The 144,179-nt window shown below is 36.2% G+C and overlaps 3 protein-coding genes across 4 annotated transcripts in view; 1 reads left to right on the forward strand and 2 right to left on the reverse strand.

Annotated features, from left to right (window-relative positions):
- The first annotated feature begins 29,943 nt into the window (after window positions 1-29,943).
- On the forward strand, window positions 29,944-95,857 carry LOC139133975 (neurocalcin homolog). The gene is given in 6 exon segments (XM_070700800.1): window positions 29,944-30,097; window positions 76,835-77,006; window positions 86,727-86,911; window positions 87,957-88,129; window positions 88,131-88,226; window positions 88,551-95,857. Coding segments are annotated over 4 exon segments (585 nt in total). The 5' UTR covers window positions 29,944-30,097; window positions 76,835-77,006; window positions 86,727-86,802; the 3' UTR covers window positions 88,758-95,857.
- Window positions 95,858-99,027: 3,170 nt separating this feature from the next.
- On the reverse strand, window positions 99,028-114,408 carry LOC139133976 (transforming growth factor-beta-induced protein ig-h3-like). The gene is made up of 13 exons (XM_070700801.1): window positions 113,842-114,408; window positions 110,169-110,390; window positions 108,833-108,927; window positions 108,415-108,572; window positions 107,714-107,890; window positions 106,511-106,661; window positions 105,368-105,505; window positions 103,331-103,543; window positions 102,746-102,870; window positions 102,101-102,271; window positions 101,443-101,541; window positions 100,729-100,966; window positions 99,028-99,601 (listed from the first exon to the last, which is right to left on the reverse strand). The coding sequence occupies exons 1-13, from the start codon at window positions 113,895-113,897 to the stop codon at window positions 99,405-99,407; spliced, it is 2,040 nt and encodes a 679-aa protein (XP_070556902.1). The 5' UTR covers window positions 113,898-114,408; the 3' UTR covers window positions 99,028-99,404.
- Window positions 114,409-135,223: 20,815 nt separating this feature from the next.
- The window catches only part of LOC139133979 (dynein axonemal light chain 1-like), a 12,015-nt gene continuing 3,059 nt past the window's right edge, over window positions 135,224-144,179 (reverse strand). For both annotated transcript variants that reach the window (XM_070700805.1, XM_070700804.1), the window contains exons 3-8: window positions 142,911-143,020; window positions 141,828-141,883; window positions 141,461-141,516; window positions 140,403-140,492; window positions 139,746-139,923; window positions 135,224-135,866 (exon numbers count right to left, since the gene is read on the reverse strand). In XM_070700805.1, coding sequence (XP_070556906.1) covers window positions 135,826-135,866; window positions 139,746-139,923; window positions 140,403-140,492; window positions 141,461-141,516; window positions 141,828-141,883; window positions 142,911-142,945 — 456 coding nt within the window. In that variant the 5' untranslated portion in view covers window positions 142,946-143,020 and the 3' untranslated portion in view covers window positions 135,224-135,825. The remainder of the gene's footprint in view (window positions 135,867-139,745; window positions 139,924-140,402; window positions 140,493-141,460; window positions 141,517-141,827; window positions 141,884-142,910; window positions 143,021-144,179) is intronic.

Consider the following 144,179-nt stretch of genomic DNA (forward strand, 5'->3'; position numbering starts at 1 on the left):
GATACATCAGATTTTAAGACATATTATCAAGACGAGATGCCAGGGGGTTCTGAAAACAGTGAGCATACATGTATCTTATTTACCTTGTGTTACCTGTCCAACACCCACCAAAAATGTACAGGTAAGAATTTCGACTAGAATTCTAGCAAATATCTCTTTGAAATTCAGTCCTACTATGGGCAAAGAATTATGTCTCCTAAGTGATGGATCTTAAGCTAGGAACATTTATATATAGAGTCTCATACTGTATGGGTTCCCACCAAAAATGTAATAATTTTGGATAGAATTTTAGCAAATATCTTGTTGAAATTCAGTCCTACTATGGACAAAGAATTATGTCTCCTAAGTGATGGATGTTAAGCTAGGAACATTTATATATAGAGTCTCATACTGTATGGGTATTTGATTTTACTGCTTGACATGTCATTCAGCACCTGTCCTTTGTTATGTGGTAATTATTTTCTACCTTGCAAAGCTGGTTCATTTCCTCCCTGTTTGAAATTGAATGTTAGTTTTAAGGTTTCTCTGTCTTTAGCTGTGACTGAATTCCTCAGTGATAAATGACTTGCACAAGGCTGTCCATTCAGGCACTTGTAAACCAGGAACATGTTACATAAATTTTACAGTACCGGTAACAGTTGAAGGAAGGAGTATATAAACTGTGGAGTAAATCAGTTTGCTGTATAGGCTTAATTGAAGTGCCACTGACTCAAGACAGTTGGATGTTAAACCTGGCTGATGCAAATACATTGCCAGACACTTCTCAATTGATTCAAAGAGCGTTTGTTAGAAAGCAAAGCTGCTTTTAGCATCTTTATTCATGTATGATGGATTCAGAGTTGACACAAATCCCTGTCACAATGGTATGTACCGTACATGATGTGCCTTAGTGTTCTCTTTGCTGATCAGATTTCCAATATTTAAATCCTGAATTTAGACTATACCAAATGCTAACAATAAATCAAACAACATTGGGAATATCAGTTTCTTCATGAAGATCAAAGTAGGGTTTTTTCAGGCCCGGGTTTCAAAGTAGTTTTACTGTATGTGAAGTTCTTGTTCAACAGTCATGCACATAATTATTATCAAATTGGAAGCATTTCATCAAGGTTAGCTGTACAAGTACTCAGTACCATTAGTATCCTCTGTTACCCAAAGAGATACTTCAGCCTTTTAAGAGGGCAGTAGCTATAACTTTTGATGATTTTTCACTATGTTTCTCTTTAATGTCAACTACAGTTTCTCTGTTTCTATTTCTAATTTCTAAAGCAAACTGGGATACAGTATTGAGCTTGTCAACTCAGCCTATACATATGTAAACTGTATTGTTAATTCTGATAACAAAATTGAATGTAAACTATGATATTGCATTTTATAGACACTTTGTTGCCAGGGCAATTGGATGGTTTTCAACATGCTTTTGGGAGTAGTGCAAAGATGTGTAAATAGTGTAAAAACACACAAAAGTTACAGATATTGGCCCCTTAAGAGTACCGTATAGCCAATACAGGTGTGCTAAATGCATACATGCAAAGTGAATGAATTGCAATCGCAGATGCCAATACCAGTCCATAGGTACTGATACTATTGATCTGAGCTAACACATTCTGAAAAGTCAACATAACTTGAACTTGAATCCATTTCGGTCATCGTGAAATGTAGTTCATCACTGAGTTTATCTCTGAAATTATATCCACAAGTATTTTTCAATTTTACAATTATCTTCAGGTTTAAACTTTTATGGAAGTGTCTCTCAGAAAAAAAAATTAATCAATACATGTTTCTACATGATGCATTACACCTTAATTCCTTCACCCTTCAGGCTTAACTTTCTGTCTGGTAACATACCAAACTACCTAGATACATATCTGGGTTTTTAAAGGCTGGTCCCCCAGTAAATTTCCCAGGGCTTCCCCTCAGAATATGAATACAATTACATGTACACAAAAGGATAACAGAAATGGTACTGGGGTTTCCACACCATATACCTATCTTCCAAAACCTTTGCATAAACACTGCATACAGCATATACAGATCATGTTTTAGAGGGTCAAGTATTCATGCAATAGGACTGTAATGATTCCCAGTCTGACCTTATCACAGTATTTTTTTATGTTTACAGGAGTATTCCATCTGTGCCAGCATGTAACTCATTTGAACAGATGAAAATACCAGTAGTATACTATTGATAAAACTCATTTGCACTTGTATTCTTCATTTTACAAAGCAAAAAAATGAGTTTCGCAGCCTCCCTGTCAGCAAACTGTAATGTCAGCCAAGCCTTGTGAAGTTATCCCAAAATATGAATAATTATCTCACACATTGTGACATCAAACTGCCCAAGGGCATTGTGGGACTAGATGTGTTGCTAGGCAACAAACAGCTACTGTTCCAAAGGGAAGTGCTTGACCTATTTGTTTTCACTGCAAAGCTGTCACAGTTAATATTGGCATGTGTTATCGCGTCAGTCTGGATAACTGGCTTGCCTTTTAAGTGCCTAGTTTCGATTTGGAAGCAGCGCTTTCAGAGAAAATAGCAGCCAATTGAGCATGTAGAAAACCAGGATACATTAGAACGGATGTGCTTTAACTCATCATGTCGTATCACATAACAATTGGTGATGTAGTACGCGTCTAGGGTTTGTGTGCGTGATGCTGATATAGAGATCACAACTAGAAATAGCTTTACACGCAGGCATGGCTCTTATCGGAAAGCCACCACTCAAAAGTGATTCTTTTCCAAATTGGACGATGTGAATCTTTTAGGTAATTTTCATACATTTAACACCCAGATACTGGCAAGAGTGGTTGTTATCAGATGGATGCAATTGAAATCCTGTTGCCTGCTACAACATCCGATAAGAGATGACTTGAATGTGAACAGTGATAGTTGAAGTGCTCGAACTCTGTCTGCCCTGCATGTTATCTTTAAAAACTTCTAACTGTACCATACTTTAAAGTCTGTAAAACAATGATTTGGTACAGAGCCGTATCATACATACTTTGGGAAGTCACAAGAGGTATTTATCAGTTGTATTCCTGAAGAGTACCAAACGTTCTAATGCCCAAAGCCACTAATCAGAAGGATATGACATTTGCCAATATTTCTGTTAACTTCCAGTCACAATAATGGAAATAGGTATTGAGTCTTACTGTAATACAGAAATATAGAATTTATGTGGTACACCTATGTGTACAAGCCTTTTTCTCATTTCTGTAGAATGACACGATTTCAAACCTCGGAATCAGTTGAGATAGAATGCAGAGTTGATCACGTTTGAAAATTTAGGACTAAATGTAGAATCATAAGATATGGGTTCTGGGTTCAAATGAAGTCAGCAAAGTGTGATTAGTACTTCAACAAATAAATTCTAACTTTTTATAAATTCTAACTTTTTATATCAGTTCATAAGACGTCTTGCTTTTTTATATGACAATTATCATGTAAAACAGAAATATATTAAAAGTGCATCCACAAAACAGTTACAGTGGTTACATTTTAGAATGAAATTCAGTGACAATGATTGTCTACATATACCACAGAGACTGCACGTTTTGTAATTAGCAATGATCAGCTAGGTAAGACATTCTTATGCATGGATATGTAATGTCAATTTCTATCACTGCATCCATTCAAGAAGCTTGTCTATTAAAATAGCAAATCAAGCACATTTTTTCTGTTTCAATTGGTTGAACTTAGCTTAAAATCAACTGTATTTTCAAATTGCTGATGCAAAACACTGTCAATTTGTTGTCTCCATCACATGATTGACACATAATTGCAAGGTCCAATGGAAACGATAACTTTAATGAATAGTAACATGGAAAATATTAATACAATGCTAATGGATACCATGAATTGTTAAACTCAACATTCTTAGTTTCTAATGACTTTTATGTTACATTAATATTTTTCCATAAAAATAAATGTTGACCATAAAATGGTGTTTGATTGTAAGATTTATGGCAGTATATTATCAAAGTGGTCATTACTTGGTGTAATTGCGTTGTATTTGTCCAGGAAGCATCATCCTCCAATGATACTTCTTGTCTGCTTGTCTTACTGCTGAAGTTTTTTATGTTCTTTTCTTCAAAACAAACAGTATCATTGAAATTACACCTTAAAACTTGACAAGCCAATTTTAGAAAGACAGAAGTTTGTTTGCCAGAAGTTTTGGAGCTCTTCCTGCCATACCCCTATGCAGTTTCCTTCTGCCAGATAAATGGATTCCAAAGTTTGGCCTGCAATATTTTTATTACAATATATGTCTTGAAATGTTCAACACTCAAAGGGTATTTGTTTTTTATGTAGTTTGAAATGAATATCACTAATTGAGTGCAGCTGAAAGCAAAAACTAACAAATTTAGTGAACTTTCCAGAATTACATGTTGTTGTGACCACATCAACAACAACTGGTTCCACTTCTAAATACACATGTAGCCCTGGTTATTTAGAAGTCTGATCCATCAATACATGTTAACTTTTAATACCAATATCATAAGTGACTTCTTATGCACTGCTTTCTGGAATTTTTAAGAAGAAATATTATTTTACCATAAAGATAGACTTGACAGAGTGTTTAATTATTTACCTCTTTCATTTGAAATGCCAGACATTGTTTAAAGTAGTTCCAGTCAAGTTTCCAGGATGTAGTGGTTTCATTGCCTGCTGCTTTATCAAGAAACTCCCAAAAAGCAACAGATATGCATGATGTATTATCTGTATGACAGTAACAAGACTCATTAGGGAACGAAATTTATGGCATCAGTACATTTGAAGACACTCAGAGTACATGTTATAACCCTATGTATGTCCTGTCCGGATGAGATCCAAGATTAATGACACCACTAATCATTTCAAAATTGGTCAGGGAACAATTGTCATTTATCTTGCAGCGAAAAAATACATGGAGATTTAACAAAACCAGCTATCATGTATTGAGGTAGAACGTATGGTAGGTCTGTGCTATTTGATGGATTAGATGAGTTATCTGATTGCCAAACATTTATTATCTGATAATACACAGGCTGCCATCTGAGCCAGTTGTAATTCAGTATTCTAATATCTCTAACTGTTGTGTATAATACATTTATATTTTATATAGTGCAGCTGATGAACAAACTGTGTATCTGTTTAACTGTAAATTTACCCTTTGACCAAATAAACTAAACCCTTTGTGCATGGCATATTTGTATAATGATATTAGATATCTGTAATCATGCAAACTTCAAAGCTTTTTGACATGTCATTTTTTATTGATGAAACATTATTGTGGTTCATTTTATCTTATCACAATCCTTAGGTGTATTGTCATATATTTTCAATTACCAAATCTATATGGCTATAATATGGTAGTTCCTGCCCTTATAGTTTATAGTATTACATGATACTAGTGTAACGATTTTTGAAAAAGCCTAAAGTAGGACAAGCTTTATTTCCTTCTCCCAGGGGGTATACCAAAGCAACCATGTGAAGGGACAGCAAAAACAAGCCACACATCATTAGTTCTCGAATCTCGGCAAAGGGGGTCTTTGAAATTTTGAGAAAAGTCTTTAGATGCTTCTAGTAACACGAGTGGAAATATAAAACCCTTGTACAGATGGTGTGTTTAGTTTCCAAACACATTTGCATCTACCTAAGATGTGGTTTGTTTTAAATTTGAACATTACTTTTCTATATTTTAATATATACTATTGTCAATAATGACATATACATGTAAGGCCACATACAGAGTAGAGAAAGAATGGTATAATTATAGGAGTGATTACATACTGGTATATGTATGTTGGGGAAGAAAGCCAATATATATACAAAACTAGATCTGCGATTTGAAAGGGGAACAATACCTGGTACTAAAAAATCTTTTTGTTTTCACAATGAAAAAATTTATGTACATCCAATATTCCTAGATAGTGTAATGACTAGAGTGTCTCAAAATAGAAATAATAGAGGGGGTAAGTGTTTTTGAATTTAATGTCCTCCATGTCATGGAAAATCAAAATTGCCAAGACACTAATCACTACATGTAGTTCTGGGATGTCTAAAAAGTTTCTCATGATAGAATGTCACATACAGTGGAGAGAATAAGAGCAAAGACACAAACAAGACAGAACAGAGTCAACTGAGAGTGATAGGGTGATACAAACCTCAAAGTGTATAGACTGTATAGCTGTGAAACATCATGTTCTGGTACTTGTTCTAATTGCATTATTCTTCACTGGTTGAGACTCTATGGGTACATGCATGTACCGGTACTAGGTGTAGGGGATACCAATATGGCCAGCTGGTGTCTGAGGAGACATATTTTTTGGATATTTCATGGTCATGACACTGCATGGTGTTCTTTTTTCAACATTAAAAGGAATTTGCAAAATTGAAAGCTTAGGTAGTCAGGAAATATTGTCATGTACTGTCACGTAACATTTGCATGAAATCATGAACTTACAGAGAACCCTGGACAGGGTCAAACACCTCTACTTGGAGAATTGAGTATTATTAGTGGTGAAATTTCATAGGAGACATTTCCTTACCAAAAATTAAATCATTAAAAATTCTGTAAATTTTTGATGGAATTCAAACCCAACCTGTATCGCCTTGTGAAGGTGTCAGCATTTGAAAATGTTCTGCTGAATCTCAACCTCAAAAAGGCTGGCTGGCTCAATAACTACCGGGGTATATTAGTAAGCTACCTTGTTTCCCCCACACAGACTTAAGTTAAAGCAATGAGTATATATACCGGTACATTACTACAATAAGCTTCAGATAGGCAGGGACGTAGTTTGTGCACTAGCAGCATCTACCCAGGGTAGAAAATTGATTTCAACTTTCAATGTGTGGTCCCTGTGTTCATGTGGAGGATATTATCTGTCAAAAACCTTTAGGGCAAGGTATGACAGATTTTTTGAAGTAGGCTGTGATTTCATAGAAGGAATATGATTTGAAGTAATACTGTTTCTAATCCCTGGCTTAACCATGGCAACAACCTGTGTTAACATTCACTTCAAGAGGGGTCATGCCTCCATGGCTGACATTGAAATTCGTCATACTGTAGCACTGGGATCAACAATGACAAATATTGATCTTACCTAGCCATTGCTGTTGTGCTCTGCAAACACACACAGACACAGACACAGACACACACACACAGACACACACACACACACACACACACACACACACACATATATATATATATATATATATATATATATATATATATATATATATATATATATATATATATATATATATATATATATATATATATATATATATATATATATATATAGTACAATGTATGTACAATATGAGGATTTGTGAAAATAGTTTGCTGTAGAGGAAAGCAAGACTATCTCCTCCAGTGATGATAGCTTCCATGGCAACTTTTCAGAAGCTCTCTTCATTCTCCTATATGTAAAAAGCAGTATTTTAGTGTTTGTTGATGTCTTTGTGAATACTCCTATTTCAAATGTTGCTATTTCTGTGTATATACTTTTAATGGCCATGGGCACCAACACTTCTCGTTTACAATTACTGTACAGTTGACACTGTTTCCCAACCATAGTAATGTAACATTAATGGTTGCTTGTTACAGCCTTAAGAGAGAATAATATTGCATATGTAGCCAGCCACATTTACTTGTTCATTGAGATATTTTTGACTGTATATTCCTGTGAAGAAGTCTTTTGTCACATTTTAACTGTACAGATAGTGTCTCTTTCTTTGGTCTCAATGTTCCTTGGTTGAGTGCCAGAAGAAGGGACCTGATTCACTGTACCTCATAATAGAGTCAATGTTACAAAGAGAGAGTTCATTGGTCCCATTTCCCAATTATACAATTAACAGTAATAGTAATATTGATATCTTTTGTGATTCATTGCAACTTTACAAATATCTTTGCAGTCTTATCTACCGGTATGTGATTTTAATCATTCTGCTATATGTTTTTTGTATGTAGTTTCTTCATTTTTGTCTTTTACTAGATTATATTTTATAATTTATATTTTAACTTGTTTGTAGGTGGCTGCAAACTGGCACTGTTGATGAGAATAAAATAAAATAAAACATAATTGTCACTTTTAACAGAAAGGATGTAGATTTCTTTGAACAGAATCACAACCAGAATGTCACAGAGTGAATTCAATGCAATACCACTGACAAAACAGATTGCATTTGTATACAAGTTTGCATATGGCCATGTGATTTAAGGGTCATTAATACTCAAATTATCAAGTTCAGTGTAAATGTAGAATCATGGACTAGGTGTGATTTCTGAGACAAATGATGACCCTGAAGATGTACCCTGAAGTACTGGTACATGTCATCATGAAATCAGATAGCAGTACTTCAGATAAGGCCAGGCAGTATAGTAGAGTTATTTCTTGCATTTCTACCTTTGCCAACAAGGATGTAGAAAATAGCCGGCAGCTAGCAAAAGCAACCGGCTGTCAGCTTAAATTTGCTGGCTGTGAAAATTGTCAGTTTAATAAAAATTCAGGATATTTTGCACAAAGTTAATGTGCTCTCACACTACTTGCAACTGCCCATACTTTTATTTTTTCTACCAGTAAATGTAACCAAAATTTTCTACATCCCTGTCAGGGATGTTGATTGTTTTGTAAACTCCCAAAAAATTAGCTTGTTTATACTTTTAAATGCATGTATTCATTGCATTATTTCTCACAATTCATTGAATGACTATGCTCTTGCTCTTTTATTGAAAGTGACAAAAACAATATTTATCGTACGATAAGTTCAACCCAACAATAAAGTTGCATTTGTACTTACTGTGACCCAACAATAAAGTTATGTTTGTGCTTACTGTGACTAGGCATTCAATTTTTTTTGAAATATAGTGCTACAAGAAAGCTTTTTTTTGCCTTTTGAGTTGTGGTGCAAAGAACATCTAAAGAGGGATACTTTTACAGGAAAGTTTATGCTGCGATATTAAAAAAACAAAACAAGATACATACAATTAGTTGAGGCAGAGACATTCAAGGCTTGTTCCTTCTGAATCTTCATATCTACGTTTTTGATTTTGTGATTTTTAAAAATGCTATAAAATTTCACGTAAGTGGGAAATACTGTTTGAATTCAACATTTCTTAGTCATTAATCAGGGATTAAGAGTATTCATGTTTCATTGTATAAACTTTAAAAAAAATTGTTTTCTAGTCTGCGACAGAGACTGCTACTCAAAATGATGAAATGTTTTTATCAATATAAAATTGATGAGAGTATTAAAAATTAAGGACCACTGAGACAATATTTGATCTTTCTTGACTGAATAATGGGTGAATTGTGAAAGACAGTCGCAACAATTAGAAAATAAAAACTTGACAGTGGCTAGCAGCCTCCTTCTCAATATCTCTATCTCAATATCTCTGCATTACATCTGTGAAATGAATTTTTATTCACCCAGGGGGACATTACACTTTCCTGACTGAATTAAGTTAAAAGTATGTTCAATGTTTGATGAAAATTACAGATCAACAAGTTTCATTTTGATTTGATATGTCATCCTGCCCAATGGCCATCAAAGGTCTGAATATAGGAAATATTTGAAATATCAAAATTATACATGCTGTAGGTGACCATTTGACTTGAATTTTATTTTGGAAATGTCAAAGGTAATATTTCCTAGACCTGTGATTCCACTACATAAATTATTTTTGTAGATATTTACTGGAGTAAACCGATAACAATACCCTCCAATATGACAAAGACAGAGCATTTTGCACATACCGGTATAGTACCCACACAGCCTTAGCATCAAGTCTACCGGTAGTTTGGCTTTGAATATGTACATGTATTAAGAGGATAATTTTATGAGAAGATAGTGCTACCATACTGTCTCCCTACCAGTCTTAAGGTAAAAAAAGTATATAGTTTGTTTCTTTGGTGAACAATTTCCAAGATTCAGCTGCATACATGTAGATGGCACTATTTGTGTACTTTCTACTTACATGTATATGGTGGAGATGTTTGATAATTGTTTTGAGAAATTCATCAGTGTTATTACTGTACTTCCATAAATCTGCACTCAGATCTGACATTATGGAAACATCAGCTGTGGTGTACAAGACAACAAACAGTGTCTCCTAGTAGCATTACCATCAAAATATACATGTACCGGTATGTAAGTATGGGATATATCTGTACATGTAGGTTGAGTATCTTTTAACCTATTCATCCCAATGCTCCTGTATATATGTCCATATTTACCACCTGAAACAGTGGGTTTGGGTCAAACCATAATGGTGAAAAGATTGCCTGATATTCAGCATCTTATCTTGGTTTCTAGATGTGCTGAATGGCAAGTTTCTGAGATCATCCAATGTACCTGAATTAGTTTTTTTGAAAGTGAATGTTATCATGGAGTAGCTGTTTCATCTTTGCTGTATTAATTTAGATGCAAACAGGTTACTGTGAACATTTCTTGTTCAAACAGAGATGCATTTTGCGTCGTGACTGAATACACACATACTTCAATTTACAAAGATTACAGCAGTTGTAACTTGAGCTGCTCTTTCCTGAACAAACTTCATGTTTCCCGATTCTGTAGAGTGCATCAAGATGGGATGATTGAAATCCTGTCAGGCAAGCAAAGTACTGATCACCCTTAATTGACGGTAGAATGACTTTTTTCCTGAATAGGTTTGACAAAAGGGTCCACTGAAATCAAAGCAAGTTTAATATGATTGACAACTTAATGCCAGTATCCATAAATGGACAGTGAGTGGTTTCCATGGTGATAATTCCCATACGTTTAGGATCAAAGGATGTGGTGCTGCCTCAGTTTAATGTTTGCTACAATGTTGCAGCTGTGTGATTGCTCTTGTGCAGACGACAATAAAACTATACAATTATATATAAATGTGTCATTTTGGTATTCTATGGCTGCAGTGATTTTGTTGTTCTTGCAACAATGATAAATCTGTACATGGCTCTTGCTGAAACAATGCAATGTTTATACTATGCTTTGCAATAATTGAAGCCTTTATGCAATACCCAGAGCTTTGTAAACTTTGCAGAAACCAGTACCGTATGTGTTGAGGTAGTAAAGCGCTTCAAAATTGAAAGGGGGAAATATTTGCTCAAATTTTCCTCAGGACAACTTTCAACCATTCTCTTTCAAAATCATAAATCATGAATGACAATCGGGATTTTGAAAAAAATCCAATTTGATGAAAATGTTATTCACTTCAAGAGTTTCAAAATGAGCTCTCACAAGTGGTAGGTCAGATGAGGTTTTGTAAAAATTTAAGAGTCCAAATATCTGTCCCAGGGAGCATTCAATGAGCTTGTTTGATACCACATTACTCAAAGATACAAAGATGTACATTTAAAGTATGAATATCTTGAGGATTGCATTTTACAGGGTATACCTACAGGTATCTGTAACTTTTGATCATTTTCTTTTCACTTTTTTTGTTTTTAATGTCAACTAAAGTTTCTTGTCATGCTCCCCAAAACATGTTGAGATCACAATGTAAACAACCCTATATTCTATATGTAAACTGTTAGATCTTGTTATTGCCAGGCTAAGTCATGAAATGTAACAGCTACTACTAGCCCTTTAATGGACAATGAACTCATGAAGTGCCTACTTTTGAAGGATTTACAGAAGATATCAGTACAGCATCTTCTGTTAATTGGTTCCCATGACGATTGTACCTTAGAGTATTATTGGTGTAATCATAAACAAAAGAAACTTTCCTATCTTCCTTCTGTATGCTCCTGCTACTATTGTTTGGTTGAACTTCAATATTCCCAACTTTTCAATAAGGCCAAGTAATTAAATTCTTTGTTTTGCGTCCCTACCCGCCTAGGTTTTAAGGTTTTCATGAAAACACACACTGTGTATTTGAATAGGAAATTTTAGGACATAATCGCGCAGCTTTTCTGAACTAAAATTTTGTAACAACTTTTTATTTGCTGCAATCAAATTACATTGTGTTAATTTTCTTGTGTGTGTTTTTCAGCCGCTTAGACGCGTGCCTTTTCCCAATTAGAGTGGACGCAAAACAAAGAATTTAATTACTTTGGCCTAAGTCATGCAAGCACTATGACTTTCACATGCACAGCATAAACAAACTAAAAACCAATATGTTTCATCTGGTGACTTCCTCCCCGTCAATAGCTACATTGTATCATGTAATTGATTACTTTGAAGCAAAATATTCTTGTTGATGTCAGTGATCAATATACTGCACCTTACTGGCACATCACTAAATGCTAGTGTGGCAAGCTATAATAGCAATTTTGTCGAGATGTCTGAGTGGATTGATAAGCCAGTGCATTAACCCTTTGAACCCGGCTCAGACATAAATGTCCGATGATGTCATAGAGTACCAGGGGGTCAGGGTGCAAAGGGTTAATTTCAAACTTTTCACTTGGACAACTTACCAATCAATTTACAATACTGCGATCATGATATTGCTTGCTGAACCATGATCACTTTCATGACTGTCAATATCAGATCAGAATTTTAGAATGAAGTTTATTTCCAGTTTTATAACAGTATGCATCCTACCAGATCTTCGTAAGGCAAAGGCAATCACAAAGATGTTTCTTTATTGTCACATAGACATATATTTAATCCAAAGTTTGACCATGCTTTGATCAAGTTTTGACCATAGCTTGATCAAGTTTAGATTATTGCTTATTCCTTCAGGGCTGAGTGCTACAGTTCTGTAGAACAACAATTATACTGTAAAGCTTTTTGTGTTGAACTCATTTTATATTCAAAAAGTTTTTCTCTTTCTATTCCAGATCCTGACAAAATAATTTGTACGTTAAAGAATCGAAAAGGTAAGAAAACATTTTGATGCCTATTTGGAAGAAAAATTTGGAAAGAAACCACTTGTATAAGTATCTCCATAGAGACTGTAAATGCATAAGTTGTGAAAACTTTCACATTACATTGTCTGTTTTCTTTTACTGTAATTTTCTTGAAAAAGTTTAGATATATATGACATGGTCATTGTTAGAAAGATTGGTTATCCTTTGTTTCTGTTGGAGAATGTCATCATGAACTAAGTGATCAGTGAAATCTTTAGTATTTGATCAGAATGAACTTGAAAACTGCTTGGAATAGGACATTTTATGTTTCACTCCTTGAGTGAGATGACTGTGAGGCAGATACAGTAATTGCAAGAAAAATCTAGGAAATGCAAGGATTTTTATTGAGTGTGTTCAAATTGTACATTTCACCAATATTGGTTATTACCTAGTATTTTGATTATAGTAATATGGTAGTTGGGAAAGGCAGTAAGTTTGTAAATGTTACCAGGGGTTTGTCACCTTTTTAGTCCCCACGGACACCGTCCGGGGGGACTTATAGGTTTGGTCATGTCCGTGCGTGTGTGCGTGCGTCCGTGCGTGCGTGCGTGCGTGCGTGCGTGCGTGCGTCCGTCCGTTCACGCAGATATCTCAGAGATGCCTGGAGCGATTTCATTCAAACTTGGTACAAGGATTACTTCATATGTCATACATATGCACATCGATTTGATTTGTGATACGATCCAATATGGCCGCCAGGCGGCCATTTTATTACGATTTTTTCATGTACAGAGCCATAACTCAGACATGTTTCAACCCATTTTATTCAAAGTTGGTACAAGGACATTGACCTATGTCATACATATGCACGTTGATTTGTTTCGTGATACTATCCAATATGGCTGCAGTGCGGCCATTTTGTTACGATTTTGTCATGTACAAGGCCGTAACTCGGGCATATCTCACCTGATTTTATACAAAGTTGGTACAAGGACATCGACCTATGTCATACATATGCACGTCGATTTGTTTTCTGATACGATCCAATATGGCTGCCAGGCGGCCATTTTATTACGATTTTTTTCATGTACAGAGACCTAACTCAGACATGTTTCAACCCATTTTATTCAAAGTTGGTACAAGGACATTGACCAATGTCATAGATATGCACGTCAATTTGTTTTGTGATACTATCCAATATGGCTGCCGTGCGGCCATTTTGTTACGATTTTGTCATGTACAAGGCCGTAACTCGGGCATATCTCAACTGATTTTATACAAAGTTGGTACAAGGACATTGACCTATGTCATACATATGCACGTCGATTTGTTTTCTGATACGATCCAATATGGCTGCCAGGCGGCCATTTTATTACGATTTTTTCATGTACAGAGACCTAACTCAGACATGTTTCAACCGATTTCATTCAAAGTTGGTACAAGGACATTGACCAATGTTACAGATATGCACGTCAATTGCTTTTGTGATACGATCCAATATGGCTGCCGTGCGGCCATTTTGTTACGATTTTTTATGTACGAAGGCATAACTCAGGCATATCTCAACCAATTTTATTCAAAGTTGGTACAAGGACATTGACATATGTCATACATATGCACGTCCATTTGTTTTGTGATAAGATCCAATAAATCAAATTAATTGCCAATTTGCATTTACATGATGAACTTTTGTTTTTAGGGTGAATGTCCAGAAGCACTGCATCAAACTTTATAAAATATGGTACCAGTGATAATCTATCAGTGTTATGATAGGATGCAAAAATGTTTTGCAACATCCTGATGATTAATTCCTAGTTGACTCATTTAATGAACTTTAGGATGGTGGCCTACATTGGTTTTATGTTTTCATCACCATGGAACTCATTCTTGGCCATTGAGCGCCATCTGTATCAAAGTATTTTTATCACAGACCTAATTAATGAAGAGGACTCTATCCTCTCTGAGGATTTGTAATCAAAGTCCCATTAACAAGTGGGGACTGTGTCATCAACGATGACTTGTTCTGATTTAGTAATTTCAAGGTATATGTAATGTATAATGTACAGTAGTAAGATGCTATATGCTAGCACATGGTTGTGAAATAGGATATTACGACATATGGTACTGTAAATTTTACTCAGTGTGAAATTCAGTTATTGTTTATGTGACTAGCACCCACAGCCTACAAAATGTGCAGCATCTACTCATGTAGTAGAGAAGGCAGCGATCAAAACCCTCAGCTAAGTGAATTCAATACAGAATCTAAGGGTACATTAATGTATACAGTGTAGGGTTATTTTGAGATCATTGTGCTGCTTGTACAACAATGAAACTATGTGATACTACTGTGTGCCAACAATCAATGCTATGCATTCCTTTTGTTTGGTTTATGGGAATTCTATTGGACATCTGTCAGACAGCTTTCTCCCATAATATTCCATATGTTTAAATGCAATCTCACGCACAAGAGTATTCAATTTTTGTTACGTACCAGTCTTAATGCAGGGCTTGATCAATTACTGTAGTTGTAACATACGGTATTTTGTAGTGTGATTAATTGTCAAAAGTGCAAAATGTTTTATTTCACAAAATGTTTGACATTTCACTTAAAATGCGTTATTTAATAATCCTGCCCGCTTGAACACGAGGTTGCATTACAGAGATCACTGAGCGTATATTACAATCTGAGATGGCATAAATGAAAAGGTAAACCTCTTCTAGGTAGTGTAGACAGAAATTTCAGTTGCAAGTTAGCAAATTAATAATTCAGAAGATTACATACCGGTATATGGCCAGATGCAACGGAGGATCTTTGTGATGAAGACTGTGTGGTTGTTCAGACAATTGTGAAATTGAAATGTTCTGTCACTGATTTTATGTTCATTTTAGAATGTTAGAAGAATGTAAAAGGTGTATTGTTTAGATTGTCTCACATGCACATTGTCTGATGGGATATGTTGCATTTATATTTCATTCCCAGGTAGCAACTGTTGACAATCCTAGAACCTTCTTGTCAAGAAATCTTGAAAGGATAGATATCAGCTGGTAAACTTTCCACCTGATCACAGAAGGCAAACTCGCCAATTGCTAACTCATCTCCCTGGAGTTTGAAATGTGCTCCATTCAGAGAGACAATCAGATTAGCTTATTCCCTAGATGATCAATGTACATTGCAATTATGTAAGGCTGAAATTGACTCCTGTCTAGGAAGTAAAGGTCTCTTCCTGTTGCACACCAAATACAGTCCAAGTCATTACAAATGAATGGACAACATACAACATAGATGAAGACTGATGGATTGTGGTTAGTTCACAGTTCAAATAAGACATATTTAGAACTCATCAGAGAATTTTGACTCTTGGTATTTGACATTATTACTCATTGTGCCATCTGACCTTTAAGTTGACCATAATATGGAAGGTAAACTGTAAATGATGTGTCTGCTTGTGTAAAACCAAATTAAATTGAGAAGATTGTATTCCTATTGCAGTTTTTCATGTCTGCAGGAAGTGTAGTACCTCCTGTCATCTTTAACAAAGTGATCTCTGCCTTTGATTTCAACTTATGCTGGGGTACTTAAAAGTATTGTATCACTGCATTTTCCAATGTAAATTCCTTGTATCTAAAATTCAGGGCTGATATGCAGCGTCTCAGAAACTGTTACCCTATTGGGTGGCTGAATCTTACTGTTATATTGAATGGTACAAATATACTCCCTAAGTTACTGTGAAAAGTGACAATCGACCAATCAGATATAACCTTCTGAGCACGCTGCACATCAGCAGAAAATTCACTTTGTTGGTAAAATAGGTTTTTAATCTCTCTCACAGCAATGAAAACAAGGCAAGCATGCCGTTCATGATTTCAAAATATTAGTCTCCATATAGACCATATACCAGTATATGTTACCTCATACTTTCTGCTATATTGTCATATCACGCACATTGCATTGCAGCATTGATTTGACCCCCTAGCTACAGACAATTAAGCTAGTCCATGCAGTGACTATGTAGTTAAAGAAATGCCAAACACACACCAGCTCAGTGTGTCTAGGCAACTCTATAGGAGATAAATTCTGATTCAGGCTGGCTGTCAAAATCATATGTCGATGGGCAGACAGTGTAAAGACCACAAACTAATATAGTCAGTTACGCTTTGTAATTATGATACATTGATACAGGGACAATGGCTTGCTATAACACTTAAATTATTTATTGACGTGATACACTGATGTCAGTAAGGGTTATGAATTATTAAGAAACACACTTCTATCGATTATTTTAGCTTTTATGTCCATTAGTAGATCATTTGAAAAGAATCACACACCATTGAACATTATCAATTTGCCGCTATTTATTGACATTCACTGACACAATTTCATGTGTGACAGAACCTGCCATTAATTGCTGGATATTTGAAATGCTGTTATTAAAAACCAATATCAAGGGCTTTCAGTGAGACTGAAGACAGGTTCTAAACTGTAAAGTTTGTCTCAAGCAATGTTTGCTCACAGCTTTACAGTAACCACAACTTGATCACATGACATGTTCAGAATGATGTTGAACATTGCACCATATGGCGACAGTGTTGGTTGCTATCCACTTGAACTATTTATGATACTGCAGAATTGTATTTTATCAATATTTCTGTTAGAGCCTGTCCAAATTATCTGTTAATTCCTTCAACAAGTGTTTCATTCCATCTCATTTGAAGGTACCAGTATCATGTTATACCGGTATGCCCATACCTGAGGTTTGTACTAAAGTACATACTAAGGAGTTGTTACGGTATATCACTATTCTTACTGATAGCTTCAGTAGATTCTAACTGTTGGGTAAAAAGTTGGTCACCATGTTGGTTTAAATTAAGCCAACTGTTACGATAGAGTGTGTAGAGTGTGGTCTGCTGCTTGTTCAGGATTATTTTTGAAGCTCTAACAGTATCAGTCTAATTTTTGAGAAAATTGAAAGTTTTATTTTTCCAACTAAGTTAACACAGGGATTGTGGCCATCTTGAATTTCATGTGTTGGTAAATATCAGGTTCTAATTTGTTTCTCAACTACCAAATTTTGCCAGCTGAGCTCTAATTTTTTTCTTGATATTTCAAAAGATGCTGGTTTAACATTTCCTTTTGGAAAGTTTAAGCAAAACTATGTCTTTAACTTTTTTCAGTCTGCCGTCTCATGTAGGGTAAGCTGCTCTAGAGTGAAAGGTCTGAGTCCCAGATCTCAAAGTGGAAGATGTACCTACAATTCCATTTCATCAAACTTCAGAATGACAGTTGATGGTTTTTGTGTCTAGGCCACCTGACTAGTTATGAGAGTGCAATTTGTCCTGTAAATGGACATTGTTATTGGTCTTTGATGTGATCCACACTGGTTATTTGGTGGTTTTTTGGAGTTTACCGTATTTGTGGATATTATTTATACTACCGGTAGCATTGGTACAAGCTTGTTCTTGAGGAGTCATTACGAACCAGTGTTTGGGTAAAGCACCTACGCCAGAGTAATAAAAACTTAGAACAATATCACATGCCAAATGATGTACTAGTGCAATGACATGAGAAAATACTACCGGTACATTCATCAAAGACTACTATTTCAGATTATTTTTATGGCCTCGATACATATCAAATGTTTGATTTTAAACCCTATCATTGTCTCAACTAGCCCTGAAAATATTAGAAATACACAGTATAAATTTAAAAAGTCAGTAAATGTTGATGTCATCAAAACAACAGGTTTGCATACAGGCACTATGATATTAAAATTACTTGCATAAAAGGAACATAACCAGGTGACCTTTTTGATGAAATTTGTAGGTGGTCGAGGTCTGGAGGCCTTTCAATTTTTGTATCATCATTGCTATAATACATCCAGATGATTATATTTGTCAGTAGCATCCTGGTATACTTGCAGGTTTCAAAAGTTTTCACATCTTGTAGGTTTGACAACGTTCAGGTCAAATATTCTCCTGAAAATTGGTTGGCTAAATGGTACCCCTAGCTTGGCAGTCATTTGTTGTCACACAAATATTTAGCATGAGATTTCTTTTTGAATGTGAGTTAGGAAAAGCCTCCAATTATGACATTCACATCTGGTCTAATTGTCATAAATGGAAAAGCAAATAAAAGTCGTGCATCTTCCATTTGCTGAATGGCTTGTATGTGACAAGATTATTACCTATGGGAATTAAATGAAGGGAATCTACTGCGACAAGCCATTTTTAGTATCGTAAATTTAATCTCAAAAAGGAATGAATAGATAATAACACCCCTAGCATGACAGTCATTTTGAATAGCAAGGGAATCAGAACAAAATCTCTAGTGTCAGACAGGGTGATACCTCTCAAAATTGGCCTGGATGTTAGTTTGAGGTTGATTGACTCTCGTGATCTCCCTAGAGGGTAGAGTTTATCTGAGTACCTAGATGTAGAGATACTCTGGTTCAATAACCAGGAGCACACGGAGGGGTAGAAGTCTGGACCCTGCAGAGACTGATACAAGATGTGATAAGAGATGTTCCAGACCTCTTTACAAACATGGTCACTCAGTCTTCACTGCAAAAAAGTAGGTTAGCTGATCAGCTGATTTGGTGGCTTAACTTCCATCGCAAAAATGCATCATATCCTCTTATCGCATGAATTTTGTATGACTGTTAAAAACAAAAACCTTAAGTTTATTTGCATTGCAATGCACTATGTACTGACCGATTGATTGACTAGCTTTTATTTGTGGAAATATGAAATAGCATTGCTATGTAACAATCATAAATGTAATATTAAATGTAGTTAAAATTATTTGTCAAGGAAGACAATCTCACTGCTGGAATGGAATGGCACTTGATAGTTATAGAAGATGCAAAGAGTGAACTCCATAATAACTGTGTTATACAACCTTTAACCTATGACTTTTGGATAATGGATGGGTAGGATTGATTTTAATTAATCCATCAGAGAAGTGCAAATGAATGATAACCTGCTGTTCAGTGCTTCAAAAAAGAATGAATATGCCGTGTAACACATTCCTTCTGCACTTCATGTGTCTTCAAGTCACGTGTATGAAATGATGAAATTTTAATGACAGTGTCACCAAAGCCATCTCATGTCATTTGTTTGATCTTTGAGGGATGGACTATTACTTTTTCACCAATTCCCTATACCCTCACAAAGAGAAACATTTGAATATAGAGACAAGGTGTTCTCTAGAGAAATCTTGATACAGAATTGTACAACAGCAATGGCGCTCTCATGATCAATCATACTGTATAAAATGTAAATAAATAGCAGTGATGTTTTGGAATCGTTTAAGTTCAGATGTTGTTTATAATTTTAATTCACTTTACTATATCCTACCTGAATTGTTGATTTGTAGAGAGGTGCCTGTCACTTTTTCTGGAAAGATATTTTGTATTTGGAAAGCAGTTTACATTACAGAAACCTGTTAACTAATTTACTATGTACAAGTTGATAGCAGGAATGTCTGCTCATTTTGTCACTAAGCAGAACAACTTACTTTCTATGTCAGACAAAAATATTAATAAAAAAATGCTATCTGATAGTGCATGTTGGCATTCAAACAACAACCTTCAATGATGACTGTGGTTTCTTGATTGCTTGTTTCTAATCGAGTATACAGGACATTGTGATTGTTGAATGCAAAGTCTGTGTGCTCTTTGAAAGTCCTTGAATTTTAAAAGCCTCCTGGAAAGTTCTGTAAAAGCCCTTGGGAAAGCCGCCTAGAAAATCCTGGAAAATTAATAAGCACCAATTGAAGCATTTTCCAAAAATGACAAGATGATCAGTCGTTATATCATTGAAATGATATGTAAAATAATATATTAAAATGATCTATTCTGGAAAATGGTATTTTGGAGCTCAAAGTGTCCATGAATATTGCTGAAAATGTCCTTGAAAGTCCTTGAATTTGAAGTGATTTGAGTGTATAGACCCTGTGAATGTTAACAAGTAGAGGAAACTCAAAATAATTCAGGTAATGCCTATGATTGATGCATACTTTGTATTGAGGACACTTCACACAGTTGTAAACACTGTCGTTTGTCTGTTAATGTTTGTTGAACTATCAGTGTGGTAGTTCATAATATGCCCGACAGTGATCATGTGGCAAGTGCAATTTGTTGGACAGGATGTGCCCAGTCTTTAAAAAAACACTTTAGGAACATGTGGGAGGAGAAATGAACATGTGGAAGTAGAAATCCATAGACTGACACCTTTTTTTCTACGGATTAAATGTGTCTTCTCATATTTTGTAAACTCTTAATATACAAAATACCTTTGAGTGAATAAACATTTTAAAATAACAATACCCCAGAATATAAGTATTTTAATCCAGATCCTCATGTAATTTGTTTTTTATTTGTTTGTACTTTTGTAGTGTGTTTGTCTTATAGGTTCGTTTATTTCTATCTTTGTTCATGTGATTTGGCTTAGCTGGATCTGTGTAGTGACAATCAACCAGTCAATCAATTGATGGATCAATCATCAAGTTCATCAAGTGTTTATGTCACTCAGTCTTAAAGCTGACAAACACTGGGGAAATATGTTGTCTTTCACAGTTATTATTGGTACACTGAGTTAATTGTCATATTCTTTTGTGCATTAATAATGAATGGTATTGCATTGACTTTTAACAAGTTGTAGAATTTTAAAAGATCAAATTCTACCAACACTAGTGACTGAAATACTACAGGTATTTGACCATAACGATTAAACGTCAGTCTAAGAGCCTGTTCAATAGAAACAGTGATGGGAATCATTATTGATATATATTGGATCCAGCCTGAGAAAGATTAAGACGGATTTCATCAGTCTGCTGCAAAGATTCATTGCATAATTTGTAATGTCGTTCATCTGTGTCCTAATATTTTAATTTTCATTCTAGTTTACTATACCCTACAGTCTATTTTCGTAATGAAACGTTTTTTTCTGAAGGACTCATATGCTACTAATGGCTGTGATGTAATCAGTCAGTACAGAGATGAAGCAATTACTGACTGAATATGTCCATCTCTAAATGGTATAAAATGTCCTTGCTTTTTTGTCCATAATGTTGACTTCATTGTATTTGAAAACTAATGACAATATTTTGCACACTCAGATAATTATTCCTACCTTGAAACGTTCATTAGTTTCTTTCCATAGTGTATACATTAAAATTTGTTTTCATATAAAGAATATTTATACATTTGGCAAATTAAATATTTGGTTGTAAAATATTCTACTCATAGACATTGTATACTAGCCACCTGGTGGCGTATATGGCCATAATATTACTGCATGTATAGAAGCAATCTTATTGTTTGACCTGTTGTGCAACCATTTGTTACTTGTGCTTGGATGTACTTGTTTTTTTCAACCAAATTCTGAAAAGCGTCATCAACTTTCCATAAATCTTCAACATTTGAGTTGGAAAAGATGGATTTGGGAATGAAAATTCCCGCACTCTTTGACCTTTTTGTTGATTATCTTCCTTTTTGATAATCACATCATCCTGTGTCTCGGAACTATCTACCAAGATCAGCTTATTATCAAATAAAACTGATGAAAATAAAATGATGCAGATTGAAATGATTAAATTTCTGCAGCGAAAACATTACTTATTTTTTGAACAAGATACAAATTATGAAATCAGTTGAGACAATTGTCATGGCAATCGGTTCTCTACTAGGTCAAAGACTTTTGAGAGTTACAGTTGGATCCAAAAGATTGGACCTTTTGAAGGTTTTTGAATTAAAATAGAACAGAATTTCAGCATTTGTCATCTCAATTTATCTGGATTCAGGAAAATACAGTTGGATACCAGATACCAGGGTCCTGTACCGGTATGTCTGTCTTTGCTACAAGCCACATGGTTGCTTACTGCCCTCAGTAGTCAAAGGTTATGGCAGTCACAAGTGTACAAGTAACATTAAAGTCTCTTCTGCATCTTTCCCCTGTCATTTCAATTACAAATTTGGATAGTATCGCTAGAGGTACATTTTACACGCTGAAGGTGTGTCTCTATCTTCAAGATCATGTTGACCTATGACCATATGATCCTATGGTGAATTCCTGAATATGGTACATTTTGATATGTTTTCCTGCGTTTCTCATCATTTCATCAGACATAGTCCACGTATCGTATTCATACCATGTTCGGTTGTCTCGATGCACTGGCTGTACAAGGCACTGCAGAATGGTTGATTCTTTTTCTCTATTCTCCATCTAGCCTGGAAACAGCAATAGCACGAAATTTTGCCATTTTATGGATGATTAGAATTACCATCAAACGAGCCAATTTCCTATGTCCTTTAATACTCCCATTGCATCACATGCATCCTGCCTTTATTCTGCTACTGATACTGAGGAGCTAAGTATTAATATTTGGTCATTCTCATACCGTACATAGGTGATTTCAGTTTTTTGTTTTTCACAGAAAGAAATAATATTGTTGGCAGCAGTCTCATGTGCCATTTCGGCATCTACCTATTTTTCATTTGATATATATTTATTGTTTCTGAACTAGGCTGTGTGTGGATATGAACCCATGTACTTTTACTCTTGATGTAGTAATGTTTCTTAATGCATTCAGAAAGTGTACAAATCAATTGCAGGCCATATTCTGTTTTACAGGTACTATAAAAATTACCAACCAACTTGTTCTTGTAAAATATTTTAATTGTGCCAAAGTTTAAACCCTATATAAAAGGAAGAATGGTTAGTTACGGTTTTTTTTTAGCATCGAAATCTTGACAGCCCTCAATGATAAGAGTGATAAAGACATCCTTTTAGCATAGTTTCCATATTAGTGAATAGTGATGTTTGGTCTATATACCCACAGTTTTTAATTCAAAGCAACTTCGAATTAGAAACTTTGTCTTCCAATTTTATCTACACTTTCAAAAAGTCAATGAATATACATTTCATATCATTCTTGAATGATTTTATTGTTCATATTATTCTTGAAGAATTCATTGTTTCACGCCCCTATAAATATTTTACAAGCCATTGTAATTTATTAACTTTGAACTGTGAGCTGGTGTTGCATAATTGATACAGGTAAATTGATCCTGGCATACTTAACAATTTTAACCATCATTATAGTTAAGGTAGTATGCTCCTGGACAGTGAAAGACTTTGCTCAAACTTTCCTCAAGGAATGTTTTAACCATTTTCTTTCAAAATAAAGAATAAAAATTGGGGGTCACCGTGCAAAGTTTGGTACAAGACATACAAATTATGCAAGATTTACCTATAGTTGACATTCAAAATGGCTGCCATCCCTGTTTTAACTCAATGAAGAAAATAAAATTTCATATTTCAAAAAAATTTAAGATTTAGTTTTCTTATGCCAAGAGCTTTAAAATGAACCCTCACAAGTGGTAGATCAGTGAAGAATTGTAAAAGTTTTAGAGCCAGACGATCTGTCCCTGAGGTATATTCTACCTTAAAGGAGAATTTTCTTATTATGTAAAGCCTATTTTATTCATTGCTAACCAGTGTTTTAACATTATATTAGTGAAATACTGGTATGTGTAGTTCTACAACAATAGTGGGCGCAGTTTCAACATTGACAAAGAGACACCTACAAATGGTATTTGGGAAAGCAGGAACTGCAAGTAACATGTAAGCTGAGATTCAAGTCCTGCTCATTTTCAGTCAAACATCAGGCCATTCAATAAACTGATACAGTGTATCATGGATAATGTCCGTCACATACCGGTATTGAACTCTCATTTGTCTTGAAACTTTTCTTGAAGTCATGCCGAAAGGCAATAAAACTAAGTTCCTTTAAAATGCAATGAACGTTAACAAATAATATTGTTTATCACATACAGTGCACTGTGCATAGTAATGTTACCTGTAATAATATTAATGGTTCAGTTGATGTAACAGATGGTCTTGATGAGTTCCTACTAAGTGTCTGTAACATCAGTGCATTGCTTAATTGAGTAGGTTGAAATTAAAGGATCACATTTAGAGATTGGAAGGTTTGCCTTGTAAATTCACAGATGTTTTAGCCAATTCTGTGAATAATGGCAAGCTGTCAGCAAACTGTAAGATAAAAAGGTGAAAGCTTTGCATTAATGTTGGCGGGAATTGTATTTGTTAGCAGCGAAAAGAAAATATGCAAGCAAACTATTGCCAAAATTTGCAAACAAACTAACTTACATGTCATATATTTATATCGACTACCCAGCTTGTCTAAAATTTTGAACATTTTTAAATTAGTTAATGGGAGACAGTTAATGGCTATCTACAAAATAATCTTTGATATACCTGGTATGTTGTCTTCTCTACCACTTTTTCGAAATGTCTGATTTGGTACATTTGAGATATAATATTACAAACACTTGGTTTTGCAACAGACTAAACACTTTTATAAATAGCCATCATCATAGATCACTATATTCAGTTTACCATAATGACTGCCCTTGTACATGGCGTCATATGCCATTACATTTTGTAGAAAATTATTCAAAAAGCATACCGGTATGACATGAAGATAGTTCTATATTTGCAACACAAATGAGTGTTGGGCAGCTTGAGTATTGTTATTGTAATGCAAATTTTGAATGTTAAACTTCCACACTTGACACTACATTTTGCAGGTCTGGTTATTGTTATTTGTAGCTATCAAATTTCCAGTGTTATTCAACTTATTATTTGATTGGCAAGACCAGATCAGTCCATTATGGATTATTTTCTAGCAGTTCACCTACCCTACATGTAGGTTTTAAGCTCTCATTGTACCAGTACACAAGCATAGTACTATTGTCTATTTATTTGCTTTGTGATAGTATTTGATATGTGGGAAATAAATTATCATGAAATTATTATCATATGGTAATAGTCAATTGACTGTTTTTACCATTTAGAAATGATGTCTATGCTGTGCAAAGTAGAATGATCATATTGTACAGTAAAACAATTGAAAAAACTGACCATGAAACAAGAAAAAAAATGCGCTGATCATGATTGTGCGGTAAGTTTGTTTACTGAATATAGCATCATGTGGTTGACATTCACTATTGTCAGAAGTTTTGTCAAAATCAGTATTTTGCAAAAGTGTTTCTTGCTGCAGCTTGTAATTGTACCGGTACCTTTTGATCCTTTGTAATTCTTGGGTTCATTCATAACATTGGCTGACTATTCTGAAAGTTCTTGTGTCATATATCATTCTTGAAAAGTTTCCAACGGTCTCATAAAAAATTTAGGCAAATATGAATTTTTGCATGTCAATAACAAAATTGCAGTGTGATGTCACTTGGAGATGCACATTTTTCTGAAATACCGTATGTCATCTGTCATACAGACATACTGTATGTGTAGCTTTTTATGATTTTCTCATTATACGTACTTTCAATGACAACTATGTATTCTTGTTATACTCCCCAAAATGTGTTGAGGTACACAGTATTCAGCCTGTCCACTGATCCTGTACATGTGTTTGCTGCATTGTTATTGTTGACCAATGAATTCTGGTCTTGACTAGAATTCAAGTGTATAGAATAACAGTGCATTTTACACGTGTAGGTACTGTGTTTGCTAGCAAAACCTATGTACAGGGTACTGGTATTTCAACATGATTCAGGTGGACTTGAACGAAGGCTTGCAATAGAGAGTCATGGGAAGCAAAAATAGTGAAAATAAAAAAACCAAAAGTTACAGCTACTTGCCTCTTTAAAGAGACCCTTCTACCTTCATCAAATATAATACATTGCATTCTCTGCTTGCAGGTGACAGTTGCACAAAAATTGTAAACTTTCTATGCTAAGATACATGTTACCTTTATAAGTTGTCTGTGTTGCAGGCCTGTTGAAAAATCAACAGATGTACTCTGTGACAATGGTGCAAGCCATTACATGTATGTGTTGTTAAACTGTGAGCTGTAATTGGCAATTACTATGGCATTTAAGATATTTCCATCAAGACAAATCAATCAGGAAAGACATTTTTCCAAGACAATAGTTGAATATACAGGTTAGAATAAGTGGCGCTGTGTATTAAAATATTTAAACCCTCAATATGAGAATGTACCTCACAAATTGAATAGACTCAATGCTATAGTATGGCAGAGTGGTTTCTTAAATATTCAAGGCATACAAAAGCTTTAATGGGTTTTCTGTGTCGAACAGCTCGAATTTTCTCATAAAAAAGTTACAAAATAGCCATCTGTATGCAACAAGTGTGCCCAGTCTGCCTGGATACATTCAGAAAGGACTTTGAATTTCCATTCATGTCATTGTTCCACAATCTACTGTATAGAAGCCTGCAGTTTGGTTACAGAGTACCATATTACATAGGGTGACTAATTTGTGACATGATGTTATGCTCCTATGTTCTTTCCTTTAATAACTATCTTTTTCTGTTCTGTTTCGCCCTAAGATTCTTTTGTTAACATCCTAGAACACTATTATGTATTACCAGTAAATGCTGAAAGACCAAACACAGTATATGGGTGTAGGCTAGCATGAGTTTAAAAACTACCTGTTTCAATTCTCTCTGTGGAATAAGCCGCATCATCCCATCTGCCCAAGGTCTTATGCTATGTATCTGCATGCAGATGTGACCCTTGTGTTAATTTTTCTCAAGGTCAATAGGCTGTCCAATAGGCCGGTAAGTGTTTCTGTGGTTGCCTATGGGTCATACCAAATCAACGGTGTTAAAGATATCAACAATTTGACCGCAGTTCTTCTGTTTTCATTGACATGTACCGTAATTCACAAACCATTCTGTACCAAAGACTTATCATAGGCAGTTAATTCAGCTTTATATTATTGTTAGTTTTATGAAATTTTTAGCAGTATGTAATAAAGCTGTGACTTTAATTATCCCATATTAACTGTAACCTGGAGTTGTAATATCCTGATTTTCACTGGTCATTTTGGGCAAATTGTATGCTGGGTAATGGGATAAAGGGATAGTGCATCTTGGAAATGATTCTCAAAATGGAAGGACATTTGTTACAAACATCTCTGCTCAGTTTGAAGCAACTGTGTGAGCAGAGACACATCCATATGCAGTGGAGATCAGCACTGGTCAAATCCAGTGTCAGTGATTCCAGGTTTGAAGGTGTTGCTATAGATATTGTTTGAAAAGCTATTTTCTTCAGTGCCCCTCTTGTAGGTTAATGTCATCACCTTCACTATAGAAGTCAGAGATGAGTACTTTGGATTGGTTGAAATATGTCTTAATATTAATCATAATTTTATTAATTGCTCTGTTATTTTTAAATACAGAATGAAAGAAACGTATCTGCAAATTTTCACTATTAAAAAGGGGAATTTTAATCTAGGTCAATCGTACCCCTTGATAATTGTACATCTAGTCCTGTTTCAGTAAGATCATCATATGTTAACGTTGGTGGAATAATATTGAATAATTGATGCATTTAAGCAGCATTTTGTGCATTAGCACTCTCTAAGGATTGAAATGGACAATATAGTTTTTATGTTAAAGTACATCAGCCAATCAGGATGAAACTCTGGAAATTACACATGCTGTGAAATTTGAAATTTGTACAGCTTTGTCTACATTTTGCTGCCTGAATTTGACGTTGTAAAGAGTCTGAGATGTCAGTTATCTAAAAAGATTGTAAGTAGCATTATATTTTACAGACATGTCATCTTGTAACATCTTGTAACATATTTCTCATTAACGCTTTGGGCTGGGCAGGTGAAATTTTATAGTGACATGCCTACCGGTAGTGGACAGGTCTAGTAATCTTTTTATTTGTGTTTCACTGAGATCAGAGGCATGTAGTGTACAGAAAATGCAATAGGTGCAAAATTATCAGGGCAGGTACCGGTATTATGGTGCTCAAGCAGGCAACAACTCAAAGCTATCTGCCAGAGTATCTTCTCATTATTTTCCACCAATCTCTAACCATGTACAGAGAAATCGGACAGTTTTACGTCAACTATGCTTTGTATCGATACCTAAGGTATGTATCCTGCCTCAACAACCCATCAAATGAACAAGAATACATTTTTTATAGACACCTCAGATATGTTCCCACAATCCAGGTACATGCTGTTATCTTTCTGAACATCTGCTTACTGATAAGGACTATACTTGATCAATATAGATGTTTGAGAAAAATATGCTGCAAAATTCAAATGACATCAATATTGTTAAGATGTATTTCATTCAATAACACATAGCATTTATTAGCGTAAATACCAAGGGTAGAGTCAGCATTGTAAATGTATTTCTTTTGAATGCATTTCTTAAAATAGAAAACTTGAGTGAGCTCTAGCTGTCTTCCAGCTGTTTTGTGACATTTATTGAATTCATTGAAGATTTCCATGACAACACCTTTCATGGTCTCCATTTGTCGGCCTGTAATAATTGAAAAATATTTTGATGGATGTCCCACTAGCTATATTCAATTAAAATGCGTTGCTTTACTCTCTAGGTGAAAGAGCCTCATTTAGGATTCAATATTTTCCCAGTTTCATGTAGGCTATTGTTTAGTTTCAGTCACTGAGTTCATCTAATGTTAAAGCATAATTGCAGAATTTCGTGTCTTGATTGTGCGTACTTCTGAAATATTACTACGGTTAAATGTAGGAAATACTTCCCTGAATCAGTTTGTATCAGTGTTCTGTTTGCATACAGTGACAATAAGGTGACGGTTTCAGAGCATAGATTTATTGCAATGATTAGCCTTCCATGATAGTGACCTAACACCCTGTGTAACACATACATAGGATCATCTTTACTGTCGGAAATCAGGAAGGGCAAACGTGACAGAAATGATAGAATGAAACTAGGCATTTAACAATTGGCTGTACAATTTTTCTGCCTGATTAAAGTACCGTATGTGGTGATTATATGAAGGTTAACATATGATTGGATTTCCTCTCTAAATTTAAAGGGTCTCAAAGCTGTGAATTAACAATGTACTTCTTCTAGCTTCCATTGTTACAAGTGAAATGCAATTTTGTATCTGTTGAATATGAGGTCTTTGAGGGCTGTCGTTGACAAGAAAGATGAGATGGTGTCATTGTAATTCATTTTCACTGTTCTCATCAGTCACGGTTGAGGGGTGTTGTGCACATCCAAATCAGCTCTATAAGCAATCAAGTGGAAGCTGATTAGCTGTGGCAACATTTGGCGTCACCTGCATGCATAATGAGCTCTTTGCATCACTTTTGCACAGCATGCTGGGTAATCATTGATAGTGCAGCCTGTGGCTATTCAAAACAGTGTCGGGTAAAGGTATCTCCAGTTTGCTTTCAATTGGTGTGTCTGCCATTGTGCACTGCATCAACTGGCTGTTGATATGTGAGCTAGCTAACGACAGCAAAGAGGTGGGTTCTGTATTTCCGCTTAAACTAACCTAATCATGAAAATATTGGTTTTGAGTTTCAGAGTGCGCTGAGAAAGCAGCCTTAAGCAGGTGTGTAATGTACCGGTACATAGCGTACAAACAAGCCCTGTGGTATTTCATATTCATAATCATTGCAGTCAATGCTCCATTCACCTATTCAGGGGCTGCCACCTTTTACCTCCGTTATTAAGGTACCAGCACTCTAATGTTTACTTTTGTACCTGCATCTACTCTATGAATTCCGCCAACAGCAGTGTTATTTGAACAACATCCAAAAAGCTTGCCACATTGGGGAAAATTCCACATGCAATATTACTACTGCGTTTGATGGCTTTGATAAGGTAAAGCAGATGATCAGTGGAACAGAAATATGTCTCTGAAATATCTTCCACGCTCTCATAATCATGGTAAGAAAACGTGTCATGTTAACAGGGAATTATTTCTCTTGACTTAAATTATGCATATGGCAAAGTAATTATTGTAGAGCTAATCAAGAGAAAGCGGCATGATATTGAAAATTAGAAATTAAATTTATAATAGTGTGTTTGCTACCATCAATGTGCCTTTAGGCAATACATCTTTAGCAAAGTTTATATTGTGTTTCATTTAAAGAAACTGTAAGGTTGTTTTGTTATGTATGAGTACTTAATTATACATGTAGTCTCTTAGTTGATGATGGTGATGCCTAACCTATCAAAGCTGATTAGGTATTGCCATGGAAATCACAAAAGTATGTCATTTAGATATTGATGATTCAGACATAACGGTAATCGTCGTCTTGTCTCTCCTGGCTTTTCATTTCTCACAGGAAATATTGGATTACAGGTACTTGTTGATAGCATATTGCAAGCCACATGTTAGCTGCTTTCTGTTCATATTTTCAGCCATTGAAATAAAATATTTTCATGAATACTGTGAAAGTAATTTATCAAAATTAAATCTTGCCATGCCTGTACAGTCTCCTTAAATGATGATGATTTCTTTTGGCCATCCTCATGTTTATTAGATGCAATCAGCATTATTTACCTCATCCATGTCCATTCTTTGCATAGATAATGATTTCTAATATCAGGGATGTGAAGCTTGTCAAACACGAACATCGGCTGTCATCCCTTAACTGCTCGTCTTTTCAGACTACTTTCTGGAATTGCTCGTCTTATCACTCTTATATTTGCAGTTCCCTCGTTAAAAGTTGTGGTGAAGTTTTCCTTGCATATCTGTCTTTTGAATCATTTTTAAGGTGTTCACAAAAAAGTTCCAAACTGCGTATATGTGTTATTATATTTGTTTGTTGGAAGGATCGTAGGGACACAGGTGACCTCTGAGATTTGTTAAAATCATGGCAGTACTGTCAAATGTTAGAGTACTGTTTATTCTTTCGAGTAGTTGGCAATATCAGCAATAATTGAACAGGCCATGCTGTTATTTTCTCCTTCAATAACAGTTATCTCTTATTCCCATGTTTTTGAAGTGCAACAATCCTGTCAGTGACTATATTTTACATAGACGATCATTTTTGATGTCAGGAATAGTGGAGATTGTCCACTTAGAATATCAGAATGTCATAGGGCATACGGTATACTGGTAGTTTTGTTCAAAATGTTTTGGAGTTTGACATGGATTTTGTATTTCTAGTTTTGAAACATTTCCTAAAATGAAAAGACTCAACAGCAACTCTCGTGTGATAACTTCCATGTTTGGTTTGATTTGAGAGGTTCCTTGGAATGTGGATGGCGTTCTTCAGATTTGTAACATTTTACGACAAAACTACAGTGTTGTATTTTTCAGGATATTTTGCACTTTGGTCATAAAGAACCTCTATTGAAAAATGGCCAATCAGATTGTCTGACTTTGATGATAACTTAGACTCACAGGTTTCTATGGTTTCTGTTATTTAGGTTTACTACAATTTTAATGAAATGTTACTGAAATTTTAGAAATTCTCTTCTGCAAATAAACCATTGTAATGACTCTCTCCATTACTTCATCTCTATAGTAGTATCATATTTTATTAGTGTTTTATTTGGGTACAACCAAAGTGAGTTGGCTTTTGTCAAATTTTTATGAAAAAACTTTCCTGTTTGCAATATCAGTATTTGCTGATTTTGTTTTTTTTTCTGTACATTATTCAATATCATGGCATATCCCGTAAATGTTTTGCATAAAGATGTAGATTAGAACTAAAGCTGTATTATAATCTCCAAGGCTACTTTTTAATGCATGTTAAATACATGTATATGTATCGGCTCATGTATAATCCATGTTCAGTTTGTAAACCATCTATCACTTCTGCTACATGATCGAGTGCTATTTAAATATAGTATCTCATGCATGGTTCCTATGAATCAGTGTACTGGCCCATCAAGTCAATAAGTAAAGAAAATAAAGAAAACCATAAATATATTGTATTTTTTGTTTCCACCAGAACTTTGCTTAGATTATGCAATTTTCAGTATATTGAAGTTTAGACATAATACTTCATTTGTAAAAACGTCTGTTCAAAATTGTCATTAATCTTTTACCCTTTGAGTGCTGTAATGTTTCCCACTAAAATTTCACCAATTATTATGAATTTTTTCTGCAAGTTTTTCAATAATTTTTGACCAAATGAACATTATGTTGCGTCGGCTGCAAGTTTTTATCAAAAATTAGGCAAAAATGGAAAAAATTGACTGGGGTTTATTTTATATGCAGGCGATAAAAATTGACTTTGGTGCTCGAAGGATTAACATCAACAGCATTGGCACAACATACACATAGACCAATTTTCTAAGGGTTATCAGACTCCCAGTATGAAGTCTTTCCATTTCCAAACGATCAGCTAATTACTTGTAATTTCAGGCAAAGGCGATCTCTTAATTCAAACAGAGCTCTAATTAAAGAAGAGTTGAAAGGTCACGGATTTAAATTACTCATAATAGACTTGGTACCATCAGTAATTGTCGTGACACATTGCAATTCGTGATTATAGTAATAATTGAGGTAGGGTAAACAAAGCTTTTAAGTGATGACTATTACATCACAATTTAGCTTTAATTACCATGCATTGCAAGCAATATTGTACCTTCACTTTTGATGCAGTGCTTTTACTAGCTCTTTTAATACTGTTGTATTAAAAGGTTTATTGTTCACAGTCACATCAGTATGCAAATACATTGCAGTTAAATGTAACTCATCCATACTGTTAAATATAATACCAGTAGAGTGTGTTTGTTATAATATGCAACATTTTTCAGCCAGTTTGCTCACCATCTACTTTCTGATAAACTTGCAAATTATTGTGCTATATTTTGACATTGTACTAGATGCCATCTCAATTCACTATGTGATTTTTCATCGCAAAGTAAACATTCAAACCTGTATAATGCTATATACCAGAATGGCTATAGGAAACAGGTGATCAAATTTTGAAGCTAATTGTCAGAGCGGTCAATATTTATCTGTGCACTGGGTAAACGATCCATCATTAATATGTCAAGATAAAATGAATAAAAGATAATAGTACAATAAAAGCTAATGGTACGTGACAAATATCGGAGCAGAACTATTAAGTAAGATACTAGTACTTGCTATTATCTGTGTCAGTAGTCTACATGATACATGTAAATATTTCCCCTAAATCTGGTTTTCAAATAGTAGGTACCTAGTATGCTAATTTATAAGCGGTTACAATAGTCACTTGACCCTGGCCATGTCAATAAGACTCCCTGTGTGCCATTTTCTGTACATTGAGGATTTGTACTGTGAAGACCAGCAACATGTTTATTCATATCAATGCTGGCATTTTTTTTAAAATTCATCTGTTTGTGTCTTTGTTTTAAAGATGCAAATCACAGTGTTGAGAAAGTAATATTTAAGCTGATGCTAAGAATTTGTTATTTATACTAATATTGATGCAACATTTCATTTATTTGCCTATTTTCCATTTATCTGTTTATTTGTAAAAATATGTATCAATTTGAGTTTTGGACAATTTCAAATCTCAAAGACATGCATACAAAGCAGTTTGAGTTATTAATTATCTGGTCCATTGATCAGTAATTTAAGGTGTGCACCAATTTAATAAAATGGATTTCAAATTTAACATGATCTTTGCTTACTACTGTCTATGGAATTGTGGAAGTATGGTGAATTAAGTCAAGTTTCCACAAAAATATTTCATTTGAACAGAAGATTGTCGGTCTACCTATTAGGGTAATTGAAATTCAACAAGTAGCAATTTTAAGTAACAATTTTACATTTTCTCCATTGTTATTATATGAGCACCAATGTAATAACAGTAATTTTTCACCCATTTACTAGCATGGTTTAACCCAAACCCACTGTTGTCAGAGGTGATTGAGGAACTGTTTACAGGGAATTAGGGTGAACAGGTTGATCTTGTTGACTAGTTGCTGTGTGTTTTGCATGAGGACAATCAATTGCATATCACGCTGCTTTGAAGTGGCGCAAACCGACTGTTTTCTTCAACAGCAGCAGTTGATCAATGTGACTGCCATACACCGTGTGAAATTCTGTTACACAAACAGGAATAAAAAAACACTGTTACAATGGTTTATGTGCATCAGTGCGGAACATAATCTCCTGTACTCGTTTCCTTTCTATATTTTACAGTCTCGTGAACTTCTTACCAAGGTCTTTGACTTATAGGAAACTTTATCTCAGTGTATCAAAAATCAAAGCATCATTGTAACATTTCAGTTCTGTATCATCCATTGTCATGATTAATACCCATACCGGTATATCACCCATTTAGATGTAAGTATACACAGTTTGTAGCCTATTCTCCAAACCATTGCCTTTGACATTCTCTGATGTGACTTTGAGATACTCCAGCCTTGCATATACAAGTTACTGTGTTTGAGGATTTTTTGCTGTACTCTCAGAACATCAGGACTGGCTTCTCTTTTGGTCAATTTTCTGTTACTATGTGATTGATGTTCTAGGGTGAACAAAATGAAAAAGAACAGGGCAGTCTAATTATCAGGGATTCAATTGCTGTGATATTTTTATTCTAAATTATGCTTGATTTTGGCATGTATGCAAATCATCAATAAAGGAATGTCATTGTGCATGTCTGCGTTGTTTATTTGTTCCATTCAAAAGGGACTACAGAAATTTTCACCATTGTTCTCGCTTGTAACTGTTTATCAAGTTTTTCATAACTTAACACCCATGTCTTTTGTTAGACAACTATGGTAGTATCCAAGCTTGTCTTTCCTATGCTGTTATATTTCCTAATGTAGATTTTGAAAGCATCTCCTTACATCGTTTTGTTACTATAATTTACATTTGTCAGCACTGAAGCAGAACAAGCTGCAATAAGAGGAAGTAGATACTGAAAAGTAGATGGAAATTGCCCGTGGCACTTTTCTTTTAATTTAAATACGTTGAAGTACATCTAACCTTTTTACATACGTACCGGTACGTATTAGTGTCGTACGGAATCATACCTGATACAGATCGAAGCCTACTTCGGTTGCCATGTTTGTAAGATGATTTTCATTCAAAGCTTTTTGTGTTCAATCCCATACATGTAGCACTGTAACTCTCTGGTTGAAGCTTTGTCTGTTATATTTGTTACTTCTTCTAAAGTATCGTAAGTGAATCCCATATCAAATACTGGTATAAAATCAGTTGTCTACAATTTTACATAAACACTTGACGTCTTGAATGGGTACTTAGAGGTTTATGGTTATACTTTTTTCAGTTTCTTAGCTAGCTGTGATGTGCCTTATCTATACATTCCCCTGGTCCAACCCTGGTATGAGTAGTATTTTCTGGTAGCTTAAGGTTCAGATAGACTGTAGCAAGGAAGAAACTGCAGCAAAGGCTTGGTGGTAATTCAATCATACAGAGAAAACTGCTGTAGGTATATGCAATTGTTGGCTACACAGCTCTCAGTGTTAGAAATCTTTCCAGACATACTGATGTACCACGAATATAAAGTTGTACTATCTTTAATGATGGTTGTATCATCACGTGCACCAGACTTTATAGTAAAGTTCATTCAATACTGTAGCTATATCCATTTTCAAATCATTTACCATATGAACATTGGGTATTGATGATAATTTTGGTGTTAGTAAGAAGTTTATTATCTCATTAACATATCAATAATATCATTATGTGAAAATACATACTCTCTGTATCCATGTTTTGATTGATTATACCGGTACATCTAGGCTTGACTTTTGATATCAACAGGTAGTCGTTCGTCTAGGACTATCCTCACAACAAACACGCTGTTGCATGGAAATGTTATCCTGTCCAGAATGCCATTCAGGTGGCACAACTAGAAATGGAAACAAACTCTATTTAATTTTGCTGCCAATATGAGTCTGTTACACTGTAAAACAAGGTTTTATACATACCGCGGTATTTTCCAGTACATTAAAGAAATCCATTTTACAATGCCCATTCAACAGCTAAATGTCGCCACTTCTTTCAGAATGGCAAAAATATTTCAGTGTAAGCGCATTAAAAAGATCCATCTCAATTAGAAACACTTTTTAAGTAAAACACCGCAATCCCCTGTAAAAAGTCTCTAAATTCATGTCCACTAAAATGCACATAGAAGCCTATTTTCAAATTTAGTCAAGCGGAACATTCATTTCCTGAATTCTCCACAATTCATCATGTTCATCAAATGCTGGAAAATATGGCCACACAATCTGCACTGAAGAATGCTGAATTGACATTTATAGATTCTCAGTAGTCTTCACATAATAATGGCGTCATGCCTATTTGTGCTTTCAGTCTGTGCAGTAGAACACCATGTAAAATGTTTTATGTACGTCATTTCTCAATTTTGGAAATATTTCAGATTGTAGTAGGATTATTGTTATATTTTATGAAAAAGTAATTCAGCTACTTTATGAAACTACATGGACTTGATGTCATATAATTATACAGCTATATTATACAGCTGCTTGCCGCTATTGTACAATGGTGATAAAAACTCATGATCAGGATAATATTTCGAATGGTATTTCACAGGAAAACTTAGTCTTAAACTAAGTAAATATTCAATCCGATAGAAATCTGAGAATTGCAACACTTCAGAGATTTTACAGCTGTAACACTGGCAAAGGAAATATTTGCATCCATAGTACTGTCTGTGATCATGGTAGCATTCATTGCATGTACTAATGATGTTTTCATGTCAAAACTGGTGATCAATCAGTCAATACCATGGTCGCAGTCAAATCCTATTTGTTCCATTCTATGCGTCATCATATTGATTAAAATGGAAGGTTTGTAGGCAATAATACGTGTTGCATATACTTAACCCCTGGTATTTTGACAGTACAAATTGAATATTTATGAAAGACATTTGATACTCTGCCAGTAAGTCTTGTGATAGAGTTGCGTAATTGCTGCAGACAGTGTTTGTACACAGACAAAGAAAAGGAGTTCCCTGGATCTTCTAATTCATCTCTGCCCTGTATTATTATTTTTGTGATAGTGGAAACAAACACATGGAGAACTGCACAGATTTCTAGTATATTCTGTACAGACAATCTTCTTTATTGATCTCTTTTGTTGTAGAATTTCTAAGGGATATACCCAGTATCATGCATACACAACCTTTTGCTTTATACATTTACAATCAGCTTCGTAGTAATTATTGATGATACCACACCCAATATCATGCTCATGAGACATTTGCGCACAAAGCTGTTCAGTTACAGTGACTGTTTCCAGTCCTACCATCGTTGAAGACTTGTAAATGATAATTATTGCAGAAGAAACCAACAAACAGCATCATTAATACAACTTGTAGGTCTTTTTGAAAGTTTGAAAACATACCGGGGGTATTTGAAAACCTCATCAAATCAGTGGTAAAGAACTCTATGTAGACCTTGATGCAAATAACAGAAAAGTGATGATTGGTGTTCTGAAAAGAATGAGCACTGGCAATCATCATTATATTCTGTGGAAACATGTAGTTCATGCCTAAAAGCAAGTACCGGTACATGGATAAGTATTAAGAAAGTACAGTAAGTAAGGATTGACACAAGCTGTAGATTTACAGTCACTGATGCCCTTAGACTGTATGAAGTACATCACAAACAGCAAATGAATTTAGTAAGATTAAACATATGCTGCAGTCAATCAAATTTATTTCAAACCACGTGAAACCTAGCAAGTTTGTGCAAAGTAAAGCCATCCTTTCATAACATCCTGTTTTGACAAAGCAGCTGCCAATTTTGTAGTTGTTGTAGAGATTTTTAAAAAATCCATATTGTTCTGTGTTTTTCAAGGTGTTTCAGATTCAATCAAATTATGTTGATGGAGCCAAAATTGACATGTTCATAGGATTTGAAATTTACAGATTATGAGAAGCCAACAGTATAAAGGAAGGATGTGTAAACAGTACACATTGCCATATGCAAGAAACACATTGGGAACATTGAGCATGAACAGCTGTACGTTTTGAATCCTACGGTATTGCCACAAACCTCAGTGCAATTGTGAAGTCCAGCATTTCCCTACAAGTATCACCTATTATTTAAACCTCACCATCAGAAACAATAGGATGCAATCACGGCACAGTGTCGAAGGTTTTCATTTTCAAGGTACATAAATGTGACCTCATTGTCATCGAAATAATAAATGAATGTGCTTGTTCATTACTTTCTGTTGGTTTTATATCTGTTAGACATTTGATTACACTGGTAATAGTATTCTGATATGCTGGTTTTATGAAGTAAGATGGTTTTCAACCTTGAGATTATTAAGCAAACATTCATAGTCAGTGATCAGGAATGCTTTTTATACTGGGTAGATCTACAAGAAGTAAGCATGAAGCCAATTGCTAACTCTGAGTTTCTTTTACCCTCATAAGATGTCGAAAACAAAATCTAAACATTAACAACTGATATCTTCTAAAAATGTAGTTTTTGCCTATGTACTTCAATAACTTGGAAATCAATCAACACTCTGGAAAAACACTGTGATTGTGGAATACATGCAAAATTTCGTACAAGAGAAACAAATTACCCAATATCTCGTGACACTTGAAATTCAAAATGGCCGCTATCTCTATGTTAATTCTATGGGGAGAAATTATCTTTTGATCTTCACAGAACCAAGCCTGTTAAAACTGTATTTACTACATGAACTTTAAAATGAGCCCTCACAAGTGGTAGGTCAAAAACATATTGTAAAAGTTTGAGTCCAAATATCTTTCCTTAAAGTGTTTTCTACCTTTAATAAAGAAAGGGAGGACAGAAACTTAGTCTGTTTGTAATTGCCAATGCAAGCAATATAAGCTGCCAGAATGGAAGCAATGCCAGTTTGATCAATTACAAAGCTCCTCCCTTGAGACTCTGCATGCATTAATATTGATAGTGTTTATATTCAATTTATTTGATATCTCCAAGAGGATGACACGCATGATTGATATGGTCGCATTTTCAAACTGATTAATAATTTTCACTAAAGTGGGCTAATATAACCCATTTCCATTTAATGCTTCATGGCAAATATTGATTCACCTTTTAGACAACGTAGCTTGAAATTGCCATAACGTTCATGGCATAAAGTATGTCATGGCTTTAAGTGCAAGAAAGTATCATCAATTTTAAAGATACCAGTATGTCAGTATTCCATGCATTGATCAATTGTTACTGATAGTCACTGTCATTCAGTGTATTTAGATTTATTGTTGAACCAATTGAAGTCATCATACATCTTGATCAGAAACTGCCCTTGTATTGGTAACGTTTATCACATTACAACACTGCACCTTCCGCTCTGCAAGACTGGCGACCATGCAAATATCAAATTAATGATATTTTATTTAAAATTATGTCTGTTGTATGCAGATTAAGTTGACAAGAATTGTAATAAGAGAAATCGATGTTGAATTTAACAACAAACCACTTTAGGACTTTACCGTGGATGTTTTGAAACATACATACAGAATTGCAACTGTATAACCGGTACATTGTAGCCACTTTGTGTATCATTTATTATCTGTATGTGTGTTTATAATAGTACACTGCAAAGCTCAACCAGATATGAACTGAAAATGCTCACGTGTTTCATACAGTTATGTGTTACTGTAAATTTGAACCTTTGCCACATGTTTGCAACTTCATTGAAAGTATTATGATCAACATAATGAACAATAATCACCGCCGATTAATTCTCAAAGGTCATGAAGTATACAAATATGTAATTAGCTGAAATAAAAATATTAAAGTTCTTTGACTGCTGTCATTGTATCACCATTTTATATAGCAAGTGTAATTCAAGCCATATATGCCGAGTTGCGAAAGCTCATTAGATATGCAAATTGTAAATTAGCTGACATGAAAATGTGAAATGACTTTCGATATTGTTTTAACCAGGTATAATCATCAATGTTGTCATGTTTTGCCAACTTTGATCAAGTAAATCCCAGTATATATCCCTAATAAGCAAAGTTCATTAAATATGTAAATTAGGAATTGACTTGAGTAAAAATGCTTAATGATTGTCAATAATGTTGTATCATGGTATCTGCAATATATGTAGCAAGTTTTGTCAACTTTGGTCAAGTCAATTCAGATATATATCTCTAATTAGGAAAGTTCATTAAACATGCAATTAGGAATTGGCTGAAGAGAAAATGCTTAATGACTTTCAATAATATTGTATTACAGTGTCTGAAATGTATATAGCAAGTTACATCAATTTTGATCAAGTCAATTCAGATGAATATCCCTAAGTATGAAAATTCCTTTAATATGCAAATTAGGAATTGGCTGAAGTAAAAATGTTCTTTGAAGTTCAATAATGTTATATCACAGTATCTTTTATGTATATAGCAAGTTTCAATGACTAAAATCAAGTTAAATTGTATTGCTAAGTTATCCCTATATACCAAAAATCAGACCTCCAGCTCTATTGGCTGGCTCAGAATTAGATATGCACATAATTAATTAGGTACGTCATAAGGTCTCCCATCATACCAAATATGAAGGGTGTAGCACTTGTGGTTTACTTAGTTATGGCCATATATGTATATTTGAGGTCAAAGGTCATCGGGGTCACATGACATTTTGTCAAAAAAATTGTATTGCTAAGTTATCCCTATATACCAAAAATCAGACCTCTAGCTCTATTGGCTGGCTCAGAATTAGATATGCACATAATTAATGAGGTACAGGATGTGATGTCATAAGGTCTCCCATCATACCAAATATGAAGGGTGTAGCACTTGTGGTTACTTCGTTATGGCCATATATGTATATTTGAGGTCAAAGGTCATCGGGGTCACATGACATTTTGTCAAAAAAAATTGTATTGCTAAGTTATACCTATATACCAAAAATCAGACCTCTAGCTCTATTGGCTGGCTCAGAATTAGATATGCGCATAATTAATAAGGTACAGGATGTGATGTCATAAGGTCTCCCATCATACCAAATATGAAGGGTGTACCACTTGTGGTTACTTAGTTATGGCCATATATGTATATTTGAGGTCAAAGGTCATCGGGGTCACATGACATTTTGTCAAAAAAATTGTATTGCTAAGTTATCCCTATATACCAAAAATCAGACCTCTAGCTCTATTGGCTGGCTCAGAATTAGATATGTGCATAATTAATGAGGTACAGGATGTGATGTCATAAGGTCTCCCATCATACCAAATATGAAGGGTGTAGCACTTGTGGTTACTGAGTTATGGACATATACTCATATTTAAGGTCAAAGGTCATCGAGATCACATGACATTTTGTCAAAAATTTGTATTGCTAGGTTGTCCCTATATACCAAAAATCAGACCTCTAGCTCTATTGGCTAGCTCAGAATTAGAAATGTACATAATAAATGAGTTGCAGGAGATGCCAAGGTCAAAGGTCAAGTGGAATCCCCAAAATTGTGGAGAGCAATTTGGTCCCCTACTGGCCATTGTCCAATAGACGCTGGCTGTCTTGGACTTTAACATAGGCCAGAATAAGCCATTGCCATAGCTTAGCTGCATAGGTATAGGGGAGGTCAAAGGTCATAGAAAAATCAGAAAAATAATACTTTAAAAATCTTCTTCTCAAAATTGGCAAGACCTGTGACTTTGATATTTGGCATGAAGGAGCAAGGCTATAAGGTCTAACCAGGGTTAGGTTGGTAGCGGGTCGAGTTGACTGGGGTCGAGTTGGTTAGGGGTCGAGATGTCCAGAAACCATGGTCATCATGCTTCCCATAGACTACCATGTATCACAAAAATTAAAACTGTGATAACTTCATTAATATGCAAGCCACGCCCACCAAAACCTTTTCAGTTCTAGCCATTTGAATTCTGAAGATGTCTACCAAATTTGACTGAAATACGTTCAGCCGTTTTTGAGATAATGGGGATACAGACACACGGACACACACACACACACACACACACACACACACACAGACAGACATGGCTAAACCATATGCTCACGTGTGTGAACACGTGAGCAAAAAATGACTGTGTGTATCACTTCAATATAAATATGCATCATGGGTTGTAAAAGTAGATTGGAATTCAATAAAGTGAATGTGATATGTTTGAAGTGTGCACAAAATGTATGATAAAAATCTGACTACCAGTTGGTTCATTTTTGAAATCCTCATTCGTATAACTTTCAAGCTTCCACTGCATTTAGTCAATGAAGACTTTATCTTGTTCCTATAGATTACTATACCGGTACATTCTATGCATAATGCCCTGGGTCACATCCATGCATTAATTTGCCATTAGTAAATGCACAAATATGCAATAAATGACTATTCATTGCCTAATATGCGTTGTTCAAAAGAGTGAAAATTTATGAAAAGCAACATGTCAACTACCCTAGTCAATTTGGATAAGATAATACTCAGTCCCTTTAGCTTGTAGATTTTTTAACCAAATGTAGCAAAATGTGATCAGATTTTTCAACAATAAAATTCTGATTTCTTGACTGAAATTTTCATTTTAAAGGTGGCATAATTTTTGAAGGTATCAAGGTGTGTATCAATGTGAATGAGAAAAGAAAGCTTTATCTCTGAATAGAATTCTTCACTAACCTTAATGATGATAGTTGATGACGAGCTCTCTCACATGCCTTGTTGATATACTGGTACACTGTAACTCTGCCCACAAAATTTGTATTTGAGTATCAGAGATTAACTACAACCAATTACAAAGTGTTAATTTGTTTTTCTGTGTATTAATTTTATAACAGTATTATTGTTGGATGTACTGGTGTATCATGGCTGAAGTCCTGCCCATAAGACATCACACACCTACCTGTACTAGGATACTTGTACCGCTACTTCAGTTCATATTTTTCTGTGCACTTAGTCTTTGATCACAGAATTTCTGTCATGGCTTCTAGTTCTCTGGGTGTGTACGGTACTGCGGGTACAGTAACTATAATCTATGTCATGTCACTCTAATTAATTTATGGCATAATGCTAGAGTCTGCAAAATTTCATTGGAATTTATGATATTAGCTGCAGGCAGATCACAATATGTACCAGTACAGCAAAAAAATACATACATTAATGTCATAGTACTTTCTTGATGACATTAAATACTAATGCACTAACATTATTGCTATCTTAAGGACTGTCATTTACTGCCATACCGGGTAATATCTATACCCGGTACCAGTATCTGATAATCTAGCAATGAAATTGCCCTGTAGCACTATGCATTCTTTTATGATATCAACCTACGATATATTCCAACATACTCTCTGCCAAAATGGTGCCTCCATATGTCGTATAAAATGAATTGTAAAACAGTCCTCATTAGCATGTGAGTGAAATTCGATATTATGGTCACTGGTGAGTCCAATAATCATCATGACAGACTTTACTGGCCTCATTAATTTTTATTGTCTTACTCGTAAACTTTTATTGTCGTAAGATCATGCCCATGTTGTTTCATACAGGTATACAGAACAACTGTAATAGCATGTATTGCATTAATATTCATCCCTTTTGTAACATAGTTTTAAAAAAATCAAATACGGTATCTTCATAATTGTATCCAGGAGAGATGCAAATAGGGTTAAGAGTTGCTACTGCTGAAAAAAAGGAACAACACAGCAAAACTGAAACAGTTCTGTTTAATATACCGGTAGTCTGGTACAATAAATAATGCTTTATGTGTGGCTCCAACCAGGTGGTTTGTACTTTTTTCGTATGTTTTCTATACATGTACTGTATTGATATATAAGGGTGGAGTGTACATGCTTGATTTATTCAATATACACTGTATATGTCACTTGACAATTGATTTTGCAAGTCTGAAGATTTTGTTGCAGAGAAACATTACATTTACAACTCCAAATAAATCCATTATCATACCACACAATATGCTGTAATGTCTTTGCATTGCATATACCGGTACTAGTGTTCGGAATCTCTTCAATTGAATGGGTCTTTCAAAAATTAGATTAATAGTACCAAATTAATTCATTCCCTGCAAAATCAATATCTTATCTGTAGACTTCCTCTATCGTTGATTATAAATATCACAAATGCTTCAAAATATTCATATGTTAAATATGCATGTGGTGACTTCCGATTGATTGAAAATGTCTCTGAAAAATGTTTTCTCAAAGGAGACATTAGGACAAATTTGGATTATTTGTGTCCGTTTACCTAGAGATGCGAGTCTGAATTATATGAATTACATCGTTCTGACTGATTTCATCCAATCCATTAGACAGAATACATGAGTCAGCAACCTCACTTCTTGTGCAAGCCTGCTTCTAAAAATAGCAAGTTATAAGGAATTTGCAAATGCTCCTGATCTTCTCTTTAATCAAAGGTAATCAATGTATAAAATTTATTCAAAACTGTAGCAGTGAAATTTTGTATTATTTTATTTTCATCATTTTATTGAAATGAGTACATTAAATAAAGTAATAGGTATTTTAGTACCAACGTAAAAGGATGTTGCAATGTTAGAACGTCATGTTGATGACCCCGAAAAATGGAAGGTAATGGCATATATAGATTTGGATGAAGATAACCTTAGAGAGAGCTAAATCATGCTTGTTACTTCCATTGTTGTCATGGAAATATCTACATCAATAATTACCTTGAATGCATGATATGGCCATTTATTTCTGTCCAATAGTAATGTTGTATGAAAACAGAATACACTACAATCTCCAGTGACCTTCTAGAAAACAATGTAGACAGGATGTGTGAAATGAGAGTCATCTTGTCATGCTTGTCCATAATTTAATATACTTGAAAAAATATTGTCCCTAACCAAGATGGAGAGACAAAATCTCCCATGATGGGATGGGGTAATAACTTTTTCACAACTGGGTAAAGTCTGGAAAGGAACATAACAGGTACTGTATATCTAGATATGTCGATCCAGAGTGATTCTAATCATACTTTTTCTTTCAAACATGGTATAGGGACTATACACTTTGCATGAATGTGTTATACATACATGTATACCGGTATATATGCATCTCTGGTTTCAACATTATCGTTGATGACTTCCAATAAGTAGACTACTTGAATTCAACTTAAATGTCATGTCGATAACAATTTCTCATACATGTGAGACTGTAAGTTTCAACCAATATCTTTCAAAGTTTCTTGAAAGGCAAAATATGAATGCTTAAGCATAGCTGATGATATTTTAAAAATGCAGATTACAAATTTTCTAAGTCACAACTCATCTAATGATTGACTGCTATAAGTACCGGTATATTATAATTACATGAATAGTATCAGAGAATGAAAAAATTCAAAATAAATCAATATTAATGAACACAGCAATGCTACAGAAAGTGAAACCTTTTACTGAGGTTCAAAGAATTAAAAAAATTCAGAGATTGCAAATAGATACATTGTAAAACTAAATCATAATTATATAATATGGTAGTGCACCCTTCGAAAGTGAAAGACTAACTTTTGCTCAAAATTTCCAAAATTAATTTTCAACCATTCTCGTTTCTAATCAACAACAAAAAATCGGGGTCACTGTGCAAAGTTTTGAACAAGCGTTAGTTTAAATTCAAAATGCATTTCTGTGTCAACTCTATGGAAAAAATTTAAATTTGAATTTTTGAAAAGCTGAGCTGGGAAAATTTTTCTTTCACAAACAGCTTTAAAATGAGCCCCCACAAGTGGTAGATCAGGTAAGAGTTGTAGAAATTTGAGAGTCTGCGTATCTGTCCCCAAGGCGCATTCTACCTTAAGCTTATAGATAACCTGAAGAAGAAATCCACTGGTTGATTGATACCGTACATGAGCCGTTGGAAATAATGTTCAAACTTTCTGTTAATAATTCTACCATATATTACCCACACTACTTGCCCAGATCAACTGTAAGCTATTCAATGATATCGATACTTCTGTGGTGCATTAGAATCAATTGCTATGGTAGTAGTGAATGTTACCATATTAGAATGTGTAGGCACATGTCGTGTATACCGGTAGCATAATTCAATGATTTCAGGCAGATGTTTCACCCCTGGATTCTTTCTTCATTTATCCTTGTTGTCAGGACGAAAGAGTTTTAGATTGTACAATGAAAGTCAACAACATCAATGATTGACAAGTAAATGTAAGTCTTCATGTCCAAAAATGTAATTGCTGCCTTCATCTCAAATCCAGCTACATCAGTATTGTCTTGTCAAGCCAACCTTGGATATGTGACTGTCACTTTCTGTGTTATGAATGTTTACTCATGTGTGCTATTGCTCTTCTCATTATTGGATGCTTTCATGTATTTTAAAGTTATTGTCATGTACTTCAAGTAAAAGGAACAATTACTATTTCAGAGTAAATAACTTCTGCTTACATATAAATATACTCCATATACAAAGATTTTCATCATGGTGAAATAAAATAAACTAGGGCTAGCAATGGAAAAGGTAAAGTTTGGATATCAGGTATAATGTGAACACTTTTATATGCAAGTCAAGTTAGAATTCTGGACTCTCTGATTACTGATAGTCTTGAGTTGCTGTTTTCCATTTGGGTTAACATTTTCTCTGTCTTGGATGCATGCTCACTTTTTGAATAGCAGTGATGCTATGCCACATTTGAATGCCAAAAAGATCAACTGGTTGATTACTTTAAGAAAATTGATCCAGACTACTTTCAATAATTAAAGTCTAAGTGATCCCCAACAGGTAATTAAAAAATCATCCTTTGTGAAATAAGCTATTAAAATGTTGCAGTTGTAATTTACATATTACAAAGAAACCTTCATGATGGGATTTTGACATAGGTTATGTTAATGCAAAACATTCAAATTAACCAAAGTGTTGTTACAGTGAAGGGTTTGCACAGGAATTTTTTTGAGTACTTCGTTTGGATGAGGGAGCTGTCTCCGCAACTTAAAATTCAACATTTCACAAAATTTTGATGGAAAAGCTTGATGTGCCCATGAATGACATGTACTGGACTTCTGTGGGCTGAAAAAATGTCATAGTGTTTTGATATGGTGTCAACAACTCTTAACAAATTTTTTGATGGAAAAAATTTCCATTGTTAGCTCCTTCCCTTGTTCAAGAGCTCTCTTCTGTCCATCTGAGAGAGATACACCATCTGAAATGATTGCCACTCTTGAATGACATGTGCAAAGATATCTGAATGATGAATATCACACAGAAAATGGTTATTGTAAAATACCTACAAACTTAATTATCGTAGACTGTATTTTACCAAATTTTAAAACAATTTAAAATTAAAAAATTACACAACCATACCCAGTAGTTAATTGTTTATTATCGGGTACGTAAATCTACGACAATTTAAGAATCTGAGTCAATACTGCCCATAAACGAATTTCTTGAAATTTAAAATTAAATTTATCTATCAAAATCACAGAACAGTCTAGCCTAAGCTGCACAAATGTCCCTGATTTTTCAGGGACAAGGTAAATGCAAATGAGTTATGGCATTTGCCAGTGTGGACTCCATGACCTATGTTGTATAAATTCAACACATTCTACACCATGTGACAGGTGAAAAAATTGAAGCGAAGAAGTGGTGATGGTGTCTTTCAAGGCGTGATTGTGACATCTTTGTATTTTTTGAGTATTTAATATCAACAGAATTTGTACCTATCATACCAGACTCTGGTATTTGGTGCTCAGCCGATAACACGATCATATCAAAGTGAATATCATAGCAGGGTCGTATTATGATATGGCCAAGGATTAATTCAGTGCGTTGATATAAATTTCTTCTTTTGTGTTTGAGATACTCATCATGAATGAGAGAGAATATTTGAAGCAGTCTTTTTCTCAATTATAGCAGCAGTGAAGTTTATTTTGTATGGATCATGCTAGACTTGGTTCAAGTCGGTGAATTTTTAAAAAATAAAATCATTTATAATAGTTTCTCTTGTGTCTCTCCTATTTCGTACAAACCTATTCAGAATTTGGTAGCGCAGGCCAGGTTTTCCCAGCGATTGAATGCGTGGCCTTTGAGTCTGCGCAGTAGCGAGTTAGTTTCTGCCGGATTTGATTCCGGGTGAAACTCCGTATAGCGTTCACCCGACTCATCACGTCCACTCTACTCACGCAGGCGTTTCACATAAAAGCAAAATACAAATCATTGCGTTCACTCCACTCAAACATTCACAAATCACAGACTTGAACCAAGTCTAGGATCATGCCTTCTTTCCTTACCATGTTAATGAAAATTATTTTATTTCATAGCAATCAATATGTACTATATTTTTCAATTAACTATACCGGTGAGTATATATTTCATGATTAGAGATAAATGTTCATATTGAATGTTAATGCTGTTGATATCACATTTATATTCAACATAAACTTGTGACCATTTGATATATATAGTGTGTGATTTATATAATTTTTTTGATCTTGAATAATGCACGGAATGAGATTTTCGCTGGCTGGTTATACCGGTACTAGACCATAGTGGTTACTCTTGCAATATGGTTTATTGAGAAATGATGCACCGCATAAAAAATCAACTCAATTCAGAAGAGAAGTCGGTGAGTCAGTGTACCGTATTTCAAATGTTGTTAAAAGGTGCTTTTTGACTGACCTGGCATAGACATCTACTCTGTTAAACTGTCCTAGTGAATTGTTCTTTAATAGCTTCACCGATTATTGCATGTTATTTTAGTATGACAAACCATCGATAAGCAGATAAATTGACAATAGACTGTTGTCATAGTTGCTTTGATGACCTTAGCCAACGCTTTGGTAAAAGTATTAACAGCTTGTTTTGGTGCACAGATGTTGCAAATACCAGTGCGATAAATTCAGTGATTATGCAAGTTACTCTGAAACACTGCTGAAAAGAGAAGAGACAATTGGTTTGACTCGATGTAATCAATGTTTATTTACAAAGAGAGGGGCAACCATGTATTGTCAAATTAGGACAACAGATGGCAATGCGACTCTCGCCTTCAGTTTTGCAGATAGCTTTTCAGTGAAAGTGAAACACACTTTCAGAGCAAGTCAGCGTACTGATAGATAAAGGGTTTACTCTTCATTCCAGCAGTCCAAAAATTTAGCTTTGACATTACAATATTGTACATGGTGATTGTTCATTTCTGATGCACATACGCATCTAAATGGATCTTGCACCAGGTACGATATTTCAGTAAATGCTAAATTCAAATGTTACATAGTACTGGTATGATGTAACATACTAGAGAAAATAACATACAGGAAATGTTTTGGACTACTTGCAGGTGCAATAAATTCAATCAATAACCTATAGGACAAATTTAAGTTTTAATTAAGTGTTATGAGACTTTATTGTTTCATTTTCTCATTCAATTTCAGGGAGCCTACCGGACAGGTATACCATTTCAATACAACTTGAAGAACTGCATTACTTCCCTAATTCAAATTGCTCTTGTAAACCTACACAGTTACTTTATTTTCACATTATGTGAAATTTCCATTATTCAATTAAGGGAAAGTAGTACTTATAATAAAATAATTTTGATGAGGGAAGGCATATAGATTACAATTTCATACATTCATTAATGTCCTTTCAATTGTCATGCACTGCAAGCTTCATGAAGTGTGTTTACAATATGTTATTAGCAAGGGAGAAAATTATTCAGTCCAGGGTAACATTTTGTGAGGTGTGTAAGCAAAGATGTTGAAAGAGTTCGGCTGTGACAATAGTCGTTTGCTCTCAGCAGTAAATATTTCCAGAACTGGAAACCATAGCAAATTTGATCAGATGGATTATTTACATATTTGCAATGATTAAGTTTCTTTCATGAGACCAGGGCCTGTTTGTTCATAATTACCAGGAGTACTGGTTCTACACAGTAAGATCTACTGTAGTGGCAAAAATATAGTACACCATTATATTTTACTGCTTTGAGCATATTTCTGTATTGTCCTAATATTTTACAATTTGCAGGTATCTGTTTAGCCCTCCTTGCTACAGCCAGGTAGAGTTTAATCAGTTAGATACTGAGACCCATGTTGTATATCTCTGAAAAAAACAGAGAAAATAATTGCAGTAGAAACTAAAACATGTAAACTGAAGACTTGAACAGAAAAGAACGCCAATTTAGGACTTCAGTCATAAAGTTAAATATACTTGGTTTTATGTGTGCAAAATATAGGGTAAAAGTTATTTTAAAATGGACATCAGCTCAATGTTGATAGAAAAACAACGTTTAAAGCAGGACTATAGTTCTGTTTTTATAATAACTCGTACAGATGCAAGCAGGTCAGTGATATGCATGCGTCACTGCAATATGATAATGAATAAAATTTTTGACTGCATAGTTGCTGGCATTGCAATCCCATGATTCTTGTCATTGTGTCATGTGTATGTCACTGTCCAGCTTCAAAAGATTTTAGCAAGATTTACAAGCAATGAAGTTATAAAATTTTATAAGTTAACTGAAAAATTTGAAAATTAAAAAGCATCAATATATTTTTTCATTTGGGATAAAACATATCGCACTGTTTGATAGTATCAGCCATGCATGTACAGTACCGGTACACGTCGGCAGCTGTCTTGTGTCAATTGGGGTCACTGCTGTGGCACAACGGTATGCTGCAACATGCTGAGTAATAGTCAGTCTCATCGACCACCATACTCATAGCCAACACAGCTATGAGGCTATCAAAACCTGTACCTGTGATGAAGGAGTACCGGTATCTTAAAAATATGTTTGTCCAAAACCCGTCTACCTGGTTTTTCTGATAATCGGCTCACGGCGTTTATTCAAAAAATGGGTAAATTATCAGGGGCACACTGTGGAGCTTAAAAAAGACACAGAGTGTTATTAATTCAGTAGGATTACCAACACCCACCTTAATACTCATAAAAGCTTATTTTTGAGTTGAAACGGTGACAAATAAAGACTAAGACGTTGCAGAATACTTTTTTCTTGATAGCTCTTTTTCTTTTTCAATCTTTTCCTTAAGCAAATTCTGACAAATCCACCCGTGCCTCAGAAGGACATAATGTTACACTTTCTCTGATCTGTGAATGACCTGGACAACACACAGACGTTCTCTTACACACACATGCATTCATAAAAGTACAACTGAATCCATGATACAAGACAAAAAGATGTCCAGTCATAAACTGCTATGTCTCAATTGTCTTTCTCAGGATCATTCCATTTGCAGGAATTTTCATTACAGTGGGGATGCCTATTGTAAATGGTTGCAGTCAGGAAGCCAGAAGCCTCAATATTTTTATTGTGTTTGCCACACAACAGCTCATTGGTAATTTTAGTGTAAAGGCGAGGCAAATTGAGATGTCACTGGTAAAGATCAAGCAAAACTAAAATCCAAAATAAGCGCCCATTCAAAATAATCAATCACCCATGGGCATATATGTGGATGGGTCTATTATAAGATAACTCTGGTACTACGACAAGTGAACTAACTTATTGAAATTACACGGCTGCATGAGCCTATGGGCTCAGCTGTAGTGTGATATTGTCATGACAACAAAGTAGACAAGACTTAAATATCAACACAAGAAGTCACGAAACATCATGTCCACTGGTGAGTGAAAAATGATGAAACATAGGCTATTAGGTAAATAATGAACTCATACCTTGTTGAATACACACATTCACTTGAGAGTATTGGCAATTATGTTTTGTCTTTTTCCACGGCAGCACATAAATTTCCCCGTTTAAGTGATGTCAATGGGCTTTCTGACAGGGTATGATTAAAAGTTGTCACAGGAGGGAACACACCAATTAATGTTCCAGTCAGCAAATTGCAAAGATCAGGAAGTATAAGCCGTGAGCTAAACCAATTAATTTTCAAACAATTGATAACACCAGCTACATAGAAGTATTTCTTTTCTTGACAAAAGTTATAAAGAAAATTAGAAATTTTTGCGAAAAAATGAAATTATAATAACTAATTGATGAGGCCGAGAAATGAAAAGATGGCCTGCTTCAGCATTTGTCACATGACCAACAGGTGAGACTGGCATGCAATGGTGTGGACGTGACTGCCTTATCACATGTATCATGTGGTTACAACCTATTACACAGCTGTAAGTTCATTTACTTGTCAATTGTCAATGCAAAGCATGGCCGTATAGGTTCTTGCCAACCTTAAATTTTTATAGTACTTGTAGGAGGCTCATCAGTGTACAATCAGGCAGACCCATTGACACCTTGATTAGGGTTATAATCTCTTTACAGCATATAGCATAGCATTGTGATCTTAATGTCAGTGTTACCTGCTGCATAGACTGGTTGAATTCTAATGCTGGTGGTTTTCATTCCATTACAGCAGAACTCTGTCACCAAGTATTGCACTTCATTTCAGTTGTCATACCGGTACATCGGATCACTTTTCTTTCACCCGTATCTGACTGGGTCTTATGTTCTCTTGTCAGGGACAAGCCTTTTAAGGTGATTTATAGAATGGCTCCGATCTTCATTCTGTGCTGTTTGGGCATGTTATACCATTTAAAGAGGCACTCCCACTTGGTAACATTTTTAAAACACATTTTTTTAATGCCAACGGTCGATATTTGACATGGCGACTGCGCGTGGATCGCGAGATATCGATAAAAACATGTCCTCAAAAAGTTACAGTTTGAATTCCGGTGGCCCACCTGAATTCAGCTTCAGAACATAGAACGTTCGGCACTGGGGCCATTGTCAACTAAGCTATGGAGTACGAGTCTACGCTGACGCTGCTGTACGCCCCAGCAGTACCACTAGCGTTGATGAGCGGTCATGTCCCATGGGAGAAAGCCGAGTCCTACTGACTCGGCAAAAAAACAAAAAACAAAGTTTGCTGATTCCACCAGAATTCGCATAAGTGACTAGCACAGATAGGCGCGGTTGATACATAGTATGCATAGTGGCCGCCGCGTGGTATGCACGCATACCACACGCAGCGGCCGCTATGTATCGAACCACGCGTAATTGTGTGGCAGACGACAAAATGTAGTCATCAGAGGCAACTAATATTTTACACTTAAAAACTGATATCTATGTGGTATTGTTTAAAAATTTAATACAAATGATTGAGAATAATGAAAATGACAAAAACTAAGGAGAAGTTTTAAAAAAGAATTACCAGGGGTAAAGGCATTGATAATGATGTATATAAAGTCATCGCAGTAGGAGGTAAATTAATTGCGTCATTCGAACGTTTTTGGACTCCTTAGAATATCGTCAATCAGCACAACAACACACTTTCGGGGGATTTCGGGTCATAACCAGAAATGATCGTAAAACTTCGGGATGTGAAAAATACACTCGGGAAATGACATGTTTTTATCGATATCTCGCGATCCGCGCGGAGTCGCCACGTCAAATATTGACCGTTGGCATTAAAAAAATGTGTTTTAAAAATGTTACCAAGTGGGAGTGCCTCTTTAAGAAAGAAGAAGTTGTTCTATCGCATATTGTATTTCGGTAACACATAAAGTACTTGTACTCAGTATGTTGCAATATAAGTTATTGTGATGCCACTTTTCTTTAGAGTGCGACGATCGGGTTCTTCTTGTTAAACAAGGATGTGATACAGGGTTGGTGTTACATGCTTGAAATGATATATTGTTTTGAAGCAAGCACACAACAATGAAAGTACTTCCAAAACCCATAACTTTTTGCTTTTTAGCTACTATAGACTATAGTTTATAAGCCATTGGGATGGGTATCCGTCCGGCGTCAGTCTGTATGTATGTATGTATGTATGTATGTATGTATGTATGTACCGTATGTATGTACCGTATGTATGTACCGTATGTACCGGTATGTATGTATGTCCATTTGTGAGGATGTCCGTCCACTCAAATATCTGGAGAACTGCAGTACTTACAGACCTGATATTTGTTGTGTTGATGCAAAATATGATTATGAGAAAGTGTCTTTTTTAGTTTTTTGATATTGTTGAAAATGTGCAAATTAGCTCAAAAAAAGCCGTTTTCGGTAAAAAATCTTCTTCATAACCCCTAGTCAGGCAGCTTTGATATCTGGTGTACAGGTTTATAGGGATGATCAACATGTGATATATTCAAATTCTGTCACCAATTACCTACCTGTTTGTACTTATAGGACTTCTTCTCTAACTGCTCTCTAACCGCAGATAAGATCTTTTAAATCTCGCCTAACACCCCCTTGGTCTATGCATAATTACCCACGATACACCAGTTTTTTCTCTGCGCTCACTACACTTGGACGTGTATTGAAGAAGCTCTCGTTACCGCTTGGATTTTATCCACTCTAGATCGCTTTTCGGTGTTTTTTTTCGGGAACTCACTAGACAGCTAAGTGTATCTTCACTATTGTTGTGCCGTTTTTTGTGTTCTTTACATCGCCTTTGTTCTTCTTTGAAGACTTTGTTCTTCTTTGTTTTTCCGGCGATTGGTGCCTTTCCCGCCTTTTGGGTTATCAGGCGTATCGTTTTTTCCCAATCGCCATTCTCGTTTTTTTTTTTCTTTTCGTTTCGTCGGCCAGCTTTCTCGTTATTATTTACGTCATGAACTTGCAAGTCCGACGTGAGGGTGTTTGCGGACATGAAATGTCGAACCTCGATCGGCACGACAAGTGCCATCTTTGCCGCGCTTGTAATCGGTCCAATACTTGTGACATTTGTCATAATTGGTCTGAGTTTGATTGGAACAATATTTCTTCTCCCACTGCGTTCGCTAGCCAACGATCGGTGAATTCTCCATCTACGCTAGCAAGTTCGGAACGCAGAATCGTTGGTTCAGATGACGGTGGAGTTCCTATGACTCTGACCAATGAAAATATTGATCCCTCCGACCGGCAGTCGGCTTCCCAGATTCGACGATTGGTCAGGCGGATAGGTAAGTGGTTCAGGTTTAGGGAGAACGATCGATATGTCCGACAGTAGTACCAAGGAAACCCAGAGGTCACGGTACCTAGTGTAGGCAAACCTAACGATGAAGTTAGGCAGGACTTACGCCGCGAAAGATCTCCGAAGCGACGTTCTAGTCCGAATTATATCTCTCGCTCCAGCCGAGGCCTACGTCGTAATGATTTTCCGCCTCAGCGTTTTGAGGGTAGACGTCATCGCTCCCCTTGCAGAACTTACAGGGCGTGATCAATCGCCCTATCGGTATGACGATTATGGGCTCGATTGAGCTCTCCAGACCGCCCGACCTTCGACCCAAAGGTCGAGCACCGGAGATCTAGACGCGAACCTAAGCGTTTTAGACACGATTTCCGTTCACCTGAGAGAGAGACCGGTTATTATCATCGATCAGGGTTATATCATTCTGACTATTCTGATTCCGATGATGATTTCCCGAGGTCCAGACGTCGATATTCAACGTCTAGGCGTTTTGAACGGGACCATGACTTGAGCGGGGCGTTGCACGCCATAGCGGAGTCACTATCAGTTCAGCAGCAAATGCTGATTAATGCTGGATTGGGCGGTACCGCTACGCGGCCTCATTTTGCTGAGAGACTGCCTTCTCGGCATAGCCCCCAGAATTCTGGCCCAGTGGGAGCGTCGTGTGATGCACGTACCACTCTGCTTCAGGGGCAAGAGTCTTGTAGCGCTAGTGATTTTTCCCTCTCGCGCGACATGAGGAAGGGGAAAAACAAGATGGCGCCCGGACGATGACTCAGCACTTGGCGGCATCCGGCAGTAAGAACGCATCGATCGAATTACAGCCGCGCCCTTCCTTGTCTCGTCCCCATGCTAATTCTGAGAATTCGCTCTCAAGGGACCCTCATAAGAGATATGTTTTCCCCGGTAGAAAGTGAGGGTGAGTCTTCAGGGCCAGTCCATTCACTTTCAAAAGGGGAGGGAGATCACAATCCAGAGATAATCCAGCTACATGCCCCTTCAGTGGATGTCGAGTTGGAGGGTTATCAGTCGGATAATATTACCACGCAATCAGTCATTAGCGAGACTATAGCTAAGGCACCGGAACATGATTCCGATTTGCCAGAGGACCAGGTTAGCGTAGCAGAATCCAAGCTAAACCTAGGGAGTCAAATTTTGCACAGTGCATTTCCTGGGTATATGAAGCTTTTGGTAGTGACTGTCCTAAGCCTCAGGCACCTACCCAGATTGAGTCAGTCACTGCTTCGGAACTGTCTAATGGCCCAGAGAAGCAGGTTGCTCACAGGTCATTACCCATTTCTCGAGTTATCACTTCAAACCTCGAAAAAGTTAGGAGAGAAGTAACAGGAGAAGTGCAAGATTCTAACCCTTTGCCAATCGGCAAGTATCCATGGGCAAGGTCAAGTTTAAAAAATAAATATTATAAGACTCATGCCTCTCTTTTTTCCGGGGGACTCCCTCATTTGGATAAAGACGCCTCTACTGTGGATAATCAGTCGTCGTCTTTTAAGACCATTTCGATTGATATGCCAATGTTTCGCCAGCTGGGTGACACAGTTAATATGACCATCCGTGCAGCATCATATATTGACTGGCTTTTGGGGTTAACTGTGCGTGAATTACAAGCTTTGCAACTCCCTGATAAAGCTAAGCAGTCTCTTAGGGCGCTCGCTAATTCAGTGAATCATCTCTCTGAGTTTGCTGTCCGAAATCATGTGGCCCTACATCTTATTGAACGCGATGCATTTTTGAGTCGCCACTCCGTTCAATTGTCTGATGAGTTAAAAGGGAAGGCTCGATTAGCACCTTTTTCCCCAAAGAATTTGTTTGCTGGCACTTTACCAGACCTAGCCAAGCAGGCTACCCAGGAGTGCCAAAATAATGCTTGGTTATTCGAAAGGAATAAACAGAGAGTGAGTGGGGCAAAGCTACTAACGTGTCGAAACCCACTAACAAATTTAAGGGTGGAGCCACAGGGGCCAAAGCACGCCCTCAGTCACAGAAATCGCGTGCTCGGCCTTTTAACAAATCAAATCGGGGTAAGGCTAAGAAACCTTTCCCCTCTTCTACCCCTGGGGGAATGGGTCACCCCAGCCAGCAGTCCTGACGGGCTCCCTCCCCTCCCGTCCTTACCATCACCGGACATTCCAGTGGGGGGCGGCTCTGTCAATTTGGCCCCAAGTGGGATGCCATAACAGACGACCATTGGGTATTGAATATAGTAAAGGAGGGTTACAAGCCAGAGTTCACTCATCCGCCCCCCCTGGCTTGTACCCAGTAAAGTTTCGCCCCTCAACACAACACAGACCCCTCAACTCACCGAAGCAGTTCAGGGGTTGGTGTCCAAAAATGTGGTAAGACGTGTAAACCCATCCCTGGAGGGGCCAGGGTTTTACAACCACCTGTTTCTGGTACCAAAAAAGACAGGAGGGTGGAGGCCCATCCTAAACCTCACATACCTCAATCGTTTCTTAAAGGTAGATTCTTTTCGGATGGAGACAAATCGGTCGATCCTAGCCGCTATAGAACCAGACGATTGGCTAATTTCGATCGATCTGAAGGATGCATATTTTCATATAGCAATCCACGAAGATTTTCGCCGGTACTTCCGTTTTATAGTCAACGGACTAGTTTACGAGTACACGGCCCTACCCTTCGGGTTGGCAACGGCACCACGCGTTTTCACCAGAGTAGTTCTTGCGGTGGTTGCTTTCCTACACAGACAGTCAGTCAAAATACACCCTTACTTAGACGACTGGCTGCTTCGCAACAAGACCAAGGAAGTTCTCTTGGAGCATCTCTTGTTGACTTGGAACACTCTTCTCCACCTCGGTTTCATACCAAGTGTGGAGAAATCGTCTCTGACCCCGTCGCAGGACATGGTTTTCGTGGGAATGAGACTGCACTCAGACAGAGGCATAGTCTCACCGACTCGGGATCGCATAGACAGACTCCTGTCTCTAATACGCGGTATTCTCCCACAGCCGTCAGTCCCTGCCAGAGTATTATTAGGCATAATCGGGACGATGGTATCCATGATAGACATCGTCCCATGGGCTCGACTTCGTTTACGCCCAATTCAGCTGTACCTCCTGTCAATGTGGCGGCCAAATCGGCATGCCATAACATATCCGATCCCTGTCAGACCTGCCTGCGTTACCACCTATTATGGTGGGAGGACACGGAGAATTTACAGCGGGGTGTTTCGCTGAAAACTGTCAGGCCCGACAAGTTCCTTTTTACAGATGCTTCTACCACAGGATGGGGTGCGCATCTGGACGACCTGTATGCAGCAGGTCAGTGGACAGTGGCCGAGGGCAGGAGGCACATAAACTGGTTGGAGCTACAAGCCGTTTTCTTAGCTCTTCAGCGCTTCGAAGTTTCAGTGGCCAACCAGAGTGTCCTCGTCAATACAGACAATTCCACGGTAGTTGCCTATATAAACAAAATGGGGGGACGAGATCTCCCACCCTTTGTTTCCTGGTGTGGAATCTATTGATGTGGTGCAAAGATCACAATGTTCGTCTCCAAGCCCGGCATCTGCCGGGCAAACGAAACCACATAGCGGATGCCCTATCGCGGAACCGCTTCGTGCAACCGACAGAGTGGGCACTACCTCAGACCATTGTGAACCAGATATTTGCAATTTGGGGAACCCCAATGTTAGACCTATTTGCGACATTCAGAAATCGCAAGCTCCCGCTCTTTGTGTCGCCGATACCGGATCACAGAGCAGTAGGAGTAGACGCCCTATCAATGTCTTGGGAGAACATAACAGCATACGCGTTTCCCCCTCTACCACTGCTTCCACTAGTACTCAAGAAGTTAGCAGAGGAGAGGACAATTATAACTCTAATAGCCCCATTGTGGCCGAAAAGGCCTTGGTTTCCGATGCTATTAGATCTGATAATAGATTTCCCTTTGAAACTGCCTCAAAGAGAAGATCTGCTATCCCAGGGGACACTCCTAACTCACCCGGAACCAAGCGTGTTCCACCTTCACGCGTTCAAGTTGTCGAGCAAGCCCTCATTGAGAGAGGCTTTTCTAAGGCAACTGCCGCCATTATCGCCAGACCACAGCGAGCCAGTACTCTGGCAACCTATGAAGACAAATGGCGGAAGTTCTGTGATTGGTGTGGTGAACGAAGATTACTCCAATCAAAGCCTCTGTAGAACAGTTAGCTGAGTTTTTTCTTTTCCTTTTTAGAGACAAAGAATTTTCTCCCCGTACGATTGCTGTTTATCGTACTGCCATTTCAGCTACCATTAAAGGCTTAGGAGGTGAGGACTTTGGTCATAATAGTTCTCATCCCGCTATGATCAGAAACTTCATGATTGAGAGACCAGCGAGAAGAAAATTGGTCCCTCAGTGGAGTTTGTCACTGGTGTTGCGGGCTCTACAGGAGCCCCCGTTTGAACCACTACATACTACTAGCCTTAAGGCTCTAACGTATAAGACTGTGTTTCTTATAGCCCTGGCGTCTGGTAGACGCAGAAGTGAAATTCACGCTTTTGGTGTGGATGAGGGCTTACTGGCTATTAGCAAAACGGAAGCTGTTTTGCGCACTAGACCAGGTTTCTTGGCCAAGAACCAAGCACTGGATTCAGTAGCACAGCCTGTTATCATCAAAGCACTTGACACACTCACAGGCCCTGAACCACAGGAGAGAGTTTTGTGCCCAGTCCGTGCTCTCCGCTGGTACTTAAAACGGACAGAGCATTTTCGAGCAGTAGAACTAGACTGTTTCTACCTATTCCTCCGTCTCCTAAAACAGATTGCTCAGCTGCCGACATATCGAAGTGGATAGTTGCGGCTGTACGCTGGGCATATTCAGAAAGTTCTTCTTCTACTAATTTACGACTTTCAAATGTGACTGCTCATGAGGTTAGAGCCCTGTCAACATCATGGGCTTTATCAGCTGGAGTGCCTGCAGACGAAGTCATTCGTGCAGGAACTTGGCGGTCAGCTAATTCTTTCATTAGCTTTTATTTACGTGACATGGCCTCGAATTAGAGGGTTTATATTCTCTTGGCCCGCTATCGGTCAGTCACAGGTAGTTTCAGGCAAATAATTTGTCCCAGCCTCCTAAGGTCTGTGGTATTCTGTTGTTTGTCCTATAAGTACAAACAGGTAGGTAATTGGTGACAGAATTGATGTTTAAACTTAAACTAATTTCTGTCATATAATTACCTACCTGTTTGCTCCCCGCCCTTCCTCCCCACGGTTTGTTTGTATTTATGTTGCCGTGAGTGTAATTTCCATTGGTTATTATTTTCTCATGGTAATCCTTGAGTTATTACCCCTATTTTCTGGTGGCTTTCACCTTCAGAAAGGTTGATACATGCAGTGTTCTAGTGAGTTCACAATATGCTGCAGATTAAAACTGGTGTATCGTGGGTAATTATGCATAGACCAAGGGGTGTTAGGCGAGATTTAAAGATCTTATCTGGCGGTTAGAGAGCAGTTAGAGAAGAAGTCCTATAAGTACAAACAGGTAGGTAATTATATGACAGAAATTAGTTTAAGTTTAAACATCAAATATGTTGAAATCTATAATTTTGTATTTTTTGGGCAATTTTTCCCATATTTAGTTAAAAATTTGTCTCTCAAAACCTGCTCATCTACTGTAATAGCTTTGATATTTGGTACACAGGTTTGTAGGGGTTATCATATTTATGATGCATTGAAATAATGATGAAATCTGCAATTTTGTATTTTTCGGGCAATTTTTGCCATTTTTATAGGCATACCGTTAGATGGCAGTTCTCTATGCTGGCTATTGACGAATGTCTTTGCACCGGTACATAGGGGCTCTATAAGAATGAGCCATACTGAAACAGTTCTTCTGCCATAAGAATACTCTGTATTGCTATTGCCAAAGGGCCTATGCACTCACTATATCTGGTATTATGTCCTCTGTACCATCTATAGTAGCTTCAGGGACATTGGCCCTATGTTTTAATTTATTTCTCGGTATCATCTGTTGTAATTTTGTTCTTTTTAGCTGTCGATTGCTTGTGAGTGTATTGAAGCCAAGTGTATACTTCAGCCGATGTGGACCATCTAGGAATAGCAATGTACATAATTACTTAGTTTATATTATTCATTCACTCCGTAAATTTATGTCCTAGGCCCTAAAGGTAGTACCAGTATATTCCTGTTTATTATTACATCTTTCAAGCTTATGGATGGGTGAGAGATATTAGATATTTAAAACACAGAACTTGTTCAGTGTATTTTGTGCTGGTCCTCAGATAAACATAGACAAAATATCTTCAGATTTATACCAGGTATCGAATTTGGATTTTAAATTCTAAGGATCATTTGATTACCATATATCAAAATATTGATGAAATTTGTATAAGTATATATGAGCAAATTGGAAGACAGAAGTTTGCAGTGCAGCTGACACACTGTTTTACAATAAAATAAGCATGGAGCTATCTATATGTTGTGTTTAAAAGAAGTTTTGTGGCACCATGTTTTGCACGTTTTATTTTCTTAAAAATGCCAAATATGATATTCTTGAAGTCCCTGGTCCAGTTGCAAAAGATTAAATTGCTGCGCATTTGTAATTTGTGGTAGATATATGTACATGCTCAACTATAAATTAGTATTTGTTCAAATGAAGTCAGGGTTACTAAAATGCTAATGAGCAACAAATGTGAAAACTTGGTGAATAAACATTGGTCAGATTGTCTTGGCAAGGCAGCTAACATACCACATTGTACAAAAAGTGTTGCATGGAAGTCACTATGAGTGAATCTAAAAGAAGTTATGGTATACAGATCTTATATACCGGTACAACCAGTCTGTCATTTTCAAGATGCAGGATTATTCACAAAAAGTGTCATCTGTGGATGTAAATATGACAATTTTGTGTGAAAAAAATGTTCCAATTTTGGTTTGAAAGGACTTGTTTTTTCCATTGTCATATTGCATATTTATGGAATTGTTTGTCTGTGTAAGTCAAGTAATGGCTTCTATACAATTCCCTGGTTTGATGCTTCGAAATTTAGTTAGAATAGCTTTAAAACAGATGTACATATCTGATGCTTCAGACTTCTTGCTATATATGTTTGTGTTTGGAAATTTCCCCAATTGTCTATGTCACTGCAATGCTTGTTTAACTTGGTGGCAGTTTGGGACATACCATTATCATGTAGGTGTGGCAGCTTCATTAACAGTGGAAGGTGAGGAATGCCCATTATTACATTATTACATCTTACCTGAGTCTTACCTGTTTAACTTGGCGGCAGTTTGGGACATACCATTATCATGTAGGTGTGGCAGCTTCATTAACAGTATAAGGTGAGGAATGCCCATTATTACATCTTACCTGAGTCTTCGATTGTGCAACTATAGACCATAGAGAGACCAAATATTGTCTACATTAATTTTATGCATTACAATTTTATCATGGACACGTTTAGTTTGTATGGCTGATTTTATCACTAGTTATGATGTACTAGGTTGCATGGTATTGTGTATGTGTATGTGATCAACATCTGCAAGTTGCCAACCATTTCATACTTTAATGGACGGTGCATCAAAATTTGTTCAAATGCACTTGACTATGAATATAACAAGCTAAGGTACATAGAAGCATGTTAAATATCGTGTATACACTCATTCTGCCTTGCCACATGTAACCAAATGTGAGCAAAGTGTTATTGACGCTATTTTTTCCTAATTGAAACAAATGTTTTAAGAATAATATAGTAAATTGTAAGTCACTATACAAAACATGGGCTTAGAATACTCATGTTATGATCAAGAATCTCCAAATTCGTAAAGGGTAAATATACGGTAAATATTATTACAGCATTTCCTAGTAGTCCACCTCAATGAATCATCAGTTAAAAGTTTCCTTTCCAGTAAAGTCTGGTATTACCGGTACATCTACCAGTGTGTATGATTAGGACAGACTCCAAAAGTAGAATACCGTTAATTACAAGTTTAGTTAATGTTTTTCAAAGTCAGTATGACTCCATTGTGCTATTCAAAATCATGTAGGTCTGAATTTTATGAAAATCATTAATGTTATGAATGCTCCCTTAATATCCTTTTCACAATAATATTACTGGTATTAGGTTGCCTGCAGATGGGCTATTCTGGGGGTGGGGAGGATCTGTCATTCAGGGACAAACTTTGACCTCAGCTGGAATGTGAAACGATTTAATCCTGCTGTTAATAACATGAAATTGTCAATTTCTAGAAGCTTTGTCAGTTATTTGTTATTATCAATATGAAATTCATGCCGGCCAATTTGTAAGCTCATTTCCATCATTAATCAGTAGCGGCTAGGAAAATCCGGATATTGGAGAAAGAATTATTCTTCTGGTAGTACACATTGTTCATACTGGTAGAATTGTCACAAGAACCAGTGTGTACTGTGCATGGCGTGGAAATCATAACACTTAAAGGCCAGGGACTTGATACCCGGGATCAAGTTAATCCCGTTCACCTTTGACATTCACGGGCGGGATCGATTGATTATATCTTTGTAAATTACGGTCACGATTAGTGTGCACAGAAGGTTGTAAACAGACCAATGTGTTGACATGCAAACAGCAGATTATACGTAACTGAATATAACGGCGAGACCAGTACACTGAGCAGACTGAGAAACATTTCATGAAGCGGCCCGCGATGCTTGTAGCAATAACAGGGGTACTTCAACAGTAATGACAAAGGTACAGCACGACGCCGCTGCAACTGACGGCTTTATTACGTTCCGAATTAGGCCTACCCAGGGCCCGGGCGCGGGCTGCAATATGTACAATCGCTGCAGCTAAACGATTTTGTAGACGTCGTGCCATTGCCAAGATACTCTGCTATTACCGATCGTTTCGTCTACAGAACTACTAAAAGCCCTCTCACTAAAAAAATAATTACGATTTGAAATCGTTGAATTAATCTTAAATTAACACCGTGGTGCATTAATCTATAAAAGATTATTAACAGAAATAATAAAATGTAACATCACCGATCATAAGAAACGTGGTGTTGAAGAACATATTTCTTTGAAGAGAAGACTGTAGCGACTATATAATATGACTTTAGCAAACTTGCGAATCAAGCATCTGAAGAGTATCTTCAACACTTTTGGTTTTGTTCTACTCTTGTTATAAAATAAGTCAAATTTCGGGAAAGTATCTGTACATTTTCGATATCTGTGCAGCGCAAATGTGTAAACCGACACAGCATCCATCCATCCTATAGACCATGATCAGTTCGCGAGTGCATAAACCACCCCTCTCTCTCTCTCTCTCTCTCTCTCTCTCTCTCTCTCTCTCTCTCTCTCTCTCTCTCTCGTCTAGCCATTTGATGTTTTATTTTGCCGACATTTATTTAACGCTTCACGATCACCGTTCAATGTTAATGTCGATTTCGATTTACGAAGTTTACCGGATAAACTTCGTAACTGGAGACATGTCACGACATGAGCTAGACATGAGCTAGTTATCACCATCGAAAGTCTGTAAACGTTTCTGCTCCCGAATGGACGTATTTAAATGCACAGGTGACTTCGTGCGTAAAATATTGAATTGCAATATGAATTTCACAGTTGAGAAAGTCTATGACTTTCAAACTAGACGTACAAAAAACAATAAACATGGCGGATTAATGATATCGACGCATATTTTCCTCCGCCGCGACCGCTGGTGAGAGCGACTCGCAGAAATTTTCCAACCTGGTAAGTATGCTGGGTATGTACATGTAAACTAATAACAAAAGTTTAGCATTTTCTGTAAATCGATAAGCCTTTCGAACACGAAAGATTCGGATATCTGAACCTCAACAGTAGCTACGCAGCTCGAAAGTTATCCTACGACAGGACAGGAACATTGGTCAAGGCCGGATTTCGCATGGTAGCTATAGAAACACGCTGTTCATTCTCAGAAAGCGTGCAATGTACTGCGTACTGCTGATACTCCCATGGTCCGTGAACTGTTGCCGTCCCTACTACACACCGTCAGTTGCCTAACATTCACATGATTCAATCACGTGTGTCTTCAAATTTTGATACATGAATTCTACCAATCACGGAACACAAAAAAATGGTCGCGGGTACGGGTTCAAGGACGTTCACGAAGAGACACCATCATTGTCGCAGAATTGTTTTGACTAGTTTTAGGAGAATATGGGCGATCTGTGTACGGTCGCACATCAAACCGACAAGTGTACGCTTTTAATAGATACAAATATGATGTCCGAAATTTTTTTTATTCAACTATATACAGAGTTATCGCCTATACATCCCGGTTTTTTTTTCGGAGAGACTGCAACATGAATATCCCCTAATGCATAGAGTACGGCTGTTCATCCAATATATTTATTCACTGTTTCGCAAAACATCTCGACAGATATGTGCTTTGGCGAACGGACCAAGTTTTGTACGTTGGTCAAAAATAAAATGACAATGACAGGATATTACATCTGTCATATTAGGACAGAGTATTGAAGATGAAAATACTTTCATCGATTGACAAAGAAGAGAAAGAATGAGTCAGTGAATATCGAATCATAGACGGGAGAATCGAGACAGTCCACTGTCTATAGTTTACTCAATTGTGAACAAAAGTATTTCGATGAATTGACTAATGCAAACAGAAAGGAAATTATATTCAACTTGAAAAAATTCACCGCTTTTCCTTGACATCGGATTCCATGGCAATGGAGCAACACACGATGTCGTTTAGGTCCTCAAAAATCTTTTAGTACGGCAAGATGATAATAATAATACTTTTCACCGTACGACAGCAAAATCTAAAAGAACTTGAATCTGAACTTTACATGACAGTTCGATTGGAAATAGCGGCGTGTCGTGGTACGGCGTCTACGCAAGAACGCACTGTGGCTTGAGTGACATACTAGCGGGCACAGGCGCTCGAGCTGGGTAGTCTGCTAAATAGATCGCTTTTCGGCTCGGTCTATCGATCCCGTAGTCGACATGCCCGCACTGCAACCTAAATGAGTGTCTAGGTTGCAGTCGTGGGCATATCGACTACAGGATCGATAGATCGAGCCGAAAAACAATCTATTAGCAGACTCCCAAGCTACATAGCGCCTGTGCTTGCGAGTCTGCACTGCGGTCGCTCCATCTAATTACAATGATGTGGCGTATCTAACATGTTGACATCGCAAACGTTTACCGCTTCACACCTGTATCGCGTCCTTTTTTGAGTGACAGCTTGCAGACCTTTGTTACGGCCGCTTGCCACGCTAGTTGAAGACAAAGAGAAATACCTTCATCGATCAAAATCAGCTTTATTTATGCTCAAATCATAAAATTTTATCGATACATTCAATCACTAGACATTCATAGTTAGGTATAGGTGCATGGACGCCTAAATTTCTTCGCCTGTGACCATTTTGGCATGGTTTTTACGGAGCGATCGAGCGTGACGCCACCCAAGCCACGCTTTGCATGAACTAACTCCAACGGGGGCAGCTAGCTATTTATACCCGGCCCTGCCTTTACTGAGTTGGAAATCTTATTAAGGAATAGAATTGAAAAACTACATTACCTTTAAAGTTTAATAGCATGTGCTATATTTTCACATTGTTTTGTTTGTTTGTTACATGTCATTGTCAGATATTTTGACAGCAGTATACTATGAACAGACTAGGGCTGACTGTAATCGGTATAATTGTATGTCAAACAGTCTGAATGACATCATTAATGCTAATCTGTCATCTAAAAGCGTTAGGGTAAGTACCGGTATTGTTCTCCCTGTTATCCCCCTTTGATAACTCTCTGTTGGTTCCTCATCATATTGAACAATGAAGAGTTCCGCTTTCAAGGACTCTTGTTACTGAATATCTTCAGCCTATACAAGTCATAAAAATTTCATTCCTCAGAGATATAAATGTCTAAGGTCATATCGACATCAATTGATTAAAGTTTACAGTATCTGTTGTCAACCAAATTCTTTACTGCCTCACTGCCTGTATCCTGCTACAACTGAAGGTTATTAGTAATGCTGTACCGGTCGGTATATTTCAGAAAGTCCATGGAATTTCATCGCATTGTAGTGCAAAATAAAAGGACTTGTACCGCATATGGCTTAGGAAAAGACAAACTGATAAGACAAAACAAGTACTAGCATGTTAGTTTTGAGAAGCAAATTAAACTTTTCAAGAAAAGATAATTTGCATCTCATTATCATGATAATAACAAATGTTGAAGTTGAACCTTGTCATGAGTATAGATGGTACAATATCTGGTCACTATTTTTTTCTAGCATAAAATAGCATACTTTAAAAAGTATTGGCATTATTATTTTCTTGTTAAATGATAATTGTACCTGGGGAAATACTGGTAATTTTATTGAAAAGTCATGATATGATATTGTTCGCTGGTGTAATGTTTCCCGTCCTATTCTAGGTTGAATTGGTAATGTTAGTCTTGAGATGAAGATGCATGTGTACCAGTCAGTATTCATCACAATCTTTACAATAGGAATATTTAAGATGATAAAATTGAAAATTATACTGTACAATGGATAAATTTCTGAATTATTTATGCACATTTTACAACTCATACAATAACTTCTGCCCACAGCAATCCCAGCTGTTATTGGCAGGAGTGTTTCGCATGGAGAATGGTTCTGTCAGGCATTCTTACAATCCTGTCGTTTATAGATAAGTTGGCAGCATGGCCCCTAACTTTAAATTAGTCTGCCATAATCACCACCATAGATTGATTTGTCTTGACCTCTTGATAAATATATCCTGGAATACAGGTATAGTAGAAATTTACAAGGTGATGTGTCCTCCTCTCCTTACAAACTTGGGGGGGGGGGGGGGGAGAAGAGATTTAGTTCTGATTGAGGGGGAACCATTATAAATTATGCAAATTACTTTATGCAAATTGCATAGCGCAGGTGCCGCTATCAATACTCTGTGTGATGTATATCTCAAGATCTCATCGTTAGGGTGACATTGTGCTGTGTTTGTCATTATTTGAAAGGGGGGTTTAGATTTAAGACGATGAAATTGCATAATGGCGTGACCTGGAGGAAACACTGTTCACCACTAGAATATGGCCGTTTCCACGCAGATATGCAAATCAGTGGACATGATGTACATACCGTATAGTAGTATGTATTGAAATCGTCACAGGAACAAGCTATTGTCAACTGTTGGAACACATCGCACAGAAAGTCTTCCATTTCAGTGTTGTACTGTCTGTTTTCTTTAGAATGACCAGCTATTGAAAATTGCTAGAAGTTACAATCGAAGTGAAAATTGGTTCGCTTGACCACATTGTTAGACATGAATGTTGTTTTAATGAAGTAAAAAAGATATATTTCTTTAAATCTGCAGAATTCAAAGAATCTTTGGCCACATTGAAAGATTATAATTTTGATGTCACGGAATTCCAAAGAGATGCAGGCTATGGGTGTTTGATAGCTTGTGCAGAGGGATGCCGTAGGTGCTTACAAGTTACATGTAAGCATGCGATTTACTGATACCGATATACCACTGCGGTATACCGCTACTGGTATGATAAGAATTGTTCATTGGCCATATACTAGTACTTACTGTCATTGCAATCCCACAGTGCCTGTGAGTGCGATATCATACATGCCCCATGCCTTGGGGCCAGTTTTTTCAATAATTTTTCACTTGATCTTTGACAAGATTTGTTATCACTAAAGTTGTCAAGTTATTAAAACAACTTTAAATTTGAAAATAAATTAACCCTTTCACCACCATGGTTTTACCCAAACCCATTGTTATCAATGGTGATCTTGGACCTGTTTACAGTGAATTGGGGGTGAACAGGTTAAAACAGATCACTATATTTTCATTTTGAATGACACATACACAGAGACAAGGTTGCTATTTTTGACAATTTTTTACATCAAATGAAAATCATAAAATATCATTTTTGAATGTAATGCATGAATTCATATGATATCAATGCATGAAGTGACAAGTAACAAATATCACTTCAGCTTACTGTACTGGTATGCTGAGGCTTATAGATTAGTGTAATAGCTTTTCCTTGTAAAAATACATTGTAGTTTAGCGCCTGGTTTATATTGAAATGATATGTTGTATCTTTTTGTATCAGTTCCGTCTGCATGTACCAGTAGTGTTAAACGTCTACAGTACCATTCTTAAAACTGTTCTTTCAGAATGTTTTAAGATGCTAAGCATTTTTACTAGCATCTCACAAATGAACATACCTAAGTAATGTCCCAAGAAAGTGACTTATTACTCCCGTTGTTTATTCTGCTTAAAAAAATTATAAACTGCTAAATGTTATTGATTTGCATCAAAATAATATCCCAAAACATATGATAAATTTCAGCTTTTGCCCATTTAATGACAATAGTATGGTAGGGTGAAATTATTGGAAGAAGTTGATGAATTGTATTGAAGTAATTGTTTCTACAAGCTTTTGTTTGGTTTGATGAGTGGTTGTGTTTGAAATAACGAAAGTATTACCGGTATAAGTCAGTTTGCTTTCAGCATCCTATTATTTTGGAGCCATTTACAGTGCGTACCGTATGTCATCAGACAGCGAATGCTTCAGGCATTTTGTGGCAATCAGACATGGCCTTAAATATGTCAAAGGGCTTGTGTTTGGTAGCTGATTGTCATGTACCACTGCAGGAAATTAAGAGAGGTTGTCTTTTAAGAACTCTGCATGACTTTTCCCCTTTTAAATTGATTTTTCGAGTCATTTGAAATGCTTTACAGAATGGCCATTCTGTACATGGGTCCAATAATGAATCTACTTTTTATGGTCGTCAATCAAGTCTCGTACTCCAAGTGATATCAATACAACTGAAGAATTTACTATTTGTGTATTGCAATTTTCCCTTGCTCTTTATTGATGAAGTGAATGAGATGGCTACAGCTGGTGATAAACTGAATACCTGTACTTTGTCAGCACATAGGGAGATGAATTCAATTCTTTTGTACAATCAGTGGCACCTGCTGTGGTCCATTTTCAAATGGCGTCAACAACGTTTGCAGTGTGAGATACTTCACGTCAAGAGCTGAACTTGTTGCCTTTGTATATGTGATGCTGTCTATCTGTATGCGCATACTGAATTTAACTCCATTTGTTTTGTTTAAATTAAAGAAGAGACGTTGCTTTCTTGTGGAGTGGTTTGCCGCAAGGAAATGCAAAATTAATCCGCAGGCTATTTTCAGTAGGAGAGACTATATACATGCTGAGTTAAAATATTGATGAGATTGTAACTGCAAACTGCTGAGAGGACTGAAATTGGCAAATGATAGGGGAAGGTAAACTGATGAGAGAGTATCTCTACTAACTGATGGTATTATAGCGTCATAATGATCTTAATACCATGTTGGAGATGATCCTGCCTTGCCTTACCCTGGACTGCCAGGTATGGTATTTATGGTGTATGATGATCAGGTATTTGTCATTTCAGTTGCTGGGAAGAGCATTTATTTAGCTGCAGAGTTCTTTAGGTTTGGAATCCAGGTTGTTATACCATACTTGTATGCTGGTGTAGAAATAGTTGGTGGACAGGATCTGTGTCTTTTGAGCGCCATGATGTTAAAAGGTGATGCCAAGTCAAGCCTGATATATACCGGCAGAAGAATGAATTTCTAATACCCACCATCAGCATTGAATTACATGAGTTTAGAAGATTTGCCAGATATTAGATGACTTTCTGATATTGTGAATTTTGTGAAATACCGGGTAACTACACATCGCATGGTATGAAAAGTGAAAATCAACTACTGCTTAGTGTTGTAAGTGAAAATCAACTCACACTACATGACTATGTGACAGTTGTTTTACATTGTTAGTGACACTGACAATATGATAAGTTGTATAATGATAATCAGTGGCAATGTGACTGTTGTTAGTCTGTCAATGTAAATACATCCAATTGTGACTTTACAACTTTATTAAATGTTGCATGTGCAAGCACCAGTACCAGTAGTTCACATAGATATACCAGTACTATAAATTGCCCATATTTGCGAGTGTCATCTTTCTTTCTTTGGAATATTTGTTTGCTGATAAGGTCAACAGGTTGGTATCATCAGGGGAATAGTATGTAAATTTTTGTGACTCCTTTTGTAGTGAGTGTCCTTTACAGTGTATATTTAACAAATATAAAACATTTAGTGTCAGTTCTTGAATCAAAGTGCCATACTTCCCCGGTTGTGCCAACCATACAATATCCTAAACACTTTCTCCATTTTACAGTACTAAACAGATTCCCCTTCGAGGTATACTTCTTCTGACCTCCTTCTTTCATTTGCTCTAAACCCTATCAATATTTATTGCCTTTTTGATTCAGTCAGCTAACTTCATTATCTGTCTGACACCACAGCAAGGGAGAGCACGCTCTCTTCCTCATTACAGTTTCACAAGCAGCATGCAGCTCCCTGTTGTCCAACTTTCTTTATCTTTTCCCTGTCATCCATGCATTCCGTTGAGACCTGTCATCTGCAATTGCTATCCATCATTGTCTTATCTCAAGACTTTCAACTTTCACCATCTTGGGGCTGCTGGAAACTGTTACCATATCACTGAATAAGAGGATGTCTGTTTACGTTATTGGCAGGTCATTATACCACATGTATGTTACTGATTGTGTTTGTTCATGTATTCAATTCTGCTTACAAGTGTGGCAGTATTTGGTGTATGATTTGAATCAGTTTTTCAACAAATCAATCAGTCAATTTGAATCAGTTTTTTCAGAAATTTTAAACATAAGCATATTCCAAAAGGTGTACAGGTATTTTAGCAATATTTTGATAAACTGATGTAGTTGAAACAAACAAAGATCAATTTCAAAGCAATGGAATGACAGCTTAAAGCAAGATTGTGATAATATTTAGGTTGACAATTTTGCTTGAGTTTTGGTTTGTTCGTCTTGGTAGTTTTCCTTGAAGAGATAAACATTTTTATGTCAGTTTGAAATGATATATAAAATTATAGCCAAAACAATGGACTATGGTATGTGCCCGAGGATAGGTGACCATTTGCCCGACCTGAGGAGCACAAATGGTCTCCTACCTCAAGGGTACATTGTGCCATGTTTGGGCTATAATATTTGTATTACATGCCTCCCTATATATGTTTTTCACTCCAATTTTAGGGCTATAATATTTGTATTACATGCCTCTCTTATATATGTTTTCACTCCAATTTTAGGGCTATAATATTTGTATTACATGCCTCCCTTATATATGTTTTCACTCCAATTTTAGGGCTATAATATTTGTATTACATGCCTCCCTTATATATGTTTTCACTCCAATTTTAGGGCTATAATATTTGTATTACATGCCTCTCTTATATATGTTTTCACTCCAATTTTAGGGCTATAATATTTGTATTACATGCCTCCCTTATATATGTTTTCACTCCAAGTTTTGGGGCTATAATATTTGTATTACATGCCTCCCTTATATATGTTTTCACTCCAATTTTAGGGCTATAATATTTGTATTACATGCCTCTCTTATATATGTTTTCACTCCAATTTTAGGGCTATAATATTTGTATTACATGCCTCCCTTTTATATGTTTTCACTCCAATTTTAGGGCTATAATATTTGTATTACATGCCTCCCTTATATATGTTTTCACTCCAATTTTAGGGCTATAATATTTGTATTACATGCCTCCCTTATATATGTTTTCACTCCAATTTTAGGGCTATAATATTTGTATTACATGCCTCCCTTATATATGTTTTCACTGCAAGTTTTGGGGCTATAGTATTTGTATTACATGCCTCCCTTTATATGTTTTCACTCCAATTTTAGGGCTATAATATTTGTATTACATGCCTCTCTTATATATGTTTTCACTCCAATTTTAGGGCTATAATATTTGTATTACATGCCTCCCTTACATATGTTTTCACTCCAATTTTGGGGCTATAATATTTGTATTACATGCCTCCCTTATATATGTTTTCACTCATATTTCAGGGCTATAATATTTGTATTACATGCCTCCCTTATATATGTTTTCACTCCAATTTTGGGCTATAATATTAGTATTACGTGTTTTCACTCCAATTTTGGGGTTTACATGTAAATGACAATTGTATGCTTTATCATCGTATAGCATATCAGTGTAAAGAGAGACACCTGTTACTGAATATCCAGACTGGTTGACATGAAACATTTGTAGGAGTTTTGCAGATGAGAAGAATATGATACAGTTTTACAAGCAGTCTCAAAGAAAAGATGTCTTTTAGCTTTTAGTGGAATCAATACTTATTAATCTCTATGGTCACCATGTTTTAGTTTCCAATGTTCTGATGCCCCAAACATAATTTATAAATTCTTGCTCTGATGTAGCTACATGTATATCTAGAGGTATTATCTCCACTATATGTATAGATAAATTTCCTAAAGTAGGAGAAATTGTCTTTCATGCAAAACACGGTAAATGTCAAAATGCATAACACTGTCCTACAACAAATAAGACACATCTCAGAAAGGAAAATAAATCATGAGAACATAGACAAAATTTTACTCAATGGAACTAAAATTGTTGTTAGTAATTATTCTTAATAGGAAAGGTTTTACAATTTCTATCTCCAAAATTTTTCTTGAGCTAACATTAGTTTAAAAAGTAAAGATATGTATTTTCTCTTTCAAATATTTACAAGTGGTTGTGTATTGATTCAACTTATTCCAGGGAACATAAACTTCCTTAGTTAATTTACTAGTATTTTGCTATCTTTTCTGAAATAATTGCTTAAAATTCAGCTGGCTTTGTGAATGACCTAAAAGTGAGTTTCCTTGTAATGACATCATTTCTACAACAAATAAACTAACTCCATATACAGCTTTCATAGCAATAACATTCATTTACTTTTAAAGGTAATGTTGCTAAATACTTGACATTTAAACTGTTATAAATTTACTGTGTGTGAAGGACACCATTAAATGTACAGGTAGTACCCCATGCAAATACAGCCATCAACATTTACAAGTGAATTTGAACTTCTTACAAGAATTGAATTTAAAAACATTTCAAAATATTACAGGAACATGTTTCGAATTCTTAAAGAGATACTCATGAAATAAGAAAGGGAAGAATTGAAACAATTCTTGAATCAATAAATGAAGTTTTGAGGTTGATTAAAAAGGCCAACTTAAAATAAGATCATAGTTTTTATGCTACATTTTTAATGTATCTCTTCAATGCATCCTAATGTTAGAGTTTACATACCGTAGTAGAAGCATACGTGTGATTTAATGATGGTACATGTAAAGTGAATTACACACTGCTTCAACATTAGAGTAAAATTTGTTTTGCAGTACTAGTGCACTGTGTGTATTCTGTGAACAAGGGCACAATATTTCATCCATACAAGTATGTAGTGAACACAAGGATAATTTTTCATTAAAATTCATTTTTATCCAAGGTCAGGTTTGCTCACTGTTTTCAAAACACCCTACATCACTTTTTTGTTTCTTGAGCAGAATCTGTTTATCTATTATCCATAACTTTGACTAAGTTGTTGAGTGTGTGGGGGTCAGTAAATATTGTGCAGTAATTTGTTTGTGAATTTTAGAAGAAAAATTTTGTTACTCTAAATGAAATTTTTTGACTTTCTAGTCAGCATGCCTGTATAATGCTGTTGTGTCCTTCAACAGTCTGATTATAGAGTCAATTCATGACTATCAATATATTACAGGGAAATGCACAGTGGTGACTAAAAATAGAAGTCACTACACTTTTACAACATAGTACAAGGGATTAGGAGAATGTAGTGAATGAATGCAAAAGATGGAATATTATACCGTAGTACAACCATACTGACAGAATATGGTAGAAAATAAGAATATTTGTATTTAGCAAGTTTCACCAATTGTAACGTTCTTGATGGCAAGAGTGATTCTGGCCGTAATCTTGTGAGTATCCAGGGCCAAGACATGGAGACTTGCTTTACCAACAATTTAATTTTCAATGAGGCCATATAAAAATGAATAGAAAGAATTGGTCAAAACAGAACAGAATCAATGGTTTTATTGGTCACAAACATTTTATGTCAAGTAATCACCTTGTTTGAAACATCTGCTTCTTGATGTAGAGTATAACAGATTATTCACTTTTTAAAATTTTTAAATATCTAATCTTCATCTACCGGTACAAGCTGTGGTTTAACCTCAGCCTCATTATTCATATGTTTGACGTTTTAAATGGAGAATGATATCTGGCTTGAAAAGATAAAATATTGACTTCTCAACCTGTACATGCATCATAATCACAGTGGGGGTTACATTGACTAAAAGATAGGCAAAAGTCCATTTTAGATGGACTACTTAGTGTAACACATTGGAAACAAAGATATTGTGACTAATCATTTTCTATTTAATGCAAGAAGTAGGAACTAACAATCAAGTCAGTGAATATTAATTACAAAAATGTCATCATTAAAGTCATTAAAATGCAAAGTAAGAAATACTGGAAAGGTCAACGACCTACATATACTGCAGAAGCAATGGATATATTATCATTGTGTTGGCATAACGGAATATAATCCATAGATTTGCATCTGGAAGAGTGAAAGTGATAAAGTGTTCTGTGGTCATCAGTTTTAAGGTTGAGCATATGTGTACTGTATAAGTACCAGGACGTTGCAGTTTTCTTTGTTGTATGGTTTAAGAACAATTTTATCAATGGTGAGGTTAGAACTTTGTATGGTTCTAGGACAGTTTAATACCAGCAGATAGTTCCAAAGCAACAATAACGATGAGGCAAATGTCTAGATGGTCATGTCCAACAGATACTGGCACCAGTACTGATACCTTTTATTCAAGGCAGGACATTCACCTCTGTGGTACAGAATATGTGTTGTGTTTGATTGGTTGATTGGACTTCATGCAAATGAAGGTGTCCATCACTGTTGCATTTGATTCAGTTATTTACACTGATAAATACAGAGTTACCAAAACACAATTGTATGAGGAGCGATTTGAAGTTACCAGTAAAGGGATCATTGCAATGAAGTTGTGCAGTACCTTATATAGATTTCACTATTTCAATTGTGGTGAAAATGTCAGTATGTACTCATAGCTTCACTGTAGTGTACGGTAACTCCTGGGTTTGTGAGACAAGGATCAGATACTGCAACTTTGCTGTGGTTTACGCACATTGCCTTTTTAACAGTATGGTTGTTTTGCAAACAAAAGTACAGATGTTTACTATGTACAATGCATACAAATACTTTTCAATTGTAATTTTGGACAGACCTGTATATGTAGGGATCTGCTGTAAATCTAGTGATATCTCTTGGATAGTTTAACCTCAGTTTTTCCTCCCAGCAGATTGTCATACTGGTATTTAACTACAGTGATTAATAGACCATAGTTACCAGCATACCATTACATTGTACATGCTCTTGTAAATTTGAAACTTGTAATGCTTACTCAATGCTTATTGTACATTTATTGTTTGTTACAGGTTTAAGGTAGTGCTCCAGATTTAGTAAGACCCTTCTCCATCAGTGGTAGAGTATATTTCTACATACCAGGTGGTAGCTGTAAAACGGACCAATCACAATCAAGTTTGGATCATTGTCATCTCTAGTGTGGTACGTGCAGAAATTGGGATCTGAAAGTTACTTGCAGTAAAGGTAAGAGCAATTTAGATACTTGAAAGGACGAGTCAACCTTAACCTTGATGTTGTCAGTGGATACTTGTATTTCATTTTGGGATATTTATTAGGTAGATACAACCAGCCTTCAGTCCTCATTTCCTCATTCCTCATCCAATTCCTCAACAATGAAAAGCTAAATGCGTCCGGTAGCCCAAAGTTACATTTCCAATCCAAATGTCAATATACCATAATGGCAGAATGGTGTGCTCAACAACAGTGATTGTCCCAAGGTAAGAGAATGCAGATGATATTGTCAGTGCATCTGAAAGGATGACAAGAATATGATTTCTGGAACCTTGAAAAGGCATCAGATGAGAACATCCATTTAAGTAGGTGATTTACCATTAAAATGATGCCTATGCATGCGGACCTTCTCCAATTTATGAAAAATAGAATACTGTTCGGTGATGTTAAACTGTACGCCAACATGTAACACAGATTATGTACACGGAAAGAACTACGACATTTGCATTGCAGGTTGCAATATATAGTGAGCTTATACAGCAAATACTAAGATAAGAATGCAATTCAGAAATACTGTATTAGCAGATAGAGTTGTCAAGTCTTCAGAACCACTGACAGTGATTGATAACCTGTATTGATTTAGAATGCAATGTTTGGTTTTTTGCTGATGAAGATTTGCACAGCCGCTTTGAATTGTCATACGGTAGATAACTCTCTGCTGAGTAATGACGGTCACTGCTATCGTCTGTAAAAATTTTAATTCATCTTATACTGAGCAATTATTTTGATCTTTCCTGTGATAATGTAACATAAAAAGCTCAGTCTGTTCTTAAAGTTACTGTAAAAAATCTGTATCTTTAGAGTTCAGAGCTCTCAATCATCAAAACATAAATGCTTATAAGCTAAGTAAGGATCAAGCAACTTAGATTTGGACCTGTTTGTTTTCACCTCTGTTAAGAAACATAGTTTTACTCCTTTTCCCTACCTCTTTCAACCCTGTTCAGGAAGAAATTGCACCATATCATAGGTCATCAGGGGTCAGAGTTCAAAGGGTAAAACTGTGGTGCATATTGTCAATTATTTTACTCTAATTTCTAAACTCTTTAAGGTGTTTAGTATCAAATCAACTTGACAATATGGTTCATTTTGGCAATGCTTCAAAACCATATGATCCTACAGTTGTATACATGCACATTCCTGTAACAATATTAATACGGTACATTGTGTAGTTAACATCACTAACAAATTTTAAATTTGAAGATGTAGCAGAAGGCACTTATGTGGTGTATTTATTTTATTGCATGGATTTAATTTCTCTGTCGATTACACATGTAAATTTAATGTGTATTCATGCTTCAAATACTGAAATGATGGAAATTCAAATTTGCCATATCTTCAGATACAAATCAATAACTCCACAAGAATTGCAAAGTAGTTGATTGATATGTATATTTACCTATCACTATCAGTGCTCCTGAGGATATTTCAGTTTTACAGTAGTTTTATTTCAAACAGTGCTGTTAGTTAATTGGAATGCCACTTTGTCACCAAACTTTCATATGGCAACTATCTGTACCCATCGGGACAATTGTAACATCTGTCACACATAAAAATCATATTGAAGTCAAGTGGCCAGTTTTAAAAACCGCTACCATATGTGTCAATATGTCATACTTTTTGCCTCGAGGATTCTCACTGACACCAAGAAAGAGGCTCATACCAGTACCGGGAGGGGGTATGTTGGCAATGCACCAATTTTGACAAGCTTGACTGCCATGGTTACCAGCTTATCAGTAGTAAAAACTCAGTGTTATTCGCCCATTTAACAAGTTCTTAACAGACTGTTGACATCTAATATAATTCAACCAAACCTACGCTGTGTATTTGCACTCCCTTTGTCTATTATTGCCGGATTTGCAATACAACCTTTATGGTGAGCATGCACTTTCCATCCGCCTCACATATCTCAATGGGAAAAGTACTACTCGGTCTTCAAATATTACCAAAACCAGTCTTTTAAGAAATGAGTTAAAATCTTCAAATTTAATTCATGCATGCTGAAGCTTTTCCTGCACCTGAAGTGCTTTAGATAGGCTCTAAGTACATTTTGAATCAGATGTGAAGCACATATCGTCATTCACACACAATCTAGGGTGGAAATGGTATGAATATGATATGCTTTAACCCTTTTCCTGCCAAGTCAATATTTCACCACCAGGTCAAGATGGTTAAATTAATGAAACACAACGTATCCCATATGATGTATTTTAACATAATACTGTACATTTGAAGGTTGTTGAAAACATAATACTGTAAACTTGATTTTTTTTTGACAAAAGATGCTATAACATACCAAGCCAAGTGGGTGAAAATACGTCATGTTTTGGCTCAATACAGCTTTTTACTGACTTGGCTGATTGGGAAGTGATAAAGTTATTACTGTCTGGCAGGAAAAGGGATATAGCTCTATATCTTGATAAAGATATGAATATCTGGGTTGCAGTTGGCCTTGAAACTTGATACAGTACATGTCTGTGAAGGTCACATCAGATGTTCTATATTTGACAGTCTGGACAGGACAGTAGGCTGTTGTACCCCAGTATGTCTAGACATTGTTATAGGCATAATTTTCTTATCAATCAAACCCGATCCAATAGAGATCGTTACTCTGAGCTAACTCTACAAAGTACACAGAGATTTGGCCTCCAGGGATGTAGATTTCATTAGAGTAGGGTGTCTTCTTTGATCAAATGTAATTTGTGACTCAGATGTTGTCGTCGTTAGGCTTTGCATTTGGGATGGAGCCATCATACTTGAGTGCCAACAACAAGGAGAGGTTGATGACATCATGTGGCATATTATGGCTAAGGTAACTTCAATCCCTCTCTCAATTTCAGCATCATACGGTAAATGCTCATTTTGTTTTGTGTTATTGTAACTTTTACTTGGGTTTCTAGTTAGCTGAACAGTGAATGTGAAACAAAAAGACCCTCACTGTTTGTCACTCAAGTCTTCAGTTTACTCTGCATTTGTCAATTCCAAATATCACCACTGCTAATATGTCAATTTTCAGAGTGTTAGTATCTTAAAGGCAGCTTCTACATGTAGATTTCTGAGTCAGTGTTTCCAATTTCTTGGCAGAGATTAATAGAATCCACACCCCAACGGGTTGGGATGGAATGTCTCACACGAGTTGGGGAGTTCTGTCTCACACGAGCCGAAGGCGAGTGTGAGACAGAATTCCCCAACGAGTGTGAGACATTCCATCCCAACCCATTGGGGTGTGGGATTATTTTTCTCACGTCCCTCCAATATCTTTAGAAAATTGCATTTTATTGTCAGAGTGGTAGGTTTAAACTATCAAAAACCAGCAGCCGATTGCTCTTGTTTCATTTGTATCATTCCGCACAGAAAAATGAAGTTCCTTTCATTGATGAGCATATCAAACACGTTAACATGTATAATACCGATATGGCAATTTTGTTTTGTTGGTCAGCCACAAAATTCTCCAGGTCATCTGAGGAAAATGTTGCGAAACAGCTCTGGTGGCCATCTGTTGATGACATTGCGTGAAAGCTGTCGTCTGCTACAGTCTCGTGTGCAAATGGCTCCCTCATCGAAGTCTTTCGCTAACTGTATCGCTGTCAAGTCAGTTCTTCTCCAGAAAATATGTCGACGAGCGTAAACAGCCGATAGGTTTGTAATGGCCTGAATTCTCCCGTTACAACATAAAAGCGGTCATCCTCCGAATATTTGTTGCCGACGCTGCGCTGACCGTACTCAAATCTAGAACAACCTGTTCACTCTGCGGTTCAGTCGTCTGTCCGCTATAGTGCCAGTTGTACATTACGCGATGTTCTATTCGTCAAATAATTCGTACAGAGAACTGGGCGCTGAGCAGAGTTGACCAATCAACATACGTTTCACATACGAGGTGTTCGGTCGCGCAACAATACAGAGTGTGAGAACAAATTGTTCTCACACTGTGTTCTCACACTCCCAGCGTACTGGGGACGTGAGAACAAATGTATCCCTGTCCTTGTGGAAAGTTGTGAGGGATAGTTGTATTTTGAAATGATACAGTGGTAATGTACTTGTAAAGTTTACTTACAGTTGATATGATTGTAGGAATGGTTATAGGAGTGCACTCATTCCACAATGAGTGCAAAAGTGACATGATGCATAAAATAGAGTTCCAATCTCCCCCTCCTTCTCACTGTATTTGCCAGAACAAACAGAGACAGAATGGATGCCATACCGCTACCGGTACTTTGTACTGTGGGTGTAGTGCAACTCCTGTGTCAGATTTACAAATCTTTGCTGGACTTTGACAACTTGGCATTATCAATCAAGAAAATAACAATAACATAATATATTATAATATATTATAAAATAGGAATCATCTTTGTGGCTATCTGAAGCCAATTGCAGCGATGTAACATATTCATCGCTTTGAACAAGTTTGTGTGTGATGTATGATTGGATGTATGTGTGTTTGAGTGTGCCATGAACTTTTCAGTGAGTTGAGAGGTCACAGCAAGAAAATGTGCACCTCAACTCGGTTAGCTGAGGGATTTTGACAGCTGATGTCTTAACTAGGTGACTGGGTGCCGCGGCCATGTATTGTGAGTTTGAATCCCATCACGACTATACTGAATAACACATATGTTATGTATTATTTACGACTCCTGGCAGTTGATCAAATGAAAGAACTTTATAATAACTAAAGTTTTACTGTGTGAACAGTTGAATAACCCATCAGGGTGATACACTAACAACAGTGAATAGTAATAGAGTGTGTCTCATCTGTTTTCAAACTTAATGAACACCATTCAAATGTTCAACAGAAAATCTGGAAACATTGTCAGATTCATCTTGTTGTAAACTTGCCCATGTATAATATTTTGACAGCTTGATTAAGTCTCTGCATTGGCAGAGTGAAAAATAATACCCCAGGTGATGACCTAGAAAGCCATCACCATGGTAACAGACTCTCTGATTGTAGGCTTTGTCCTTTATATGTAAGTAAAATGAGTCATGCATTGATTAATTTATAATGCAGTTGCAAATTTGATGGGATTTCCTCAAGTTAGGGGGCACAATATTGTTCCCTAAGGTCATAATGTCTTCGTACAGAATTCTGTCAATCATAGTTATGATGTAAAAGATTATTATGAAAATGAAACAAGGTTTTTATCAGGCAGGGATTTCAAAATGAACCGGTACAGAAACTTAAACAACTCCAGTTTTGTCATATCTTCTACTAATCTCATCTTACTCAACATTGCAGATGTCTGAATTTGGAAAAATAAATGAGCTTACGTGCAGTAACAGTATTAATTTGACAGTGTAAACCAAAGTTCTGAGCTCCCAAATCCAATATTTCAAGCTATAAATCCCTGTCACATATGGCACTAATTTGCAGTATAATGTGTAAACTCTGATAATTGAATGACCTGTAGCCTGCCTCTATCATAGTTCAAAACAGAGGGCCTAGCTTCCCAAAGGAATTTAATGTGTACTTGCCAGCATGTATCCAAATAAATTTTATCAAATTGTGTTATAAACCTCATGATTTGGCACAAAATTCATTGTTATCAATGGTGACTTGTTTATAGTTGCTTGGGTGTGAACAAGTTAAAGCAGAAAGTTTTTATCCCAGGGGTTGATCATGAACACACTTTGATCTCCATGTCTAGATCACAATTACAAGAGAAGAAAGAAAATACTCTGAATGTCATACATCTATCATCCAGGATACTGCAATAAGGCATATTATGTGCAACCTTGCTATGATGACAAGACGTGACTTTGAATTGATGAGGGGTATGCAATAATGGCTCTCAGAGAAAGTCTTATTTTTTCCATGATCCATCTTTTAGGGTTTTTTTAGCTCACATTTGGTTTTACCAATGTGAGTTTATCGTATAGGCTGAAGTCGATGGCGTCTGTATGTACCTGTATGTGTGTATGTATGTATGTACCGTATGTATGTACGTACAGTATGTCCGTCAACATCAAAAACACGCAAACCGCTGCACGTTTCAGCTTGGTAATTGGTGTGTGGATGTATCCTGGGCTATAGATGGGATTGTTCAAATGAAGTCTGCATTGCCAAAATTATGCAAATGAGCTTACAAAATGTGAAAATGGTTAAGAATTAATAACTCATGAACCGCTTTTTTGATTGCTTTGAAAATTTGTGTGCAAGTACCTTAGGTTAACCTTATACAGTTTTATGAATATTGTGAAGATATCCTTAATTTTGTATTTTTGCTGAATTTTTTTGTGATTTTTCTCATTTTCAGTAAAAATTCTTCTTCTCTGAAACCGCCGGCCCATCGCTCTCAAATTTGGGTTGTCTCTTTGCAAGGGTGTTACTCTTCTAATTGTTGAAATTATGACAAAATTGGGAAAATTACTATTTTTGTGCAATTTTGTCATTTTTGGTCAAAAAATCTTAGACAGTGTTTCCTTTTTAAAACCCCTGGACAGACAGCTTTCATATTTGGTACACAGACGTACAGAGATGACAATAGTTAGATATGTGGAAATTGTCCTGAAATATAAAAAATTGTATTTTTAAGACAATATTGTCATTTTTGGTCAAGAAAACTTTATCTCAACATTACTTGTTTGATAGCTTTGTAATTGGTATAAAGTCCTTGTTGTTATAAAGTCCCTTGTTTGATAGCTTTGTAATTTGGTATAAAGTCCCGAAAGATGTTATTAGATAAATTTTCTGCTCAAAGTCTTGGGAAACCCCAAAATTTGTATATTTTAGGTACTTTTCTCAGTTTGTGACCTTAAATGACCTATACTAACCCAGGATATGTTGTGAGACAATTTTGAAGGCTGTGAACATAATTTTGTCATATTTGATACCAATATGTAGGAAAATTTGATCCAGAAAACAAAGCTGAGGTGATTTTTTTCATTTTGAACCAATTTTTGCAACTTTTCTATGTAAGACATACAAAAACTGATGAGAAATTTGGATCCAGGATAATTCCAGATGTTGTAATCACCACCCACAGTGGAAGGCATTTCACTATCTGTAACTAACTTAAGTGCTGTTTACATTAGAATGATAACGCTCATGGCATTAATTAAAAATCTCCAAGGTTGTAAATGTACTTCCTGTCATTTGGTCTTATGTAATACCAAGGGGTGGAACATTTGATATGCAGGAGGGGGTAGGGTTCAGAAGATAAATGATGTAGCATTACTTTTTACCAGATCCCTTGCGCATTTTTTGCCCACTCCCACGTTTTCTTTTTATCAAGCCTACTCTGTTTTTTGTTGTTGACATTTGCTTATGTATTTAGGATCTGCTTCTCCCATTGCTATAGAAGTTGATATGCATGTTCCTAAAGATGACCTCAAGTACCTAAGTTGGAGACCTTATTTGCTTTTGTCATTCTTGTTTTTCCTGGTTTCAATATTTCTCGAATGGACCGATTCAAACCGAATGTGAGCACATAGTGTCCTTGACGGTATTTTTTCATTTGAAGCAGTCCATCCAAACAGGGTCCATCAAAAGGTTCTGAAGCATTTCAGGTCAAATACTGGCATAAAAAATTGTATGAAAGTTCCTTCGTGGTCCTGGAATGTTTCAGGTTTGAGACAGTGTTGTCAGCTAGACCTGAGACGGTGTTTTGATTAACTCTATCTGCAACACGCAATCTGAATGGACCAAGACACTTTAGAATTGTTCTAAATGCCCACATTTGGCTGGTATGTGTAACATATAACATTCAACTTGCTTTCGGTATGCCAGCTGCACAGATTAGTCCATCTTGAGGCAAAAATCAGTTCAATGAAAAGGTCAAATTACTGATTCCATTATGCTCAGATGAAAAGCATGCAACGGATGGTGAACCGAACATGCAGAGACAGCCATGTTTATAAAAAAGCAGAAATGTAATATATGCAAAAGGGGCTCAACTGGACAGCTGAGCAGTATGTGCCACTGGAAAATCAAGTCACTGCAACTCAAGGAAGTTGTAGACAGCAACAGCCGAAGTGGTTCAGTGAAAATCATGATGCCTTTCTTTGAAGACTGTCTGAAACCCAAAGACAATTCAATGCAAAGGCATCGTTCATGCCCACACCATCTTGCAATATGCTATGTGCTTGGTCATGTACACATTTTGAATTGGAGAGGGTGCATTAAGCTGGGGACCACCAAAACAGACTTAAAACTTTGTCTCTATGGACATACACAGACTCAAATTATATTATCCTCTGTGCTTGTAAATGGCAAATAGTGTCACTCTCTAAAGCATTTCCAGTTTTACTTACGGAAAAGTCACACTTTTTCAATCTTTTTTCATTTTGTCGAGAGATCACAAACAAAATCATCGGTTTGCATTCAGCAAAGGGGTAATTTTGACATTTTTGTACATATGTACCGGTACAGTCTGCATTTTGTACACTAGTGATTTTATGCAAGCATTCCATGTTTTCTTGACATCACTAAGAAGTGACTGAAAAATTTGTCCGTTTAAAATGCACCAAGGTAGTTAACCTGCCACCACTGAGCATACAGAACAGTGCCTCGGAAAGGTTCAGTCACAGTGGTGGATGGACCATGGCTTATTCTATTTAAGGGAGCTATCAGTATTTCTGTAAAATTTTGTAACTCTTTTACAGTGGGTCTCTAAAATCTCAACAACTGTGTTATTGGTACTGATAACTGTAGCATTGTTGTAAATAACGTCAGATTTGACTCATGAAATTAGCTACATTCTTTTCGTGTTTTAATAAGATACTCATTTCTCCAGCTAATCAAATCTTGAGTGTCATAAGTTAACTTTTCACTGACGTACACAAAGGAAGGCGACAGCAGTTTTTGTCATATCAGATTATTACCATTGATTTATCGGTAGGGTCTAATAGTGACAGAGATCACATTGGGCTCTGATTGTATTTATAATCTATTTGTATGTGGATTGTCTTTTGTATGAATTATCAACTTCATAGATATGGTGAATTATATTGCAGCTGTATACAAGGTCATTAACAATTTGTCTTTTTGTCAAAAACACTTATGTTTGTAGGTGCCTGCCACTTTCAGCCATAGAAAATTAATTTGCACATTTTAAAAACATCCATAGTTTTGTAATCATTGTAATAAATTATAATTCATCTAAAAAACAGTAAAGTTTCTTTTTAAATTGCTTTTAGGAATGAAATAACAAGTCTGTCTCAGAGTATAATGGTTATCAGTCAGCGATTTGTAGAATTTTTCTACTAATTTGTAGTTGTTATGCTCCTTTTTAAGGTGAAGTACAAACATTCATACTGATATTTAAAATTATTGTCATTTTCATGAAATTTGCAAGTACATTCTTTAGTATACCAGTAGTATTACTCTACAAATAAAATAAAAAGTAGGGGGTCACCATATCCGTTTCCATAGAAACTGGATCTGAATAAGGGTGGAATACTAAACAAGGCATATGTGATCATGATGGCCAATAACATACCAGTAGTATCGGCAGTGTAAAACAAAGCTTGATGAGTGAAGTTCTTATCCAACATTCAATTATAAAGTTTCAGATAAACGGCAGAGAACATCTTGGAGAAAATGTCATTTACATTGCCAATCTTGAACTTTTCTTTGACACTCTCTGAAATAACCATGTATGGCAGATACTTGCGCTATCGCTACATTCCATATTTTTTGACAATGTGAATAATGAATACTATATCTTTATTTGTTTTCAGCTGTGATCTTTGACCCTACCGTTGGTTAAGAAGTGCACTTCCAAGTTGAAGTTTAGTATTTACATTTTGGAACACAATGGGAAAACAGAATAGTAAACTCAGACCAGAACAGCTTGATGACCTTAGACAACACACAGAATTTAATGACCATGAACTCCAAGAATGGTATAAAGGATTCCTTAAAGGTCAGTCTTGGATTCATATTAGATTTTGAATATTTATTTGAATGACCATGAACTACTGTAATGGTATGAAGGATTTTTTAAACGTCAGTCCTGGATTCTGACTAAGTTTGAATATTTATTTGATATGTCCAACTAACGTCCAGCAACTTTTGCAATGAACCCAAGCTGTAGGTATAAAAACCTGTTCAAAAATAGTCACAACTCAACATGCTCCAATGCACTGTTCCCTCTAAGGTTTTGAGTGGATTAGCAACTTAGGCTTTGATGCCTAAGGGGCAGCCATGTTGAGTCTTCTCTGTGTGCTAGTTTATCGAGTCGCATATACCCTGTCACATAGTCACAACATACTCTGAATGTGTACGCGTACCATGTGTTGGTAGCAACCGCGCCACCAACAAGTGCTAAAACTCAAAACGCAGAATTAAAATCGCCACTGATATTGCACTTTTTGCCCAGAGTTTTGATGTTTATCGTTAACAAAACTAGTATTGATTGAAATGACTCAAACTTAAGTTGCTCAAAACATATTCACTGCGAGAGCAGTCATAGACACTGCACAACTAGCGCACAAATAAACTGTCGTGGTAACACTGCTCCAGTGAATAAGAAATTACGGTTAACTCATCTTTTCTGAGAAAATTATGTAAATAGGAGGTAAGTATTTTTGGAGTTAGGTATTTTTTATAAAGATTTTTGTTCTGAATTGACCCTGCTCATGACACAAACATCACCTTACATCCTGCCATTTTCCTTGTGTGAATCATTCAAGTTGATCTGACCATATTCACTGAATTTTGTACTTTCCACCAAGATTTGCATTATTCCTACAAAACTTGAAATTTACTTAGGAAATACACTGATCTCCAAAGTTACCTGAATGTTGGGTACATTGTAGGGGTAATGAAAATGGTGCAGAAGGGATATTACTTGCAATATATATCTGAATGTTGTGTCCGATTTTTCTCAAGACAAGTTAACTTTCTACAAATGCAGACCATTTAACATTGAAAATGGTGTTTCTTCCGTTGCATTCCACATACTGCAGATTGTCCCAGTGGTCATCTAACAGTCGATGAGTTCAAGAAAATCTATGGCAACTTCTTCCCATATGGAGATGCATCCAAATTTGCAGAACATGTATTCCGTACTTTTGACCAGAACAGCGATGGTACCATTGACTTCCGGGAATTCATTTGTGCACTGAGTGTGACATCGCGGGGGAAAACTAGAGGACAAGCTTAAGTGGGCGTTTAGCATGTATGATCTGGATAGCAATGGGTACATCTCACGACAAGAAATGTTAGAAATTGTCACAGTAAGTCTGTTCAGCAATGAATGCGATATTTTATTTCTGCAATAAACACTCCATGCGCTCAACTGTTGCTCAAGTACTCACAATCACGCCCTAAATGTGTTTTTTTTTTTAATTCATAAGTTGAAGTTTTATTTACTTGGTAAGTGCTGTTTAGTGATGGCATTCACTGTCGTGCATGCTCTGTCTGTCTCTGTCTCTGTCTGTCTGTCTGTCTGTCTGTCTGTCTCTCTCTGTCTCTGTCTTTCTCTGTCTCTCTGTCTCTCTCTCTGTCTCTCTCTGAGTGGATATCCATTTCATTCTTATTTCATATAAACATCATTGCAGGCCATCTACAAAATGGTTGGAACTGTCATGAAAATGCCTGAAGACGAGTCGACACCAGAAAAAAGAACAGATAAAATATTCAGACAAATGGACAAGAATTGCGACGGAAAACTATCACTGGCAGAATTCATTGAGGGAGCCAAGAATGACCCTTCCATCGTCAGACTACTGCAATGTGATCCTAGTGGTGGTACACAGTTCATGTGAGGTCAAAGTTTAATCTAAGGTCATAGTTTATCCAGGGGCCAGAATTTTGTTTTCTTTTAAGACACTTTTAATACAGTATTGTACAGTTTAGAATTGTAGTCTTCACTACCAGTGTCTTGCAAATTGGAAGAGGTCATTTAACCTAATTTTACATTAGAGGGCGCTGTTCTACCTTCGCTACCTAACCCTAGATTGCGCTTTTTTCATCCACATCAATAATCAAGCTGTAAAAAACTATGTAACGTCTCAAGCCATTGTTAGTGTCGTCTTGATCAGATATAGTCTTGTAACTCATGGTGCCTTTGTCAATCCATTATCAAATCATCCTGGAATGGATCACATTAAATCAATTGACATTTTTCCTCAAGTGTATAGGCATTGGCAAAGGACTATGGTTGGAGAGAAGCTATGGATACTGTTAATGTTCTTCTAAACCATTTTTTAGATTCAAAAAGTGCAAACATTTAGATGTAAAGCTTGAACAAGCAGAGCCATATGTTCAAAATTCTGTTTCATATTAATGTACGGATTAATTGTAACATCTCCCCTCAAAGAAGGTATTTCATCTATTTCCAAATGCTTGTCTTAGGTTTTCCATATTACTGTATGAAGTTTACCCTGTCTTTGATATCTTGAAAATTTTATTATCCTTTGTTTTGCTTGATTCACTTCGCAAATAGTTAGTTGTGCAGGTAAAGTGTGCAAATTTTGGAAGAGTTGTTATCAGTCCATGTGCACAGACCTCAGTTTTCCACTTGCAACATATGCATTTCCCCTTTTTTATGTGCTGCCTATTGTAGACATGTAGTGCGTGCACTCATTTTTCCTCTTTTGATCTGTCTGTTTTGATAAAAAAACAACTTTTGCGAACGTGATAAAAAAAACTTAATCTTTTAAAAGTGCTGAAAGGTTAGTCAAGTGATTGAAACCCAAAAAGTAAGATAAGTGGTCTTTTTAGTAATAGAAAATTGTACAGTTCCAGTAAAATATCATTTTGGTTGGCAGAAGTTTCCAGTTTTAAAAGAGGAATACTCTGGCTGGCTGAAAAATGTTATCATTATACCATGGGATGTATACCAGGACAATCTTTTCCAACTCTTTGCAAGAAATTAGAACCCTCCCATTCCATTTAATTTAAATATATTAAAAGAAAACAAAAACAAAAAAAAAATCGAATTTGTTGATGTCAATTTGTGCAGGCTTTCTCATATTGGATTTTAACTTATGCAAATTTATAGCTACTGTATTATTCCTTTGAAGTGAATGGGATTTTGTTAATCACTGAGAGACGTTCATCATAATCGTTGATATTAACAAATCTCAAAAGCTGTTTGCTTCAAATCAAATAATTGTCTACCATTAATTTTATCATTTCATAAATATCATATTTATGTCTATTGACTGCACTAGACTTTTTATGAAATTTTGCAAGGCTGTATCGGTAGTATTTAATGGGACATTTAGTGATCTACAATATAACTGTCATATACAGAGATACCCTACTGCCAAACAATACATCACTTGTTTCGCAAGGATATTGATACACTGTGTATTAAAGTGTTGCAAAATTTCATGAGTTTGAAAATTCAATTTGCAATCATCACATTCCCCTCTTATATTCATTCCGTGGTCAGGGATGAGCAAATCCACAAGTCAGAGATCATTGGCTAGTCGTTTTTCTGTCCTGGCTAGCCCTTTTTAGCACCTATTATCCTAGTCTGGCAGAGACCCTGCGATTCGCGTTCTCCCTGTTGGAACACGCGCGCCCTTCAGAGACGCGACGCGAATCCAGGGTCTGGACGTTCTTGCAAGCGACCGGTCGGATTTCTGCCTGATCCGGGTACTTTATAGAACTCCACACATCCGTTAATCAAAACAAAAATGACAAGTAGCATAGCCAAATAAAATGAAAAATGAAAAATAAAAACATACCACGTATATAAGTCTACCAGCTACTAGTATATATTCTCTCCGCCCAGTTAGATAGGTTTTTCTTTTGACGTCACTACCCTTATGAATATTCATATACTTGCAAGAACTGACAGTCGCTGTGTCTGGCAGCGCGTGCTCACAGCTGCACAGCGTAGTCTTCGAATGCAGGCCCATCGTGGGCGCGCACAAAACAAGGCACAGCGACTGTGGAGAGTCTACTATTATCCCAGCAGACTAGTGAATTTGGTACATTGATGAGAGGTATTCTGCAGCATGTACTTCCACATATTGCATTGTCATAGCTAGATAATCCAAAGCATAATAGTGAAATATTCAAACGTACAACATTTTCTGATAATGGTAAATTAGTTTGGAGGTGTTACCTGTACAGAATGTACAACTGTGTTGACTGTTGTGCTTGTGGATTCTGATGACGGGCTAGTATTTATCGGAACTGCTATCCCAGGGGCCAGTGGATCTGAAAAGGATTTTCTCATCCCTGAATGATTCTGCTATTCACATATTCTTGTCTTTCTTAACAAAGAAAGGCCATTTTTCCCATTCGTAGCTGACTAGTTGTTACACATTTTGCTAATATATGCCACAAAGAAATTTTCAGAGTGTATCAATGAAGTGAGAACGTATCAAAATAGTCTATTAAAGGTAATATATTATCTAAGCTGTTATTTGTAAATTTGGGATAGACAAATATTCAATTTTTTGACCTTAATGAAACTGCCTCTGCAGTAATTATTTTTGAATTAGAAAATGGGCAAAATTAGCTCAGGCTGATTGTAAGATGTAGTAATGATTATAAAAAATATTTTGTATTTTATGACTCCTTTTCCAGTTAATTTTTTTGAGTAGATTTTATGTGGTAGTTGCATTGTCAGCACACTTACAAAAAGAATAACTAAGATTGCATATTGTGAGGAGTATGTGTATTTAGTAATCATGAAACAAACCCGTGAAAAATTCAGAAAATTGCAATATTTTGACTTTTGGTTTGCAAATACAAATATGTAGATTTACTCTTGATGTTGTACTTTTCAGTGTTTGTGATCGAGTTTTTGTCCAGTTTCATGTAGCCTTTTAGAAAATTCCCTCTCTTCTCCTCTTTAACTTTGAGTGTTCAAACCGATTTATATACAAATAAACTTTAAACACTTGCTGCTTCAGTCCCATTTTTCAAACATACGTAAATCATATTGCCCAGGCAGACAAACACAAAAACTGCAAAAGCTTTGTTTTATATGACATTAGTTATCATTTGAAACAGCTCATGTTTAATTTTTAATAGTATTTGATCAGAAATATAGTCTGTTCTTTTGCCATGTCATTTTATTTACTCTCATTTTCTGTTTTTCTTTTTTGGAAGTTATTATTTTTATGATGAATGCATATTTTCTAAAACGCTATAACAGTTCTGGCAGATCAAGAGCTGGTTACCGTCTAGCTAGTCATTTAAGGAATATCACTGATTGGATAAATATCATCTTTGCATTTAAACATGGTGAAACAAACCAATAATGTGGTTGTAACACAAAGAAATCATGTCAAGTGTATGTAGGTATAGTAAATAAAGGCCCACGAGTGCCTTCAAAGTCAGTATTGTGAGATTTGTGAATGCATTTAGAAGCTTGTCTATCCCATTCAGGTTTAAAGGTGGGTACCCAGGTAGGCAGACGCAATGCACTCTGAGACTCATGATGTAGATCAATTTTTTCGGCAAGAAACACCAGAAAATTAAATCCTCCAGTCATGTATTTAAACATAAAGCAAAAAAAGAATGTTGCAACCTCATACTTGCATTCAGTCACCGCTATTTCTGTATCAGAACACTTTTTAGCTCCATCATACAGACCTTATTGGATGGGTTACATACCAGCAGTGTCTGCCGTCTGTCATCCGGCTCATGTTAACACTTTTTATACAGACTTTCTACTCTCAAAGCCCAGGTCTAGTTGCTGTGATATTTTGCACATATATTCCCAGAAGGCTTTAATTGATAATTTTTCAGGTAAAGCATAACATTTGCACATGTAAGTTGTCTGATAGCGCTCTAATTGTCCCATCTCCAGAATAAAAAGGACACTTAGCATTCGGAATTTCCACAAACTAAGCATGCCAAAGAGATCACATGATGACGATACAAAATACCTACTTGTAAAAACGTGGAAATAGACACATCTCTATTCTATTCATTTGTGCTAGTGGTTTGTTTGTACTGTGGTCCATATGAATTCCAGGCATAACCTGTTGGGCATGATGGTTCCCAGAAAAGACTTTATTCAGATTTATTCAGATGATGATGAAATCTGCATAAGAGAAATCGTCGGAGCCTGTAGTCGTCTCATTTCAAGACAGAACATCAATTTCCTCTAAAGTTAGTTGTCAGATAGATTCTTAAGTTAGTCTTTAGCTTCCTATAGCTGATCTCATTCATAGATATTCAAAATGCAGACAAAATTTGCTAGGTATATTTTTAGAGTCCATTATCTCATTTTTGGTTAAAATGTCATTTCCCTAAAAATGCTAGCCCAATTGCTTTCATATGATATGTATGTTTCTGGGAATAACCTTCTCTTTCAGAGATGTACGAATGATGACATAGTCTGCACATGTAAATTGGCGAGGTGGGGTGGAATTTTTATATTATTTGTCAAAACATCATTTCCTCTGAAACCACTCCTCCAATCGCCTTCAAAGTTGTTATTTTTCATTCGGAGCTGTTCCAATTATGACACTATTTGCCTGTGTAAATTTTTTAGATTACCAAAAATCAGTCTGGAATCTTATTTATTCAAAAATCTTGAGCACATCTATTTCATTTGTCTTTATATTTGATTTTTGGGTGCTTCAGACTGATTCATTTCTTTACAAAGTTATGTTCTCATAAATTACTGACACTTTTCAATGGTTGAATGTGTGTTCTGTAAATTCTTTGATGACAGAGATACACGGTTGTTTTGATGTGACACATGGCGGCAGAGTTACATAGGCCGCTGGGACATTTATATTCTGGTCATTTGCTATTTAGAAATCAAGAACACAAATGTAGAACTGAGCTTTTGCTATTGAAACATTAAATTGTATGTGTTGTGTTTCAATGGATGGCCACATTCTGTCAAAAGAACAAGCCTTTCGAATTGCAGAACTCCAAGTCGATGTGTAGAGGGCCCATCACAGATGCATTTGTTAACCATCTCCATTGACTTTACTGGTGTTGTCATAAGCGACTTTGGATAAGTAAGACACGCCAATGGTGAAGGAAAATCATTGCATTTGACCTTGAACCGCCCCCTCCTCTCTGAAAAAAGTAACTACAAAAAAAACTGCCAACTGGTGTTTGAACAACAAACATTTCAAAATGAAATCTGAACTATTATGGATTATCATGTGTGGTTTCCATGGCATGATCATTTCATGTAGTGATTGAAAATTGAAAATTCACACATGTAATCAAAATAGAACTAAACATTTCCCCTCTAGAGAATTTGTTTGTCATGTTGCCAGTTTAATTATCCACAAGTTAGGGTTAAGGTTATGCTTAGAACTGGGGGAGGACCTGAGGCATATGTCTGATGCTGTGTATAGGTACCTCTTAACTATCAATTGCCAAATATGGAAACTGTTCATGAATATTCATGTCTTATTATTGTATTTCCATATTTAGAAAATCAGATGTAGGGTTTATTGGAGAGTGAAACCTACAAAGACACTGGTTTTCACTGCTCATATGGCATAGCTAGCACTGTGGGTGGTCATTCTTGTAATGCACCTACATAGATAGGAATTTCTGAGAAGAGCCAAGTATTGCTGTAGACTTCCACCCATGTTTTGACATGAAGCTACCTCGTAGATATTGTTATTTTCTTACCATGTCTTTTTGAATGAAAGAACTATGTTGTTCCTCTGCCAATTTATTTCTGTCTCATTTTAGGTGAAATATTACCTAGTTTATTTCTTTTTGTTTACGTATAAATTTATATAATGAGAAGCTGAGGTTTTTTGACAAAGAAAACATAATGAGTAGTCAATTTTCAACATGTTCTGCAGTCTTGCTTATAGGAATAACAGATAAACACCACTGATGACATGGTTATTGTTGTATCAGAGTAAGTATACAGACCTGGGACAGCCAATGACAGTGCAGGATACATTTAGGTTTTACAGACAGCCAGTGACAAAGCAGGATACATTAGGTGTTACAGATAGCCAATGACAGTGCAGGATACATTTAGGTGTTACAGATAGCCAATGATAAAGCAGGATAGATGCAGATAGCAGACAATTTATGCCAAAACTGGTATTTTCCAGTAGAATCAAACAATTTCAGTTGCTACAAATTACAAAATTATGTGGAAAAAATGTTATGGCTGCATGTATGACACCATGTTCCACTCCAAACTAATTGTAATGAGTTACACCATATTATAATAAATAGTGAAATTCATTGGAAGAAGATTGAAAATACTCTTTTGTCTCAAAGTCATTCAAAAATATTCAATTTTGTTGTTACTACACTCTTTAGGTTTCAAACTGAGTACTCAAGGACAAGCTGAAACTAAGGCAGAGTTTTAAGTATTTGAAAAAGAATGTAAATTGATGGCTATTTTTGTGCAAATATTTCAATATACTCTTGCAACAATGTAGTATTCATGATCATGATGTAGATCTCTGCAGTAACAATAATTCCAAAATCCAAATGGCGTTCCAGCTCTGGGTTGGTAAGATGTAAACTTACTTAGCTCTCAAAGATATCACTGCTAGATGTTAACTTCAATGCTAAATTTTCAGAGTTTTATCAGCAATGTTATGAATTATTTTCACAAACATTTCACTTTTTCCTTTGTTTTGGGGGCACGTTTTCAACCATTTATTTAAAAAAATGATGGCAAAAAAGATAGGATATGCTGTAATTAGTAGAAATAAAAGCAGATTTTCAGCAATTTCCAGCAAGAGGAATTTCACTGTAAATATATAACTTCACGATCTATTATACTCTGATGAGAGAGGCAACTTAAGATTAGTGTTTTGTAGCAATGTAGACAACTTGGCATAAATGCTGTAGAGTCTTGACTGTTCAATGCATGCAGCCAATGGTCTTAATTTAACATGTTAGTAATGTTGCACTTTTCCATCCTGAAAATAAACTTTGAATTCAATCGGTTTTATTTCTGTGCATTATTTTTGGTGGGGTGGATAAAGTTGTTCACTGATGTGCAAACGAAGATTTGTTGTGTAATACACGAAGTAAAAGTTTTATGATCAAGGAATCGTGTATAGTAAGCATTGAGAATCCTTCAATGATTAATTGACTACTGAAAGTTCCGTTGACTTTAACTTTTGAATCATTTACCAGTATTGTAAGTTCTGTCTGTAATACAGACATAATTACTCAGGCACCTTTTATTCCAGCAGAGAATTGTTGAAAGTTATCTGCTGCTTGGATGTCTTTTTGTTCTTTAATGCTTCCCACAAATTTTCTACTCGTATTTGAAAAAAATTCACCAGAGTTCCTCCACCAAGGCAAACATAGTTACAAGTTTCACATACAATCAAGGTATGTGCTTTGAATCTCAACACACACACTTATGTATACACTGACATAGCTAAGATGTGAGCAAGGTTATTAAAACTAAAAATTCATCTGTCGTACATGGTTGCCATATTTTGTGAGCATTGTCCAAAAAGGACATACCTGTTTGGATGGTTTGGATCAAACCTCCCATAATGCACCTGTCTGCAAAGGCCATTCTTTGTTCAAGATCACAAATTTTCACTCAACAAAAAGCTGCCTATATCTCACACCCTAATCGTTGGTGGCGCTGTTTCATACTGACATCACTAGCAGGCATGATGGCAGATCCTGAATCAAGTGGACACATGTCTGCCCTATGGTGCCTTTAGGTAGGGTGGCCAAGCCATTTTTTTCTGTTGTTTATACACACAGTTTAAATGGATTTTTAGCAAGAATGGGTAAAAGAAGAAAAATAAAAAAAAATTATGCAAATAGCTGTATCCAATCAAAGTTATGAAGTTTTAAAGCAAAATAAATGCCATTTTTTCGCGGACAATTTTCGGCAAATTTTAAAATTATTTCAATGAATGCCGATTCCTTCAAGTTTGGCAACCCATAATTTTTTATTTACTTCACATGGAATCATTAAACTATGTGTCTTGTGCACAGATTTACCAAATATTACGAAGAAAAATCAAGTTTTGACTGATGCACAGTCTTGGATTTTGAAACTGTGAGTGTTGAAAATTGAAAATATTTTGTCTGACTTAGTCAAAATTGCGGCGGCACCGTGCACCGTACCATCGAAAAATGGATGGATTTTTATGTTTTTATGAATTTTGAATTCACATAACTTAAAAACTAGAGCTCACAATACAATGAAATTTTGTCACAGTGTTATTTAATAACACTCAATTCTAACAAATCAATTAAACTGCCAATTGTCTTTTAATGCAGTTCATTTTCAGCCATGAAATTGTAAGAAATAGCTGTCCCTAACTTCAGCCTCAGGCAGGCTGTCAATGGTGTGTCAGTGTGACTGCCTTCCGCCGCCATCTTGAGTTACACTGTACTGAGGTCTATGAATGAACATGATTTTGTTTTTATGATTCGTACTTGTGCTCGTGGACAGATTTTCGTCATATTTCACAGAAATGTTGGAATGATGTTTAAAAAGAGCATGCTACAAGTTTTATGGCAAAAATATGTATCTAAATGGGAAAAATCTACACCGAATTCACCGTACTCACTTTACCTCGTGTTTGCTGGCTAAAATTCCCAGAATATAACAAAAACTCACCACTACATGTAAATGGGATGGTCTGCCACTTCCTGGCCAAGTTTCACAGTTCTATGACAGCGTGCACAGGGCCCGAAAGCAGTTCCGTTGCGAAATAGGTATTGACTGGATTCAGAAATGCGTGCCATGAGCGGCGACCGCTCGAGCGCTGTGGCCGGTCAGTACAAAGTGGCATTTTTGGAGAGGAAAAACACTATTTTTCTATCGTTTTTTCTTCAGTTTTTTAATGAAACCTGCCTCATACATCGATTTTAATTGGAAATATCTATTTTTTCAGTAACTGAGCTACTTATTTTCAGAAAAAATGGCGTTTAAAATTTCACGAAAATCAAATTTCACTTTCAGTGTGCGTGAGTTGCGTATAATGTCGCAACATTTTAGCTTAACTTTGGCCACCCTACTTTAGGAACAGTAGTTGTACCTATCTATTATTTTCTGATGTCATACTCGGATCCTGCTACATTCAAATTATGGCATTTAACATTTCGAAAAGATTTCTCAGTTTGTGAAAATATTATCAGTGCTCTACAAATCATGTGCGAGACCATATTCTCTGGTTACCACAGAAACTGCACATCTTGGGTCAGTAGATAATTCCTAAACTCTCATGCTATTTTATGACATGTCAAAATTGTTAGGGCGACATTTTTTATTTTTGTGTTTCTCATCTCCCGACCGACCGTAAATTTCAGCTCTGACATGAAAATAAAAAAAAACTTTTTTATTTGCGCCGCCTCTGAGGCAATCATCCCAGCAACAGCACCACCATCATCAAATTGTGAGATTGCAGCGACTCAGACTGAAAGGACAGAGAGTACAGAACACTGAACAGAAAGACAAGAAATTGCAGTGACTGAATGGACAGAACATTGAACTGAAACAAGTACACGTTTTTCTGTACTTAAAAATTATAGAGACTGAATGGACAGAACATTGAACTGAAATAAATACACGTTTTTTTGTACTTAAAAATTGGAGAGACTGAATGGACAGTACATTGAACTGAAACAAATAGTTTTTTTTTTTCGGTACTTGTTTTTTTTTGTTGCAACCGCCCGCCCTACCCGAGTATTCCTCTGGAGATGAGAAACAAAAAAAAATAAAAGGGTCACCCTTATATATGTAAATAGGTCTGTTGGTAGCTGCAGGTTTATAACTCAGAGCATAGTGGCATATTGGCCATGTCCTGGTGTGAGGAATAATTTGGACAAATTTTGTAAGTGTTGTATTAAAGCTGTTGTTGCAGCTCAGTCGAAGTTGTTAATGTCTTTCCATCATAGCATTGGCAGTCGTCTGTTAAGTTTTCATCGCTGTTGCATGCATATTTGCCCAAAGTGTACACAAAATTTTGTGACAAGTGTTTATTTTTGCATATTAATGAGAACAATATGACATCATTTTCAAACAGCCCTATTTTCACCACACTGTCTCCTTGTATACTGGCCCTCTGCATCTTGGTTTTTCTTCTTGCTGACTGTGGCTTGAGTTTTTAAAGGAATTCTCACAACATCACATGGTTTACTTCATAAATTTATTCCAGAGGTCGCTCCTCTCTGGCTGTAGTCTGTTGAAGCTACATGTATGCTTTGCTATAAACTAGGCAATGCACAGGTCAGTCAATGTATGCGACCATCAGACAATTAAACTTCTTACTTCTTGTCTCTCTCAGAATTTTGTCATAAAGAAATGAATTTAATATTGCAATCATGGAAACATGCAAATTGTATTTCTGCTGCTACTTAACTCAATCTAAACATGTTCTCCAGGCAGCAATTTATCAAATATTTAAAACTAGAACTAAACTAAAGTGTTGTTCCTTTCAATGGTAAACTTTCTCTTCAACACAAACACTTTCGATCACTGATGTTTCCGATCATATACCAAGGAGAGATCAATATGGAATCAGGATCTTATCAACATGATGGATGACGCCATTGGTTGCCATGGTGTCCGTTTTGCCAATGAGGGCGCTGTCCGCCATGAGACCTCCACTACCTTCCCAGACCCGCACATTGTCTTCAGCCAGTGTTGTCAGGTACAGAGGGTACCACCAAGTTCCTCTCATGAGCTTAGCACCACACTGAACCCCTGAAAAGTGAAATAAAAACAACTAGAGGATTTTCGAAGTATGATATACGGGAAGAAAGCACATGGGTTAGGATGGCACTCAACTCTCAATTGGTAAGATTTTTGTCAATGGCCCTGTCGATAACCTTGTCTTCTCATCTATGCCTTAAGAAACCTTTCATGCAATCAGTTAAGTTGGTTTCACATTTCATTAATTGTTCCCAACATAACTTTGTAAAGGTAGAATGTACCTGCAAAGTTCTAAACTTTGGATCAATCTTTTCTCAAGGAAACCATCGATTCTCCTTCACAATCAAGAATGACTTCAATTACTCGATATAGTTCAAAGTTAGTGCCACAGTAAATATGTAAAGTGTTAATTTGTTAAGGTAGAATGGACCTCGGGACAGATATTTGGACTCTCAAACTTTTTCAAATCCCTTCTGATTTACCTTTTCTTGGGGCTCATTTTGAAGCCCTCAGAATGAGAACGATTTCCACCGTCTTAGTTTTTGGAAATTCAAAAAATTTATTTATCTTTATAAGCGTTAACACTTGGATGGCGGTCAGTTTGAATTTCAAATATCGGTAAATTTTGGGTAATTTGTTTCTCTTGTACCCTAATTTGCACGGTGGCCCCCAATTTTTATTCTTGATTTTGAAAGTGAACGGTTGAGAGATTCCTTGAGGGAAATTTGAGCAAAAGTTTAATTCTTGCACTTTCGAGGTGCATACTAACTAAATGATTCTCTTATTACGCTTCACATCCAGTTTAACGTTTGTACACACATTTACCTGTAGTCCTCGCAATGATAAATTTAAAATTTCTCCAAATTAGGACTCCTTTAGGACATGGATTGAAACTCTTAACCGTTTGAGTGCTGAAATTTTCCCATCGAAATTTTTGTGCAATAGTTCACCAATTTGTATTTTTGAAAAATTAATTTTGGGCCGAATGGCCATAACTTTACATCTTCTTAATCTGAAAAATTGTCTTAAACTAATAAAATTGTCTCCATATTTTATAAATTGACTTTGGCACTTAAAATGAGGAATGAGAGGAAAAATACAGGTATGAACAGACAGCAGAAATTGTATTTTTAAGTTTTATCATCGTGATCTTCAAAAGATGAGGAATATTCACGTACCTTCAACAACATGGTGCGAGATTACATTTTTCAATGTACTGGGATCGTTGAAAACTCGTATCAAGTACTCGTCCGGTAGTTTATCAAAGGCTTCGTTATTGGGAGCAAATAATGTCACTGCGCCATCACCGTCCAATGTCGACGCAAGTCCTGATATCTCGATTGCTTTCAACAGTGAGCTGTAGTTCGAGTCTGCCTTAATTATTTCCAATATGTTTCCAGAGGGCGGTATGAGAACCTACGGTAAAATGCAGCATTATGTGACCATGACGTGCAATTTTGATATTGTATAAAACACATTGGTATTTTGAGCGTGTTAAAAACTTGAATATTTGACACATTCCTAGGGGAGCTGTTATTTTCTTACAGTGCATGCAGTATATTTTTATAGAGACTGACAGTAATGTAACCGTGCATTACTATGCATTGCTACTGCTAGATTTTTTCTGAGGGTCTACTGCATGAATTTGGCATAAATTCTAATCATCATTCATGATTCGGGTTCAGTTGAGTACTTTTATGAGTATACAATAACGACAAATATTAATTTTCTATCAACAATATCACAATTATAAATTTATTGTTGTTTTTTTACACTTTTGTTGCGACTAATAACGTTTTGTGACCCAGGCCTGTGAATCTACCGTTCAATATGTCTCATTTTTTGAAATAACAGTGAAGAATTGCAATAGAGCATGGAGATAGAACGGCTACCTTGTTGATTTTATGAACTACTCCGTTGCAGCCACGAATATCGGCATCTACGACCGGTACGCACTCGACCGTCAGTCCTCTTGGACGTGCTGAATGTGACTGTAAAACAAAATAACCACGAAACTGTACTTTCATAAATGACATCATTAAGGCAAGTGCAGCAGAGACTGTTGGTTCTATGCTGTTTTAACACAAGAATCGAATTCAATCAATAGTAAATTACCACTTTTACAAGAATTCACCAAGAGTCTAGCCATCATTCTTGCTCTCCCAGGGCTGGCTCCTGTTCACACAATACAATACAGCAAAGCGAAAAACGGCCATTAGATTTCGAGACTGAGATAAGTGAGTGAAAACTGTTCAAAAAACCCGTCAGTACAGACATACACGATAGTGACACTGATGTCTCATTTACATGTTATGTTACCTGCACTACCATATGACTTATACATTACATATACGTAGAAAGTGAGAGACTTACGGCACGCACGTCAGAGCAGCAAAAGTGAAAAAATAAAACATATCGGACAACTTGAATATTTCATCAATAACCTCTAAATCTCTCGCGAGAATTTCAACTTCTGCTTGAATGTCAGCCATTTTTTCTGACTTTTCCAACCAATCTTCTATTTTATTGACGTAGTCTGTTCAGACTTACCGCACCGCAGACATCGATGTGAAGATCGTCACCGTCCAATGCTATAATCCCGTCGTCGACACGTCTGCCAAGGTCACTTGCGGTCAGGTACTCGGGTACCACGTGATGCGTCAACACTTTGCGAAGAGTGATACTGTCTCGGAGACTATCTTTAACATCTTGAGGGAGATTCTTCAGAAAATAGTAATGCAGGGGAGACGTATATGATAAGACTACTTTGGGGAAGACCTTTCAACCCCCTCTCCTACCTGTTCTTTACAGGGCAATATCGTTTGTTTCGATTTGCGTTGTTTCAAGTCCCTTTAGGGATATCCGCTAATCAAGATGGTTTGATGGACATGTCTTTCAAAGCAGCAAGGTAGGAAAATTGAGAAAATCCAATCATAATTTTTTTAGTTATTTTCAATATATATCAGCCCTACTTGCTAGTATGCATCCACGTAATGCATAACTGTTGGCAAGATGCAAAGGAATAAGCTGCACGAAATCTCGGACTTTCTCCTTTTTCGTTTCCATTTCGGAAATTTGGAAAGTCTTAAAACTTTTTAGAGTTTCTTTGACACTAAGTAGTGCTGAAAATTGAAACCAACTTTAAAGATCGACGTATTAGTCGCTAACTGAATTGTATAAAGTTCGTAACAGTACCTGAATGGCTTCTTCAGTCGGCGCAAAGAGGGTGACGTTCTTTGTGTTTTCAAGAAGATACAAAAGATCCGCTTGCTGTATCAAATCAAGGAGTGTGCCCTGTACGAGGAGTGGAAGCTGAAGAGCTGAATGTGACAAAGAGATACGGTCATTTGCACGCGTAATACTGAAATTGCCGATGTAATCTTACTTTGCATTTGGAGCCAAGAAAAAAGTGCACCACTAAAAGTATGTGATGCCACTATTACGTTCATGGGTAGATACAATTGTAGTGGCAAATTTTTCCAAAATCTGAAATACTTTTTTTACACATTTGAGTTGTAATTCATACAACTGATAGATGATGTACAGTCTTTCAGACAAATCAACACATCGCTTTTCCTTTTCAGAGCAAATTTTAGCTTTTCCGTATCATCTGAAACATATGACGGCAGCTGTAAATTTTGATTATTTTGATTATTTTGTTTTCAATTTCTTGTTCTACTCCCCAAAGCATATAAAAACGCCTACGTAAAATGTAGATATGCATTTTTGTAGCAAAATGTCTGTTAATACTCAAGAAATATAGAACAAACCATAATTTACCTTCGGTTGGGACCAGGACAGTATCAATGACGTGAATGACGCCATTGGTTGCCATCATGTCCTTGGAAACAAACTCTGCGTCCATGATGTAGAGTTTATCATCATCTGTACGATTGACGTCCAGGTGAGTCTTCAACAGAGTGTAGATGTAATGGTTTCCAGTAATTGCCGCTGAACATATAGTGTGTGTTACAATGTGATTCTCCACCACAGCTTTCAGGAAATTAAAATATTACCAAAATTAATATGCATATCAGAAAACTTTACGGCAGAACGCGCCTCGGAGACAGATATTCGGACTCTCAAACATTTTCAATTCTTTTCTGATCTACCACTTGTGGGGATTCATTTTAAAGCTATTTGTGTAAGAAAACTTATCATCGTCTTAGTTTTTCGACAATAGAACATTGCATTTTTCTCCATAGAGTTAACACAGGGATGGCGGCCATTTTGAATTTCAATAACGGTAACTCGTTGGTAGTTTGTTTCTCTAGAACGAAAATTTGCACGTTGGCCTCCGATTTTTATTCTTGATTTTCAAAGATATTGGTTGAACATTTCTTGAGGAAAGTTTGATCAAAACTCTAAGTCTTTCACCATCGAGGTGCATACTACCTTAAAGATAACAAAGTTAGTGAACGTTAACGCTGTAAAAGAAATAATTGACAAAATACATCTATATAGAATCTCTAAAATTTTGAAAAACCCCCCAAATTAGTGAACTTTAAATATATGATGGGCAGTTGATATTGGTTGTTTATTCGGATTCAGGAAAAAGTTTCTCGCAAGTAACAAATAATCCTTCCGTGATAAACAATGGTATATAATTTGGCTTCGTCAATATCTATAAGCTTTGTTATTTTCATTATTGTTATAGCTACTATTGTTATCACTATTTATGGTAACAAATTGTTGTTGTTGTTGTTGTTGTTGTTGTTGTTGTTGTTGTTGCTACTGTTGCTAATGTGTAAAGGTGTTGCCACGGTCCTTTCATTGTTTTTGTCATATCATCGACATCATTTAGTGCATAATATAGTGAACGAAAAACGTGTCACTAACTTGTAAAAACACAAGACCGAAATGACAGGTCTCTAGTCCCCATATAAAACAATCAATTATCCCGGCATTTGCATTTCAGGGGATGTTTACTCTGCCGGATTTGGGCATTGCAAAATCCATTTTAAGGTAGTATGAGCCCCGAAGTGAAGGTCTTAAACTCTTGCAAAATGAAACTTTAAACCATTCTCTTACAAAATATCAACAATAAAAATAGAGAGGTCACCGTGCAAAGTTTGGAACGAGCGAAACAAATTACCAAACATTTTGCGATATTTTAAATTCAACATGGCCGCCATCACAGTGTTAACTCTATGGGAGAAGAATAAATTTTGATGTTCGAAAAACTAAGACGGTGATTTTAATGGAAATCACTTTCAATGTGTGTGACACGGTCAAAGTTACGAGTACAATATCAGGGATCCCTTTTTTCCCGGAGATCAACACCACGTATTTTCATAATGTACGAGTCAGCGTCCCTTACTTACACAATATTTATATAGAGTCATTTTTTTTCTTGTGCTAGTGATATTTAGAGGTTATTTAAGCAATATACCAAGTGACGGTGTATCTTGAGATTTTGACCTCTGCACGACATATGTACACGAGCGATATATGTGCATGTATGGAGTGAACTGGTCAAAATCGAGTTAATACAATTGCTGAGGTGGGTTTTGCGACTCTATCATAATATTACATTGAAATCCTCGCAAGAAACGTCAAAAAGGGAATTTTGCTTTAGCTGACAGCTCATGTCTGTTTCATCCGTGCTATACTATGAATATAGCACTGTTATTTTCACACCTTGACCAATCATATCGCAGTATTGGGCCATCAATATGGTACTGGTGTGATATACATGTGATATAAACCTAACGCAGTGATGGTACTTGTGAATAAAAAACCGGTCAATGTGATGACGTATAGAAAATGATATTTCGATCACATTTTTGGATTATTACACATATCACTCTGACATACCTTTTAAGCAGCTCATATCTTTGATGAGATCGTTCAATAGACTTGGTGGTAGCTTCTTGAAAGCTTCATCCGTTGGTGCAAAGAACGTAAGCTGAGATCGTTCGCTTAGCTGTGAGCTCATCCCAGTATCGGCAACGGCTGAATATAGAACGAGATACAATAAATCATTACATTACATTTAAAATGTGAAGGACAAGCCAACAAAAAGTATATTACGATTACAAATTCATGTCCCGTGTACTAAATAGCTCTCTATCAAGAAACCAAATGTACAAGAACTGGTCAATTAATATACTTCATTAGAATCTGTCGACTCAAGAAAATTAACAAAAACAAAATTAAAGTAATGAGATGATCCCGGGAAGAAAAGAAAGCAAGATATCTATGAAATCATATAGAAAGCAGAAGAGGTGACGAACAAAAGATCTTGACCGAAACTACCATGTATACAAGATCTAAGAGGTTTAGGGGAAAGAAGCTGTTTTCGACTGATATCATTGTTATCACCAAACACATGACCGATCGGTCTCACGAATACACAACACTTAACTTTAGAATCGATCGACTTTTATGAAGTAAGGCATCTTAAACATACAAATTTTGAATGAGGGTTAAGTTTGATGCCTTGAATATCAATCTTCTAGTTCAGATAAGGGCAACCAATTTCTGTTACCGCATTAAGAACCAGAATGTTAATTTATGACGTCATCTTAGACATCAACAAATGCTGCCTTAATGTTGCCAAAGGCTTTCTATGGTATAATGGCAGAGCGTTGTCATTTGACAGTCTATCGTCGGATATTAGTCAAACAGTCGCGTGATGGTATGAACAATTTCCAGAACGAAATAAATTGTGTTGTTAAAGGTATACTGTCACCTGTTCCAATTTTGTCACAGTTACCATGGAAAGAGAAAATCTAACCAATCACGGATTTTAAGGGGGTGGCGACTTTTTAAAAACATCGCCCTCACATGGGTATTTTGAATACGCCTCTTTTACCACATATGGGCATATGTAGATTACAGGTGACTGTATACCTTTAAATAACTGAGTTGTGTTTTATATAAGCGCTACTAATTTGGCTCTTAACTGGAGTGTGGAGTATAATGTGGTTGTTTCACACAAAGTGTGCGTAAGTTTACCTGTTCGGAGAATGCTGAAACGTGGGTCAGTTTCAATTATTTCCAAAATGGACTGTGTTGGTGGCTCAATGACTTCATCAATAACGTGGACTACACCATTGGTAGCAAATACGTTCGGTTCTACAACGGGCACGCAGTTTACGGTCACAAGCTGAAAAAGTAGACGAATGATCATTATATAGTTTAATTGGACATAGAGCGATAGTGGTCCTTGCTGGTAGAACTGCGTGAATTAGTTCAGACGGAGAGAAATCGTACGGTTGACCATTCTCACAGCTGTGAATCGTCATATGAAAGTCGGTATCATATGAGTCGGTATCGATCATTGCTAGTTTACAGTACTGCGGCTCGAGGTTTTACCTGGGTATTTGGATCGGACGGCAAAACCAGGTTTTATTGCTTTATTACTTTTCAGTACTATGAAGACGTGATTGAAGGGGGCGATAATTTAACGTACACAACTGTAGTCGTATGCAAAATGAAAGAATGACGCAAAGCAAATGTTTTGGCGCGGTAAATACCAAGATTTGACAAATATTTGTGACCTCATTTTTTTGAAATTGAATTTATCCCGATATTGACACGAAGGTAGTGGCTTTTGATTAGTCGCAAACGAGCGTGGTGTTAAAAGCCTGTATCAAAAGGGGTGCACAAGACAATGGTCAGATAGTCGAAAAAGTAAACTAACAATCATGATTCAGTATGAACCGGTACCGTTGGACTGACCTGAACACTAAGATATGACTTTAAAATCAGGAATTAGAAGTTATGGACTTGACTTTATGTTTGGCAGTGGTGTACACCTTTCTGAGGGCGACACCATAGTTTGGCAGTGGTGTACACCTTTCTGAGGGCGACACCAACGCTTATACCGGTAGTGTAAGCAGAGCATATCACTCTAATTTCAACTGGTTCTATCACTAAAGGGGCAGGTAGTCATCTCTGCGTCGCAGTATTCCTCGCCGTATCGCCGTGTACGGGATTAAAGTATAACTGTTTCTTAGAGATAAGGACACTGTATCTATATCAAAATCATTATCAAGGACAGCCTGTTTGCCAATTTCTGTTAAAACACAGATGACATTAATATTAATGCACGAGTTCACAGCCAAATTTTAAATGTGCAACGGCGTTTCCGAACAAGAAAAAGCAACAACATCAAGTGGAAACATATTATGTGAACACAATAATCACGGTAATTACCAGTTCTGATCCACTGTTTGGATAATATCCAAGACGAATTTTCTGCTCAGTTACCGTCGTTATAATCTCTTCATCTTTCATATCGCTGGTTCTGAGTACTCCAGCCACAATATGATTTCCAGCTATCGTCTGAGGACCGTTCACAGCGTCGTTAATGACCAGTGTCTCGATTAGATTCTGGACACAAATTTAAGATATTATGTTAGACAGCTCGAGTTTCTTGTCGGCAGGTCGGTAAAGTTGAATACGCATGATGACAAAATAGTGTACTGAGGTATTTGTAGTAAGTTTACGTGCCTCGAAAATGAAAGTCTTAAACTTTTTCTAACTTTTGCTCAAACTTTTAAACTTTTACCGAAACTTTAAATCATTCCTTTTCGAAATTAAGAATAATATTAGGGGAAACTGTAAATTAGTTCAAATTGTTTGTATTCAAGAAACAGGTTACCCCGAATTAATGAGCATTTGAAATTAATAGTGACCACCGTCGCTATGTTAAGTCTATAAGAAACATAAAACGTCAGATTTTCACAACGATAATCCGATGAAAACTTTATTTGCCCCATGAGATTCAACATGATCCAAACAAGTGGTAGACCAAAAATGTATTGTAAATATTTGATAATCCAAATATCTGTCTCTGAGGAGCATTTCGATGGGAGAAAACTTTGAACTGCAAAGAACGTCACGGTCCCACTTACCACTTCATTATCAACACTGGGTACTTTGAGGGGGGCAAATATCGTGTAATTGTCCTCGCCCTTAAGTGTCTTGCGTAGTTTTGTATCTTTGATGAGATCGATGAAATCTCCAGCCCCGACAGCTTTCAAAGTTTTAGTCAAAGGTTTCACGTCAAGCTCTGAAAGGGAAAAGATCAGAGTTTTTTTCTGATATCTGAAAAAAGTCCGTATTTTCGAAAGTGTCATATTTTCAAGTCACTCTCTTTTTATAGAATTTGAAAAAAGTGGAAACAGGGACGAACTCTGTACACACTCATTGTCCAAAGTCGTTCACAGTTGTGACCGTGCGATACATATTGTACAGCTAGAACTGTTATTAGAAAATGAAACTCCATTATGTATCCTGATGTAAACTTCGCAAACAAAGTGAAAATATTACCGACTGGGCATCCAGGTTTGCCTTCCTCGCGTCCGTAGCCATGGCAACACTCATGGGTGACCTCAGATGTCCTCAGTGTACCTGATGATGTTAATCTGTAAGACCATCGATTACCACAGATTTCAAAATTAAAAACAATTCTATCACATCGGCTAAACGTTTCTTTTACGAATAAAAATTTTTCGGACGGTTCCTCAGCAACCGCAATTCTTAAATGGCCATTCTGCCGGTGTAACTCTCTGACCGTTCATTGGTTGCCACAGCTGAATCATTGGCAGACATAATTCTCGGACAGTCGATTGGTTACCACAATCTACGACCGCTCAGTAGCCACACTAATTCTTGGATGTTCCGAGGAACGACACTATATATATGTAACTCTCTGATCATTATCAGCAAACGTGATTATCAAGACATTCATTTGCCATGGTAACTCTGAAGTAATTCCAAATCTTCAGATCACCTGTTGGACTACAATCAGCTGTAGGACGTAAAACGTGATTTCCTACCCCCCTCCCAATACTTAAAAAAATCTTTACTAGCATTTCCATTATTTATTGCTTAAAACAAATGTGTTCTTTTTTCTTTCCCATCACATATCTGAAATACAAAGTATTAGCTTTGCGACACGCTTTGCATAACATGCACATGTAGCTACTGTTGACAAATAAATTCTAGTCCGGACAATAATTTGATACCAACAGATAAAAGGGGGCTCCACACACATACATACTGTGGTTGACAACTAATATACTGGATATTATTTTTAAGTTAATATGCACCTCGAAAGTGAAAGACTTGAAAAATTTTGCTCTAACTTTCCTCAAAGAAACTTTCAACATTCTCTTACAAAGGCAAGAATAAAATCTGGGTCACCGTGCAAAATTTGGTTCTAGAGAGACAAATTACCTAAGATTTCCCGGTATGTGAAGTCCAAAGTGGCCGCCATCCCTGTGTTAACTCTATGGATAATATAAAATTTTCGATTTTCGAAAACTAAAACGGTGACATCTTCTCTTTCACCCAGAGCTTTAAAATGAGCCCCCACAAATGGTAGATCAGAAGAGAATTAATAAATTTGAAAGCCTGAATTTCTGTCCCCGAGGTGCGTTCTACCTTAAACCCCCGTGCGGACTTAATCCAAACATCTAGCAACATATTTATATAATGATTGCAATTTCAAAAGAAGACAAAAGACAATTCCGATCCTGTGCCTTTTTAGTCGAACCTGGGAGAACTAAAAACCATATCTTGTAGGCAGAACATAAACATAGGGAAAATACATCAGAAGTTACGGATAATGTATGTTTAAATAAAAAAGACAAACGTATGCTACCTTGAGCTACATCTTCTGTAATGACCTTCGTGGTCATGACAGTATGTCGACCAGTATCTACTGAAGGGTCCGCTGCTGCGTCGTCCGCGCATACGTTGTTGGGGCATTGAGGGAGCTGGTCCGTAGAACGAAGGATAAGAGTTGAAGAAATCATCTTCGTCTTGGAACATGTTCTCGAAATCAGATGTGATATTGCCAACCCGAGAAATGCAAACATTTGGTCTGTAATAAAGTGAAAATCAAGATATTAGCAAACGAACTTTTTTGGAAGTGGAAATAAGTTTTACTCTTGTGGTATTTGCTGATGTTCGTTCCGACATCCGGGTAATGGATGTCAAATACTGTGTCAGGCTAATACGATCCCATATCAATTTAAAAATGGGTTTTACAAACAGCGCTACGTAGAGGAACCACAAAACGAGACTGATCAGAACAGCAGCTATAGTAGGAGTTTTCAATTTGCTCAAGTCTCCGCGTCTTTTCGTTTAGACGTTTTGTTGAAGATCATGCTGGTTTCGTCAGATAACCCATAAAACATTGGAGTCGTTCATGGCTGTATCCTCAAAGTTTTCTTGCCATGGACCCTTATTATAATTTTGTAAGTAAATACGGTGAAGCAATATTAATCTGTCAGTACAGCTGATTGATACAAGGTCGGTCTCATTTAGTTTTCTGAGGCACATTTATATTTAAAAAATTTCCTTCGAGGCGGGTTTTTATATCATGAAATGTCTATACATTTTTATGCTTCAAGGCTTTTTACTGTTCCTTGTAGTCACAAGCCACCCAAAGAATACCCTTAATGTTATATCATGTATTCATCGTATGCATTGTAGATGAGAGCAGTCTATTTGGACGACACTCTTCCGATATGCAGTGGTTTCACAGATATGGTACGAGTACACTATAGATTCTTATATCACCCACGGTGTTCAAAAGCTGGTGTTCTTTTTTTTGTTTTGTTTGACATCAACTACACCCAGCAACTGGAGGCACATTTATCTAGTTATACCTAGTCTTGTGACAGAGCACAAGTATAACGGCGTTGTATACAGTGGCAACGACATTACGTACGACCCTGCAGGTCTTGCCTAAAGTAAACCTGGTCGATGGAGGACACTGGCTGATTATGCTTCAAGAATTCACTATCATATCGACATGTAAATATTAGTATAAGGATCGCATTCAAATATGATAAAGGTTATGTGTGTGTGTCTTTTACCGCATGAATTTGAAACAAATGGTGTCGCTAAGATGCATGCTCTGTACTTCAGTCTTATAGTCTCTCCTATTACATAATCATAGTCATCTTGTCGCAACCGCTACAATACAACAAGAGTTCACAAACTTAGATACTTTTCTACGTAAAAGAAGATCGATTCACCAAAATGCTCAATGGAGGAATCGAGGTTGTGTGCGCCTCTAAATTCAAAGATTATCCCTTTCCCTATGGAAACTTTAAATCATTCTCTTTCTAAATCAAGAATATAAATTTGGGTTCAACTGCAACATTTGGTACTTCAGAAACACAGTACTCAATATTAACCTGCACTTCAAAAAGCCATCATCCCTGTGCTAATCTACAGGTAAAAATCAAATTTTCGATTTTCAGAATAATAAGCGGTAAAAAATTTACGATACTCATGAGCTTGAAAATGAGTAGCCACGAGTGTTAGACCATGACGTATTGTAAACGTTTGGGGGTCTGCATACCTGTCCCCGAGCCGCAACCACGGTCCCTGTGGAGGGACCGTGCCGCAACGAAGGCCATTTAACAGATTACGATATCAACGTCATATCTGATCTGTTTACTTGGGTGATAAATTCTGGTCCATTAGAAGGTTTTGCATTAAGTCTTTACGAATCTTGTATGTAAGTTGATTATCATAACCGATTATCCTAGATAGACCTTTGTCCTATACCAGTCACTGTGGAGGTATTGCTTTAAAAAACATTTTAAATTTCTCCCAAGATGGTTTGGCCTTGACTGCATAGCGAACCCACAGACTATCACACTGGGAAAGTTTAAGATTTGAAAATAAGGTAAGAAATTCTTAAAACAATTCCTTATATGTAATGATAATTGTAAAATACATTGTTGGTATCAAAGACTGAGTGTAAAATTGCTTTTTCCCATCACATATCCTTCAAGTTCCAATATGTCATGGCTTTGAATGGTCCGTGGAACTACAGAAACAGGTACACCGATATATCATTATAATGTTCATTATGCAAATCCCCAAGAAGAGACAGATTATCAAAATGCATAAATTTCTCACAAGGCTACAAAAGGTCATTATTTAGTAGAAATCTAGGAGACAGATGCTACGGGTATTTTGGATCTGTTATCCAATTTCTGTCAATCGCGCCTTCAAATATTTGAGAAATCAGATTTAATCTGATAACCTTCTCAAAATGATTTCATCGATAACATGACCCTAATGGATTGCCGCGTGTCTGATAAAGTGTCATATTTTTTTATGTCTTAATGCAGTGTAGTCTTCACAGCGAGAAGGGCACTGGTCCAGAATAACCAAAGCCCCTAGACCCGGAAACATCGACGCAATCTTACCGACCCTGGGGGCGCAAGCATTGCGAAATTTGCACCAGCCAATAGCAGTTAAAGAAACCACACGTAAAATTTATCGTTTTTATGATAACTCAAACGATCAAACTACATATCCACTGGTGAGCATCTTTAGAAATTGTTAACCCATATAAAAGAAATCAAAGGATTCATATGAATATTTCAAATCTTTGATTTGTCAAACTTCCTCTTTTGCCGTCCATGGTGTACATTGGCCTTCAGAATTCACCATTGCATCGATACCGTGATTTCACTGCTGTTTAGCAGCCTAAAGCTAACACGATTGGAACTCATTTCGGATAATAAGATGGTAAATTAATGTCGATATAATCTGCAAATGTAAGCTAATCTGCTTAGAATAAAAAAATAGATTAATTTTCCTCTTGAATTTCCTGTGCAAATGACCTTCAGTAAATTTCTTTTTAAATTACACACTAGTTTTTATGAGTAATTTATGATATCGCGACATTCAGCAATAGGGCATCTAACTTTTGAGAAATTTGAAAAATATAAAGAGCCCATTATCCCAAATTATTTCCAATCGTGTTAGCTTTAAATTCATCCCAAGAAGTGAGAAATATGTACTTACATCATGTGACATTTCGTCTCGGCCTTTGCGAATCTTGCTCTAGAGTCGTTGCAATTGAATGCATGCAGCTATCTATCAACCTAATCAGTGTGCTATCACCTTGTAATGAGTCGCAAAACGTCTCCTATCTTCTGGGCTATCATTCCAGAATCTCTCGGCGGGCTGTCAGACACGAAGGCCCCGATTATTGCTAAAGGGCATGCGTCTTACCGAGATACCAAAATCGTAAGGTTAATATAAGCAACGCCTCTTTCGAGTCGATGTAGTTTTTTTCCAGCGTGACGACACTTCCACGTGATAAATGCTTGATTTATTTTAAAATGCCGATAAAATTGCTATTAATGGATAGGATTTTGTGTCTGACTAAAAATAAACCGAGAAGTTAGCGTCATTCCAGAAACTTCGACAAGATACTGGGATTAAGTACCCTGTCTACCGTGATATCTTCATCTTACAGCTTTTTAAGTAATTTTGAATGAAGTGAGAAAAACACTTACCCCTGCCACCATGGCCGTGATGGACGAAATCGGGGCCATGTGTCTTCAAAGAACATAGAACTCGCTACGTCCACCAATACGGCACAGACGACAAACGTCCCAGCAGCAACAGCGTCTTCATCGTCCTACCGCGATCTGAACAACTCTAGGTCCCTAGACTAAAACGTCAATGTATTTGTAGTGTAGGCTGGTGTCGCGCCAACAATCAAACAAGATTCTGAGTGATATCAGACTTGCACACGTGTTCCTGTTTACAAGTTTCCGATATGTCATTGAACTGTCTACATTTTGGTACGCTGCCAGCAATTGTTATGCTCTGCTTCACAGCATCGATCATATGTTGTCCGATTGACCTCATCGCTAGTCCATATCTTTGCAAAGAAGGAAAGGAACTACACAAAGCTATCGAAACCGTGTTCCGCCGGGCTGGGGTTTCGCCGGTTTGTATTATTGATAAGGGAATCAGCGTTATTAATCAAGCACTCTGACGTATGGTTCGTTCGGCAAGAAACGAAGGGTTACTTTAACCATAGAGGGTCTATGCTTTAACACGTCAAAGTGTGAAACTTTTCAGTCACGGAACAGCTTGTACTGTGTCACATGTCAATATGCCGGAAACTGTTGACGAAAAGCGAAGATATAGTATTATTTTCATGGTCAAATACATAACTATTTCAGTTTTGGCCAGTAATGCTAACTTTTGATGAGTTTTCCAGTATTTTTTGTTTTTAAATGTCAACTATAATTTCTTGTTCTACTCCCAAAGGCAAGTTGATATATACAGTATTGTTCAGCAAGTCAACTCAAATGTAAACAATAACATAACAGTGCATTTTACATGTATAGAAAATGTTGGCAAACTAAATAATGAATGTTTCAACATTCTGGAGTAGAGTATGAACTTACAAATGTCATATAAATTAAAAATAATGAAAAAACATAAAAAATTAGCATAACTGACCCTTTAATATCCTCCTGTTCCAGTTTGTGTTAGACAAATTATTTTAGAGAGTCACAAAACCCATGGGCGGCCGAAAGCCATCTTCGCTGGTCAAGGATGTTGTCTCTGGCAGGGACCCTCCCTGAAACCACTTGGCTACACTTCGCCGACCAATTCACAAGGCGGGTGGACCGGGTGATGACCGAAAGCACAAGCAGTGTAAATCATAAATTCTATAAATCAAGGTCGAAACAGGTCTCTGCGCTGACCTCCCTCTGTATCTATATTGTTTCATCGAGGTGTACCGGTATAATAGAGGGTGCTGGGAACAGCTCGACCACAGACTGTCTACGGAGCGGAGAATAGCTTTCCATGACTTGATTTCTTATCCGCAAAGAATGAATGTCTTATTTTGCATCCGTCGACGCAACTTAGTTATTTCAATTGAATAATACAAAACATTAAACCATTCAACCCATAACCGTAAGATACACTTTTGAAAAAAATCGATTTATTCTTCTTTTCTGCGAAAGTTTAAGCGTAATTGACATATCGATTTTCCATCTCCTCTATAAAGTTTACTTTTCAGTTTGATGCCTGTCCTACAAGTGATATCATGACAGATATATGTTATCTCTCTCAATATCAAGAATCGAACATCACACTTGGCATCATTTGTATAAACTCATTTGCGCATGTGTTATTAAAGCGATTGACTGTTTTATTCAAATTCAATGGACTTTTAAGCTTATTCTTCAAAAATGGCACTTTGCAAGTGATTTTTTCAAATTGAATAGTACACCCCTTCTCTTTCAACCATCGAAGCATTAAAAGCACTGAATTTTTACAATTCTTTGTTGGATCCAATAAGAAATAAAAACTGGCTCTCTTTTTTAACACGACGCCCATATTCCAATTCCTTCATCTGTCCATTAAATATCCTCACGTTTCGGGAATGTGAATATGGTTCACGAAATGTTCGATAACGAAGATAACACTTTGATGTGAAACTGAATGCTTTTTAAAGTCTTACTTTAATCTTGTCATTCTATAGGAGAGATCTTGATAACATGATCAAATTTAGGATAAGTGTCTTCCTATTCGCTGTTCCCGTTGTGGCACCTTTGCAAACGCTTACACAGTACCTGTATTTGCGTCGTACATTTTGTACATTCTCATTGTTAGCATCTCTGATCCGTGACAAGTATACTTAATATAGACTTGGTACAAGTCTGCGAATAAAACTAATTTAGTGAATGTAATGTAACGTGTTTTATCGCAATGTAGTGGAGTTATCTCGAAGTGATACAGGGAGAAACTGCAGAACGCGCTCGGTCCGCGCATGCGCAAAGGCATTACCCAGCGTGACCATCTCGCAAGAAAGCAGTTGGAAAAAAAAGTGAAAACGGCGTAGAATCGCATCAAGATCATCTCAGTTCCACACAAAAAAGTAAATTGATGCGTTGTAAGTTACTGAAATGACTTTATTTTACACTATCACCGACTTGGACCTATAGCCTTAGACCGCACTCAGCATGTAGTCCTGTGATCAAGGTAAAATGGGTCCATTTGAAATGTTCCAAATAATTTTGCAATAGGATCGAAACTCTCTGTCGTCCAATCTCCCAGCTCAGAAAGTTCGAAAAATATGCAAATAATGTTTCACAACGATGACAATAATCTCAAGTTTTGTAACTGACCATTTCATCGACACAGTAGGAAATATTTCCTGTCACGAGTTAACAGATCGTGCTGTATCTTGACTAAGGGAAGGGTACACTCTCACGCTTACACAGTTTTCAATGATAGACAGGAAACTGCCCTTTCCTCTTGATAATCCATATGACCTGAATGCGCTTCCGCGTTATGAAACAGACTTAATTTATGCATCGTAAAGTCGTGCATTGTGAAATGTACACCAAAACATGGACTATACAATCAGTCCAATCTTATTTATAGTGCAAACCGCACTTTAAAGTCGCACATCATGACGCATATTTGGTGGTTCAACTTTACTATCTCATTAAGGTTTTGCGCTGCTGAAAAGAAGCAGCATTCTATATCAAATACGTCCATTGCACAGGGAACAACACTATTGACTTCTTGTGTATAAGTTATACACACCAACGCAGTGAGCCCTCCTTGGTTTACGTGCTTCAAGTAATTTCTCACGTCTCAAGTTATAAGCTCAAAGTTCGTAGAATAGACGTTTCCAAAATGCTTTTACACATCCAGTAATTGGATTTGAACATAAATTACAGGAAATCTGTTAGTAAAATTTGGAGAAAAATTGAATGGTCTCATATTATAGCATGCTGCCCTTTGGTCTACCGTTGTAGTCATGGATATGCGAGACAGGTGGGGTTAAATGAAGTGATCAGCTGAAATGGGCAAAACCATGTCAAAGGTCATCAAGAATCGAAGGGGAAAGTATATAGCTAGCTTTTGTCCGCTGTTGGTAAGGAAGTAGGCTCAGACAACACCGTCACACAAGTTTTACATGCATGCAATTATTTTATTTTAGGCTTTCATAGCCTTTTGTGGCAATCATGTTAAAACAAACATGTCCCCTACCTATAGTCGGTATCCACTTCACTTAAGACGAACATTCCGTCTAGCGGGCCTGTTACAACCGATAACGTAGTAACTAACCGATAACGTAGCAAACCCGATAACGTAGTAAAAATTTACCGATAACGTAGTAAATCAACCGATAACGTAGTAACGAACCGATAACGTAGTAATTTTTTCTAACCGATAACGTAGTAAAAATTTACCGATAACGTAGTAATTTTTCCTAACCGATAACGTATCAACAAATTTACCGATAACGTATCAAATCAACTGACAATGTATTGGATCAAATGAATCATGGGAATATATTCTTAGGGATAGATGTATCCTCGATCGATCGATCGATCAATCCATTGATCAATCGATAGATCGACCGATTGATCTATCGATGTACTGATATATCAATCGATCGATCTTTCTATCGACTGAATGATTGAATGAATTGATCGATTGCTTGACTAATAGAACGATTGGTATATATATATATATATATATATATATATATATATATATATATATATATCGATGGATAGATAGATCGATCGATTGATAGTGTATCAAATCAACCAATAATGTGCCCAAGAGAACAATAGCGTATCAAAGTAACCGATGACGTATTAAATCAACCAATTATGTATCAAACCAACCATAACCTAGCCAAGTCAAAGAGTAAAGATTCCAATCAACTGAAAATGCACCAAGTCAACAAATAAATTATCAATCGACCAATAATGTATTAATAAATGGAAACTAATTGAATATTAATGAGTGTTGTATCTTTCGTGTTTATATGTAGTCATTCAGTTACACCTTCAGAGTTACAATCGTGATATTACTCAGACATCACGAATCGAATTTCATCAATTGGGGAAATGCGAACAAATTAATAAATATTCCTGCAGGATGAATTCAAGATACAACACACATGTCAGTGTCTTTATCGACACACTTTCTAAGTTGGTAGGACTTGGAAAAAAGTGCTCAACATGACCGATTATGAAATTTCGTTATTTACAACGTCAGTATATCAAAATGACAATAAGCTTACAATGTCACTCTCATTCTGGGACTGAATTACAGGTAAATCTTGACTCATTGTTCAATGGAATTCCTCATAATCAGTATTCATTAATTTTGCAAGTTACTCATGTAAGCAAGCCAAGTCAACAGATTTTGTAGACAACATATTGCTTTTTCATTCCTTTTTATCCTTTCTGTCGTGATTCACGTCGTCATATCTTATTTGAATTAGGATTACGAAGACATCGCACAATTATTGAGTATTATATTATAGAGCTGATAGAAAAAAACGCATAGGCCAATTAAAATAAAAAGTTTGTTTCTCATCCTCGCGCGCGTCAATTCAGACCCCCACGTCAACCTTTGTTCTGCTCATGAGGAAATAAAATTTTAAAAACCCGATGCATAACACAGTGCTGTATAAAACAGAACTGCAAACAAATAACTGACACTATAACATTCCATTCAGAACTGTACACATACGTAACTTTTATATTAAATTGACAAAACTGTGCACTGCTGCACTAAAAGTCGACAGAACTGTTGTTATACAAAAATACTAAAGCAACACAACTGTGCATATATTTCTGCGTGCATTCCTGTGTCGTTTTCGTGTTTTTTGTGCGTTCTTGTTGGTTGAAGAATAAAAAAATTGAGTAGAAAAGAAACCCGCGTCACCGCATCATTTTTGCAATATGTGTAAGATGAGAAATGAGCTTTTTATTTTTCTTGGCCTTACCAGAGTTCACTCATACATTTATATTGCAGGTTCCTGATATAATCACTGATATGGTTACCTTTTTCAAATACACCCGATGGAGATTTTCAATAACACGAAAAATCGTCAATTGTACGAATGACTCATTAATGTTCTTTGGTTAATCACTAATACGCAGTTACTTCTATCGGTGACGTATACAATATGTGTGCGAAATTTGCGATGTTGGCTGTCGGTGATTGCGGTACTTATACAATCTCTTTGGATTTTACCCAACTAGAACTAAACTGTATAGCTACTATAGCAAGACTAGAAACAACTTCCCAAACCTATTCCAGTAGTTTAACAACATTTAGATCAACTTAGTCGTTCGTACTACCATGAAAACAGTCGAAACACAATTTGTTGCAGAAATTTGTGACAATTAATGCTAAACGGAAAAATAAAAAGAAGTAAAGAAAATTGCGTACAAGACAATGTGATAACAAATCGATCTATCTATCTATCTATTGACCAATTTATCGAACCGATCGATCGATCTATCGATTAATTCATCTATCTTGCTATCGAATTGATGAATCCTTTGTTCTATCGATCGATCTGCCAATTAATTTATGTATCGATCGATTGATCAATCGATCGACCATCTATCAAACATCGATAGATAGATCCATCGATCTATCGATTGAGTGATCGATTTATTTATCGATATATTGCTCGACCTATCTATCTATCTATCTATCTATCTATCTATCTATCTATCTATCTATCTATCTATCTATCTATCTAATACTTATTTATCTATAAATCGATCGATCTATCGCTCCTAATGAATCGCTTAATCAGATATTATCAGTTAATTGATATGTAATTGGTTGTTTTGATGCGGTATTGGTTGACTTTTCTACGTTATCAGTTGATTTAATCCGTTAATGGTTCATTGATACGTTATCGGTAAATTTGTTGATACGTTATCGGTTAGGTAAAATTACTACGTTATCGGTAAATTTTTACTACGTTATCGGTTAGAAAAAATTACTACGTTATCGGTTCGTTACTACGTTATCGGTTGATTTACTACGTTATCGGTAAATTTTTACTACGTTATCGGGTTTGCTACGTTATCGGTTAGTTACTACGTTATCGGTTGTAACAGGGCCTACACAAACAGGTCATTGTTCTAGACTGGTTGAATTCAACGTTCTAAGCAGCAGTCAATTTAATATGTGGTATAACCACAAACTAATCGCAACGCAAATATTGTCGGTAGTTTTAGGATCGTCTGGCGTAGCTGTACGGCATATTTTAACGAAGAAGAAAAATATGGAGTAGATGGGCTTTGAATTTGAGCTGTTTTTGAATGTATTGTAGCAGGGCAAAACTATTCATATCAAAGTAACACACTTTTTCAACAAACAAGTAACTTTTTAAAAGTAGTGTTAAAATGTGTATGTTTTCGATATTTGTATCCATTTATTTAAATATTTACTGGTTTTATTTTATTTTGTATATGGACAGAAAATTGGACACAAATATGCAACCTAAGTTGTAGCTCTTGTTTGTGAGTTGCTTTGCAAAACAAAATACCATATGCCACACATGATATTGGATCTCTCAAACATAATACGCTTTCCATCAGAGAAAACTACCATGGCCGACAACAAAATGTCTTGAAAACAGGAATAAGAATTATACTTTCTACAATATGGATGTCTGACAAAAAAGTATTAAATACTGGTGCAAACTGTAAATGATCAGAAAACCAGTTTTTAAAATCTCGTAGGTAGATTTTATGATCTTTAGGGCCTAATAAGTAAAATTGAAATTTTGCAATAAATAACTTTGCACACTGCCCGAGTAATTATCCTACGTGACGCAAATATGAAAAGTGTCAAATGAATGACAGTTGTTCTCTGAAATCATATTGAAATGCCATAGATTTGTTAACACAGCCTGAGTATGAGTATGTAGCAGTGTTGTCATATTGACAGCAGTATTCAATTCAAGGATTACTTAAACAATACAAGTGTACATAACAAGTATGAAGATTGCATCGGTAAGCTGAAAACTGCTGAAATCTACTTCAACTTGATACTTTGTAAAACAAGATTAAAAGATCACAAAATTTTGATTTTGTTTCATATTGTTGGTTTTAAATATTTTGTCATTTTGTCATGACAGGGGATTTGAAATGTTTTTGAGGGCATTGAGGATGGATTGAAAAAATTGTGAGTACAGTCTCAAGGTATACCGTCGCAGTTGCCTCTCTGCAAAGCGCCCCTTAGTCTCGCATGCCAGACCTCGAAACCTGCCTGCGGCGCGAGCGGCGAAGCCACGAGGTGCGAATAACCGCTCGTAACCTACGGTTACTCGCAGCTCGCGGCTTCGCCGCTCGCACCGCATGCAGGTTCGAGGTCTGGCATGCGAGACTAAGCGCCCGTCATAGTTTGAGTATCAGCATACATGAAAAAGCAAACTTTAAGATAAGTGTTTTTTTTGACATTTTAGTAGCTTTCCAATTTCGGTTGAGCGTTTCTTTAGATTTATTCGCTGTGATCCCATATACTTTTGTTACGGAGATAGTTGGTATGAAAAATAGTGCCTATGAGCGTCGTCGATTTTCTTCGCTTCTCAGAGCATTAAAGAGAATGATCCAGCCCTGTGCGGGCGCTCTGCAAACGCCCCAAACCTGGTTTTAGCGCGCTGCAGCGAAACGTTTGTGATATTCAATGACTGAATCTTTCAGTGAGTGAATATGACTTACTTTTAAGTCCAAGCTTATGTGAAATCATCTTCTTTTACTTGTCCCGAAATATAGCGTTCCAAAGGGTAAAATTATCATTGAAAAGACTAACCACATGTTGACCGATACTTATCCTAGGGCTTTGCAATTTTTTAAAGAAAAAAGTGGAGAAAGAAATGATCAGAAATCACATTAACCTTGTTCAGAAAATCGTCAAGACCAAACGCCTGTCGCAATTCATGGATTACACTTTGTATTTCCAGCGAACTTTTTAAGATGATGACCTTTGATGGCACCTTGGTTACCAACCTTTTCGATTTTTTTATTTCATGATATCACGCACGTTGTTCAAATTGTGAATGCGTTTTAACGAGCAACTCCTGATAAGCGGTGAGTTTTGTACTATAAGACAATATAATTTGCAATTTCGGTGGCAAAAATCCAGCTAACACGCAATATTTTTAAGTATTACCCCTTCCACCTTTGGTAACGGGCATATGGACGTGACAAATTAAATGTTAAGGTAATTGTTTAGAGGTGCGTTTCCGTACCTTTCAAATATCGGTGGAGCGTTTTTTTTAGATTTACTTGCTATCCTTCCAACTATCGGCACTGTTATATGGCGGATGACAAGAGTACTCATCACAACCGATTAAACAAGTCTGCGGATAACTGCTAAAAGTGATTTGCAAAAGATGCGTTGAGAATGACACAGATTTGATAACTGGATTGAAGGTCTGTTTGTTCCTTAATCAATAATGAGACTTCAATTAATATAGTCCGTGGGCTGGAGGGGCCCACCGTGCACCCCCCCCCCCACATCCCTACTTCTTGGGTATTTTTTTGTTCTTTAGGACCTGCTGAACAAGAAAAAAGATGTTAACATTGGATATTTTGGGATGCACTACCTATCTGGGCTGGTTTTTGATTTGCATGTACCGCAAAAAATGGCGAAAAATGGGTAGGGGTAGGGGGTACTATATCCTCCCCTACATTGAGTAAACTTGCATGAAATAGCACAAACCATACATTTTTGGAAAGCTGAGATTCTGCTCTTTATGAAAAACACCAACTTTAGCAAAATTAATTTGTGTACATAGAATAGGACGACTTTAAAATGAATTTTTTTGACAATTTTGAAAGTTTTTACCCAAAATACCATGTAACAATTGTGATTTACTTGTTATTAAGCAAAATTTTGACAGCTTTTTGTGTTTGAATTATTTATTCCCACATATTAAACAAGAAAAAAAGTGTTAACATTAGATATTTAACTATACACTACTTCTCCTGAGTCAATTTTGAATTGCGTGTATCTGTATGGGGTGTGCAAAAGCTAGGGGTAGGGGTACAACATTCTTTCCTTGATGAAGTAAACTGGCTTGAAATGCCATATACCTTATAGTTTTAGAAAGCTGAGATACTGGTCTTTCTAAAATGCATAAAGTTTTAGCAAAAAATGTGACGTCATAGAATTGGATAACTTTAAATCGATTTTTCTTGGTAATTCAGTATTTTTAACCGGAAGAAAATACGATAACTATTGTTTCCTCCTTATGAAGCATATCAAACAGATTAATGGATGTTATTTTCTAATTGCAATGTACTGAAGAAGAAAACAAATGTCAAAATTGGGTATTTACCATGCATTATTGTCTCTAGTCACTAAAATAGCAAGTTTTGCTACATTGGTATATCGTGAATGGCCATTTTATTGTTATGCAATGAACTAATGCACAGCCTTAAAAAGAAGACTCGAAAACGTGCACACATAGTCATATTGCCATTTTCTCCTTCAAGTAAATAGATTATTGACGACTGTCTATTGTTATAATTTAATTTTAAATATTTTTCTACAAAATAATTTTGTTAAGGCGTATTTGGAAAATTGTCTATGCCTCCTTATCTTACTTTATACACAGCAAGCATTACTAACAATATGTGAGGCCGACGCTACAGGGGCGTCTACGTGCACCTCCCCCCCCTCACCCCACAGGATAACAAACCTGTAATTTTCAGAAGCCTTGGATCCCCAGAATAAGAAATGGGATTTTAACAGATAAAATATAGGGACTCAATAGCTGTTACGGTCATGTTTTGAAGGGTACCACAAAATCACGATTTTGTGACCCACGTGGATTTTTGTCAAACCTGTCTTCTTGTACGTGATCTGCTGAGCTTACTGTTTAACATGACCTAGGTTATGGGGTATCATTAGAAAGGTAATTTATTTTTTTTGAAAATGGTATATAGCAATATGCAACATCTTCTACAGTTTTCATGAAATAGGGACATAATTTACCCCATACCCCAAAGTTTTATGTCACAAATTACTGTCAAAACTAATCTAAATTCGACCAATTTTTTACCTATACATAATACAAAAGGCAATACTGTGTATTAAGTTTGTGTTATTTGCTACATGTACATGTTAGAAACTTGGAATAAACTTTTAACAGAAAAAATATTGGGATCCTGTAGCTGTAACAGTCATATTTTGAAGGGTACCGAAAAATCACAGTATTACTGACTCGCATTCGTTTTTGTTAAACCTGTCTTCTTGTAAGTCTTCTGCTGAGCTTATTTTGAACATAACGAGGCCAATGGGGTACCATTAGAAAGTTAATTTACTCTTCTTTAAAATGATATGTTGCAATATGCAATATCTTCTATAGTTTTCATGAAATAAGATCAAAACTTACCCCATACTCCAACGTTTTATGTCGCAAATTACCATCAAAACTAATCTCAAATTCTACCAATTATTTTCCTAGACACATTACAAAAGGCAATTCTTTGTATAAAATATATTTTATTTGGTACAGGGACATGTCAAAAATATGAGTTAGACTTTAAAGAGACAAAATATTGGTATTGAATGACTGTTACTGGCATGTTTTGAAGGGTACCGTGAAGTCAGAGAAATACCGACTCGCATATGTTTTTGTTAAATGTGTCGTCTTGTAAATTTTCTGCTGAGCTTACTTTTTACATAGCCTAGATTATGGGCTGCCATTGGAAAGACAATTTATTTGGCTTTAAAATGACATATTTTATTATGCTATATCTTCTATAGTTTTCATGAAATAGGACCAAACCTTACCCCATACCCCAAAGTTTTATGTTGTATATTACTGTCAAAACTAGCATTTAATTTCGATAAATTCTATAAAAAGACAAACTTTGTATGAAACCTATTTTATTTGTTACAGAGACATTTCCAACTATGAAAGATACCATTAACAGGATAATTATTGTGATTTAACAGCTGTTAGCATCATAGTTTGAAGGATAGCAGGATATATGTTGCTGAAACCGTGAAATTTTATTAAACAAGTTTCCATGAAATTTATCTGCCAACCTTTATTTTATCCGTAACGCAGATTATAGGGTATCATTACAAAGCTTTTATCACTCTTTATTTTAGCATATGATTAAGTGCATTATCATCTGAAGTTGTAATGAAATGGCAAAAAACTTACCCAGCCCTTAGTTTTATGTGCAAACTACATCTGTTCGAAAACTTTGCAGTTTGCGAATTTTGGTATGGGGTAAGTCTGGTCCTATTTCATGAAAACTATTAAAGATATTTCATATTACAATATGTCACTTTAAGGCAAAATAAATTTGCTTTCCAATGATAGTCTATAAAATAGGTTAGAGTAAAAAGTAAGCTCAGCAGATGACTTATAAGATGACACATTTAACAAAAACACATACGAGTGGGCATGACTGAGACTTTACAGTACCCTTCAAAACATGACAGCAACAACCATTCATTCCCAATATTTTGTCTTTTTAAAGTCTATCTAATATTTTTAACATGTCTCTGTAGCAAATAAAACAGATTTCATACAAATCATTGCCTTTTGTAGTATGTCTAGGTAAAAGTTTGGTAGAATTTGAGATTTGTAGTGATAGTAATTTGCAATATAAACTTAGGGGTGTTGGGTAAGTTTTGGTCTTATTTCCTGAACACTTAAGAAGATATTATATATTACAATATGTCCTATCAAAGAAGAAAAAATTACCTTTCTAACGATACCTCAATAGCCGGGTTATGTTAAAAAATAGGCTCAGCAGATGACTTATAATAAGACAGGTTTAACCAAACGTATGCGAGTTGGCAATACTGTGAGTTTGTGGTACCCTTCAAAATATGACTGTTACAGCTACAGCATCACAATATTTTTTCTGTTAAAAGTTCGTTTCAAGTTTCTAACATGAACCTAAAGCAAATATACTAAATTTAATACAAATCATTGCCCTTTATATTATGTCCCGGTCAATAGTTGTCAGAATTTGAGATTAGTTTTGACGGTAATTTGGAATATAAAACTTTGGGGTATGGGGTAAGTTGTGGTCCTATTTCATGAAAACTATAAAAGATATTGCATATTGCAATATATTATTTTAAAGAAGAGTAAATTAACTTTCTAATGATGCCCAACTTGCTACATTATGTTAAAAAGTAAGCTCAGTAGAAGACTTACAAGAAGAAAGGTTTAACAAAAATGTATGCAAGTTGGCAGTACTGTGATTTTGAAGTACCATTCAAAATATGACTGTTACAGCTAGAGCATCTGGATATTTTTCTGTCAAAAGTTTATTTCAAGTTACTAACATTTACCTGTATCAAATAAAACAAATTTGATACCAATCATTGCCCTTTGTATAATGTCTAGGTAAATAATTGGTAGAATTTAAGATTAGTTTTGACAGTAATTTGTGACATAAAACTTTGGGGTATGGGGTAAGGTTTGGTCCTATTTCATAAAAACTATAGAAGATATTGCATATTACAATATGTCATTTTAAAGCCAAATAAATTGTCTTTCCAATGGCAGCCCATAATCTAGACTATGGTAAAAAGTAAGCTCAGCAGAAAACTTACAAGACGACACATTTAACAAAAACATATGCGAGTCGGTAATACTCTAACTTCACGGTACCCTTCAAATATGCCAGTAACAGTCATTCAATACCAATATTTTGTCTCTTTAAAGTCTAACTCATATTTTTGACATGTCCCTGTACCAAATAAAATATATTTTATACAAAGAATTGCCTTTTGTAATGTGTCTAGGAAAATAATTGGTAGAATTTGAGATTAGTTTTGATGGTAATTTGCGACATAAAACGTTGGAGTATGGGGTAAGTTTTGATCTTATTTCATGAAAACTATAGAAGATATTGCATATTGCAACATATCATTTAAAGAAGAGTAAATTAACTTTCTAATGGTACCCCATTGGCCTCGTTATGTTCAAAATAAGCTCAGCAGAAGACTTACAAGAAGACAGGTTTAACAAAAACGAATGCGAGTCAGTAATACTGTGATTTTTCGGTACCCTTCAAAATATGACTGTTACAGCTACAGGATCCCAATATTTTTTCTGTTAAAAGTTTATTCCAAGTTTCTAACATGTACATGTAGCAAATAACACAAACTTAATACACGGTATTGCCTTTTGTATTATGTATAGGTAAAAAATTGGTCGAATTTAGATTAGTTTTGACAATAATTTGTGACATAAAACTTTGGGGTATGGGGTAAATTATGTCCCTATTTCATGAAAACTGTAGAAGATGTTGCATATTGCTATATACCATTTTCAAAAAAAATAAATTACCTTTCTAATGATACCCCATAACCTAGGTCATGTTAAACAGTAAGCTCAGCAGATCACGTACAAGAAGACAGGTTTGACAAAAATCCACGTGGGTCACAAAATCGTGATTTTGTGGTACCCTTCAAAACATGACCGTAACAGCTATTGAGTCCCTATATTTTATCTGTTAAAATCCCATTTCTTATTCTGGGGATCCAAGGCTTCTGAAAATTACAGGTTTGTTATCCTGTGGGGTGAGGGGGGGGGGGGAGGTGCACGTAGACGCCCCTGTAGCGTCGGCCTCACATATTGTTAGTAATGCTTGCTGTGTATAAAGTAAGATAAGGAGGCATAGACAATTTTCCAAATACGCCTTAACAAAATTATTTGTAGAAAAATATTTAAAATTAAATTATAACAATAGACAGTCGTCAATAATCTATTTACTTGAAGGAGAAAATGGCAATATGACTATGTGTGCACGTTTTCGAGTCTTCTTTTTAAGGCTGTGCATTAGTTCATTGCATAACAATAAAATGGCCATTCACGATATACCAATGTAGCAAAACTTGCTATTTTAGTGACTAGAGACAATAATGCATGGTAAATACCCAATTTTGACATTTATTTTCTTCTTCAGCACATTGCAATTAGAAAATAACATCCATAAATGTGTTTGATTTGCTTCATAAGGAGGAAACAATAGTTATCGTATTTTCTTCCGGTTAAAAATACTGAATTACCAGAAAAAATCGATTTAAAGTTATCCAATTCTATGACGTCATATTTTTTCACTAAAACTTTATGCATTTTAGAAAGACCAGTATCTAAGCTTTCTAAAACTATAAGGTATATGGCATTTCAAGCCAGTTTACTTCATCAAGGAAAGAATGTTGTACCCCTACCCCTAGCTTTTGCACACCCCATACAGATACACGCAATTCAAAATTGACTCAGGAGAAGTAGTGTATAGTTAAATATCTAATGTTAACACTTTTTTTCTTGTTTAATATGTGGGAATAAATAATTCAAACACAAAAAGCTGTCAAAATTTGCTTAATAACAAGTAAATCACAATTGTTACATGGTATTTTGGGTAAAAACTTTCAAAATTGTCAAAAAAATTCATTTTAAAGTCGTCCTATTCTATGTACACAAATTAATTTTGCTAAAGTTGGTGTTTTTTAAAGAGCAGAATCTCAGCTTTCCAAAAATGTATGGTTTGTGCTATTTCATGCAAGTTTACTCAATGTAGGGGAGGATATAGTACCCCCTACCCCTACCCATTTTTCGCCATTTTTGCGGTACATGCAAATCAAAAACCAGCCCAGATAGGTAGTGCATCCCAAAATATCCAATGTTAACATCTTTTTTCTTGTTCAGCAGGTCCTAAAGAACAAAAAAATACCCAAGAAGTAGGGATGTGGGGGGGGGGGGTGCACGGTGGGCCCCTCCAGCCCACGGACTAATAAGACAGCCAGTTGATCGCTACAAGCTCACGTCGGAAGGTACCATATTGACTGCTCAAAGTGTGCATTATGTTATTTTACATCTCTTATTGGCAGAAAAATTTTACCATGTAGATGTGTAAAAATATAAAATATTATATGTCTTTGAGTTTCTTTCTTTTATACTATATCAGATAATTTTCTTTTCCTTAGATAAGAAATGTGTTTGACCACGGGCGATAACGGTATGCCGCATAAATTCAATAAATGAGAAATGAATACCCCATAAGCTGGTGAGAGTGGAATATTACTGATGAGGTGTGGGGAATTGATGATACTAAAGTTGAAATCACCTCTCTTGTCATATAGCCTAGTAGAAAGGTGACCATTAGAGCCAAATTCAAGTAAAATGTCCAGATATAAAGCAGAAGAGGCCGTTTCTGTAGTTTCTTTATTCTCCAATTCTTGAGGATAAGTCATAGAGAGATAGTCGCTGAATTTGGAGTTATTCATTGAAATAACATTATCTATGTATCTAAATGTTAGGTTGAAAGTTCTAGCTGCATAGACCTTTTTCTGTTTGATTAGGTTCTGGATAAATTCTGCCTCGTATGAGAACAGAAATAAAAGTCGGCAAGCATGGGAGCACAGTTAGTACCATAGGAATTCCCATACACTGTTGGAAAATGTGTCCTCCAAATTCAACAAACTGTGTCGACGAGGAAATCAAGCATACTGATAATGTCCTTCTCGGCATAAAAAACTTATGGTAGTATTTTTAACAAAATATATAGAATTATACCTCATATTTGTAACGGCGTGAACCGTTTTTGTAGACAAATGCTTGATTGATGATGTTTTTCAAGCGTTCTTTCAATTTATCATGTGGTATTGTGGTATACAATGTGGAAAATTGAAAGTTTTAATAGATGTTATTTTTAACTCTGTTGCTGAACATTTAGAAGATCATGCGATAAACCTAGCTTTGTAAGGTGTTTTGTGGAGTTTTGGTATCCAGTATAAGCTACGCAACTTATTGTGGTCATCCGTTGTAATATTAAAATTATCCATGAATGACTTATGGTTTGCCGAAATTTCGATCTGAGTCATTGAACATTGATTGTCTGTAAGTGGAGTTGGTTGAGGTCTTAGTTACACCAAGTTCGTCTATAAGACATTCAAAATAATACTTCTTACAGACAAATACAATGTTATTGGCAGCTTTATCAGAAGAGACGACAGCATATTTGTCATGGATATCATTCAAAAACAGCATCCGGATAATAATTTAAGTCGACCAATACGGCCACGGACTAAATTAGCTATTCTGATTGCTTTGAAAGTTGCATGTAGCTAAGGCCAACTTAGTATAGTTGAGTGTCTTCAGATTTTGGTTAAATTTTCATATTTGCATTTATAGTGCAATTTCTCCTATTCGTGGCCAAAAAATCATTTTCAAGATTGTATCACTAATTTTGATATACCAAGCTGCATGGTGTTATGTACTGTATGTGTGTGTCGATTGCAACTATTATCAACCATTGCATACTAATTTGCCTTGGTATTTGATGGACTAGACACCAAAATGTGTTCAAATGTACTTGACATCATAAATACTACAAGCTAAGGCCCATAGAAGCTATTAAATGTTGTATGTACGGTATACTCACTCTGGCCTGCCACATCGAACCAAATGCTAGTCATTGTCATTGACGCTGTGTTTATAGATAGCCAAATATGATGTGCACAGTGTCTGAGCATAAAAGTGCAGCTAAAAATGAATGTCCGTTTTTAGCTCCCATATATATGCATATGTATATATGCAAATGGGAGGTATTTGTATAAGGTGGAAAAATGTCGTCTGTATGTATGTATGTATGTACATATGTATGTATGTATGTATGTATGTATGTCCGTCCACATCAAAAACTCCTAAACTGTAGCACCTACTGTCTTAGTATTTGGTGTGCAGGTGCACCTAGGGGTGGAGATGTGAATTTGTTCAAATGAACATGTCAGTGCCAAAAATATGCAAATGAAGGGAAAAAAAGGAAAAATCCTGCAAATGGCTAAAACTCAGTAATCATTGGTTAGATTTGGTTGAAACTTGGTATGCAGATTTCTTTAGGTATTTTTAATTATGTGTGCAAAAATTGGGATGAAATTTGCATGTTTGTATTTTTAGGGTATTTTTTCCGTTTTTAGTCAAAAAATCTTGTTCTCTGAAATCGCTCGTCTGATTGCTATGAAACTTCATATTCATGTTCCTCAGGATGACCTCAGTCATGCTTGTACAAATTGTATTGATATTGTCATGTTTGTAATTTTGGGGCAATTTTCCCAATTTTTGATAAAAAAATTTTTATCCAAAAACTACTGATTTGATAACTTTGATATTTGGTATACAGGTATCTAAGATTAATCTCAATATAATGTATTGAAGGTATGTTGAAACTGGCAATTTTTCTTTTGATTTTGGGGCAATTTTTACCTTTTTGGTCAAAATGTTTTCTCCTAAAACTTCTGATCTGGTAGCTTTGATATCTAGAGTACAGGTTCCTGGGTTTATGTTAATTAGATATATTCAAAATTAGGATGAAATCTGCAATTTTGTATTTTGGGGGGCAACTTTTCTCATATTTGGTCAAAAAATTTGTTTCTCAATATTTACCAGTCTGATTGCTTTGATATTTTGTAAGCCGGTTCTTAGGGTTTTTGTTAATAAGATATATTGAAATTAAGTTGAAATCCGGAATTTTGAATTTTTGGGGCAACTTTGTGAAACTGTCAGTTTTACTGGGATATCTTTCATTTTGTATTTTAAAGATTTTTTTGGTAATTTTATACCTACTGGAACTAAGAGTATATAATGTGGTGATTTAGTAAGCTGGTTGAGTTAGTAGTGATTTGATATATGGTAAACTGTATTTGGGGTTGAAATGCGGTAAAAAAATCTGGCAGATTTTGAAAACATTCCAAACAAATGCCAATAAAAAATTCAGCCAGAGAAGGTTTGACAAAAAGAAAAGGTGGGAGAGTGGGGAAAAAAGAAGTTACAATGGATCGAATAAAAAAGATAATGTACCTCATCGATCTTCCAGACACCGTCCCTTATCAAATGGTCCACCCCGATGTATTTTTGTGCGCAATTGACCATGCAGTGTATTTTAGTTTAAGATGTCAAGTTAGGTAAGGATTTGAAAGGAATAGTCAAGTTCACCACAGTTTAACTTTATCTCTTGTGTCATCATCCTTGTGTAATTGGTTAAGTTTGTAAGTTGTTCCAGATGTAGATGAACCAGCTGTTCTGGAAGAAAACAATGTTTACTTTTCCCTGTAGGGTTTCTGAGTTGATGATTGTATGTTGAAATTTCTCCATGTATCTGGTGTATGGGCAAAGTGTTAACATTGGTTGCATGTTATGTATTTCAGTCTATGTCAAATATTGTAAATGAAAAATCCAGAACAGTTTACTGTGTGCTTGTAAAAGATAACATATTTGTCAATAGATAAACTGCCTTGCAGATTGATTGTCTTAAATATTATCACAGAAGTAGAAAAGGAAAAGAAACTAATCAAATTGCTGTAACATATTCACTCTCAGTGCCTGTATAGGCCTGTACTTAACTATTTTATCATTACATTCAGCTGTTGTTATATCTTTATCACTCTCCATGGGCCAAGGCACACTTGGGGTCAATGTCATCACTCTGTGCCAGTCTGTGTATGTCAGTCTGTCTGTATATGTATGTCCATGTTTCATACAATTGTTGACTTGTTTTGATAACTATATGGGAGCGAACAGTGATGTTGTCACTATTTTTGAATACAAGCATAGGTTTTAGCAAGATAAATGAAGGTTTTTCAGACATTAAACTTACTTATGTTATTTTATTAATATAAAAGAAGATATTTACAATACAAATAATACATTTTTAAAGATAACCATGAGTTACATAGGTACAAACAGATATTCTGTGGGGACTAAAAACTCTTGGATAAACTGACGAATTTAGGAATCAGTGTTTACACTCGCATGTTCATCACACACGGTTTCTTCTAAAGTACACACAAAATGTGTTGATAAACCAGACATAAAAGTTGCCGCCTCATTTAATTACTGGTTAGAAAAAACATTGATTCAGAAGTCTTTCAGGTCTTCAGAAAGAAATATCTCTATTTCACACTGCAGAAAATATGGACTAGTAAAACCATGATTTAGAAGTTTTCGAGAAATTGTCGTTTATTGATTTGTAGCTGGTCAAAAGGTCAACCCGTTGACCTTTTGATGACCCGCATAGCGACGCACGCTACCCCGCAAACAGATAGCTACTGTAGTGCGTATGAAACCACAGCTACTGTAGTGCGTATGAAAAGAGATTTTTTTACAAGTAAAAACGCCGTGATACTATTTAATGCTGTGGACTTGTTCAACTTTTGTGTGTGTGGTCAACTTGTGTGTGTCTGCAGTCAATTGCCTTTCTGGTTAGGTGAAAGAGATCATAAACTGGCATTCTGTGTTCTGGATGAACTACTGATCTGTCTCTGCCAAGACCATAACCCCTGTATGTTTTTCTTGCACTAGGTCTTTGTTGAGACCCGAAAGACTTCTGTTTTACTAACCAGTAATTAAATGGGTCGGCAACTTTAATGTCTGACTTATCAACACATTTTGTGTATACTTTTGAAGAAAATGTGTGTAATGAACATGCAAGTGTAAACACTGATCCTATTAAATTCCCTGTATTTTGAGATCGGTTTATTGTACATTGGCAGTGTCAAAGAGAGGGTACTGTAATGGGGAGCTAAACTGTAGTAGGGAGTAGGGACTGTTGGAAACGGGCAGATTATAGATACTTGAGGGCTGTGGGCATTACAATTCAGTGGGAGGACATGTTTTCCGCACATGCTGGTGGGAGAGCAGTAACGAACAGCTTCACTTTCCCTTCCAAATTATACGTCAAAGTTCAAGAACATGTAAAATCATTATAAAGCTTACTGAACATGTTTTGTGATGATTTTGTAAAACTGACTGAATTCACCACATGGCTGCGCTTGACTATGGATGTTATTATGATTGGGAAACAGTCATAAAAACAGTGTCGATGACACTGTGCTCCCATTTTACAGCAATTCTCAGCACTAGTACACACATGACATTGCATTCCTGCAGCAGGGTTACTGAGAAAATTCCTCTGCAAATCAATCTTATATCCTAGCAGATATGAAATGATTCACCTCATAATGGCATGCACACCTAATTTGAAGGTAATGGAATAGACAGTTTCTAAGATTTTTTGACCAAAAATGACAAAAATTGCTCTAAAAATGCAAATATGAAAATTTCACCATAATTTCAGTGAATCCCATTTTGGTCATCCCTAGGAACCTGTAAACCAAATTTCAAAGCTATAAAACCATTGTTTCAAGATTTTTTTGACAAAAATGGCAAAAATAGAGAAAAAAATCATTAAAATAGAAAATAGTCAATATTGGCATCAATTCAACACGGCTAAGTGTGTGTGGCTTGAGGTACCTTAAAAACCGTGCGACAATGATCAGATGAGTAGTTTCACAGTTCTTGACTTTTGACCATTTTAACCCTCTTTCTACCTCATTTGCATATTTATGAGGCTGACATGTCCATTTGAAATAAAAGCACATGTACATCACATATGGCATCACTACACCAAAAATCAGCTTTAACACTCATACACAGCAGTTCACAAGTTTTTGATCTGGACGGACAGACATACATACACAGACATTGTTACAGCATATAGCCTCCCAGTTGCCATATATGTATGGTAAATGGGAGCTAAAAATGTTGTCAGAGTATGAGAAAAAGCCAGCCATACCTTGATGCGAGTGCAACTATTAAATGGCAGCCACTTTTGAATTCTGAAGGACAAGATTTCAAGATATCGACCACTGTTAGCATATTGGTAGTAAATAAAAAAAGCAAGTGTAGTGTTCCAGAATGCTAAATTATTGAATGTAGAATATTGTGCTTGAATCAAGGAAAGGACAAAAGTACATATGTATCATTTTATGTCTTGTGCGTAACAATAGGCCTACTCTGGAATAAAATTTCATACTCTGACATCATGCTGTACTGCTACAAACATATACCTGTTAGTAAATGTGTCTATCCCAGTACACATACTTGTACATGGTTTTGTTTATACCGTCTTCATTCAAATTTCTGGTTTCACCCATTCATAGAGAACTTGTAAAATACCTACATTGCTGTAGACGTCTATTGTGTGTAGAGATTGACTAGATATTTCAAAGCAAAGCAAAAACACAATCACATTTTTGAAAAAATTAATATTTGGTCATAAACATTTTTAATAATAACAAAAAACTGTACAAATTCAAAGCTCCGAGGACTTCATTACATGTCCTCGGTACATGTCCTCGGTTTGTCGGTGATAAAATAGAAACAAGTCTTGTCATAGTTTGCAAGTAATGTCTGAAATGTAATGTAGTAGCCTTGCTTGTGGTAGCTATGGCTGATACTATTACAACAGAGTCTCTCTAGTTTTCAAATCTAAAATATGATTTTTCTCCTTCATAGATACAGTTCAATGGGTACTGAAGAATGTTATAGATATCATAATAATAATATACTTAGTAATTTCATTATGGTTTTTGTTACACTTCCCCACAAAAGTGAGAAAATCCTCTAAAAACTTTGTAAGAAAATGGAAACAGACTGTATTTACAAGATGGACCTGAAGACAGAAGGACAACAATGCAGGCTGTGATAGCATAAAGTATTCAAACATATCCTGAACTGACCAAAAAATCTGAAATATGTTGCAGTAGTGAGCATTTTTCACCATTTTCAACTTTTTAACCAATGATGGAGAAACAGGCCATCTCAAGATGTAATGTACGAGTGTGTCACTGCTATGCAACTTGATTTAGCCTTCATCTTCTTCATCTGATCTGATAATTGGTACACCTGAAAATGAGCAGCCATTCAATATATTCATGATAATGGAATAAAACAAAGGTATGGAATTGCAAAACAGATACAAGAACTCATCCAGGTGAGGTATGGGATTTCAGGTTGCTAAAACTTCTTTTCAATGTGAAAGAATGTTACTTTTCTTTTTGGTTTTTGTTCATAATGCTACAAGTAATGGTCAATTAAAGACAAAAATAATATGAGGTTACTATGAAAATGCTACAAAGGATGAATGAAGACATTGATGCTGCATATCACCCAATGCAAAGCAGAGAGTGATCCACTGTGCTAATGTCCGAGTGCATTCTTTGCGGTATTTTCATAATATGCTTATTATTACACATTTTACATTCATGACTATGGAGTTAAATGGGCCACATTGACCATTTCAATGTAAGTTCAACAATTTTTCTTCCGATTTATTGCGCAAGTATGGAATGCAACATTGTGCGCACTTCTGGACAGCCTTGTGTGTACTTCTGGATAGCCTGTGAACTAATGTACAGAGAGCGTGACATATTCTGGCAATCATCAAATGGATGCCTTGAAATTCTTCAACTGTAAATGTGCAGATGCAACCATAGACTGCACCGCACATTTGGTTTGGTTGGGGGACCCTTGGAAAGAGCAAACATTACGGAAAGGGTTTTCCGTGCAGCTCTTTCACTGTACACAAATTCTTTAGTTCTTTATGATAGATATATAATAATACTTAATTACTTTGCAACATTCTGACAAGCATTCTAATTTCAAAATTAAACTTGATAACAAACAAGTGAAAATCGCAGTAATGACGCTGTAGCTTCCCCAGTATGTGGCCAGGTCAGGTTATTGGTTGTTGGCATGGAGTTGTTGGCAAGTAGTAGGTGATGTAGTGGCATGAGGTGGCATATGGACCCAAAGAACCAAAAGGTTGACTAAATATATGAATGATAAATCAGAAAAATTTTAAGCTACAGTAAACTGCCTAAAGATAGTTCAGCGTGGAAAGAAGTTAAAATTATGCAGAAATAAATAAGAGAGGCCAGTGGCTTGCCATTAGATAAGTCAATGCGAGATATGGCCAACCATTGGGCCCCTGACCTTGCATCGCTGGCAAACTAACGCTTTGGGATATGACACGAAAGTAAATTTTTTTTTGCAGTCTGTGAGCTGTTGAGTGATTTGGGAAGGCATAGATTGGAATCTATTGATTTTGGCCAAAAGTAGTAAGAAAAGTATTTTTTCATATGCAGTCCAAATTGGGACCACATTTCACTGGTTTTGTCTATGGACCTTAGCTGTTAGCAGGGCTGTGATGGGAGGCCATAAAATGCTGGGAACACACAACATCATACGCAGGGATATCCAAGACACAGCATGTTGACCCCATGTTTTGAATTAAATGTTGAACTCAAAGTATTCTGCCCATTCACATTTTCATGTCTAACATGAAATCAACGATAAAAAAATATTAAGTAAATGACAAAAAGAGAGGAACACCATCAGCGAGTGTAGATTTTTATAAGCAAGGAGATCAACTTCCAACAAATCAGAGCCGTGTGTTTTCCATGTTAATGTCAAAGTCACCCTCCAATCATTAGGGCGGCATACTTGAAAATGATCCATCTTGTTGTAAAGTCCCTTAAAATGTCTCATCATATTGTGGCAACATTTAACATACAGGTTATATACATTGAAGTCGGTTTTACAGTGGCGACTGTATCTGTCTGGGGCTTTGTAATTTCCGATACATTCTAAGATTTCATTAATTAGTAAACAACTGTAACTGATAAGACAAGCCTGTAGGTAATTAAAGCGCAGTGGTCGTCGCGCTGCGCATGCTCCTGAGGGGGTCCCCTTGTTGACAACATATCCGAGAATGCCGCATGAGGTTACGGGTAGACTATTATGTTTGCGATATTGCCGCTGATATGGCGGCTGATTTGTCACAAGCATACCAACTTACCAAATCTAACACGCAATAAAAGGTCAATTAATCTAAGTTAAATATCTGCTGAATATTGAACAGTAATTACACGCTGGATTGAGATCACATTTGATCATGATTTTCTTGAATCAGTTGAATGGGGCTCGCTCGAGCCATGGAGCTAAACACTTACCCGTACGCGTGTATATGCCAACAGACTATCAATGACCGGGCTCTGGTCTACGACATCGCTAGCAAGGACGAGAACTTTCATTTCAAGAGGCCCAACAGGAGTACAATTGACAAAAATGCAAGCTACAGAAATCTACAGCTCGCAGAGCAATGCCCACTGCAGCAAGAAACATCTGTTCCGTGGTCTGCATGAACGTTGGTGTCAAGAGAACCGGGTATATGGCGCGCTACACTCGGCTGTGGAGAATCCAACTCCACTACGAAGTTTACCCCGTTGGGGTGCAAACGAGAATTCCGAGTACGGGTATCAAGTCGACCTTTCATAGGTCTTCTTGTTATGTGGGGGTTATCTCATTTGAAAGAGGATTCAGACCTACCCGGCAATCAGGAGGTACAACACCGAAGTTTGCGTAGCACCTGTAGGCCTACACTAGCTAGCCGTTGGATCTCTGCCATGACCGTGCACAGGATCTCTCAATACGTCCCTATGTGTAGCCGTGCAATTTTCCTGCCAAATGCCGCGAAAACCCGCTCGTTTTGTCTATTGTGTCCTGTCATTTGACTATTTCTTGCCACGTATTACTAGAAGAAGTAAGAAATGGTGATCAACAGTGGGTCGTGGGCCAAGTCGTCGCGGGGCCGGTACGTTGTGCAGCTGGTTGTGGGACCGGATTCTCTCATATATCCGTGTACGTCAACGCGGTGACCTTCTCCCTTATCGAAGCAACAGCATCTCCCGTGTCCTGCTCTGGCTTGCCGATCATGGTCTTGAGTGTAATTTCTGTGTTAGGCATTGTGCTTGTTGCTGGTCTACATATATATATATATATATATATATATATATATATATATATATATATATATATATATATATATATATATATATATATATATATATATATATATATATATATATATATATATATATATATATATATATATATATATATATACACACAATGTTGATCATTTTAGTGATGTATTTTTACCGTGCTGTACATAGCATTGTGTACAACCAGCGTGACCGCGCGCGATCAAACCCATTTGTTCACTGTGACTGCATGCAGTAAACTCAGCGACATAATGTGCAGAGTGTCTCAATGTTCGTAGCCTTACATGAATTTATAGATAGAAATACACCACTGAAGTTCGTTTCGATCTTAATATTTTACTATTGCATGATGTTGAGTCTTACAACGGCGTTAACAAAGTGAGGGACCGCTCCCATCTCACTCCAATTGAAGTTGAGAATACTTTATGTTTACAAACTTTTATGTTTATCAACAAAAAAATCGCGCACGCGCAGCGCGACGACCATTGCGCTTTAAATAGGAAACTGGTTGTTCAGTGTGAAAAGAGTTTGTGTAATGTTTATTATTTTTGTTTGGAGAACCTGCCACTAGTGAAGCAATATTTGAAACAAATAATAGTGTACATTTAGGTACAAAGTAGGAAATATCCAGCTCTACTTAAACGTCAAATCTGCGTCGCTCACCATTGTCATAGCAATGATTATTCACTCGATGATTATTTGCTCACTAGACGGTCACCTCGTGGTTACTAAGTGCAACAAAACATGCCATTTTTGGCATTCAACTCAATCAGAAATCCATAGCAAAATAAGCAAAATACATGCGTGTAATTGCTAATTTATTCAGTCTATTCCAAAGTCACTCCAAGAGGTATCAATTTGACACTCATGATTTTTTTGGCAACCTCTGGGTGATGGAATCTAAATGAGTTAATGATTCTGGGTCATATTTCATACTCACCATCGAGCTTTTTGAGTTTTGGAAGTTCCTGTGCTACAACATCTCTGTAATCACCCTCCAAAGAGTGCTTCTCTTCCAAAGGGTTTCCAACAAACAGGAGAACTCGCAGATTTGGTAACTCAGATAACTTTGAAAATTCACCCCAGTCTTTTACTTGGTTGTTTGACATGTACAAAATCTAAGAAGGAAAGCCAAAAGATTGTCAAAATTGTAGAAAAGAATAAATTACAAGATGATGTTTCTTAATTTCAGCATTATTTTTTCACATATACCATCTTAAATCAAACGATGAATTTCCAATATTTTTAAATACAAAGCCCTTTTCAAGTAGAGTTGATAATATCTGGTAGATACCTATTGTACCTGTGTATCAGCTTGTCAAAAGTTGCATACAGTTGTATTTAAACAAAAGGCACATGGCTGCAGTATGGAGAAATTTACTGATGCAACAAATGAAATTTCAAATCCTTGTGCTCTCAAACTTTAGAACATTTTATTATTTTTATGAAAAACTTTAAGAGCTGATATTTGTAGTGCTGCAATGGCATTAATTTGTCACGCCACTGTGTATTTTATTAATGACTGGTTGAAATACTTGGCCCAAATGCTTGAACTTCATGTAATCTTCATGTAACAAATGAAGGATACTGGACTTACTTCAAGTTTCTTGAGTACTTGAATACCCTTTAATTTCTCTATGAAGTTGTATGAGATCCAAAGTTCACGTAACGTCTCAGCCACTGCCTCCTGTAGAAATAAAAATAGACGTCGCACATTTCTTTAAACATTATAATTTCCTTTTTACATTTATGGTTTTGGGAACCAAGATGAAAGGTGAAGGAATTTATGCAACTGAGAAAACAAATTCTTTACAAGAAATGTTCCACAGAGAACCCATGAGACTACTAGAAAAGACACTGAATTTTATGTTGATGATATACACCCGTTATTATGTTTAAAAACTGGAACAACAATAGCGCTGATCGCAAATGACGTCATGTATTTCTCATTAATATTCATAAATAAATATTTGTCTGCATTTTCTGCATAAATGTCGAAAATAAAACCTGCAAGCGTTACAATGGTTACTAAAAGTCACACTAGTTCGTGGTATTTTATGGCTCAGACTGCAAGCTGCAACAACAGCCGTGCATGCAACAACAAAGTTTGTCCGAATTTTAGGCAGCGTTGTTCGAAAGTCTTGCGCGTTCAGCTATATTCAGTAACAAATTTGAAATCGCGATCAACGCTATTACATGTATAAGGTGCTCGGTTGTTTAATAAGCGTATCTGTTCTCTTACTAAAAATACCATGACATTAAAACAAATCACACACTAAAATAAATGTTTATCTCTCCTGTTATGTGTATGAAAAATGCTCTTTTAACTGATGAGATTTTTGAAGTGTTTGTGTCATATTAGGAATATCTGGAAATTTCTTTGTGTTTGGCATATACTTTTACATGCTGCATGCAAAAGTTTTCTTGTACCTTGCTTGGGTTAATGACAAGTCAGTTTCACCTAAATAGTCTCCTGGTAAAACGTTATGACAATAATTTAAATGACAATATAGTTATACCACATTGGTGTAAAGATGTACGGTTTTACACACACAATGTGTAAACATTTTCTCTTACATTTCTTGGACATATTGATCATGTCTTGCTCTGAGCAACCATGTCTGGTATTACTCAAGCTGAATAAAAATCACTTACCACTCCATTCAAACTTTTGATGTTATTCCTACCAAGTGACAAAATTGTCAAGTTTTCTGATTGGAAAAAAAAGGAGAAGTTAATCTACCATTCATTCCTAATGTTGAAATATTCATTGATAGTTTGTTGACTGAGTCTGTTATAATTAAATCAAAAGTGGTGAAAAGCTACATACCATTTTATCACAATGTTATGACAAAGCTATAATTGAATGAGAACATTAACTTTTCCTACATGGTGAAATTCATGACTTTTATTACACCTTATTTGTCCGGTCTTTTTGTAGCTTTCATTTTCATAATGATATTGCTACTATAGAGTGGACTTTAATACATAAAACATCCACCTTGAAAATATCAACACTTACTTAGTCCATGAAGGTTTGCAATCTTCTCAATAGCATTTGTAGATAGGGACAGATTCCTGAAAGAAGAACACAAATACAGCATACTGGTATATATTATTTAAAATCCAAGTACCTATTACATGTACCAAGTGTTTAAAGAAGTGTTGAAGGTGCTTCAAATATGGCTGCTACTGGTTGATGCTCAAGTACAAGAATGACAAATACTACATCAAGATCTTTCAAACCAAATAGCTACTTGTGCCTGTAAATCCTTACAGGATTCAATATTACTGGTACTGTCTTGATTGTGAAATGTTACATGGATCTGTTGTCACAATAACTGACAGACGATGTATGATCCATACCAAAAGTATTTGTACTTGTCATGTTTCAGTATTTGGAACATTACAGGTGGTTTCAGAAATGTACAGAATATAGATTTATTATATCATATCTGAAGTATTTATATATCTCATAGTCATATTTAAGCTGAAACACTCCGTAATCTGTTATTCACAACGGCTGTGGGAATGTTCTGCTTCAGAGACATACATTACTCTTCAGGGTCTGTAAAGCCTAAGTCACTTAAAGTTAAAGAACTGTTTCAAAGATTTTTTTCAATTTTCAAGGACTTTTTGATGTTAAAAATGCCACTTTCCATTTTTTTTAATCTTGCCATTTTTTATGTGTGGTTGGATTATCTGGGAATTAACTTCATTTTTAAGAACTGTTCAAGGAGGCTTTAAATTCAAGGACTTTCCAGTAGCATATGGGCCCTATCTATTGCATCAAAATTACACTCTACAAAAGAAGACAACCAAAGACAACGCTTGATATGTTGCCAATTACACTGAATATTGGAATTGTATCACTTTGATTTTAATAGCACATAGCTTCTGAATGTTGGAATTGTATCACTTTGATTTTTATACCAGCACAGTAGGTTATAAGAGCTGAGCTTTGTGGATTTAATCATCAGTAGAGCAGAAATGACTAGGACCAAAGAACACAGCACAGATCAAGCATGGCAAGTGTCTTTTAAAATAGGTTACCTTAGGATTTAAACTAGCCACCAATTCAAATGAACATTTAAGGTTTACATACAGACAATTTACAAGCGTTGAAAGTGAGGCATCCATCTTTTCTATGGGAGGAATCTGAGAGTCAAGTTTGACACTTTCCGCTTCTGAGGCCTTGCATTCATTTTTCTCCTCCTGTACAGAGACAAGATGTAAGTCTGTGTTTGTGTCTATAAAAACCAATTAAATTTGTGTCTACAACCACTAGGTCAATCTAAATCTGACACTCTCCCAGTTTATAGTAATGACTGGACTTAAATTGCTCCAGTCAAGGGTCTACGCTTATACTGAGAAGGTACGACGGTCTTCTTATTCCTACCTCCTTGGTTATACATGTCATAAACTTCAGCGAAAATTAAATTAGAAAAACATTTGTGTCTTAAATCCTATTCCTTGGCTGCTATAATGCTTGTTTGATTTCCTTGGCGGGGTTGACCTTTGACCCGCATAGTGACGCACGCTACCCGCCAACAGATAGCTGCTTTTCCACAGCTATCAGTGCTTGTTTATACCCGTAACATTGCTTTATTCATTTTGCTATGTTGACGTCTTCTCACTGAAGAGTAAAGGTATTGCACAGAAATGACAAAGTTAACTGGCTTCAAGAAACGAGGCGTCTTTTTTTCGAACTGGAGTAAAAGCATACAACTTTCTATTTTATTGGCAATTTGTCACACTCTGAAGTCTGTGTATTGCTAGTATTTCAAAGAACGGCAAACTAAGGGGTGGACCATTTGATATCCTGGGGGGGGGGGGGGCTTGGAAGATTGGTGGAGAGCCATAATTTTTTTTCCCACGTGCTTCACCATGAATTATTTTTTTTCTACAGGGCATATGCTGGCAACTTTTTTTTTCACTTTCCTTCTTCGAGATATATTTTTTTTTTTACCAAATTTCGGTGCAATGTTTGTTTGCTTGGTTTTTCACACCCAGTAACAAGATGCTGTTCTATTGCACACAGACTATATTCAAGAAACTAAATAAAGATATGTAAATACATGTACATTTTTGATTCACTTTACAAAAACATATTTGTAAAATCATGTACATTTATGGCATTTACTTGTCAGTGTTGTCCTTACATTGAAAGTAGCCGGGTAATTTAAGAAAGTAGACGGGTGGACTGTGAGGGAGCGAAGCGACTGAGCGGTGAGTGAGTGTAGTGAACGAGGGGGGGAGAGTGCGAGAGATGGGTGTCCCCCCCTCTCGCAAGGCGAAAAATGAAATTTTGGAGTGGAAATGGTTTTCTCTGGTGGCATCTGAGGTGACATTTACAGACTGAAACAGTACTTTT

This window comes from Ptychodera flava, chromosome 5, assembly GCF_041260155.1.
Source record: "Ptychodera flava strain L36383 chromosome 5, AS_Pfla_20210202, whole genome shotgun sequence".
NCBI classification, from domain to species: Eukaryota; Metazoa; Hemichordata; class Enteropneusta; family Ptychoderidae; genus Ptychodera; species Ptychodera flava.

Excerpts from the sequence above, each read along its gene's own strand:
- LOC139133976 (XM_070700801.1), bottom strand. The coding sequence starts at position 113,897 with ATGTTCTTTGAAGACACATGGCCCCGATTTCGTCCATCACGGCCATGG. Across the intron at positions 105,506-106,510 it reads TTTCAGCATTCTCCGAACAG|CCGTTGCCGATACTGGGATG; the intron begins GTAAACTTACGC and ends TTCTATATTCAG. Across the intron at positions 103,544-105,367 it reads AGATATGAGCTGCTTAAAAG|CTGTGGTGGAGAATCACATT; the intron begins GTATGTCAGAGT and ends ATTTCCTGAAAG.